At 48.0% G+C, this 139012-nt stretch overlaps 2 protein-coding genes across 2 annotated transcripts; both read right to left on the reverse strand.

The window, feature by feature from the left end:
- Positions 1-573: 573 nt before the first annotated feature.
- On the reverse strand, positions 574-33996 carry SDHB (succinate dehydrogenase complex iron sulfur subunit B). Its single transcript, XM_057697693.1, has 8 exons — positions 33667-33996; positions 21585-21712; positions 11445-11530; positions 8240-8376; positions 7476-7592; positions 4899-5000; positions 3471-3593; positions 574-807 (listed from the first exon to the last, which is right to left on the reverse strand). Exons 1-8 carry the CDS (start codon positions 33736-33738, stop codon positions 730-732), a joined length of 843 nt encoding a protein of 280 aa, XP_057553676.1. The 5' UTR covers positions 33739-33996; the 3' UTR covers positions 574-729.
- Positions 33997-47014: 13018 nt separating this feature from the next.
- Positions 47015-92200, reverse strand: PADI2 (peptidyl arginine deiminase 2). The gene is made up of 16 exons (XM_057744487.1): positions 92109-92200; positions 79635-79818; positions 78299-78371; positions 71754-71815; positions 69610-69727; positions 68716-68841; positions 63669-63847; positions 60958-61061; positions 59696-59807; positions 59050-59157; positions 56041-56192; positions 54069-54213; positions 53211-53304; positions 51461-51546; positions 49626-49754; positions 47015-48946 (listed from the first exon to the last, which is right to left on the reverse strand). The coding sequence occupies exons 1-16, from the start codon at positions 92198-92200 to the stop codon at positions 48713-48715; spliced, it is 1998 nt and encodes a 665-aa protein (XP_057600470.1). The 3' UTR covers positions 47015-48712.
- Positions 92201-139012: the final 46812 nt, after the last annotated feature.

Genomic DNA, 139012 nt, shown 5'->3' on the forward strand with positions numbered 1-139012 from the left:
ACAAACTTTCATACTGTTTATTTTTTCAGTGTTACCACTTTTACAGTAAGCATCAGAGCCAAAGCAGCCGTGGTGGAAATTCATGCTTCCTGTGAGAGGTCTCTGGGGGTCGTTTGTGGAACTACCTGGAGATCATAGCTGTGCTGGAGGAATCTGTAGCCTTGCCTCAATGAGATAGAAAAAGACTATCTCGTTGACTGGTTTTAAGTAACTCTAATACTGAAAGCTGTGAAACCGGGATGCTGCATAATGACGAGCCACTGCTTAGTGAGCACCCAGGATAAGTACAGGCATCCTCACACCAGGTGGCTGAAGGTGGCACAGCTAGGACCCCCACCTTTCAGAAGGGCAAATGGAGCACCAAAGAGAAGGGACTTGCCCAAGGTCATCCAGCTGGTGAACGGCAAAGCTGGGAACAAGCCCCAGGTCCTGCGTGACACCAATGCTTGTCCCCATCATACCCACCCCCCATGGTGGCTGAGTTCTGGAGCCTTGGCCCCCTCTTCAAGGACAAAGGCACCTCCTTCTGGCACCTTCACATCCTGCTGCAGCAAGTACAAGGAACAGGCTTCCTTTTCTGTTAGTAAAGTAGAATAACATTTATTTATTTCTTAAAATTTTTCTTATACATGCTGTATTTGTGGGAAATCAAGACCTTTGCAGGAACTCAGATCAGACATAAATCATGTTCAGCTGAGCTGGTTGCAGTCCTGTTTAGCATGGGAACAGTTAAGCTGAAGCTTTCTTTTCCTTATAGGTTGCCATCATTTTCTTGATTTCAGCAATAGCTTTCCCTGGATTCAGCCCCTTGAAAAAAGAGAAGAGAATCAATACCAAATGGTAAGTGAAACTGAATGGAAGAACCCCATGACCTTGGGTGAAACTCCTGCCCTAGCTGGCCAAAGCAGAGTGACTGCAAATCAAGTCCTTTAACACCCAGGGCGGGGTGTGTGTGTGTGTGTGTGGTGTGTGGCTTGGACTAAGAGCTCTCTTCTGTTTCCCCTCTTAGACATGTGAAAATGGCCAGCTCTCTCTGGCAGAAGCCCTGTCTTACTGAATTTCTGCTGGTGAGGCTCACTGAGGCAGGTCAATGAGCCCCAGAAGAGCCATCTCTTCTGTGACTACAGTGTCAGAACCAGCTGGACAGCTCTAAAGGTTTCACCTCACTGCCATTATTATTAAATCACCATCACCCCTGGAAAGCTGCATCTACAGGCCCTCAAAGGTACATGGGAAAAACATTACTGTTCCTAAGCACCATTATGAGTCAACTGGCCAATAACACTGGTATTAGCTGCAGCCTGGGCCCAGAGCTGTAACATCTGTCCTGCAGCAGGTACAGTAATTAAACTCAAGTGAATGCCAGCCTCCTAGAAGCAGGAAGAGAGATAACCAAGTATTCGGTAAAATTAGACACACACTCATCTGAGGCTAGCGAAGGGTCCCCTCATTTTATTTTGTTTATTTATTATTATTATTTTTTGTTTATTTTTTATGTAGCTCTGTGCTAGGCGGCATGTGAAATCTTAGCTCCCTGACCAGGGATCAAACCCATGCCCCCTGCAGTGGAAGGGTGGAGTCTTAACCACTGGACTGCCAGGGAAATCCCGGGTCCCCTCATTTTAGAAGGACAACTCTAACTCTGAAATTAAAGTGTGGAGAGAAAGAAAAAAGAGATCTTCAGAGAGAAAGAAAAGACTGATATGGAAGGATCCCTGAAATGTATTAAGTGAGAAAAGGTAGACCCTGTGACAAAGGACATGTGGAACATTTGCGTGTAGCACAAACTATCCCTGGAAGGGCACACAGGAAGCTGATAACACCACTGCGTCCCGGGAGGGGGCCGGGGCTGGGGGAGGAGGAAAGCCGTCCAGAGTATTTCCTTTTGAACACTGAGCTGTGGACATACCCGCAGCCCTGCACCAGCTCATCAGAAGGGATGTACAGTCAGTAACAGGACTGTACCCAGTCCCAGTGCAGGAAGGAGGCACACTGCACTGGGAGGCGGGGAGCCAGCTTCTAGCCCGGCCTTGGCCCCAACCTTGGCAAGATGCTCCCCACCCCCAACTCCTGCTCATGGGCTCTGCTTCCCCATCTGTAAAAGCGGTTGCACTTGATGATTTTTGAGGTCCCTTCTAGTTCAAACAATCTGGGCCTATGTCTAGCCTCACAGCCCCAGCGTCCACCCCTGCTTTACTGAAGGGGAGGGCGGGACACAGAGAAGTCTGTCCTTGGTTTTCTGGTCTGTCTGCGTCCTCTGTGACACCAAGGTTCATGCCCAGGAGCACACCTCAGGATCCTCTGAGGAGGTTTTGAAGAAATACACAAGCCAGGCCCCAGGCTTGGAGAGGCTATCTTCTGACTGACCGGCTCCAACAGGCCTAGAACCTGTTTGTTTTTCGAAATCACAGAAGGTCCCATTTGTTGAGTGCTTACTAAGTGCCAGGCACTGTCCTAAGCACTTCAGTGGCATGACTAGCCTCAGAAGCCACACGACTCACTGGGCAGAGCCCGGGTAGAAATGTGGGCAGCAGGACACGGAGCCTGCGCTCTCCCGCACAGGTCAGGACCCCACCAGGCCCCACAGGGCATCCCGATGCCGATGTCACACGAGAAGCACTGTGGCAGGGGAAGGGGGGCCCTGGAAACACAGCGGAATTATCCAGTCTGGATTTCATACTTGTTAAGATATGCTGCCTTTTCTTTTTCTTCCTCCCTCCCTCTCTCTCTCTCTCTCTTTCTTAACTGCTAACTGGTTGTGTTAAGAGTTTTCCATCTTGCTACTCACTGCACCTTTAAAATGAAATTGCTCTGCCCACAGTCTCTCCTCGAAGGGCAGCCCTGGCTGCTCCCTGCCCACTGACCACATCAGGGCTGGCATCTGACTGCAGCTGGCCAGCCAGCTCTGACGTGGGCTGTGCCGCGGAAAGCTAAGCTGGGCCAGTGAGACTCCCCCGGAGGAATGTGAGCTGAGAAATGCTGAGAGAAGACAGGCAGATGCTGAAGCTGCAGGCAGAGTGAGCCCAAGAAGCAGGAAGTCTGAACAGGAAGAGGGAGTGAAAGCTAAGTAAGCCAGAGCCCTGAGACCGAGGGAAGACAGAGGAGAAAGCACAGGCTGGCTCAGGGAGCAGAGCAGACCTGCAGCCATGCTGCCCACACAGACCTGGGGCTGGAGACGGAAGGCAGCCCCCACAGCGGCCTGTGCTCAGACGGCTTTCCTCCTGTGGTTCCTGCAAAGTCAGGGCGGACACAGGTTCCTGTTCATGGACCCCCGTGGCTTCCTCGACTCCTGCCAGGCCTGTGTGAACCCTACTTAAAAACCCTTCTCAAGGGGGCCTGAGCGCGTCTGTGCCCCGCAACTAAGCGCCAACAGCCCCAGGCGCACACTGGGGTGCACTCTGCTGCCTGCTGGCCGCCTCCTCACGAGCACACGTCGGTGCTGGGCGGCGCGGGGGCTGCAGCCCGCGTACCTTGGGGCAGGTCTGCGTGCAGTTCATGATGGTATGGCAGCGGTACAGCGAGAACGGGTCCTGCAGCTTGGCCAGGCGCTCCTCCGTGAAGTCGTCTCTGGAGTCGATCATCCAGCGATAGGCCTAGGGAACCGGCCTGGTGAGCTGAGCTGTCACCTCGACTGGCGGCAGCAGCCCCCGGGTGCAGCTCAGAGCTCCAGGGCACAGAGGAAGGGGAATCTCAGCTCAGAAGCCACCCCTGCACCTGACTTCTGGCCATCTTTCAAGGAAAGGCTCTCAACTCTTTCGTAACATCTTTTGATCACCTTGACTAATGATCCCCACAAACCTTTGAACCACATGCACCTGGTCCCTGGTGCTTAACGACACACCATCAGGCGTCGTCTTCCACGGGTTTCGTGTTGCCCGTGAGCGTCCCCCCTAGATCACGAGTGAGTGAAGGGAGGCAGGGACGGTATCGCTGACTCTCCTTAACTGCCTTCATAGCACCTACCCACTGACTTTGAGTAAACTGGTGACTTAGACCTGCGCAGAGATAATATTTGTTCTACTTATTGATCCTTTTGATTCACATATCACTCCCAGAAGCCTGAGATCAGCCAGCTGAAAACCGATCAAGCTCCTGATCACCGGGCCTGCTCCAGCCGTGCCACCGAGAGCGCTTTTACATTTCCCAACAACCCACACCACTGGTACAAGCACAAGCTATGAGAACACCTCATTATTCAATCTTTAATTTGGCCAGGAATCAGTACTGCTAACTGGTCACACAACCACAGAACTTCTCTTTTTGTGGGAAAATGAGAAACAAGAAGTTGTTTTTTGAGTTGCTTCAGCATCTATGAAAAGCACTGACCACAAACTCAAAAAGTACGAGCTTTCTGGGAACAGAGACAGTGACTCTGCAGTGAACTATACACATAGTGAAAGACAATGAGAAGCAAAGCTACTTTCTTTCCAAGCAACCCCTAAGCGCAGTACTGTAGGCTTTCACCAGCCTGGAAACAACTCCTGACCTTGCAGCTGGGTAATTACCCCTCAACGATTTCTTTCCTCTGCTTGGAAACCTCGTGAGAGGGAGATGGGGAGCCTTCTGACAGATGCAGTCTGGGGAAACCAGGCAAGTGGGCAGGGAAAAGCCAGCTGCACAGGGAAATGCCTGATGCATCTGAAAGGCATGGTTTACCAACCTGCAGCCACCACCCCTTGGCGTGACCCTCACCACACTAAATGAAGGCATTCTGCAGATGCAGCCCCGGATTTACTGAAAGCCAAGTAAAGCCGATGCAACCAATTACCCTGTCTGTCATGGATGCCAAGTAAGGAAGCATCGCCCCTGAGAACATCTGGTTTCCAACAACACACTGTCCTTTCGGATTTCTGGATGCCTGAATTTCCATCTCTTACAGTAATGAAGGAGGACCTTACCTGCATAAGAACCGCGGGTCCCAAGTACTTGTCTGCATTCCACCAGTAGCTCGGGCAGCTGGTGCTGCAGCAGGCGCAGAGAATGCACTCGTAGAGTCCGTCCTGTGCGGGGAGAAAGGGTGATCAGGAGCCCGCCATGGAAGGGACGGTTATGTCCTGAGCTGATTAAACGTGAGGCGTGGGGTCAGTGCACGAACAAAGCACCTGCTTGCACGTGAGTTTTCTTGGCAAAATCCTAGGAACGGTGTGCAGAGATTTATAAAAAAGATCTTGGAACTGAAATGTAGACGTGCTGGATTAGAGCCCAGCGTTCTTAAGTCCAAGTACAGTGTACTTATCCTTTAATAAATAACCCCTTACTTATCTTAAAAATAAAAAAAAAAACCATGAAAAGAACTTACCACCTCAAATGCAGTCTAGCAGAAATTAAAAAGGCCCCGAGTGCTGAGGCATCTAGAGCCTACAGCAGCCTCTGCCCGGCTCAGCAGACACCTCAAGTTTCCAACGGGAGCATCGACATCATCCTGAAGAGCCAACCTGCCCTGAGCACCACGTGCCTTACTGGCGGCCTCACCTGACCGTCACTATAATCCCGGGGTGAGTGCGACGGGAGTCCCATCTTACAGGGAAGGAACTGAGGCTGGGAGAAGTTGGGCCATTTGCCATCTTACAGGGAAGGAACTGAGGCTGGGAGAAGTTGGGCCATTTGCCATCTTACAGGGAAGGAATTGAAGCTGGGAGAAGTTGGGCCATTTGCCGAGGGTTGCAGAGCTGGGATGGGCCCCCAGGTGGCCTGACTCTGGAATCCCTCTTCTAACGCTGCCACACTGACTCAACCTGCCCAACCAGTTCTAACAAACTGGACTTTCTGATCTGGGGAACAACAGAAACTGATTAAAAGTGGCAAAACAGGAGGGCAGGCTGACATCTGAAGTGACAGCTGAAAACAGATGACACAGAGTTGATGGTCATGATTGTAACTACGAGTCTTCAACAAAACCTATGTTCTGTTTAGGGAGCAGGTGAGAGTGTAAACTGGCCCCGCTGTCTAGAAAGCATAAGGTCACAGGATGAAGAGCCTTAATGATAGTCCTATTCTTTAATCTACTTCTAAAAGGGTAGCTGTCGATAAGAGATTACTTTTGGGTGGTGGATTATTTAAAAATTAGTTCTTTTCCAATTACCTATAATGAGCATTATGGCTTTTAAAATCATGAAAAAAAGTTAGGATCAGCATATTAATTTAAGGACGTGAAAAATGCTAAATAACCAAATATTTGGTATTTAAATGAGTGAATTTTCACTACACAGAAAATATGCTCAGGGAAACCCGCCAGTTCCTAAGAATAGCACACTGAGGAGATGTTTACTAGTTACAAGCTTGTCAACCTGAGGACTGCCAGATGACAAGCTGGGCCAGGGTGGCCAGTTCCAACCTGGACCCTGAGATACGTCAGACTCCTTGGAGTTAGAAACTGGCGGTAGAGCTATGTCCTGAGAACAAGAAACTCTTGAAAGGAAGTCGGCTGCTTGCTCTGACTTACAACATCACCACGCTGACCCTCAACATCTCCATGATGAGAGCTGCGCATCCTTACCAGACCTTTCCTTTCTTAACATTTTATGGGGAAGAGGAGAGGGGCTAAATGTTCCCCAAGGCCTAAAAGTCAGAATTCATTTATTTACTCACACAACTCATATCTGTTGATAAGACAGCACATGCCAGGATCCTGGGGTGCAGACATGGGTAAGACCCTGCCCCTGCCCCTGAGGTGTGCTCAGTCTGCTAACAGGTTGTCACGTAAACGAATGAAACGGTGACCCTGGGACAGCACGTGTCCTTGCCTCATGCAGGCTCGACGTTGGCCCCTATCTCCATCTGGTCCCCTTCCCACTGTTTCCTCTCCAAAGGACACAGAGTGTGCAAGGAGTGAATGTGCACACCAGAGACATCTTAGAGGAGGGAAAAGTGTAGAAGAGAAAGACTAAAAACCTGATAATAACCCCTTCGCTTTCAGAGACTTCATAGCCTGTACCCAGGGGTGGCAACTCCAAGAACGAGTGGGCCTGTCACAAGCCCACACGGTGTCACTAGATGTGCAGTGTCAGGATAGCACGAAGTCCTAGTTCCAGTTTTGCTATCACTTCTCTCACTCCCATCTGTAAACAGGGTGGTGGCAGCAGGACTGCAAACGGCCAGCATGTGTTTTATTTGCCCACAAGGTTAAAGAGTAACTCTGATTTAGCTGTCAGCTTTTCAAGACCCGGCAATTTACACATTGGTTTCTTTTGAAAAAGACAAATATCTGGCAACATGGTAGCAATGAGCCCCTCTAGGCAGGGCACTCCAGGGCCCTGGTCCTCTCTGGGCCCTTCATAGGTTCACACTACCCACCTGGCCCCGACAGGATGGGTGTCCAGGCCTTGGACAGATGGTTCTGAAGTTCCTTTCCAGAAGACGCTAAATGGTCTGCATCATCTCATGCTGGGCCCCCTCCCCCTCTGCCCTTAAGCCACACTTCCTGGCAAACATCTTTGCAACAAAATTCCTCAAGACAATAAACAGGGACTAATGACCAGTTTCTCGCGATCTTCTATGGACTGCAGATACTGCTCCTTGCCTTCCTGGGATTCATCCTTCTTCTTTAAATAAGGCTCAATGGACTTGTACTGAGCATAGAAGTTGCTCAAATCCTGAGGTTAAGAGGAAGAAGAAGAAATGGGTCAGATTCCACCACTACCCCTTAGCTTTCTGATCTACCCCACTTTGGGGACACTGCCCACTTTTCTGCCCTATGACAGGCAGCGGTCAGACTCTCTTCCTTTGGCATGGACACATGCAAAGATCATGAAAGGAGAAACGGTCACATGTAAGCATGGTTAGGAAACTTCTCCTTCACCCCTTGGGAAACTTTCCAATCCCAGAGTCCTTTCTCCCCACATGCCCTTGAAAACACCTAGGCAGGGAAAGGGAAGGTGGTCAAATGCAGGGAGGTAGAAGTTAAAACACCTGACAGCAGCTGCTTTCCCAGCTGATACTTCCCACATGAATGCTTTGTTGTTATGGCCAAACTCTTCATTTCTGAAACTGTTCCAAGTCGGAAATTCTGTGCCCTGTTATTCCCAAACAATCCTCACCAAATGAGCTCCTGGAGGATCTTCTAGGCCATTTTCTTCTGCCATTCAAATTCCTTAATTAAACTCAAGACAGGAGAAAAGCCTGCCCTGAAGAACTATAGCATAACACATACACCTCCCGCCCCCACTAAAAAAAAAAAAGGGGCAAGGGGAGGGGTTGGGGGAGGGAAGAGAGAGAGACACACAGGGACGCAGAAACTCACAGGAATGAGATCCTTTATCACATACATATGTGGAAGAGGGTAGATTTTTGAAACTTTGTTGAGGTTGGTGTCGATCCTTCGGGTACAAGCAAGAGTGTTGCCTCCATTGATGTTCATGGCACAGGAGCCGCAGATGCCTGAGAGAGAGCACAGCACACACTCCCCTACAGTCTGGTCCAGCCGCAGCCGGCCCAGCTGCAGATTCTCCCTTCTGCACTGTCCTCACTCTAACAGCAGGAGTGGTGCTGACATGGAATACGCCTGTGCGGAGGTGCCCGCTGCCTTTTTTCCTTCTCCTCCTTCCTCCTGCCTAGAATGTAGGTCTAATGGCTGTAGTTCCAAAAACCGTGTTGTGAAAGCAGGAGGCAACCCGGAGGCAACTGGAGGTTGAAATCCACTTGTTCAGGATGGCCCTGGAGCATAGAAGCCTGGGGCGCTGCTGGCATCATGGAGGGCCCACGCCAGTCCTAGCTCCTTGCTTCATGTGTTTTGAGAGAAAAAACAGCTTTTTTTTTTTTTAAAGTCACTGTTATTTGAACTCAAATTCTTTTTTTCCCTAACCCCCTCCTCCCCACCCCACTGTGCTGTGTGGCTTGTGGGCCACAGCAGTGAAAGCGCCAAGTCCTAACCATTGGACCACCAGGGAATTCCCTGAACTCAAACTCTTAACAGATATGACACCCCAGAACAAACCAACACTGTCTTTCTTGTTCATCCTAAAGCTGAGGCCTGGATACAGATCATCTAGAGAGAGCTCTCATTCCACTGTGTCCACAAATCAGTTTAGTGCCCGCACTGGGGATATGCAACCCACATAAGCTGCCTTAGCACCGGAGTCAACGAATGCGAAACCAAACCAAAGCAAGCAAAATAAGGTGCTGACCAAGGACACTGAAATGAGAATTTTCTTAGCCTGGACTCATTTCCTGTGTACGGAATGTCCTAGGTATTTCAGAGTTACAAATGACTATGCAATCTAACCCCCTGCTACCACTTCTCTGAAGCTGTTTGCTGAAGACAGTTAGGCTGGAGAAATGTGGGTACCTGTGAAGCTGGCACTGGCTTATGACTTTCATAGGGCTACACTCTCTCCCTCTCTTGTTAATCTTAATAAGAGTATAGGAGAATACAAAGATTCATCTTAAGCAAATACTCCTACGGTTCCCAAGAGACTGGATATGATCAGTATATTTATGTGTGCCTGGCATCCAACAGAGCAGTACGCTTTTATGAGAAGTGGTATACCAGAAAAAAAAAAAAAAAAAAAAAAAAAATCCAATGAAACTTCTCTTAAAAAGGCTCCCCTGGAAATTCTCTTCACAAACTACAAGGGAGATAAAAGTTGCCGCAATTAATATTCCGCCTCACTTTTTTTTAAGCCCACACGGGCCACACCTTGTGTTCTTCGCTCTGAAAGTTTTATGGGAGAAGGTTACTGAAAAGCATCTTTATTTCCTGTGCTGTCAGGACTTACATGGGAAGGCTCATACTTAATTACAGCAGAATGTTCCCTAAACAGCAGGATTCAGCCAAACTATCACACCCGTCAGCATCTGCTACATTAAATCCAATCCTGGGGATGTCCCCGGTGGCGCAGTGGTTAAGAATCCACCTGCCAATGCAGGGGACACGGGTTTGATCCCTGGTCTGGGAAGATTCCACATGCTGCAGAGCAACTAAGCCTGTGTACCACAACTACTGAGCCTATGCTCTAGAGCCTGCAAGCCACAACTACTGAAGCCCACATGCCTACAGTCCGAGCTCCGCAACAAGAGAAGCCACCAGATGAGAAGCCCATGCACCGCAACAAAGAGTAGCCCCTGCTCGTCACAACTAGAGTAAGCCTGTGCGCAGAGAAGACCCAATGCAGCCAAAAAAACAAAAACAAAAACAAAAACAAAAAAACACAATCCTGTAAGATTAGTTTGAATCAAAACAGGTATCTTAGGGACTTCCCTGGTAGTCCAGCGGTTAAGACTCCGCGCTCCCAACGCAAGGGTCTGTGTTCCAACCCTGGTCAGGGAACTAGATCCCACATGCCGCAACGAAGATCTGGTGTGCCGCAAATAAGACCCAGTGCAGCCAAATAAATAAATAAATAAATATTTTAAAAAACCCAGATGTCTTAGAAATAGGACTTTAAATAAAGAGCGATGGGCCAACAGCTATGACAACTTTTTCTTTTACGAAAAGGAAAAAATTCAATCACAGCCCTTGGTCTTGGCCCCTGCTGCCCTGTTTTGGTTTTATCCCAGGTTTTCTGAGGTTGGCCTGCAAATGTACCACCTGAGAGTGCAATTCAGGAGTGTGACCACTCTGGCTGAATCCTGGCTCCTGACTCACCATCTCTGTGTCCTTTTGGAAGTCCCTTAGCTTCCCTGGGCCTCGGTTTCTTCACGTGTACACTGAGTGTAAATGCTAACAGCACCTGTGTAGCTCACGTAAAGTGCATAGAATGGAGTCTGCACAGTCTGCTCCACAGCCATCAGGATCAGTTAACAATCATAGCACCCTGTGTGATTTTTCCAAACCTGAGAACCATCTGAATAATTACTTAGGAGTTTACTTTAAATCAATTCATTTTAACTTAAATTCCTATTTAAAAATCATTTCTATCACTGTTACACTGTCATTAGTAATTATGTATTTTTCTAGTACATAAAATGAATACATAGCTATTAAAGTAAAGAATGTTGGTTTGCACACTGCCTGGAATCAGCAGCACCCTGTAGGAAATCACTGTTCCCATCCAGAAAATTCCTAGTGACCACTTGCTCTGTGCACATGTAATGCTGGGAGCTGGAAGGGGACGCATGTCCCACCGGTGGACAAATATTAAGTGTGTACCAGCACCAGCTAAAAATTCCCCACTACTCCCCTAATGAATGAGCTCCGCGGCGGCCAGCCAGCATATCGGAGCTGGTCCTTGAAGGGTGCAGCAGCTCACAGGGACTGCCAGATGCAGTAACCATGCAACTGAAAGCTCCTAAAGGGAAGCAAACTCAGAAACCAGATCTCATACCACAATTCAAATTTCCCACACTTCCGCCCAAGGAAAGGAAGTGTGACTTGTGGCAAGGTCACCTGGCAGAGCACTGTAGCCATCCTCCAGGTATCCCCTGGTATCAGTTCTGGCCAGCCCAGGCCTTTTTTGGGAACCAGAACAAAAGTGTCCGGGCCTAATAACAGGGAAGGAGATGCTTACCTTCTCTGCACGATCTTCGGAAGGTCAAGGTAGAATCAATTTCATTCTTAATCTTTATTAAAGCATCTAACACCATAGGACCACAGCTGGCCAAAAGAAAAAGAAAAAAAAGAAAAAGAAAAAACTCACAAAGATAACAAGCAGAGCCAGTTTATTTATGTGAAGTTCAATCTCCCTATACTTTATCATAATATGATCTGAGACAGCTGCATCTATTAGCTGCTCTTCTTATCCATTTTGGCCTTCTCAGGTCACATTCACAATTTTTTCCATGCACATTCTTACACATTTTAAGTACTGCAGAGTTCTATTTTGATGACCACACTGCATATACATTTCTAGGAAATGGAAAGCTAAAGAAGTAGAGAAGTATTTAGGTTAGGAAACAACTTCCATATACTGGCAGTTTTTGTTTTCTCTTCTAAAGCTCCTTGAAAAGTTTTCTCAAATAATTTATTTCAAATTGTAGTTTCATTTTTTTGGATGAAAACTGTAAGTAGCTTTAAATGGTTAGTTAACAGCTTCCCATCTATAAAGCACAGAGAGCAACGCCCACATCTCACAGGACTGCTGCAGCTGAATTAACATACTGGAAAATGAAGCAGAGCACTGTCTGCCACAGACATTCGGTCTAACTGTGATTATCACCACGCAGAGACTGTGATTCTATGGAAACGGCTTATTCTCTCTGAGACTCAGTTTGGGTTTTTTTTTCTTATTTTTATTGGGGTATAGTTGTTTTACAATGTTTTGTTAGTTTCTACCATACAGCGAAGTGGAGTTCCCTGTGCTATACAGCAGGTTCTCATCGTTCATCTACTTTATACGTATTAGTGTATATACATTAATCTCAATCTTCCAATTCACCCCAGCCCCCCTTTCCCTCTTGGTGTCCATACGTTTGTTCTCTACATCTGTGTCTCTACTTCTGCCTGGCAAACCAGTTCATCTGTACCATTTTTCTAGATTCCTCAAATATGCGTTAATATACGATATTTGTTTTTCTCTTTCTGACTTATTTCACTCTGTATGACAGCCTCTAGGTCCATCCACGTCTCTACAAATGACCCAGTTTCGTTCCTGAGACACAGTTTCTTTATCTGTAAAATGGAATTAATATTTATATAACAGGATTATTATGAAGATTAAATAAAAACATGCAACAACAAAGTCCTACTGTATAGCACAGTGAACTATATTCAATATCCTGTGATAAACCATGATGGAAAAGAATATGAAAAAAGAATATATATATGTATAACTGAGTCACTGCTGTAAAGCAGAAATTAACACAACACTGTAAATCAACTACACTTTAATAAAATTAAAAAAAAACAAAACATGCAATTTTCCTAGTACCTGGCACAGGTAAGTGCTTAGCAAATCTATTTCCTGGTTGCCACTTCACCTGCACTCCTCTCAGTATTTTTCTATACATGGGATTAAAAAACATATGCCCCCCCCCCAATTTCTTTTACATTGTCTCTCTTTTTCCCCCCTCAGCTTTGAGATTACTGACAAATAATATTGTGTAAATTTAAGGAGTATAACATGATAATTTGATATACAGTGAAGTGATTACCATAATAAAGTTGGTTAACATATCTGCATTATCTGTATGTATTTCTACCAACAATATGCCATACCCTTTTCACTGTACTTCCGCTAACACTGGGAACTGTAACCTTTAAAAACCTCTGCTAGTCTGAGAACGGAGAAGTGTTATTACTGTCAGTGTTTTAATTTGAGATCTCTGAATACTACAGTGGTTGAATATTTGTCATAAATTCACTGATCTTTCCTCACTTACTAATTATTTACTGAAAGCCTGCTCTGTACCAGGTTCTGTTCTAGGTGCTAGATATACACCAGAGGACAAAACAGATGCAAAGTCCTGCCCACGTAGAGCGTTCATTCTAGTGGACTAATTCTACAGACTCAGTCTGTCCATGTTCTTTGCCTCCTTGTTTACTGAAGTCTGGGGATTTTTTTTTTTTTTTAAAAGAAGATCTGGGCCTACCATTTTCTAAAAGAAAACTCCTGTTTTTCTCTACTACTACTCACTCCCAATATTTCATTTCTGGTCACCAAATGTGTGGGTGTTTTTTCCATGCCAAGCAATTCTGCAACACCAAGTGGGTGGTGTCCCACAGTGTAACTCAATTCTGACACTGTCAATTGGAGGTCCTCATGACCCCCTCCTCGGTTTGCTACAGTGGCTCACAGAATCAAAAAAAAAAGTTTACTGACTAGATTACTGTTTTATTATAAAAGGATACAACCCTGCAACAGCCAAACGGAAGAGACATACAGGGCAAGGTATGTGGGAAGGGGAGAGCTTCCATACCCTCTCCTGCAAGTCACTCTCCCAGCACCTCCTGGAGTTTACCAACTCAAGCTTTCTGAACCCTGTGCTTCAAAGATGTTTACGGTGGCTTAATTACATAGGGATATTGATATCATTGGTCATTGGTAAGTGATTCAACCTCTACCCACCCCTCCCCTCCGGAGGGGTCAGGGGATGAGGCTGAAAGTCCCAGCCCTCTAATCACAGGGTTGGATCCCCTAGCAACCACCCCCATCCAGTGGTTATCTAGGGGCTTTTAAGAAATCACTGCATTAATATAAACTCAGGTGTGGCTGAAAGGGGCTTGTTATGAATAACAAGAGATAGCCATTTCACCTTTATTATTTATCTGAAGCTATTTCAGGAATGGGGAATGAAAAAAATATGTAACAAAAGATGAACCCTATAGTTCTTATTCTTTAGGATTACAAGGGTTTTAGGCACCAGAAACCCAAGACCAAATATATATCACAGTATCACACATCTAATACATCAGTTGCTACTCTTGCTCCCGCCCTCAACCAGCAAATGGCTGTCTGACTTCTGGTTTTCGTAATCAAACTTTTCTCTCTCTCTCTTTTTCTTTTAAGGCCACTCTGCACGGCATGCAGGATCCTAGTTCCCCAACCAGGGATCAAACCTGCACCCCTGCGTTGGGAGTGCAGAGTCTTAACCACTGGACCACCAGGAACGCCCCAGTAATCAAAGTTTTAAAGCACATATAAAGTTTAAATGTTTACATCGTTAAAAACTGACCACCTTTTCCCTTATGATACTATCGACCACGCTCCTTCCTGAGGTTTGATGAATATTTTGAATTTTCTTTCACGTCTTAACATTTAAAAATTATTCCCCCAAATTGCAAAAATTGCTAATCAACTGCCCCAAAGGCTGGTGGGGTTTGAGTGTGATTACGTTGAGTCTGTAAATCAATCTGGGGGTGCACTGCCACCTTAAAATATTAAAAATATTAATATATGCCACCAGAAACATGAAATGTCTTTCCATTTATCTGCTAATTTCTTTCAACAATGTTCTATAGTTTTCAGTCTTGCATTTCTTTTGCCAAGTTTGTTCCTAAGTATTTCTTCTTTTTGATGTTACTGTAAATGGAATCATTTTCTTATCTTAGGATTGTTCATTGCTGGTGTACAGAAATACAATTGATTTTATATACTTAGGTTGTATCCTACAACCTTGCTGAACTAATTTATTGACTCTAATAATTTTTTGGTGTGAATTTGTTACAATTTTCTATATACAAGGTCATGTAATCTGTGAAAAGAGTTTCCTTCTTATTTTCCAATTTCCTTTTATTTCTTTTTCTTGCCTAATTTTCCTGGTTAAAACCTTAAAATTCTGAATGGCTGATGCTAGTATAAAAAAAATTATTTTTGCATATTGACCCTGTTTCCTGCAACCTTGCCAAATTTATTTAGTATGTTCTTGTAGTTTTATAGATTCCTTGGAATTTTATGTGTAAACAATCATTATTCGTGAGTAGAGACAATTTTATTTCTTTTCTCTTTTTTAATATTTTATTTACGTATTCATTTACTTGGCTGCATCGGGTCTTGGCTGTGGCGCAGGCTTAGCTGCCCCGCAGCACGTGGGATCTTAGTTCCCTGACCAGGGATCGAACCTGTGTTCCCGGCATTGAAGGCGGATTCTTAACCACTGGACCACCAGGAAAGTCCCTATTCCCTCCTTTTCAATCTTCATGTCTTTTATTTTTTTCCTTTGCCTTTAATGCACTAGTTAGAATGTCCAGTAAAATGCTGAATAGAAGCGGAGAATGGACATCTTTGCTTTTTCCCTGGTCTTACGGATAAAGCATTCAATATTACACAAATAAATATGCTGGGAGCTATAGATGTTTCCACAGATACTCTTTATCTGGTTGAGGAAGTTCCCTTCTTTTTCAGATTTGCAGACTTACAGCTTGTCTTCTTTATCCTTTATATGACGCATTACAATGACTAATTTTCCAATGTTAAGCCAACTTCATATTCCTGAGATAAAGCGAAACTTGGTCATTCAGGCATTATCCCTTTTGAGAGATTATCCTTTTTTTGATAGATTGCTACATTTGAACCGCTAAAATTTCTTGAGGATTTTTGTGTCCATGTTCATGAATGATACCAATTTGTAATTTTTGTTTTTGTAATTTTTTAAAGATGTTAGATGGCCTCATAAAATGAACTAGGAAATGATTATTTCCTGTTTATTTTCTGAAAGAATATTGGTGCTAGATTTTTCTTAAATGTATGATATGATTCACCAGTGAAGCCACCTGGGCCTGGAGTCAGTCGCCTGTGTGAAACACTTTGGTAACACATTTAATTTCTGTAACAGACATAGAACGATTCATATTTTCTATTTCATCTTATGTCAATATGGTAAGTTGTATTTTTTAGGAACCTTGTCTGTTTCATCAATTATTGCATTTATCATAAAGTTATGCATAAATATACTCTTGGTATCATTTTAATATCCATAGGATCTCTATCTTGATGTTGGGATTTTGTTTTCTCTCTTATTTTTGTCCAGTCTGGCTAAGAGATGATCAAATTTGTTGTTTCCAAAAAAACCCCAATTTTTGGTTTTATTTTTTTCCTACCAGTTGTCTCTCCCTGGCCCCCACCCTATTTGCTCTAATTTTCACTATTTCCTTCTTTCTACTTGCTCTGGGTTTACCTTGCTCTTCTTTTTCTACCTTCTTAGGGGAGAACCTTAGATCACTGATGCTAAACATTTCTTCTTTCAATGTATGCATTTGAAGCTATAAATTTCCCTCCAAGCATTGCTTTAGATGCATCTTGTGTATCTTGAAATGCTATATTTTCATTATCATTTAGTTCAGTATCTTTTCTAATTTCCCTTGTGGTTTCTGCTTTGATGCATGAATTATCTTGCTGTTAATGCTTTAAATTTTAATTCCACTGTGGTCAGAGAATATACTCTGTAAGATTCCAACTTTCTGAAATTTATTGAAATCTGTTTTATGGCCCAGTGAATGTAGCATGTGCACTTAAAAAAAGAATGTGTACTTCATAATCACATTTATGATTATGTCTTCCTGATGAAATGACCCCTTATCATCATGAAATGTTCCCTCTTATTTCCAGTAGTGTTCTTTGCCTTGTAGTCTACCTTCTCTGATATTACCAGAGCCACTCTTTTTTGTTTAACGCAGTTTGAATGGATATTGTTTTTCCTCCTTTCACTTTCAACCTATCTGTGTCTTTACATTTAAAGTGCTTTTCTGGGGACTTCCCTGGTGGTTCAGTGGTTAAGACTCTAAGCTTCCACTGCAGGGGGCATGGGTTCAATCTCTGGTCAGGGAACTAAGATCCTGCATGCACGGTGTGGCCAAAAAATTACAAAGTGCATTTTTTGTAAACAGCGTGTGGTTGGGCTTTGCTTCTTTATCTATTCTGACAATCTCTGTCATTTAATTGGAGTGCTGACTCCCTTTTCATTTGGTGTATTTATTGATATGGTTGGATGTGGGTCTATCATCTTACTGTTTGTCCCAACATTTTTTCCCTTGTTCTTTCTTTTCTGCCTTCTTTTAGGTAGTAATTTTAGATTAAGTAAATATTTTTAGAATTCTGTTTTAATATATATATTTAATTTATATATTCTAATTTCATTTTAGCTATTATCTCCCTGCATTAAAAAAAAAGTTACTCCAGAATTATATGTCTTTAACTTTTCAGTCTAGAGTTAATATTGCATTGGTACCACTTCATGCAACAACCTTCCAGCCTTATGGGTCAGCTTGCTCTCAGCTCTTATGATATAGTTACCATATGCATTACATCTAGACAAGTTATATTTTATGTAATACAATGTTGTAATTTTGTTTAAAAGTCATATCTATTTTAATAAAGTTAAGAGGAAAAAATGGTTTTATATTTATCATACCTGGTGCTTTTTATTAATTTCCTAAGAGCTGAGTTTCCACTTGATCTATAATTTCTGATGAGTAGTAAACAATCATGCACATCCCCACATGCAATGTTTTTTTCTCATGGCTTTCAAGGTTTTCTCTACTTTTATCTTCAGTAATTTGACTATGATGTGCTTGCATGGTTTTCTGTGTTATTTACCCTGCTCAGAGTTCACTAAAATTCTTGAGTAAGTAAACTGTTTTTCACAAGCTTGAGAAATTTTTGGCTATTACCTCTTAAAACATATTTTTTGCCCATTGTCCCACTCCACTCCTTCTGGGACTCCAATTACACGTGTGTTAAACCTTCTGATACTGTTTCATGGATCACCGAGTTTCTTTTCTTTTTTAAAAATCTTTTTTCCCCCAATTAATTTTTATTGGAGTATAGTTGCTTTACAATGGTGTATTAGTTTCTACTGTACAGCAAAGTGAATCAGCTATACATATACATATATCCCCTCTTTTTTAGATTTCCTCCCCATTTAGGTCACCACAGAACATGAAGTAGAGTTCTCTGAGCTATACAATAGGTTCTCATTAGTTATCTATTTTATACATAGTATCAATATTGTATATGTCAATCCCAACCTCCCAATTCATCCCACACTCCCCTTCCCACTTGGTATCCATACATTTGTTCTCTATGTCTGTGTCTCTATTTCTGCTTTGCAAATAAGATAATCTATATACCATTTTTCTAGATTCCACATATATGTATATATATATTCCACATATACATATGAATATATATCATATATATATATTTTGACTGTGCCACGGCATGTGGGATCTTAGTTCCCTGAAAGGGACTCAACCCATGCCCCCTGCAGTGGAAATTTGGAGTCTTAAGCTGGACCACCAGGGAAGTCCTCCTTTTTGTCTTAAGAAAAGACAATTCCTGGTAATTTATTTATTTTTAAAAAATTTTAAAAATTTCTTTATTTTTGTTGGCTGCATTGGGTCTTCGTTGCTGTGCGCAGGCTTTATGTAGTTGCGGAGAACGGGGGTTACTCTTTGTTGTAGAGCACGGGTTTCTCATTGCAGTGGCTTCTCTTGTGGTGCAACACGGGCTCTAGGTGCGTGGGCTTCAGTAGTTGAGGCCTGTGTGCTCAACAGTTGTGGCTCACAGGCTCTAGAGCACAGGCTCAGTAGTTTTGGCACACAGGCTTAGTTGCTCTGCAGCATATGGGATCTTTCAGGACCACGACTTGAACCCGAGTCCCCTGCATTGGCAGGCAGGTTCTTAACCACTGCACCACCAGGGAAGCCCCAGTAATTTATTTTCAGGTTCACTGAATCTTCCTACCATCATTTCCAATCTGCTCTTAAGCCTATCCAGTGAATTTTCTATTTCACATATTGTATTTTTCAGTTCCAGATTTTCCATTGGTTCTTTTTCTTTTTTAATTTTATTTTATTGGCTGTGTTGGGTCTTTTTTGCTGTGCGTGGGCTTTCTTTAGTTGTGGTGAGTGGGGGCTACTCTTTCTTGTGGTGTGCGGGCTCCTCATTGCTGTGGCTTCTCTTGTTGCGGAGCACAGGCTCTAGGCGCATGGGCTTCAGTAGTTGCAGCACATGGGCTCAATAGTTGTGGCTCACGGGCTCTAAAGCGCAGGCTCAACAGTTGTGGCACATGGGCTTAGTTGCTCCACGGCATGTGGGATCTTCCTGGAGCAGGGATCAAACCCGTCCCCTGCATTGGCAGGTGGATTCTTAACCACTGCGCCACCTAGGAAGCCCTCCGTTGGTTCTTTTAAAATAGTTTCTAACTCTCTGCTGAATTTCCTATCCCATCATAAGCATATCTTCCTTTATCTATGAACACAATTATAATTGCTTAAAATCCTTTCTGCTAGTTCCCACAACTGGGTTGCTTCAAGGCTGGTCTCCACTGATTGTCTTTTCACTGAGTATGTGTCATATTTCACTATTTCTTTGCATGATTAGTAATTTGGGGTTGTATGCTAGACCCTGTGAACAACATGTTGTAGTAACCCTGGACTGTATTATGCTTCCCAGAAGAGTGATGATTTTCTTTTTTTTAAAGCAACAATTAGGTTGGCGGAACTCAAGATTTGGGCACAGTTCATAAACAGAATTTGGGGCTCCCCCTCTTTTCAGGATTTTCCCCTCATTTTCTGACTGCTGTGGTAGCTTCCAAATGTATCTTTTGGTTATTCAAGCTACTGACCACAGTAAGACTGTGGTTTTTTTTTTTTAAATCGCGTTTTAGCCCTTTGCACTCCCACATCAACTGGCGCTTGCCCTTAGGTAAAAAACATGCAAAAACAGTTTTGTTATCCAAGTAACATTCTACATGTCCAAGCATCAACTCCCTTCCAGTGTCTGCTTGCTTTGGTCACTCTTCTGTACCTTTAGGTCATTGCTTCTTATATTTATCTTATAAACCAGAGTGCACAGTTATTTGCAGAAGGGTTAGTCTGATGACAGCTATTCTGTCATTACTGGAAGTAAACATAATTACTCTTTCGATTTTTTTTTAATCATTAAAAAATAAAGTTATGAATTTAACTCTTCCATTTTTAATCATATTCTGTAGTTTTAACTTGCAATGTTTTTATTTTTCTAAGTATCTGATAATATTTTTATTATTCCTTAATCAAGTAAGTATTTAAAGAGTGCTTTTTAATTTCCGACTAATTAGGGTTTTTTGTTCTTAATATGAATTTTTAGTTTTACTGTAGTATGGTCAGAAAATGTGGCCTGTACAATTTCTCTTTCTTTGAATATTATTAATAATTTTTGGTTGCTGAATATTTGATAATTTTGTCTAAGACAAAGATTACATATTAACTCTGTCTTATTAAAAGAGTTTATGTGTTGACAGAGTTAAAAAAAGCATCTGGATTACCAGTAGTTTTTGAAAAATTTTTTGGTTCCATGGAAGCTTTTGTTCAAAAGAAATACTTACTTACAAATAAAACATCATAAAACAGAACAGTTCTGGTTATACTGGGGAGGCAGAGGTATGAAGTGGTGGGAAGCTAGAGCCCACTCATTAGATCCTTCCTTCCTTCTGGCTGCCTATGGAGACCCTTTAAAGACGATGGGCCTGGATTTGAAGATGTGAACTAAGCCAAGGAATGCAGTTTTCCCTAAAACCTGGGAACGGCCCTCAGCTGTTAGCCAGCAAGAAGATAGGGACCTCGGTCTTACAACCACAAGGAACCGAATTCTGCCAACAGCACGAAGGAACAGAGAACAGATTCTCTAGTCTCCGAAAGGAACACAGCGTGCTGACATCTCGATTTTAGTCATGAAACCTTTACCAGACTTCTAACTTATAGAACTATGAGATAACAAATCTATGTTGTTTTAAGCCACTGAGTTTGTGGCAAATTTTCACGACAGAAACAGAAAGCTAATACATAGGTATGGATCATTTTTAATATTTTAACTACATCCCTATCGTGGCGTATCACCATTCCACCCAAGTTTACAGTGCTTATCATTATTATAGAATACATAGGACCATATATTACATAAACTACCATAAAAACATTGAGTATTTTTAAATTGTTAATGTGTTAATAACTTCAGATACTATGCATAAAGCCATCTCTACCAGTATTCCTAGAAACTGTTATACTCTGATTTGGGAGAAGGAAAGGAATTTTGTAAAAGTTGTTCTTCTTGGTATTATCTTTTTGAATCAGGTACCTACCTCATTCTTGTTTTAAAAATAGATGATAAATCCCAGAGCCACGGGATAATCTCAGTTTTTAAACCTTCCAAGAATGGGAAAAGTATGTCCCTGAATCAGATCAAGAGCTCCCCTTCATTTATCAAATACCCAGCTTTCACAGAGATACTCACTTATTCAAATCAATTTCATAAGTTTGCATATGAGGTTTATCTCCAGTCTTGTCTGGGTCCCATCGATAGATGGCAAATTTCTTGATTCGGGGAGCTGTGGCTGCAGCTGTCTGGGCCCCACGGCAGGCCTGAAATTTAAAAAGTTCACAAGAAGGAAAAAGAAAAATCTTTAATAATGCAATATAAATCCTTCTATTTAGTTGGCACTATAATGTGCAATACCAGATACAAACCCACACATTACTGACACAGTCTTCTTGGGAAAGGCAGTCATCCAATGCTTAACACACAGTACTAAGCCCCTATAACATGCCAGACATAGTGCTGGGGGCTGGGGAAATGGCACTTAATAAAACAGACAAAGCCTCTGCTCTCATAGACTCTACTGTGTAGTGAGCAGGAAGAGAAATGAAATATTCACAATACAGTGTAGAGAGGGAAGACTGCAGCAGAGACTTACACCAGTCTAAGTGGTCAGGGAAGGCTCCATAAATGATACTTAACCTGAGGCTTCATGAATAGGGAAGAAGGGGAAGGAGAAGGGGTGTTATAAACTAAGGGAATAACACGTGTAAGAGGCCTGGGCAGAGGAGAGCACAGGTACCTGTGAGGACCGAGAGAAGTCCACTGGGAGGCAGGGTGACTTGACAAGGGATGGTGGTATGGCAGACTCGAGGAAGTTAAGAAAGACTTATAAGTTTTGATTTTATCCTAAGAGCAATGAGACGCTAACAAAAATTTTTCAGGTGGGTGATATAATCGCTTTTATTTTTGAGAAGAACATCACTGGCTTACCAAGGAAGAACTGTCCCATGAGATCTGGGGAAACCAGTTAGAAAGCCACTGCAGTTGTTAAAATGAGATGGTGGTGTTTTTAGATTAGGCGTCTTAGGCCGAGCCATTGTAAAAATAGTACCAAAGACTAGGTTCCTTAAACAACAAACATTTACTTCTCACAGTTCTGGAGGCTGGGAAGCCCAAGATCAAGGTGTCAGCGGATTTGGTGTCTGGTGAGGACCTTCATGGTTTGCAGACAGCTGCATTCCTGCTCTGTCTTCACAAGCTGGAAAGAGATCTCATGTCTTTCCCTCTTTTTATAAGGGCATTAATCCCATCATACAGGTCCTACCCTCAAGACCTAATCTAACTCTAATTCCCTCTCAAAGGCCCCATTTTCAAATACCATCACAGTGGGGATGAGGGCTTCCACATGTGAATTTTGGGGGGACACAAACATTCTGCCCATAGCACTACGGCAGCAAACAAGATAAAGAATACTGTATTTTAAAACAAAATAAACTTAGAGAACTAACAAACAGCTGAGACCTGCTCTCTCTGATGATTCTGTTACATCGTCTGGGCATTCACAGTCTCTGCCAGTGGGTTTCACACAGTGAGCCAAGGATTCCTGGAGTGCCAGCCACGGGCTGCCGGCAGAGGGTACGGTTAAGAGGGTGGGCCGGACTTCCCCCCCCCCTTCAACCAGAACAGCCTCCTCATAAAAACATAATTGTAAAAAGGGTGCTGTTGCTCAAAAGAAGTTTTACATGTAAATTTATACTCATTTAAAAAGTCACTATTTATTATTGCCGGGCACTGAATTAAATGCTTTATATTAATTACCCCACTGAATCTTCATTTTAAAGATGAGAAAAATGAGGCTCAGAAATCAAGTGATGGGCCCATGATTACAGAGCTGGTGAGTGAAGCCAGGATTGGAACCCAGGTCTGTATGTCTGGCTCCAGAACCCACGTTCCTAAACACTGTACTATTCTATTTATTTGTGAATATTCTAAAGTCTCTTCTTAGTACTGTTTTCTTCTCTTTATGTCCTAACTCCTTAAGGGCATGTATGTATGTTAGGGTTCTCCAGAGAAACAGAACCAATGGTGTGTACATATATATACACATATAAGAAAAGAGATTTATTATAAGGAATTGCCTCATGTGATTATAGGCGATAACAAGTCCCAAGACCTGCAGTTGGCAAGCTGGAGAGCCAATGATGTAGTTCTGGTCCAAAGGCCAGCAGGCTCAAGACCCAGGAAGAGTTGTTATTTCAAGTCCAAAGGCAACAAAAAAAATCAGTGTCTCAGAAAGCTATGAGGCAGGAGAAACGTCCTCTTATTTGAAGGAGGGTCAGCCTTTTGTTCTGTTCAGGCCTCCAACTGACTGGACAAGGCTCACCCACGTCAGGCAGGGCAATCTGCGTTACTGAGTCTATCACTGTTTTTTGTTTTTTACATTTAATTTAAAAAATTTAATACAATTTTATTTTTTTATTTTTTATTTTCTGGCTTCTTGTGGGATCTTAGTTCACCAACCAGGAGACTGAACCCGGGTCCCTGGCAGTGAAAGTGCGGAGTCCTAACCACTGGATCGCCAGGGAATTCCCTCCAAAATGTTAATACAATTTAAAAGGTTACCTTCCATTTACGGTTATTACGAAATGTTGGCTACATCCTGTGTTGTATAATACATTCATGAGCCTATCTTACACCCAATGGCTGGCACCTCCCATTCCCCCACCCCATACTGCCTCCCCCACTGGAAACCATCAGTTACCTACATCTGTAAGTCTGCTTCTTTTCTTTGTTTTGTTCACTAGTTTGTTGTATTTTTAAGATTCCACATATAAGTGATATCATACAATAACTGCCTTTCTCTGTCAGTCTATCAATTTAAAAGCTAAAGTCATTCAAAAACACATAACATTTGACCAACTATCTGGGCCCAGTCAAGTTGATACAAAACATATAACAGCATGGAACAGGTTATCTTTTATGTCTCCCAGCATACCTGGTCCAGGCCTCTGCATATAGCAGTTCAATCCATGGTTAGGAAAGATTGAAGAAAAGAGCAAAAACTGAGCATTAGAATAATGCAAAAATGTGGTTTATTTAAAATGTACCTTAAAAGGCTGAAGAGTACAACCTACATCAAACCATTAAGAAATACACAAAAATACCCCTCTGTATATGGCATTTATGTATACAGTAAGTCCCTTGCATACGAACCTTCAAGCTGCGAACTTTCAAAGATGCGAACGTGCATCTGGTTCCAGCATGGAACCAGAACCTGTGCCATCAACACCAGGAGTGAGTGAAATTGCAGCTGGCCCTCCGTCTGCCCTCCTATTCAGCTCTACCATCTCCCACCTCCCCTCCCTCCTCCAGCCAGTAACCCTTCTTGCCTGTTCACTTGATGCCAGCCCCTGTATGCCAGCTGTTGTACTGTACTACGGTATTTTTCAAGGTACTGTACTGTAAGATTAAAAATATATTACAGTATAGTACTATATATCTGATTGTGTTAGCTGGGTACCTAGGCTAACTTTGTTGGACTTATGAACAAATTAGACTTATGAACACACTCTTGGAATGGAACTTGTTCGTATGTAGGGGACTTACTGTAATGCTAAGCTGCCCCCATCCCATAGTTCTTGAAGCCCTTTTACATTTAGGCAGATGAAACAAGGCCACACCAAGTCCTGCTGAGCTTCTACTATGGTGATGAGGAGGGGAGGATCCTGCCAGTCCAAACAGCACTTATAACTTGAAGATGGAAATATTCAGACTATATTCCAGGCCAGCTAATTCTCTTATAAACTGTTAAAGAAAGTAAAAACTCTTAAGGTTAACTGAGTAATTACAAGAAATGCAATGGGGACTTCCCTGCTGGTGCAGTGGTTAAGAAACTGCCTGCCAATGCAGGGGACACAGGTTTGATCCCTGGTCCAGGAAGATCCCATATGCTGCAAAGCAACAAAGCCTGTGTGTCACAACTACTGAGCTGGCATGCTGTAACTAATGAAGCCTGAGCACCTAGAGCCTGTGCTCCGCAACAAGAGAAGCCACCACAATGAGAAGCCTAAGCACCACAACGATGAATAGCCCCTGCTCACCACTAGAGAAAGTCCGCATACAGCAATGAAGACCCAATGCAGCCAAAAGAAAAGAAAAGAAAAGAAAAGAAAAGAAAAGAAAAGAAAAGAAAAGAAAAGAAAAGAAAAGAAAAGAAATGGAGTTTATTACTTGCTAGCAAAAACTGCCCCAAATTAAATAAAGCTGAAAATATCAGCTCTCAGTATGAAAGAACAAAATGTATGAAGAAAATTAAAGTGAAGGTGAGGATGAAAGGTGTATTTTATCTTATCACCAAGCTGGCTAAGATCATTAATAAAAGGAAAGTCATTTCTACAAATAAACACTTTCCACTAGGGACTCCATTTTGTGAAATGACAGTAACATTTGGCTAATGCCGCCTTGTGGTGTTAAGGAGGAAGTGGAAAGATTCCTGAAGATATTACCATCATTATTTTTCGGCCTGGCCGCATGGCCTGTGGGATCTCAGCTGCCCAGAACCCACACCCTCAGCAGTGAAAGTGCAGAGTCCTAACCAGTGGACTGCCTGGGAATTCCCTCCTGAAGACATTAGCTCCAGCAGCCTTTGGCTTGCTTAACACACCCGCTTTTTTGTTTTTGTTAGATTTAATGAGGTATATTCATTACAATAAAATTCACCAATTTCAAGTGTATAATTTGATGAGTTTTTATACAGTTGTATAACTACTACCACAATTATGACAGAACATTTCCATTCAGAAAGTTCTCTAGGGACTTCCTAGGTGGCGCAGTGGTTAAGAATCCACCTGCCAATGTAGGGGACACAGGTTCGATCCCTGCCCCAGAAAGATACCACATGCCTCGGAGCAACTAAGCCCGTATGTCTAGAGAAAAAAGAAAAAACAAACAAAAAAATAAAGCTAAAAAAAAAAAAAAAGTTCTCTAGTGTTTCTTTGCAGTCAGCGCCCCCTCCCTACCCTGGCAACTGATCGGCTTTCTATCGCTACAGATTTGCCTCTTACAGAATTCCACATAAAGGCCATGAGATAATACATCTTGGGTCTAGCTTCTGTCACTCCACGTAATGCCTCTGAGATTCATCCATGTTGCTGCATATATCCACAGACTGTTGTTTAAAAACATTACACTTTTCATTTGGAAATAACTGTAAAACCACACACATTTATAAGAAATATTACTGAGATCCCATGTACCCTTTACTCAATTCCCCCCGGTGGTAACAACGTACAAAACTACAGCACAATATCACAATCAGAAATTTAAACTGACATAGTCAAAGTACGGAACATTACTTCTATCACCACAAAGATCGCTCTTTTGCAGCTACAGCCATGCCCCTCATGCCCCCCACCCCTACTCCTTCACCCCTAGCAATCACTAATCTGTTACACTTCTATAATTTTGTCACTTTAAGAATGTTATGTAATGTAATCATCTCGTGTGTAATCTGGAGGGACTGGCTTTTTTCCATTCGGACAACTCCCTGGAGGCTCAGCGCTGCTTGCCTCAACAGTCATTCTTTTTATTACCAAGTAGTGTTTCATGGTCTGATGCACCAGTTTGTTAAGCCATCCACCCACTGAAGGATATGCAGGTTGTTCCCAGGTTTGGGGCTCTTATGAATAAAGCTGTAAGGAACATCTGTGGACAGGTTTCTGCGTGAACATAAGTCTCCATTTCTTGGGGATAAATGCCCAGGAGTGTAATTGCTGGGTTGTATGGTAGTTATTTATATGTCTAACTTATTAAGAAACTGCTAAACTGTTTCCCAGGGTGGGCGGCTACTGTGCCTAAGGCAGGTAGCAGGCGGAGAGGGACAAAATGCCTTTAAAAATATATAACTCCTGCAAACTTTTAACCAAAACATTAGTAAAACTTAGGAATTTAAACAGAACCTGGGACTTTGGGGTTGTCAGCTATAACTCCCTGGTTCTAAGACCTGATTTAATAGCATTGCCAGTGGACAACAGGCATCCGGCTCTACCAAGCTCGGTTTCACTCTCACAAAGGCCTGTCAAAGATGACTGTGGTTACCCACAATGGGTCCTCACTTTAATCCCTTTCTAATACTTACATATCTGTCTCCTATCCACTCTACAAAGACACAAAGGCCTAAACTTGATCATGCAGATCTTCCCCAAAGGGACTGGGTTTGTTCAGAAATCATTAAAAAACTCTTATAATAAAAATGATGCAAGACAAAAACAAAACAAGGATGCATCAGGACAGAGTATCTGAAGGTGATAAACGCCAACATAAGTTTTGGGGTACCTGAACTGTCACTAATCTTTCCCCTCAAAACAACTAATTTAAATTTGAGTTAATAACATATTTTATACAACACTTGGTGGGGTAAGAGAGAAGATAGTGAAATCAAAATGACCAGAGCAGGTTGTGGTTCTAAAAGTGATGGAACTTTGTTCATCTTGAGGGCTGAACTAAGAGTTAATTGGCAGGATTATGGAAGCTGAGATTTAAAAAACATTCCCTGAACAAATAAATCTAAAAATTTGTTCTGTAGGTGTATATAGTAGAAGTAATAATAATAGCTTTCATCACTTAGCCCTTACCATGTGCAAGATGTTGTACTACATTACCTCTAATCTTTACATCATCTCTATGAGGAAAGTTTTTTATTCTTAATTAAAAAATGAGAATAAGGTCATATAACAAGAGCCAGGATTCAAACAAAGGTCATCTGACTCCAAAGTCCAACTTTTTAGCCGCTATATAGTGTCGAAAATGCAAATCCAAAACAGAACAGCACAAAAAGATAATTCCTTTTCCCCCAAAGGGTCAAGGAACAAAAGAAGTTTTTACTCTACTTATACAATCAGCTAGATTTCAGGTGGTAGTTGGTCCAGATATAGTCAGTCATCTATTTGTTCAACTACTGTGCTCCAGGGACTGTTCCGGGCTTTGACGGATCAAGGACCAAACAGACATCCATCCCAGTCCTTGTGCAGCTCACACAGTGATTGGAGGAGACGCACACGAATAAAACCTACGGTTTGTCAGGTGGTGGTAAACGCCACGAAGGGGGTAGAGGGAAGGGACAGCCAGGGAAGACCTCACTGAAAAGCTGACAGTTGAGCAAAGACCTGAAGGCGGTGAGTAAGCAAGCCACACACGAATCCAGGGGAAGAGCACAGCAGGCAGAGGGAGCACGGAACACAAAGATCCTGAGGTAGGAATGTGTCTGAGGAGCAAAGAGGTGCCAGCAGTAGCTGCGAGTGGAGTGAGAGGGACGGGAACAGGAGAGGAAATCAGGATGTCAGTGAAGAGCTGGACCATGCAGAGCCTTGGAAGGATTTTTGCTTCTACCCTGAGTAGGATGGCAAACCACTGGAAAGTTTTGAAAGCAGGAGTGACAAAGACAAGTTTTGAAAGGATCACGTTGTCTCCTGCTTTGAGAACCAACTGTAGAGGTACAAAGATGAAAGCAAGTGCAGGAAGAAGTAACTGTGATAATCAGCTAAGAGATGATGATGGCTTAAACCAGGCTGGTGGCTGTGGAAATGGTGAGAAGCAGTTAGTTTTGTTCTCTTTTTTAAAGTTTTCTATTTATTTTTATTTTTTTTGGCTGCATTGGGTCTTCGTTGCTGTGTGTGGGCTTTCTCTAGTTGTGGTGAGCAGGGGCTACTCTTTACTGCATTGTTCAGGCTTCTCAATGCGGTGGCTTCTCTTGTTGCGGAGTACGGGCTCAGTAGTTGTGGCGCACGGGCTTAGTTGCTCCATAGCATGTGGGATCTTCCCACACCAGGCATCGAACCCATGTCCCCTGCATTTGCAGGCAGATTCTTAACCACTGCGCCACCAGGGAAGTCCCGTGGTTAGTTTTTTTCCTCCCCCCATAAATTTATTTATTTATTTATTGACTGTGTTGGGTCCTTGTTGCTGCACGCAGGCTTTCTCTAGCTGTGGAGAGCAGGGGGTTGTCTTCATTGTGCTGTGCGGGCTTCTTGGTGTGGTGGCTTCTCTCGTGGAGCATGGGCTCTAGGTGCGTGGGCTCTGGAGCACAGGCTCAGCAGTTGTGGCACACAGGCTTAGTTGCTCCGCGGCATGTGGAATCTTCCTGGACCAGGGATTGAACCTGTGTCCCCTGCATTGGCAGGCAGATTCTTAACCATGGCACCACCAGGGGAAGTCCCTGTGGTTACTTTTTAAATACACTTTAAGGGCTTCCCTGGTGGCACAGTGGTTAAGAATCTGCATGCCAAGGCAGGGAACACGGGTTTGATCCCCGGGCTGGGAATATCCCACATGCTGCGGAGCAACTAAGCCTGTGCACCATAACTGCTGAGCCTGTGCTCTAGAGCCCTCGAGCCACAACCACTGAGCCCACACGCCACAACTACTGAAGCCCGCGCACCTAGAGCCCATGCTCTGCAACAAGAGAAGCCACCGCAATGAGAAGCTTGTGCACCACAATGAAGAGTAGCCCCTGCGCGTAGCAATGAAGACCCAATGAAGCCTAAAAAAACAAACAAACAAAAAAACAAACCCCCACCACTTTAAGAAGGAACTGACAGATCTGCTTACAGAACGGGAGGGTGAGGCAAAGAGCAAGGATGACTCCAAAGTTTTTGGCCCAAGCCACGTGAAGGGTGACGTTGCCATCAACTGAGATGGGAAGAAAAAGTTGGTGTGTGTGTGGCAGGGGAGCGCCAGGAGTTTGGTTTTAGGTAAGTAAAATTTATATATCCATGTGTAGATTTTGAGAATACAGTTGGGTGGCCATCTGAATCTGAAGATTTGGGGTGAAGTCTGGGCTGGCGACATAAAGTTAGAAGGTATCTAAAGCCCAAAGGAGTGTCTATAAAGACGAGGCCTAAGGACTGAGCCCCAGCGTTTAGAGTTTGGGGCGACAAGGAGATATCAGCAAAGGGAGACAGAAAGAATGTCCAACGTGGAAGGGGGAAAACCAGAACAAAGCCTGGGATGTCCTGGGAATCAGGCCAAAAAGGTGTTTTGAGGAGGGAATGAACAATATGCTTCAGAGAGCAAAGTACCATGAGAACTGAGAACTGACACTGGATTTAACAAAGCCAAGGTCACTGGTGACCCTGACCCAAGTATTTTTCATGAAGTGGTAAGCGTGAAAAGTCTGACTGGAAGAGGTTCGTGGGAAAATGTGGGGAGATGAATTGTGGTCAGTGAGTTTAGATACCTCTTGAGAAATTTTTCTATAAAGATGAGTGGAAGACTTCCCTGGTGGCACAGTGGTTGAGAATCTGCCTGCCAATTCAGGGGACACGGGTTCGATCCCTGGTGTGGGAAGATCCCACATGCCATGAAGCAATTAAGCCCATGTGCCACAAATACTGAGCAGGCGTGCCTGGAGCCCGGACTCTGCAACAAGGGAAGCCACCGTGCTGAGATGCCCGCACACCGCAATGAAGAGTAGCCCCCACTCACCGCAACTAGGGAAAGCCTGCGTGCAGCAATGAAAACCCAACACAGCTAAAAATAAAGGAAAAAAAAAAAAAAGATAAGCGGAGAACTGGGGCAGTGGCTGGATACGGGTTTTTTTTTTTTTTTTTAATACGGGAGAAAGCACAGCGTGTTTGTGCGCTGCTGCTGCTGATCTGACAGAGAAGGAAAACCTGATAATGCAGGGGCAAGGGGAGACTTTCTGGGGAGCTATCTTTGCCTTTTTTTTTTCTTTTTTTTTGGCCACACGCGGCTTGCGGGCTCTTAGTTCCTTGACCAGGGATTGAACCTGTGCCCCCTGCAGTGGAAGCGTGCAGTCTTAACCACTGGACCGCCAGGGAAGTCCCATGGAGAGCTATCTTTGAATAAGCGATGGGACAGAGAGCACAAGTGAAGGGTAGCCACAGGAGTGTTGCCAATTCTCCCACAGTAACAGGCAGAAAAGGAGGATATACAGGATGAAGTAAGGAAGTGGGCAAAAATTTGAGGGTTTTTTTTTTTTTTTTTTGTAGCCTATCCAGAAATTTATACCACAAACCCATGACTAAGGTGGTGGTGGTGGTGGGGGAAGGTTCTTCAAAAGCATTTCTACCTCAACCTACAAAACTAGTGAGTATTCAAGGCTTAGCGTACCTTTGTAGGAAATCTTGCATAAGATGAAACCTATAGTTTATAATAAGGGAAGAAGCAAACTCATCAACAACTGGACTGAAACCAGCCTGCGGGTGAGAAGGGAGAATTCTGGATCAGGGTAAAGGCAGCTTGCTGTTTCTCTAGGAAAGCTTCCTTAAGGAGCAGGCTTGGAGCTAGATAGATACATGAGCGGCATTGGTCCAAATCCAAGCGCTACCACTTAGTAGCTGGATGTTCTTTGGCAAATTACTTAACCTTTCTGATTTTATTTCCTCTTTGGTAAGAAGGTTGGGAGTATTAAAATCTACCTCTAGGATTAACTGGATGGCCAAGCTTCTAGCATGGCTCAGAAAATAATTTCTGCTTTCCGATACTGGAACTGAATCAGTTCTTATACTATTCCAATTGGCAGATAGGTATCCTAATCCCTGCCGGTGCCAGGAGTGATGATACACACAACTGAAAGCAGGTGGTAACTGCTCTCAAGGAAGACATAGTCTAGATGAAGAAATGAGGCAACAACACAAACAACCGTTGATACATTACTTAAACCCTTAGAGGCAGGACTGTGGTTCAGTGGTGCAAACTAAAGCATAAAAGCAATTCAGAAGAGAAATCCTGCTGTGTCCTAGACTCCTAGGAACCTCCACCAAGTTCATTACTTTTTTAGGTGGCTTTTTGTGGGTATGAATGTACATTCCTACAAGAAGGTGTGTGTGCGTGGGAATCTTCTATTTTCTCTATCCTCAGGTGGCCCTACAATGGCCTCACCTGGTATTACAACACTGACCTATGAAACCAGCCTTCTCTATAATTCATTCTTGGAAGAGGGACCTGAGCTTTAGCACTCATTCTCATTGGCGGGGCTCTCACAACTTAACTGCTTGCTCAGCAACTATAAAAGGAACTGGTAAACAAGGTCGTTATCAATCACCAATTTAACGCTGAGAGGGCACCAGCGTCAGGCTCTGGTAGGCAGTCCTCCTTTCCATCCCCCCTTCTCAGAAAGACTAAAATGACTTGTCCAAGTTCACACACAGCATATTGGAAAGAGCTAGCATTAGAAGATGGGCCATATGCACTGTGTGCTGCAGCCAGAGCAGGTACTTAAAATAAGACTTATCCTCACGGGAGTGCAAGAAGACAGGAACGAATGTTTCTTGTACACCTACCATATGCCCAGTTTTTCACGCATTATGTTCAAAACACTGAATTTAGGTCCTGGATCAACTGGTTCTTGGCTGTGATATTTTGAGCAAGCAAAAACTCTTCTTTCTGGGGCCTCGGTTTTCAAATCTCTAAAAAGGAGGATAGAATTTCTGCTCGCCCACCTTACAGGTTTTTTCCAGGAGCCCAGAGGAGGAAAAAGATTTGAAAGAGATTTGTGAAACCTTAGTCTTTGAAATACACAGACTGCAGTGGCACTTTCCCTTCCCCTTCTACATGTTCCCATTTAGAATGTAGATCAGAAGTGTGCAGTCTCCTGACAATACAAGGGGCGTGGAGGAAACCGCTCAGTGCACCAAACTCTGTACCTGTGATCCAAGCCCAAACTCTGTGAGGTCGGTATTATAACACGTCCTTTACAGAAAGGGATACTGAAGGGATGACACTGCTTTAAAGAACCCATTTTCTCAGGGGGCTAAGTGGATTTCCCTCCGTTTCTCCCTTCCCCTGCCCTTTCCCTCTTTACTGAGCTCTCAACCTTGCACCCTGAAGGAGTGACCTCGCCTCCCAGTCCCAACCTTCGCGCTCCAGCAGGTCTGTGTTTCCCAGAGGTGATGGTTTATTGGCAGAAAAAGTGCTCTGCGCTCAAATGTTTGGATGCGAAGTCGGCTTCCACCAGTCAGTCGTCACTCGCTCATGTGACCTTGGGCAATTCAAGTCCCCTCTCCGAACTTATTATTTTTTCTTATGTCTAAAAAATCCTCTCCGCCCAGACCAACTCACAGACTGCAGAGAGATGCAGAAAGACAACCGGAAGGGATGCTCCTGGCCAAAATCAGAGCCCTGCGCAAGTGGGAGCTGGTAGTCCTCCTCCCTGAGGCCTGGCCCTATGCTCCCCTCAACCTCCTCCGCCGCCCCCTCAACTGCAAGCGGTCTCCGCGACCTTCATGCCTGCCCTCGCCCCACCAGCGCCAGAGCTCACCTGCAGGTAGGCTCCGCCAAGGGTTGTGGCCGGGAACCTACGCCTCAAGGAGACTGCGACCACCGCCGCCATCTTGGATCCTGACGTCGAGCCCCACCCCTTAACCCCAAGGTCGCTCTCCGCCGTCGTCCCGCCGGGCACCGCGGCGCCGAGCCAGGGTCCGCCGGGCACCCGCTAGCCGCGCAGGAGCCACCGAGTGGGAAGCGGCTTCCGGTGTCCCGAGCGGGCGGAGGGAAGGCGGAGAAAGCCAACAGGAGCGTGCGCAGTTGCGGTGGGCCCGGCGCATGCCCACTTGGCTTCCCGCGTTGGAAGGTGACCTTCCTAGAGGAAGGGGGCGGAGTCTGAGAGGGAGGACAGAGGAAAGGGGTGGCAGTAAGAGCATGATGGGGCGGGGCCATCAATGCAAGTCCTATCCCGATTTTAACCCCTTTCTTCCGGAAAATTTGTCAATCGCGTTACTCAACTCTGTCGCTGAGTCATTTCTGTCAGACACAGCGCAGTTTGCCTGAGACTGTCCCCGTTTCAGCACTCCCACGTCCTGAAAAACCACTCAGTCCTGGGGCAAGTCAGGCGGGTTGGGGAATGAACTTCAAAGATGACGGGCAGAGGTGTCATTCATTCATTCATTCATTCGTTCGTTCGTTCATTCGTTCATCCCTTCGTTCAAAAGTCTGTACGGAGCGCCTGTTATGTGCCAGGCGCTGGGGTGCTGCAATGAGTGAGCAAACCAGACGCGGTTGCCGCCCTCTCTGTATTTACTCTCAAATCGGCAAGCAGCCCGACAATTGCAACACAGTAAGTCCTGTTCTGCAAAAGAGGGGCGAGAAGGGAACCCCGCCCTTCACGGCGTAGCTATTTCGCGCCAAAAACCACTTCCTGAACACCTCCTATGTACCAAACGTTATGATCCATCATCTTATATAATCCCCACAACAGTCTTATGAGACAGTTGTGTGTGTGTGTGTGTTTTATGACTCTTTATTGGAGTGTAGCTTCTTTATAATGTTGTGTTCATTTCTGCTATGCAGCAAAGTGAATCAGTTATATGGATACATATATCCACTCTTAGATTTCCTTCCCGTTTAGGTCACCACAGAGCATCAAGTAGAGCTCCTTGTGCTATAGAGTAGGTTCTGTGAGTGTGTTTTCAGTCTCCATTTCAGACATCTCAGCTGCTTTTTCCAGACCCCTGCTTAGGTCATCACAGACCTGGGATCCTTTGCCGCAGTGCTTGTACCTGGACAAACAGCTCCGGGAGCAACAAAATACAAAGAAACTATAAGGGACTAAAAATAACTGCAAGCATGCAAGCTCAGTTGCCACAAATTATGGAAAACGAGATACAAAAAGACCAAAAACCCAACTATCACTTCTGAAGAGCCAGGAGCAAAGAGCAGGCTGTGTTGTGTGCCCCCTGCACACAACACCACCAAAGGGATTGACAAACCACCTAAGCTCCCCCCTCCCGGCTGACCCCTGGACCCATCCCTACCCTCACCACATGTAAGGAACCAGCTCACCACCCCCACACTCCCCCTCAGGGAGCAAGCAAGGGAAACTGTGACTTCTTCTCACTCCCTCCTGCTGCAGCAGGAGCCCCAATATACCTTTGCCTGAATTTCTTATCTGGTCTCATTACTTTCTATTGACTAAGGAGGCCAAGAACACTGGTCAGTAACAACTCTGGGGGCTTGATTACCTTGGGCAGGTGTGGCCTCTGCCCTCCAAGTCATTTGATATCTTCAGTCATCTGCAGCAGTTTATGTAGTTAGCTAAATTTGCAGGTACCTGTGTTTCCCAGAACGATGTTTTTCCTCCACTGCCCACTTTTTTTTAATGTTAATTAATTTAATTTTTGGCTGCCTTGGGTCCTCATTGCTGTGAGCGGGCTTTCTCTAGTTGTGGTGGTCGAGGGCCATTCTTTGTTGCGGCTTGGGCAGGCTCAGTAGTTGTGGCATGTGGACTTAGTTGCTCTGCGGCATGTGGGATGTTCCTGGACCAGGGCTTGAAACCTGTGTCCCTTGCATTGGCAGGCGGAATCTTAACCACTGCGCAACCAGGGAAGTCCCTGCCCACTTATTTTTGACATATGGAAGACACCTTTTTATAACATTGAGGGAGTTCCCTGGTTGCCTAGTGGTTAGGATTCGGCACTTTCACTGTGGAGGGCAGGGTTCAATCCCTGGTCAGGGAACAGAGATCCTGCAAGCTGCCATCAAAAGAAAAAATATTGAGGTTATAGTTATGTAGAATATTATATGTTCAGGTGTACGACAAAGTGATTCACGAAATTTAAAGGTTATGCTCTACTTATAGTTATTATAAAATATTGGGTATTTTCCCTGTATATATCCTTGTAGTTTACTTAGTTTACTTAGTAGTTTGTAGCTCTTAATCCCCTGCCCTTGTGAAAAGCACCTTTTTATAATCTTTGGCTTCAACGCTCACATAATTTAGATGCTACTGGAGAAATTAAGATGGCCAGATGAATTGGTGGATGAGACTTAGTTTCTGGAGTCTTGGGCTACAACTGCCATATGGCCTCATTAGAGGAGGTGTACAGTGAGGCCACAAGAAACAGCCAGGACTCTTGGGTCTAACCTTGAATCTGCCCCTGGAGGCTGTGTGACCTTGGACTAGCCTCTCCCCATCTCTGGCCTATAGTTCCCTTGCCTATAAATTCAGGGTGTTGGGCTAGCTGATTTAAGATTCTGTGATTCACATGGCTGCCTTGGGGGCCTGCCCTAGGGGTAATTGGCCTGAGGTCACCTGGACTTTTCACTGGGGCTGACCCAGCACTGGAATAGGGCTCCTCCAAATCTGGCCCAAGGCTCTACCCAAATTGGATGAACTCATGGGAAGATTGTCACTCTCCCTTGAAGTCCTCCAGGTTGCATTGCCTTCTGAGATGAAGGATGAGTGACCTCTACCTCCGAGGGATGTGTTTCTAGAGAATCAGTCCTGTAGGCATTTTCAGGGCTCTTTCATCTCAAAGGCAGATGCCACTCCTAGGTTAGCGACTATCCTTTTACTTTGTCCAGGTCACCTTGGAAAAAGCAGTCTGAGGCCAGCGGGAGTTAGATCTTGATTTATGGAGGGGCTCTTGGTGCCAATAGGCCCACGTGCCCTGCAGTCATATCATTCCTGGGCTTCATGGGGATTTGAAGAGCTCAGATTTATGGAGAAATAAATTCCTGGATGGCCGTACCTCCGCCCTGAACTTTGGGATTCAGAAAGGCACAGTTGCAGGAGAACTTAGAGATTTTCATGGCCTCCTCCTGACATATCTTCCCAAGGTGTCTTTGTGATAAGACCCAAAGTTTTTCGGTTTGCTTCCACTTGTCTAGCTAGTGAAGTATTGCTTTTAGCCAGTCAGCTAGACACTGTATGTTTATTCTGAACCTCATCACTCACAAGTGTGTCTACATAAACAGTCTCCTTTAGTCCTCATAACAGCCCTTTGGGATTGGCATAACTAACTCCATTTTACCGGCTTTAGTCTTTGGATAATGAGAAAGCTGAGCACTCTTGGGTGGGAATCTTGCTTCAGGACTTCCTTCTTCTCTAAGGGCTGGAAATTAAAAATTAAAAGCAAAAAGCACAGAATCACGTGTACACTCAACTATATTTTGAGTGTCTTGTGATTTAGGGCAATCTGACTAGATTCCCCCCCCAAGGCAGAGGGCTAAGGAAGGTTGGATTTAGCAGGGAAATATTTGATGATTTTATATCCTGGGAGATTTACTTGCTTCTGAGAAAAACCCACCTCACCCCAGTAGCCTGTGGTGGGACCTAGGAACCTTTTTCAAAATTCAGAATTTTATTTGTCTTCAACCAACAGGCCATTGTCTTCCATCTCTCTGGCTGACCCTCTCTCATCTTCCGAGCGTCTCCACCTGGGCTCCCAGTGGCCTCTAAGACTGGCCCCTCCTGTCTCATCTCCCCCTGTGATAAAACCAGCTCTGTTCCCCTCCTTCTTTCTCACCTCCAAGCCTTTGCTCACTTCCATGTTGGGATCTGGGGTGCATTTTCCTCCTTTTCCACATGGATAATTCCTCACTATTTAAGATTCAGCTCCAGCTTTCTTCTCCCTAGGAAATCAGCTCTTGACCATTTCCATCAAAACATCCTTTGCATCTGCCATCCACGTACATAGCACCTGGTTTAACAATTACCCATTTATATGTCTTTCTCCCCAAACTGAGGGCATGGCCCATTCACTTTATTTTCTTTGTAGAACTTATTGATATCTGCAAGTTTGTTTTTAATTCTTTACAAATATATTTATCATCTGAACTTCTCACGCCAGAGGTCAAGAACTATGTCTACCTGTTCACCGCTCTCCAGAGCCTGACACAGTGACTGGCACCCAGAAGGTGGCCAGTAAACATCCAATGAATGAACAAATTCATCTTTGTTTCCAAAGGGCCTGGCTGGGGACCTAGGGCATAGTAGGTATGTAGTCATTGTTGGTTGAAAGGAGTAAATAAAAACAAAGGATGAGCTGTCCCTGTTCCTCGTAGATTAGAAGGTGAAAAGAGGGATTGGGGGTGAGGGTGGGTGGTTAGGGGAAGAGGCAGTCCAGTGGAGACCCAGGAAGCTTTAATTTCCAGGCCAGGACTAGGGCAAGATGAGTGTATAGAATTTAAGATGGTCTAAAAACTCGATCATTAAGATAAATTATATATAGAGATAAAATTAAATTTATCTATCTATCTATCTATCTATCTATCTATCATCTATCTGTCATCTATCTATCTATCTATCTATCTATCTATCTATCTATCTATCTATCTGCGTCGGGTCTTAGTTGCTGCATGCGGGATCTTCGTTGCCACCTGCGGCATCTTTAGTGGCGGCATGTGAACTCTTAGTTGTGGCATGTGGGATCTAGTTCCCTGACCAGGGATTGAACCCTATTAAAAATGCAAAAAAATTCATGATGAACAAACACGAACATTTTAAGTAAAAGCAGTATTTTCCAAGAAAAACCAGAGAACTGAGTCAGTCAGGGGAACTGGGAGCAAGTTACCCTGGTTCCTTTTTGTCCTGGTGAAGACCAGAGACTAACTCTTCTTTTGCTTATTTTCAGTAACTTCTCCATCTTATCTTAGTCTTGCTAACCCCTGTTTGTAGTTAGCACTAGATACGTCAAGGATACGCCAAGGGGGTTGGGTGCTTTTTCCGGGACCAGAGTGAAGGAAGCAGAGAGCCCGAGGGGGCAGGAATGGAGGTCCAGCCCTTTGATCTACAGAGGAGGGGGTGAGGGGGGGTGGAGGGAAGGGGGAAGCAGGACACCCTTACAGAGAGGCTGGGGGCTGAGTCACGGTAGGAGACACTGCCTTCCTTCCCTTCAGCTGCGGAAGGAGTCTCTTCTGTGGATCAGTGGGAGCAGGCCCGCCACCACTGTGAGATTTGCATCCATCTGGGCTCCTCCAAGTATATCCCAGCTCTCTGCCTGGGGTATTTTTCTTCCAGGGAGCAGCATAGTTTGGCACTGTGGGGCTCTAGGGAGAAGAGGAGGCGAAAACTGTCTCCCAGAAATGGAACGGACATAGTTGGTAAATCAAAATGCTGTCGGGCTGCCTGGCCCTGATCTCCAGCTTTTGCCCCAGCCCTGCCCATGCTTGCTCTCAAAGAAGCCCTTCTCCCTCTGCTAGGTCACTCGGTCATCATCTTCACTGTTGTTCAAGATGCCAATGACAATGATGATGGGCTATGACTGCTACTGCTGCCTCTGATAGTAGCTGCCATGGTTGGAGGACTATGTACCAGACCCTCTGCAGAGCAGCTTGGGTGCATTTTCTCTCTGATCATTACAGCAACTTCACGAGGTAGGGATTTTTGTCCCTTCCAGTTGAGGCAACTGAGCCTCAGAGAGAGTCAACAACTCACCCTAAGTCACACAGCTAGAAGGTGAACATCTTCTGTTAGGGAGATGGCTGGGCTGTGGACATGACCCCAGGACCCACAGTGGCTGCAGCCCCTCTGATTCACCTGCAGAGGGCGCCCCTGCCTCACAGAACTGCGCAGGGCTCCCAACCAGCCCTTTGCAACCTGCCCTTAGAAAGGGCTTATCTAAACCCTCTTCCCTCCAACCTTTACCATATAATTAGACTTCTCAAAATATTCTGAGTGGGATGGGGACAATCATATGCTACAGACTTCTCCAATTTCATGAGCAGTCTCTGTGCAACTCCCGGAGCAAAAGTCACGAACCAACCCCACTCCAGATGGGGCTGCGTTTCACACAGCTGAGGTCAGTTCAGCTGCTGGGACTTAGCAAGTGGCCTGAGGCCTTCTGGGGACTGTCACGTTGATGGGTCCTATAGCACCACACACACACACACATACACACACACCCCTCACCCACTCTGTTAACCTCTGTCTCACTCTCATCTGCCTGCCACATCACCAGCATACTCTCAAATTAGCAGTGATTTTGGTCCATTGGATGTGTGTGGGTGTGTGCTTTTTAGACACAGTACATGATAAAACTCCCTTTCCAGCCGAATCTGAATTTTGAACGCCCCTCTCTATCAGAGACAGAGCCATGTAAATGAAATGCAAAAAAGGAATAGCAGTTAATATTCATCTGTAGTGGCTTGAGATCTGCTCACTGAAAACAAAACAAGTCAGGGGGATGCAGAATGTTAAAAGCAAGCTGACTTTCCAGAGAAGCAGGGAGATGGCATGGTTAAGTATGCAAGCCTTTGGGGGGTTCAGATCCTGTTATATCAGCCATTTATGATGTGACCTTCAGCAAGTTACTTAACCTCTCTGTGCATTAGTTTCCTATTGCGTAAAATGGGGAAAAAGAATCACTGTCACCTCACAGGGAGGCGAAGTAAATGAATTAGTATCTGTAAGGAGCTATCAATCTTCAATTGGTGGTGGGGAGCCCAGCTGAGGGGAGAAAAGAGGTGAAAGAGAACTGCAAATCATTAGGGGGAAGAGATTATGCTAATCAGGATGGGAAGACTTCAGCATGAATAAAATGCCAAGGGTTTCAGGCAGCTTTAAAAATTATTTAAAATACATGTGTAATTAAATTCTCACTATGTAAAAATTTCAAGTAACACAGATAAAGTTTAAATCCCCTCGGTCACACTTCTTTTCCCAGAGGTGATGACTATTGTCAGTTTCATGGGATTGCTTCCATATCTTTTTCTTTGCATGTGTATACATGTGTCTGTTTCTACAGAAATCCATGGCTTTGCTTGACTTTTTTTTTTTTAAATACCAACATCAAGTGCTCTGTCTTGGAGCTCTTTCCATGTCAGTAAACATAGATCTATTTCATTTTATGTGCTGCAAAATATATAAATGTGGGGACGTACCATGGTTTGATCATACTTCAGGTAGTTTTCTTTCTTTCTTTTTTGGCTGCATTGGGTCTTACATGTTGTGTGTAGGCTTTTCTCTAGTTGTGGCGAGCAGGAGCTACTCTTCGTCACAGTGCATGGGCTTTTCAGTGTGATGGCTTCTCTTGTTGCGGAGCAGAGGCATGGGCTTCAGTAGTTGCGGCATGTGGGCTCAGTAGTTGTGGCACACAGCTTACTTGCTCTGTGGCATGTGGGATCTTCCCAGACTAGGGCTCGAACCTGTGTCTCCTGCATTGGCAGGCAGGTTCTTAACCACTGGGCCACCAGGAAAATCCCTCAGTTTTGTAATAGCAACAAAGAAATATATGTCACTGTCCTCTTTCTAAAATACAGGATTGGTCATGTGACTGCAGCTGCCCCAAACCTTCAGGGGGTTCCCATTGCTCCCATTTCCAGTATGACTTCAGTCTATATCTTTGCCATTCTCTATGATCACCATTCCTCAAACCTGTCATACACTTATACCCCTTTGTATCTCTACTCAGCATGGCAGGCAGCCTTTCCTCCCTTCTCTGCCCCGTCATGCGTTTCTACATTCATTCAACAGCCACTCATCATAGCGCAGATGAACACCAAGGCCACCCTTGGTCACTCTCCCAGCTGGAAATGTGTGTGTGTGTGTGTGTGTGTGTGTGTGTGTGTGTGTGTGTGTGTATGATTCCACAGCTTTTGTGCCTTATTCTTTCCTCCATTCAGCAAATATTTATCAAGTGTCTGCTCAGCCTCTTTGCTCTCCGGTCTCCCTGACTCTCATTTCCTTGAGGGATGAGATCATGTCTCAGACACAGGGTATTCAGGGAGAACAGACATCCTGGTTTGCCCAGTATGGTTTCAGTTTTCACCTTTAAACTGGTAGCAGTAGTGCCCCCTTTCATTCTGGTTTAGATGAAAAATTATATGATCACTCTAGTTTTACACACGATAGATGCTTATAGTAAATATTAACAAAAAAGAATGAATGGATGGATGAATGAATATAATTTGCTTTTCATGATTTTGTGATGCCATTTGGCTCTGAGTGGAGGGCTTGAGAGCATATTCTGTATTGTGTAGAGGTTTTTTTCACCCTGGGCTATATTGACTTTGAAGGGTTTATAGGAATCCTATAATCTCCAGACACTTGCTTGCAGGTAGCAGGTGTTCTTGTTATAAGATTCGAAACGGTTCATCTAGTATGCTAAAAAATGACGAATGCAAAGGCAACATTTATGAATAAAAGAATGATAACTCATTGAACATGGGTTAGAAAGCTGTTCCTAAGGTGAGGTAGTGAAGAGCAGGGTTTCAGCGGGTGGGCTCTGGAGTCACACCACCTGGGTACAAATCTGGATTCTGCTGCTTCCTGCTGTGTAAACTGGAGCAAGTCAATTCCTCTCTGAGCCTCAGTTTCCTCATCTATAAAGTGGGGAAAATAACCTCACAGCTTTGTTTTGAGAATTAGATGAGATGATGAGTGTAAACTATTAGGCTGAACCATATGAAGCCATTTCTATTTGACCCTTCTGAGCTTTCAAATAGCATTTCATATAGTCCAACCTGGCAGGTGCCTGGCAGGTAATCGGTGTTTGAGAAATGGCTATTATTATCTCATCTAATGAGGCTATTTCTGCTTCTATTGCCTAGCTGAACAGGGGTTTCATTCTTTTATTCCAAACATATTTGCTGAGCACTGACTGTGTGCCAGGAATTGCCATCGGGAGGAAAGCAAAACAATCCTTTTAAAGGTACCTCGTAAGTCTTCATTGGCAGAGAAGCATATGAGTAGGGCCCCAAAACGCTGGTCAGAGACTGTCCTTAAAGGGTCATCATGTGTTTACCCATGACTGTGATAAAGTGGGTCTTAGCTTGCAGACCATGAGGGGATGAGGCAAAAGCAAACTGAACTGGGTAGTTTGCTTCAAGACTAGCTACAGAAGACCAGACCTTTGCTTTATCAGAAATCAGGGCTGAACAGGAGTCTGGCTGGCTAGGGGGTGACACACAGGTGAAAAACCAGGTTGCTCACATCAGCCAGGCTTGAGACAAGGCTGCAGGGCTGAGCTCTGTGCCTGGACATTTCTGGTCATCCAGCTGGAGAAAAGATTCCACATGCTGCCATTCGGTGTCACTGCACTATGTTGAGTTACCAATAACATTGCCGTCAGTTCCCTGGAGCTGAAGCCACTTGGGCAAGGATCCTGGATAAGTCCCCCTGGGAAGGCAGTGTTCATCCCTGGATGCTCTTTTGTTTAGGGGGGAGGCATCCTACTCCCACAGGCTTTTGGCTTTGTCAGGGTCTGGATCAGATCCTATCTGGAATGAAGGGGCTGAGATAATGGGGACCTCAACTCCCTTTGCCTAAGAACCAAAGACATCTTACATTAAAATGCAGAATCAAGTTGTATCCCAGGGAATGATGAGGGAAAGGAGGCTAGAGGTGAGGGAGTTTTCCCTGTGCACAGGGCTGGTGGAAATTCTGTTTCCGAAGTGGGCAGAGGGGACTTGGCCAAGGCTCTCCCCTTACCAAGAGAGAGGCCAGAATTGCTAACGTGGCAGCAGCCATGGTTCAGGAGAGAGGACCTTCTGGAGGGGCAAGGCTCTGTACACCAGGGCCAGAGAGGGATGATATTTATCTTCTGTCTCTCTTTTTGGTATTATAATAATTAACTTTTGGGAATTCCCTGGCTGTCCAGTGGTTAGGACTCCATGCTTTCACTGCTGAGGGCATGGGTTCCATCCCTAGTCAGGGAACAAAGATCCCACAAGCCATGTGGTGTGGCCAACACCGCCCCCCCCCCCAAAAAAAAAAAAAAAAAACCAACAACAACCCACAATCAACTTTTGTTAGCCACTGCAGTTGGACTAGCTGGATTCTGGGTATTTAAGGAATGTACCTATTTCTATAACTGAGACTCAGCCTGGTAGAGAAGATTCTACAACTATGCCTTCCAATATGGTAGCCACTTGTGGCTATCGAACATTTAAAAGGTGGCTAGTCTTAAGAGAGATGTGATATAAGTATAAAACATATATCAGCTTTTAAGAACTTACTACCAAAAAGGAGAAAATGAAATATATCGTTAATATTTAAACATTTTGATTACCTGTTGAAATGATAATAATTTGGATATATTGCAATAAAGAAGACATATTATTAAGTTAACTGCATCTGTTTTTCACTTTTTAAAATGTGGCTACCAGGAAATTTAAAATCACACATGTGGCTTGCATTGTATTCTATTGGAAGGTGCTGTTCTAGAAGTCTTAGGGTGACTTTCAGCAATCCTGAGGTGAGTGAGTGGCCAAGATGTGAAAACACCAGCAGGATGGACTTAACACACCATCATTCCTTATGGAGTCTCAGAAATAGGTGGGTCAGGAAACCCCCATTGAAGACTGGCTTGGGCCACATTAGTTGGGTATAAAAGGGAAAAATGACCTCAGAGGGCTGGACCCATGGGCTAAGGAATAAGAAAACTAGTGATTTTCATTTTGCAATGGCCTTTGAAAATGGCTGCACCAGAACATCTGTCCAGAAACCCAAGATGGGGCTGAGGGGTAAGAAGTCCCCAGGAGCGTCCCAGAGAGCTTGGAAGTGGCTTCTATGTTCAGCAACCAACTAGGTGGTTCTATTTTAGGGCCTCAGGAGTTATTCACAAAGACCTTGTTAGATCATGGCTATGTTGTATGGATTTTATACCATGGGTCAAATCATAAATACCTACATGGAACAATTCCATATTATAAGAACATGACATTACTCAGAGCAGTGGACACCATTGGTGCCCTGCCCAGATCTTTTTCTGGTTCTGGGAGCCCATTTCCCAGCTCCTGTGACTCTGCTGCTAATAACTACAGCTGTGGGGAATTCCCTGGCTGTCCAGTGGTTAGGACCCTGCACTTTCACTGCTGCCGAGGGTGCGGCTTCAGTCTCTGGTCAGGGAACTAAGCTCATGCAAGCTGTGCAGCACAGCAAAAATCAAAACAAAACAAAATGAAGCTACAGCTGTGATCTTCTTTAGATGATCGCCCGTAGGCTGCAGGCACCCCCTTGTCTGTTCAGAGAGCCGAAGTCCCCATAGCCAATGACTGACTGGTGTAGGTACATGAAACTCAGACTCCAGATGAAACAACTCTGAGCTGCTGCTTCTGCTCCAGAGCTCTGCTGTGACTAGGCTGAGGCTACATCTGAAATCATACTGGTGGCTTCTTCCCTTTCCTGGTCTTGCTCCCTGTACTTCCTTCCTGGTTTCTCCTGGAGGCACTGCTTTAATAAATCACTTGTTCCCAAATGCTTACCTTGGGGTCTGCTTCTGGGGAACCCCACCAGAAACACTGTCAGACTTTATTGTGGATGTTGGTCTATTGTTTTTTTTTTTATATTTTATTTATTTATTTATTTATGGCTGTGTTGGGTCATGGTTGCAGCTCGCGGGATCTTCCACTGTGGTGCACAGGCTTCTCTTTAGTTGTGGCGTGTGGGTTTTCTCTCTCTAGTTGAGGCACATGGGCTCAATAATTGCGGCATGTGGGCTTAGTTGCCCTGCAGCGTGTGGGATCTTAGTTCCTCAACCAGGGATCGAACCCGCGTCCCCTGTTTTGGAAGGTGGATTCTCTACCACTGGACCACCAGGGAAGTCCCTGGAAGTTGGTCTTGACTTTGGGTGGTGGCCATGTAATACACATCCATTGAGTGTGTGGGGGGATTCCGCACCTCGAGATACCCTTACTGAGAGCCCTGACCCTGCGCACAGAAGGGCAGGGGCTGCAGGACCAGGAGAGGGCCCGTGTGTGGCCTGCCTCACCCCTGGCTGTGGCCGTGAGGCAACCATGAACATCACACCAACAGCCGCATGACTTCCCCTCTGACCATTTATTTTATTGCTGTTTACTCAGGCTCTTCCCCAAACATCTTTTGATCTCCAGCATGGCCTCTTGCCCAGAAAGTTGAAACTGTGCCCCTCTTCTTGCCATCTTCAAGATACCCCCCCGCTCTCTTATACAAAATATCTTAAAGTAAAGGTCGAAACAGGAACTTATCTGAGTTTCTCAGCACAGAAGTGTATTCTAGGCCTACATTTACAGAAGGTGGTGGGTGGGGAAGAGTGATGAGTCCGGGGGGGCTTCAGGAGGATGTCCACGCCAGGGGTATTCACGTGAGTGGGCAAGCAATGAGTGTCTGAGTTCTGGGGGCTGCAGAATCATCAGAAATTACTGACTCATTAATGGGGAGAGCCTTAGAAAAATCTAGAAACACACACTGTCTCCACATGGGAAACACTCACTTCTTTTAAGGCAGACTAGAAAAAAAATGAAAGAAAGCCCAAAACCCCACATTAACCAAACACACACACACACACGACAAACTCTAAGTCTCCAGATAAACATCCGCAAATAGGCACTTGGTGTCTTCAGCTCTGGGGTTAGAGAGATCGAGGGCTTTAGTCCCCGAAGGCAGGAGCCACTGTCCCCAAAGGGGGCACAGCAGCTTCGGAAGGCCCTGGGGGCTGATCTGTTGGGTGGTACTGGCCGAGCTGGATGGGAAGGAGGCCTGTTTAAAGACGATCCATCCCTCTCATTTCACTGAGACAGTGACTTGCTGGAAGTTCTGTGTCCTGTGTATTTCCTGAATATAGCAGATTGGTATTTCTAAAGATCACATCACTGAAAAGGGAAATGCTGGCCATTTAAATGTGGGCATCACAGGTTGGGAACTGGCCGGCTCCATGAGGCAGGGACCAGATGCAGTTTGCTACTAAGCACTATATCCTCGGAGCCCACCACTGTGCCTGGCACTTAGCAGGCACACAATACATGTTTGTTGAATGAGTGAGTAATCCAAGAAGAAAATCCTGTTCTGCAAGAATACAAATTTACAGCCTTTCCATTGGTTATAAGTCAGTTCCTTTTTAACTCTCAAAGTGGAATTATAATTCACTTATTCTTCTAAATCAGCCAACCCTTAAGGCACTTTTTTTTTTTTTTGGCTGAAACTGAGTCTTTTCAGTTGAAGCCAGGAAATGAATCTGATTACGTCCAAAGGAGAGGGTCTTCAGCAAATGCTCTTGGGAACTTCAATGGGATAATCAATCCATCTCTAAGTCCAGCAGCTGGCCCAGAACTGGCTGTTCGGGTTGGAGGATAGGACAGGGTATTTGTGTGTTGGATCTGATGTCTGGAGAGGAGGGGCAGGTCTTTAATTGTGTCCTGGGGGAAGGTGTGAGCCTGGCTGCTGGGGAAGAAGTCTTTGTCTAGCTGCCTGGAGAAACGGCATGGAAATAGGAAGTGGAGGCCGTGAGAGGAGGAAGGTCAGGGACTGGCTAGAGAATGGAGAACCCGGCAAGAGAAGATGGAAACAGCTCACCCTGGGGCATCTTTATACACTGAACTCTCAGGCCACAAGGATGCTGGTGTGGGGAGAACCCCCCAAGCACCTGGGTCCATGAGAAAGAAGAAGCACAAGCATCTCGAAAACGGAGAAGGCTGCTCTGACAAAATCCGCTTTCAGGGAAGCTTCTAAGCTCACTTATTGGACCCTCAGGGAGTGGGGAGACAAGCCAACGGTGTCTACACTGCAGAGAGAAAGCCAAGGGGATTCGAAGGAGGCTGGTAAGTAATGAATAATTGTAAGTGACCACCTGGACACCCCAAGGAAGGTGAATTTCAAAGGATGATGACAGTTCAACGTACATCTAGGGTTCCAGAATCCCTTTCCATGTCATCTACCTTGACCCTCAGGGCATGGCTACTGGGAGAACTGATCATCCCAGAATCTCCTTCCCATCTCCCCTCATTCGATTTTGGACAAGATACTAAAGATTCTTTGGGGAAGGGTTTGGGTACAGCCATTCTTGTTTTGGTTTGGTTTTCACGTCAGGGCTATACAGACACTGGCCAAATGTCCAGCTATTTTCAGGAAGGACAACGTGGAGGCTCACAGGGGTGACTTCGTGGATGCTGAGGCCCTTCTGATGGAGGGCAAGGCACAGACATCCCAAATCCCTCCCCACTGCCTGAAGGCCCCACCATGGTCTCCAGTCCACATCAGGCAGGGGGATGCTTTGGGAGTGTGAAGAGTCTAGAGAACTCAGGGAAGGAGCAAGGTGCCCAGACCCCTGTAGTGTGAGCCCTAACAGTTGGGTTTTCTCCTTCTAATATAAGCACCTGACTCAGCTTTGATTACCAAGGCATCCACCTCAAACACGGCGATCTTGAGTAAACACATCGCCAGCCACACGACTAGAGGAAGAGCCAGGCGGCTTCCCCCCACTAAGGCTCCTTTCTTTTAGAGATCTTGGTTGATTTTGATAACTGACCATTTGGGCCACGTGGTTTTTTCCCTCTTCCCTCGCTTTAAATTCCCGTGCTTATGTTTTAAATTCACCAATAAACAGTGAGCCCTCGAAATCCTAGGCCCCCATCCTCAGCGCCCATAAAAGCAGAAACCCAGTTCCATGGGTTCTGTCTGTCTCTCTTCCCATGACCTCACTGTGTGGCCCCAGGTGTGCCAGGTAATTTCCAGGTCCTGTAAGTAAAAATAAAATTAAAAGTAATAAATGTTTTCCCCCAAGTTTCCTGATAGTTATTGCTGAAGAGCATCTTGCAATCATAATGGAAACCACAAGGGCTGGTCCAGCCCCAACACTGGTTGTTGACTGGGCTGCGACTGGCACACAAGCAGGTCAGGGCACCATGTGCCACCACTTGAAGGTGAAGGGCTTCCTGCGCACGTTGGTGCCGCAGTGTACCTCCCCCAGAAACTTGTGGTAGGCGGAGATGTCATCCACGAAGGTGCAGCAGAGGCCCAGGGGCTCCAGCAGGGAGCGCACGTGCGTCTCCAGGCAGCACACCTCCTCGACCTGGGGCCCGAACGGCTTGGGGATGCCCAGGTCCTTGTTCAGCACAATCATGTTTACCTGCAGCAGGGAGGTGGGGGGGGGAATCACGGAGCCATTAAGTGAGCACCTACTGTGCTCCGCCCTGTTCTAAGCTCACGGAACCCTCCCAACAACCCTATGAAATAGGGCTTGTGATTATCCCCACTTTGCAGATGAGGAAATGGAGGCTCAGAGGGGGCTAAGCAACTCATACATGGCAGAGCTGAGTGGAAAACCAGGCAACCTGCCCCTGTATGTATGCGTATGTCCATGCATGTGCATGGGGTACATATGTATGCGTCAGCGTGTGCATTGCATGCATACGTGTATGTGTATTTTCATGTGTATACATGTGTGTATATATGTATCTGTGTGTGTATGTGTGTTCTAACCTCCTTCTATTTCATAGAAGACTCTCCTCTATGATAACAAGAATCCCTCCTGTCTATAAAGGCCTTTTTAATTTACAAAGCGCTCTCCGATCTGTTAAAGTAGAGGATCCCCCAGGACCCCAGCGGGCAGCTAGAAAAAGGATATCACCCCAGGAGGGAATGAGGCCCAGAGAGGGAGAGTGCCTGGGGTGGGTGGGAGGCCACACAGCAGCTCAGCCAGGCCTGGGACCTGAACCTCCCGATTGGACAGCCTCAGTCGAGGGGTCCTTCTGGATCTGGCTGCCCCTGACTGGCCTGGATGTGGTTTGGGGTCCGGAGCGCCTCACCATGTTTGGGAAGAAGGGTCTGGCCTGGCGGTTCTCGTCCATCTTGAACAGGGCAGGCAGGTCGATGATGTCCTGCTCAGTCAGCCCCAGCTCCTTCTTGAGGATGTCGCGGTTCCAGTCCAGGCAGCGCTGCGTGACGCGGGGGAAGGGAGGGCAGGCGAGTGAGGGGACACCTCTGCCACCTTTGTCAACCTAACCCCTGCCTGCAGCACCAGACCCGGGCCCCGGCACTTCAGGGAGACTCCAGGGCTCCTCCAGCACCTGTCTGGTGCCCCTCCCACCAGTAATGGTAGTAATAAAGATAATGAGAGAGAAGATTACAGGAATCTACTAGAAAATCACGGAAATAATACTAGTAAGTGCTCATTTATTGAGCACCTACTACAAGCCAGACCCCATGCTAAGAGCTTGCTAGTAGTATCTCATTGAACCCTAGCCACCCGGTGTGGTGAGAATAACAGTGACAATGATTTTGATTAATAATAATAAAAGCTAATATGTACAAGCATCCTGAGTGTACTGCTCTAAGTGCTTTACATACATTACTTCATTAAGCCTCAACCTCATGATGTAGACACTATTATTATGCCCTTATCAGAGATCAGGGAACCCAAGATGTAGAGTCCTTAGTGAGTTGTTCAAGGTCCTTCTGCCAAAACGAGGGGCCATGATTTGACCTCAGATCTACCTGATGCCAAAAAATGACCATGCAGGGGAGTAACAATAAAGTCAACTTTCACATAGCCAGTGAGGCATTTCGTGAACTTTGGGAAACTTTGCAGGTGCTTCTCCAGCATCCACTCCACCCCTCCTGTGAAATGTTGTAGCCAGTTTTTGGGTTGGGTTGACCACACCCCCACCTCCTGCTGAAAGCTAATTGGTGGCCTCTTGCCTGTACCTCTTTGCTCCAGTGATTGGTTCAAGAATGGGCAATAAACCAGGATTAAGGGAATCAGTATATGGAATTCCCCTGGCTACAAGAACTGGTTCAGGTTGGCACAATCAGAGTGAAATGCAAAGCTTTCGTTTAATTGTTGGAGGCACATGAGACCTCTCTCTTTGTGGATGGTGTGCTGGATGGATATGAGACCTTGAACTGTTGCAGCTCTGCTCCTGCCATGAGGGTACCTGTGGAGCCCAAGAAGTGCAGAGAAATGGAGCTGGAGCCCTGATCAACCTGTGCCTGAAATCCACACCACTGCTGGGCTTTCCACTTATATGAGCCAATTAAGCCTTTTTGTTTAAATCAGTTTGAATTTTTTAAATTTAAACTTGGTACTTTAAATATGCCCATGCAAATAAAGAGAGATCTAATTCAACTAAATATGACCCTGTTGACCGGTTTCTATTTCTGGATATAATTTTGAGATTTAGGGACTCAGAAGGTAGTCTTCTTCCATAGATTGAAAACTTCAGGAGTGTGTGATCCCTTAAAACAGATAAAAATTCAAGGCATATATTCATACATGAATTTTTCTGGAGAGCAGGTCTATAGTTTTAATCGTATTTTAACGAATATGGGTCTCCCCCAAATGTTGTGAGCTTTAGCCTTACAGAGCTTTTGGCTCTTTAGCATTGCCTGATATGCCCTCCTTCCCAGGTCTCCTGTCTGCTCCTAGCCTCTGCTGATCTGCACATCCTGCCTTTGTTACCCCATTCAGCCTCCAGCGTTAGCCCAGGGGTAAAGCAGGAAGGCTGGATCAAAAGCTCATTGAGGCCCTTCCCTCTGTCACATTCTCTGAACCCTTGACCATTCTCTATAGAAGCCCCAAGGATATGACAGGTGCCATTGGCCACAGCCTTGTCCCTCCCATGGGCCCCTGCCCTGCCCTCACCTGGAAGTACTGGTTCTCCTGCACGAGGGTCTCGTTGGACAGAATCTTGTTGATGGTGATTCGTTTGCTGCTCATCCCGCCCAAGCCTGTGGGGGTCAGAGGACAGGGGACAGTCTAGCCTTAGGTACCCAGGCTGGGTGCTCCCCTTTGCCAAGTCCCCCAGCTTCTGGGCTAACTCTTAGGATGAGGGTGATGGGGCTGGGACAGGTTGGGGCACAGGAAGGCAACCCCAGGGGAAACTCCTTTCCCCAGGGTTGGCCATGTCACCTGGGCCGGGGACGGAGTGGCAGCTGCCTTGCTCTCTCTCTGGCCAGAGGGCGGGGTGGCACAAGGAGCCTGTTTCTAAGGACAAGCAGGGGACCAGAGGGAGTGTGGGAGAAGCAGGATGCCAAGAAGTGTCACCCTTTCTGTTTTCAGAGCTGCCTCAATTTCGGCCCCTGCTCTGGTCTGAGCCTGCATCTGCCTCCTAACCCACCACGGGGGCCCACGTGGTTTCTGGCTTGATTAGTGATACCTAATGCTCACGGAGCACCTGCTATGTGGCAGGTAGTTTTCTAGATATTTTACATGGATTAACTCAGGAATCCTCCCCAAATTTCTATAAGGTAGCTTCCAGCATTAAAGATGAAGAAATGGAGGCACAGAGAAGTTATGTGGCTCATCCAAGGCCTTACAGCTAGCGGCAGAGCCCGTCAGCAGATCAGGCAGTCTGATTCCAGAGCCTAAGCTATTAACTCTTTTATTCCCTGCCTGATGCTGGTCCATTGTTCTTCCCTGTCTTGTAGCTTGTTAGTGGCAAAGAGATCAGGGCTGTCGCACCCTGGACCTGAGCTGTCTCCACACCACCCCTTGGACCTGTCTGTACAAAGATAACAGTGTCTATATCTTACGGGTAGCTTTGAGGGATTAATATAGAAAGAAGCCTCCAGAAGGTCAAGACTCATGCCTGCCAATCTGAAAAAACTTTCCTATCAGTGGGAATTTAAAAAGGACGGTGGTCTTAAGTTGCTCTTGTCCGTTCCAGACCCCAGTCACTATCAGGAACACTGCCTTTGGACATGGAGGGTGCTAAGGTACATAGCAACCGGCCTCAGAGATGCAGACTTTTGGGAGTAGGTGGATTAGAGATGCCAACCTGAAAAATGACAAAAACTAATTTACGAAAAACACATAGGAAATTGTCATGGCCTCTCTAACCTGCCTCCCTGTCTCCGTCCGATCAGCTTTCTCTCTTTCCATGATTAATTTAAGTGCAAAGCTCATCCCAGTCTGTCTGTCCCAATTACATGGATGTCTAACTTAAGCAGATGATTTCTCACAGGACTGACATCGATGGTGTGTGACTATACGTCACGTCTGTCAACCCCTACTTTTCTTCCTGCCCCTAAACTGCATTGTATATATTCTCCTCTATCTCCCTTTCGAAAACGCAAGCCCCTCAAATGCAGATCGCGTGTCAGTTCTGAACCGTTTAACTCTCCTTGGGGTCTGGTGCCATTTGAAGTATTCACTAGGTCCCGAAAAAGCACTAGGCACTGGCGAAGATCATAAGGGGCCGTGGGCAGCTCGATGGTGTCTCGGAGGCCAGGGCTGCTTTCCACCACGGTGGCCTCACAGTCCCGGAGTGGGCCGGATGCCCAGGAAGAGGAGCTGGGTGTCCAGGGACAAAGCGCTCATCTGTCCTGTCCTCCTGAGTGTCCCTCTGGGGGCTCAGCTCCCCTCTCTCTGTCAAGGCCAGGCGGACACTCACCTTTGAACATGATGGCCTCCCCGTGGCCGTCCTTCTGCTTCTCTCGGAAGAGCTTGTAGCAGGCCGAGGTGCTGGCCATGAGCATCCGGAATTTCTGCAAGAGACCGTCCAGAGGGCCAGTGTCAGCAGAGAGGAGGTGGCCAAGCAGCGTGAAGAAGCCCCTGCCCTGAGGACCTGGGGCCCCACCTGTATATTGTCTCAAGCCTCCCCGTGCCAAGCAAAGGCTGCCAGGCAGGGTTTTCTCTGTTTCAGAGGAATGTTTCTCACCCTTCCTGCTACAGAAATTCCTCCGCCTCAGCAATGCCATCGAGTCAAAGCTCAGAGTCAAAGGTGACCTTGGACAGAGAGGAAGAGCTTCTCCAAGCGCCCAAGAGGCCAGGCCATTTGCACCAAATTTCCAGCGCATGAAACTACAGCTGTTTCTTTTCACTAAAGAAAGTGAAAGAGCCTCTTTCTAGAGCCCCAGGTCCATATGCATTGTTCTCTAGAGCATTAGGGCCAGCACAGGAGCCACCAGCCCTATGGGGTTACTAGACACTTGAACTGTGGCTAGTCTCAGTTGAGATGTGCTAAGAGTAGAATACACACCAGATTCTGAACACTTAATATGAAAAAAGAATGTTAAAATCTCTCATGAATTAACTTTTATAATGACTACATGTTGGTTGACATGCTAATATTTTGCATTTATTGGGTTAGACATTTACTGCCACAGCAACAATGTACAAACCAGCTTCAGCCTACTTCCTCTTCCTCTGTGCGGTCCACTTCCTCTAGATAACCCCCTCTGTTGACAAGAGCTGGTAGTACAGGGGTTCTGCACTATCCTATTCACTCCAGCCTCAGCGGTCAGCTCACCTTTGTGCCTGGGATGGGGGCGAAGGTCATGAACTCATCCACGTGGCCCACAGTCAGCCAGTCCGAGTAAAGCTCCACAGGCGCCTGCACCTGCTGGGCCTGCAGGAAGTCTCTCACCACCTTGGTCATCCTCCGGCCACCGGACCTGGGGTGGGATTGGGGAGGAGGCAGTTCTTCAGAAGGTTGCCCACTGTTTCTGTCTCATCAGATGGTCTGCAGGAGGAGTTCAGTCTCTAGAACCCAGCCTGGACCCGTGTAGCATCAGCAGAAAAGTCATGAGAAGGAGCCTGAGTCGTAGAGACCCTGGCACAGGCAGAAAGGCATTTGAACCCAAGGGGAAAGAAGGAGATGTTAGCTGTAGCCATGGTCTGCGTGAAGGGCATGGAGCCCAGTTTTTGGTCCCCAAGGGTGTCAGAAGGGCAGCTTCTGTGCTCAGGGGTCCTTTCTGGACGTGATGTCTCAATTTTAATCTTCAGTCAATTCAAGTGACACCTCTTCAAGAAGCCCTTCCTGGCTTCTACACTCCCCGAGGTCTTCAATCTCCCCGTTACCCTTAGAATATAACTCAAAGTCTTCACAGTGGCCAACAAATTCCTCTCTGATCTGGCCCCTGCCTGTCTCTCTTACCTCATCTTCCTCCCTTCCTCCTTGTTCTGTTTGCTCCAGCCACATGCTAAACGTGTTACCAAGGTTTTGTCCTTGCTGTTCCTCCTATTTGGAATGTTCTTTCCCTTTGATCTTCCCATGGCTGCTTCCTTTTCATCACCCAAGCCTCAATTCCAAAGTCACTTCCTTAAAACCACAAAAGCCAACGTGCCCCTGCCCCATCACTCTTTATCATGTACCCTACTTTATCCTCTTCATTGCACCTATTAGCACCCAGAAGTATCTTATTTATTTGCTTACTTCCATGTTTATTTTCTATACTGCCCCCATTCCTAATCGAAAACTCCCCAAGAGCTGGGATTTTGTCTCTTTTGCTCACTGCTGTCTCCTCAGAGTCTAGAACAATGCCTGGCACAGAGAAGACTCTCAATAGCTATCTGTCTCTAAGAAGAGCCCCCCTGAACTCTCCAAGGGGGCTAGGGACTCCTCCTTCTCTGGCTCTATATCATTCTATCACTGTACACAAAAAACTCCGTTTCACGTCTGTGATCTCCACCATCTCATGGAAGGTGGGGGCTGGGCTTCACCTTTGAAACCCTATGCCTGACACAGAGCTGAGCACTTGGCTGGTGCTTGGGAAATATCTGCTAAATGGATGCGTGACTGTTGAGTGGAGGGAAAAGGAGGGCAGGTGGGCAAATGGTCACTGCCTGTGCCAGTGGCCTCCCCTAGAAGGTAGAACATCCCATGTGGCTTACAGGGACTTGATGCCCAAGTCCTGGCTGATTCTGAATGTGCAGGTTCCTGGCAGCCCTTTTATGAGGTGAGGACCCACGGTACTCATTTTCTCCCCAGCCTCTGCCCTAACTAAGGAAGAACCTGCTTTTTCATTGACTGGTGGGTCACCTGGGGAGGGAGCGAGGGTGTTGTGGACAGGCCAGGGAGCCAGGGACTTAGGCTTTGGGGCAGGGCCATGTCTTCTCATGTTCTTTCATGTATGGGCACCCCTGAGGATTTGTTGGTATACCCCCCCTCATCCTTTTTCAGTATTCCTTCTTTGAACTCCTTCATCCCTTCCCCACCTGCTTTATAATCTCATTATCATTTTGAAAAGGGGCTTATTTATTTAGTTTTATGTTAGATCCTAATTCATACTAAGATGTAAAGGCTAACTTGGTTTTCTTTCCAAGAGTGTCTGTATCTTGTCAGAGAGTCATGAGAGAGGTTAATTCTCCCAGCCAATCACTCCATGTACAAGCAACCCAGTCTGCTCCTAAAGGGAAACAATAACTCTGCCCCCCGCCTCCTGCTCCCTGCCACCCCTGCCACCCCCCACCCCCACCAGGCCCACCCTGGCTTCTCTTACAGAGGAAAGCTGCTCCCAATAAGGATTCGGCCCAGTGGGTATGTCTTGCCATTCACGGTCACTGGTGGGCTGACCTCCAGGTTCCCAAAGGAATCAAGGCTGGTGACAGGCTCAAAGAGGGGTTCCCGGGTCACATAGCCAAAATCTGGGCCCTGGGCAGGGGGCACACATTCGTTATTAGTCTCCTGCGGCCAGAAGCCCTTAGTCCCAACCCAGTCACCCTCTGATGACCACCTTTTACCACCTTTGGTCTGGCCCTGTGGGCACTTAGCCTCTGGAGGGGTCACCCATGCTCTTCTTATTCCCACTGATGAATAGGGCCCTGGCGTGGGGAGGCTGAGTTTGTGAGTGTGTTAGTATGTGTGTGAGTGTGAATATGAATATATGAGTGTCTGTGTGTGCCAATCTGGGTCTCTGTATGTGCCTCTTTATTTTTGGTAATTAATTGGCTGTGTTGGGTCTTCATTGCTGCACACGGGCTTTCTCTAGTTGTGGTAAGTGGGGGCTATTCTTTGTTTTGTTGCACAGGCTCTTCATTGCCATAGCTTCTCTTGTTGTGAAGCACGGGCTCTAGGCAGGCAGTCTCAATAGTTGTGACACATGGGCTTAGTTGCTCTGCGGCATGTGGGATCTTCCTGGAGCAGGGATCGGACCCGTGTTCCCTGCATTGGCAGGCGGATTCTTAACCACTGCACCACCTAGGAAGCCCCTATGGCTCTATTTCTTAAACACGGAGACATATTGGTGACTTCAGGATTGGCCCTCATTTTGTGCTATTGACATCTCCACTCATCTCTTAATGCGAGCAAGAAATGGACCTTTGCTTTTGCCAGCTGTTGAGATACGGGGGCTGTTTGTTACTGCAGTCTTACCAAGTCAAAGCTGACCAATACATGCAGGAATGGCAAATATGTAACATATATACCATCCCAACCCATTCCCAACTAACCATATTTGTTCATGGAGCCCAGATATAGCCTCAGAATCCTTCTTAGCACAGAGCTCCAACAGACTGCAGTTACGCGATATAACCCCAGTGACCGCCCCACCCCCACCCCCCAACCCCCAAATTTTAACTTTCCTTTCATGATTTTTTGGTAAAAAAGTAGGGATCTTGCTTGGGAGCTTGTCCTGGGGCTGGAACTAAGCTTGTCTGACAAAAATCTAATAAAAACCACAGAGTGAGAAGATGTGGCTTATCCTGGCCCAGCTTAGAGGCTCATGGGACAGCTGTGCCCAGTGGGGTGAATGGCTGCAGCTTAGTGTTTTCTTGCCTGGGAGCCCCAGATGGTAAGGTGTGATTTGCCAGAGGCTGGGGAAGCTGGGGCTTTACAGCTTCACATGGGTGGGCAGGCACGCAGCACAAAGCTGGGCTTGGCCCAGGCTTCCAGGAACAGTGCAGTCTGGTGGCCCGGGTACCAGGCCAGCCTGGGACACTGAAGGCAGGTGGTGTCCCAGGAAGAAAGAGGAGTAAGAGCAGGATTTGAGAGGCCTTGGTTCTCACGTCTGCGGCAACCACTGGCTGCTCTACTGCCCCTCCTGTTGGAGGAAATGACAGTCCTCACCGAGGACAGTGTCCTGGGCTGTGGAATGAGAACCAGAACAACAGCTAATAATAGTCATTGTATCAGGAGCAGCACGGATGCCTTATGTAATGCCTTCAACCTTCACAACAAGCCCGTGAGATGGATAGTGTTTCCGTCCCCATTTTACAGCTGAGCAAACTGAGGCTTGAGGAGGTTAAGTTGCTTGCCCAAGGTCACACTGCTGCTAAGGGGTGGAAGTGGGACCCAAGGCCAGGTCTGTCTGGTATTTCAGAGCTTTGTGCTCACACCACTGGCTCTGCCATCCTCCCTGTGATAAGGGGACTAGATTAGTGAATGTTCTCAAGAAGCAGGTATGGAGCTGGCAAAGAGTTGCCTCTGAGTAGCCCTGATGTCTCATAGGAGGCCGTGCTGCGTGTGACCTTGGGAAAGCCCCCGATCTACCCCAGTGTCCGTTTCGTGCTGCGTCCAAGCCTCCTCCTGCCTGTTCAGGGTGGAAGGTAAGGACAAAAAAGACTGATTTTGGTTCTGTCCTCATTCAGTTGATTGTTGAGGGCGTAAAAGGGGAGTAGTAATGACCTCTAGAATTGGGGCTGGGGGTCAGATTGCTTTTTAAAAAGTAAGTAAGTAAGAAGTAAATCAGAAAGAGAAAGACAAATATTGTATGCTAACTCACATATACGGAATCTAAAAATGGTACTGATGAACTCAGTGACAAGAATAAGGACGCAGATGCAGAGAATGGACTGGAGAACTCGAGGTTTGGGAGGGGGAGGGGGGTTGTAGGGGAAGCTGAGACGAAGCAAGAGAGTAGCACAGACATATATATACTACCAACTGTAAAATAGATAGCCATTGGGAAATTGTTGTATAACAAAGAGTGTTCAACTTGAGGGTGGAAGATGCCTTAGAGGACTGGGAGGGGGAGGATGGGGGGGACTCGAGGGAGGGTGGGGGGGAGTCGAGGGAGGGAGGGAATACGGGGATATGTGTATAAAAACAGATGATTGAACTTGGTGTACCCCCCCCAAAAAATAATAAATAAAACATTCTGCATTAAAAAAAAAAAAACTCATGAACTGAAAAATCACAGCTTTAATGAGCTTCGAAGTTGGAACCATGCTTTTCGACAATTGCTTAACTATAATTTTGCTCTTTGAAAGTTATTTTGTTGCAAGTTGGAGGTGAGGCAGTGCCAGGAGTCAGGCCTCTGTCTCCCATAGCTCTCATTTCCCATGAGAAAACTCTCCATGCGTTGAAAAACCATCAATTATCAGAGCAGGAAAGGATGTTAGAGGGTATTATCCCACTGACCCATTTTGCAGATGAGAAGATGGAGGCGACAGACTAACTTGCAGTAGACTAATTTGCCAAGGGTGCCCGAGGCCTCCCAATCACTCTGTCCTGTAAGAGTCCCCAGGATTGTGCCCTTCCCCATCCCCCAAGGTGGCCCTCAGCATCTCACCAGGAGCTGCTTCACTGGGAAATCCTTCAGGCTTCCATCTCTGGGGGAGTCCAGCACCACAGGGAAGCCTTTGTGGGGGGCCTCGATATAGCCAAACTCGATTTCATCCTGTGGGGACACCAGGAAGAGCCATCAGACGAGCCCAGGGAGCCCCAGGGAATACCAGCCAGCCTCCCCATTTCTCCTCCCAAAGCGCACGATGACAGTGGTTTCCTACATACCCTTCCTCGATAGTCTCTGCACATGCCAAGCATGTCTGTACTCACACTGACCCTATTTAAAAAAACGTAACTGGTAACATCTGCGTACATTTTCCTGCACGTAACACCTTAACTTGAAGACACATTCTATATTTATAGATTGGCTTCTTTTTAGCTGTTGTATAGTACTCCACAGAAAGGCTGTCCAATCATTTGGTCACCTCCTTCCCCCATGGGTGGACATTTAGGTTGTTTTACAGTCTTCTGCTACTCTAAGAAGCTGCAGTGAATTGCCCTGCACATTTCTCTCCCTGCGCACATGTGCACATGTAATCTGATGACAGAATTCACATACGTGGAGCAGCTGGGCATCAGGGTATTGACATTAAGCTGCCTCATCTTGCCTGAGCCCTGGGCCATGTCCCTCCCAGCCTGGGCTTCCTCACCTGGATCCAGCGGTCTCCCCGGTTCATGTACTGGAAGCAGACCTTCAGTTCACAGTTGGTTTTCTCAACCAGGTTCTTCACCTCTTTCAGGAACAGGTAATTGTCCTTCATGCTGAGAAATGTAGGGAAGAGGGGAAGGCCAGGAGGGAGGGTGAGGAGGGTTGAGGGCCAGCTCACTGAGGTGGCAACAGCAGCTGGCACCTCTGGGCTGTGCTGGGCAGATGAGGCCACATCTGTGCTTACAGGCACCTTTGCAAAGGCTGTAGGAATCAAATGCCAAGCAAACTCATCCCCTCATGCAGTGTCTACCAAGGTCATGAACAAACAAAACGAGGAGGGGAATTCTCACCCCCACCTGCCCCAAAGCCTTACATCTCTAACTCCCCAGATTTCCAAGGAAGAGCTATGCCTGGCACGGAGGCAGGGGATGGGTCCAGGACCACAGGGGTGTGTGGCCAGGTGGTGTGGCCAGTATCACCTGCAGGTGCTTCTCTTCCCTGCCTCTCATCTCACTGTGGCTATCTAGCACATAATAGATGCTCAATAAAAAAAATTGTTGGATGAATATTTTTGTAGAGGAGGTTCGTGACTACACAGTATGGGCCAAGAAGGTATGGAAGGGACTTCCCTGATGGCACCGTGGTTAAGAATCCACCTGCCAGTGTAGGGGACATGGGCTTGATCCCTGGTCCATGAAGATTCCACATGTCGCAGAGCAACCAAGCCTGTGCTCTAGAGCCCATGAGCTGCAAATACTGAGCCCGCAAGACACAACTACTGCAGCCTGCATGCTCTAGGGCCCATGTGATGCACTGAGTGCACATGCTGCAACTACTGAAGCTGGCACGCCTAGAGCCCGTGCTCTGCAACAAGAGAAGCCACCACAATGAGAAGCCTGCGCACCGCAGCAAGGAGTAGCCCCTGCTTGCCGCAACTAGAGAAAGCCTGCGCATAGCAACGAAGACCCAACGCAGCCAAAAATAAATTAAAAAAAAAAAAGATACGGGAAAGAAATGGTTACTATTATTTTTAGAGCACAAAACCTCTGTGCCAGGACCTCGGATGAATACTTTGCCTGCTTCATCTCACTTAATCCTACCAGTGACTCTGTGATGTCAGCGTCTCAGAGAAACAGAGGCACAGAGAGGCCAAGTGAGCTGCTCATGGTCACACAGCTGGTAACAGAGCATGATCTGAACTCAGGCCTGTCTGCCCCTGAAGCCCCAGCTTTAGCCACTCTCTGCCCTGCGCCTCCTGCTCACCAGCACACGAACACCGACACGGGAGGCAGGATGGTGGGGGTCATGATCCATGGAGCGATCCGGAACGTCACGGTGTCCGTGAAGATGGGTGTCAGGGGGATCTCCTGGGTGTGGGAAAGAAGAGGAGGGGATCAAAAAGTCTGGTCAGGCAGATGTAGAGAACGGACTTGAGGACACGGAGTGGGTGGTGAAGGGGAAGCTGGGACCAAGTGAGAGAGTAGCATAGACATGTATACACTACCAGATGTGAAATAGATAGCTAGTGGGAAGCTGCTGCATGACACAGGGAGATCAACTCGATGATTAGTGATGACTTAGAGGGCTGGGATAGGGAGGGAGGGAAGGAGCTGCAGGTGAGAGGGAGGGGGTATGGGGATTTATGTATAAATACAGCTGATTCACTTTGTTGTACAGCAAAAACTGGCACAACAGTGTAAAGCAATTATACTTCCATAAAGAGCTTAAAAATCAATCAATCAATCAATCTAAAAATAAAGTCTTGTCAGGATACATGGATAAAGATGTGGCACATATATACAATGGAATATTAGCCATTAAAAAGGCACGAATTGAGTTACCTGTAGTGAGGCGGATGGACCTAGAGTCTGTCATACAGAGTTAAGTAAGTCAGAAGGAGAAAAACAAATACCATATGCTAACGCATACATATGGGATCTAGAAAAATGGTACTGATGGAGCTAGTGGCAGGGCAGGAATAAAGACGCAGATGTAGAGAACAGCCTTGAGGACACAGGGGGGAAAGGGGAGGCTGGGCCGTAGTGAGAGAGCAGCATTGACATATATATACTACCCAATGTAAAACAGATGGCTAGTGGGAAGCTGCCGCAGAGCCCAGGGAGATCAGCTCGGTGCTTGGTGATGACCTAGAGGGGTGGGATGGGGATTGCGGGAGGGAGGCTCAAGAGGGAGGGGATATGGGGATAAATGTATAAATATAGCTGATTCACTTTGTTGTACAGCAGAAACTAACACAACATTGTAAAGCAATTATACTCCAATAAAGATGTATTAAAAAAAAAAAGTCTTGTCAGGGTGCTTTTCACTTCTGCCTTCCAAGGTGGGTGAAACCAATAAAATAGTACATTACCGAGCATTTATGGTGTGCCAGATCCTATTTTCACATGTGGGATTTCACTTCTGCTTTACAATAACCCCAGGGGGTAGAGTGTTATAATCCCTGTTTTATAGTTGGGGAGACCAAGTCCCACAGCTGTCCAAGGTCTCGTGGTTAGTAAGGGGTAGAGCCTCTATTTAAACCCAGGCAGCCTGGCTGCCGAGCCCACACTCAACCACTGTCTGATCTCACTGCATCAAAGTTCTCTTCCTGAAATCAGCTCACATGATGGCTGAGCCAGCCCTGGCCTTCCTCTTTTTCTGCTCTGGGCACTTTGCCCTTTTCTATGTGTGAGCATTTTAACGTTATTGGGGGAAATTTTGCTATGTCCAGATTGTCCTTTAAAGAAGGTTCGGGAAGCTTGCCTGGAAACTGAGGGAAGATGCTATATGATTCCTTTGCAAGGCTGGCTTCAGGAAGCCACAGGAAACCGGCCCCTGCCCTTGGTGGGGAGGATGGGGGTGACCTTTCCTGCATGTGTCTGCCTTTTGAGTCTCTGCTGGTGTCCGTTGGAGGGGCCATTCTGAGAGACACTGATGGCCAAGCCGCTCCAGGCTCTGGGGGAGCAGGAGAAGCCCCTGCCCCACCCCGTCTTGTTAGCTCTGCTTTTTCTGCCTTTTCGTCTTCCCAGGGACTCGAGGGTGCTCTGTAAATGAGTTCTCACAAGCTTGGATGCTTACAACCACCCCAGGAAGCAGAAGCATTTGTCATTTCTGTTTTCAAATGGGGAAACTAAGGTACAGGGAATAAATTTACTTGCTCAATGTCTCATGGGCTCAAACCTGGCCTGTCTGACTCTGGAGCCCCTCCTATAAATCTAAGCAAGACCCAGCTTCACCCCTGGCAGAGCCCACAGCATCCTGCCCCGAAGTGGTCCCGGAGAGAAACTGAGGAAGAAACCCTGTGAGAGGGCAGCCAGGTCCCTCCCTATATCTGAGCAAAGTGGGGGTGGGCCTGAGAGACAGGGGTCTGGGGCTGCAGTTTGTGATGAGAGGTCCTTGTGGGCAGGACACACCCTAAGCTGGGAGGGGGAGGGTGCTTTTCCTCTAGAGGGGCAGGTGCTCTCTTCTCGTCAAGTTTCCCAAAACCAAGAGCAAAGGTGGGTGAAAGGTCTGGCCACAGGGAGGGGACATGGCCTGGGACTGGGATTTGGGGTTCGGCCTGTGGTCAGCGTTGGGAGAATCCCCAGCTAGGGTGTGGGGCCAGCAGGGAGGGATGAAGAGGGCACACGTGGGTGGCCTCGTTTGTTTCTTGTGCTAACCATTCGGGGCTCTGTGACTCAGAACTAAGCCCACTTTCTGCAGGAAGAAGGGCAGACCGGGGACAGGCATGAGGTCAGAAAAAAATCACCTGTAGAGCATTCTGGGGAGTAGTTACAGTAAGAAGGATCCCCAGAGCATAGCTTAGAGGACCCTGGCAGACACATGTGGGTGGTGGGGGCATCTAGGTCTACCCTCCCCGCTGGTGCTTTGAGGGGAGTGGAACATATTGGGGACCCTCCTGGGAGGGGCCCTCAAGAAGAAACCCCACCCAGCCCCTAGGGCAGCCCCTCCCGGTGGAGGCCTGGAGCCCTCACCTGGGCCATATACTCCAGCAGGCTGACGTGGATGGAGACCAGGCCCGAGAAGCCCTCGTCAGGAAAACGAAGGCCTTCCACGAAGAACAGCAGCTCCGCGGAGCCACCTGTGTACTTGACCACGTGGTAGAGCTTCCGCCGGCCCAGGATGTGGACATATCGCTGGCCGAAAAACGGGTCTGGAGGAAGAAGGACCAATGTCAGGCCCCACCCGCAAGCATCCACTGGGCAGGGTCACTGATGGGGGGACACGCTGGCAGAGAAACTTGTCCTCTAGACACAGAGAGAAAAGCACAAGCAGAAAACGCCACCAGAAGGGCCGTGGCCTGGTCATCGTCCCAGCACTGCTGGGCCCTAGCCGGGTGGCACTGAACCAGACTCCCTCCCTGGCTTCCAGCTTCCTCGTCTATTATACAAGCTAACTTTCCCAGGAAGGGGACATGAAATGACAGCAGCAGAGGACCGGGCAGCCAGTGGTGTCAAGGAAGGGAATTGCTGTTCCCATTTTACAGAGCAGGAAACTGAGTCCCAGAAAGAAGAAATGGCTTGTGTGGAGTCGTATAGCCAGATTCAAATCCCTGTCTAATTCTGAACCCCAACCTCTCCTCCCTTTTATATAAATAAAACACCAAATTGCCCATTTGTGCCCCAAAGTCCCCTCCATATAATGGAAGCCACATTGGCGTGTGGGTGTCTGGCTGTGCTGGGAGGAAAGGCTGGTTTCTCCCACGCCCCTGCCCCACTGAAACCACCCAGCTCTTCACAGCACTGTTCCCTCTGCTTGGAAGAGTTGTTTCCCGCCTTCTTTAACGCCTTGATTTGTGTCACTTCTGGGAATCGTGCCCAGACCCCCCAGAGACGAAGCCAGGGGCTCTTCCTGGAGCTTCCATAGCCCCTGTCCTTCCCCATCACAGCTTTTAAGTGGACATGATCTCAGTGTTTAGTTGTTGGCCCTGAGAGACTGTCCCCTGCTTGGGGGCTGAGACAGGCCTGGTCCAGTGCAGGTTGTATTTAATAAATAAATATCTACTGAATGAACCAATGGCTCCCACACCACTTCCTATGGGAGAATTTTCAGGCCAATTCGGAGCATGTGTATTGAGTTACTCCTCTGTGACCACATGGGTAAGGACCTCCGGGGGAACCAGAGAAGGTCAGGATGCAGCCCCTCTGTCTGGGAGCAGTGCTCAGCTGATGGTGAGATGGCGCAGATGTGGGAAGCGTCATAGTAGAGCTACGGGGTGAGAGAGCCCGGGGTGAGAGAGGCCGTGGGGTTACGGGGGTGAGCAGGGCAGGAGAAGGGAGGCGGGCTGGGAGGAGTTTCAGCAGAGAAAGGCAGTCTTTGAGATACCCTTGGGGGGTGGGCAGCAGAGGTGGGGTGCAGTGAGGAGATACTTGCATTGCCAAAGGCATGGAGGTAGGACCCTATGCAGTTCCAGAAGGAGTTTCTTTATGCCCTGCAGAGCTGGAAGGGCAGAATCAGGCTCAGCTTAGCGCTGTTGTCAACAACAATGGGAGTGATTAATGACCAGTCATCCCAGGGGTAGAACACGTAACTAGAACAGTCCTGGCGTGAATAGGGTGCTTGATTAAAACCTGCAAAATGAATGGAGGAACCAGCAAAGCCCAGGCTCGGGGTGGCTCCTCACGTAGGACAATGCGCTCAACTAGACCCTCCTTATACATCTCATTGAGGGCGGGTTACCTTAATGGTTATGACTTTCAGAGTCAGAGAGATGTGGGTTCAAGTACCTCTCTGGCTTACAAGCTGCAAAACCTCAGAGCATTCACTTAACCTCCCTGAGCCTCAGTTTACTCATCTGTTAAATGGGAGATAATAATACTTATGCCACAGGGTCCTTGCAAGATAAAATGACAGCATCAGGAATTGAGGTAAGCTCGGTACCAAGGGTAACCATCGGTAACACAGCTGGGACCTGCTGGTATTACTATTATGAGAGCCCATGAAGGTGTCAGCACACCCCTTATTGCAAAATTCATGACCTTTTCATTGAACAGCTCAGGAACAGAAGGCAAAGAAAAATATCTCACCTCACTTTCCCTTAGGTGGGCCCAAGAAATGAGGCATAGAGACTCAGACATAGGGTGTCCCAAGGAACAGCTCGAGACAGAAAGTGAAGTCCTTCTCACTCAGAAAAGACAACGTATGCCTTGCGTCCCAATCACTGAGTTGATACAGATGGCTCTGCATAATTAAAAAAATTCTCCCCCAGCTGCACTTGAACTGATGTTAGGAAAGAGATCTCAGGCCTAAGAAGCTGACTTGTCTTTGCAGAAAATTCCAAAACTTCCCCAGGGCTCTGGGCAGCCAGGTGTGTGTGTACGTGTGTGTGGGCTCCACCTGGGCCTGGGAGGGTGGGGGTCTGGCAGGGGAGCTGGGCCAGGTGGAAGGACACTTTCTTGCCCATCTGCATGCAGTTTTTTCCTTCTATGGCATGCAATTTACATGTGCCTCTCTTCTGGGTGTCTTGGGCCAGCTCCGGGCGGATTGATTACTTGATGGGAACAATTCGGCCACTGTCCTGAGGAGCCTCCTTCCCCCACCCCCCATCCCCCGCCCCCAGCTGGGTGCAGGCCTGCCTGAGGGAGGCCAGCTCTCCCTGCAGGCACCAACAATGCCCCTCTGTTGAGCAGCCCACGTGCCTTGGGCTGGACGGCTCTGGCCACCCTGACCTCACCTTAGCCCCAGGCAACAGCCCTGCAGGCTGGCACGTGGCATAAGGCTTCTGGTCACTTTGGAGCCTTTGCACCTCCCAAGAAGATGCTTTGATAGTGTGACCAACCATCCTGGTTTGTCCAGGATTGACGGATTTTCCGGAATGAGGGATTTTTAGTGCTAAAACCAGGAAAATCCTGGGCAAACTGGGACAAGTTGGTCATTGCATCCTTGTAGGAAGAGGTCAAGTCCCAACTTTGGGATCCTGGGGCAGAATCTGAGGCTAGAGCACAGACATCTGGGTCTTCCTAACAGCACTGGAGACGCCTGTCCAGTTCTACCATTATACAGTAAGTTCCCTACCTTCAAACTTTCAAGCTGCGAACTTTCAAAGATGTGAACGTGCGTTCCATCAACGTCAGGCATAAGTGAAACTGCAGCTTGCCCTCTGAGTGTTTTAGTTGTGTACTTAGGCTAACTTTGTTGGACTTACGAACAAATTGGACTTATGAAAGTGCTCTTGGAACGAAACTCGTTCGTATGTAGGGGACTTACTGTAATTAATAATCATAATAATAGGCCCCCCATAGCAACAAGTGCCATCTATAGAGAGCGTTCCACCGGCCGGCTACTGAGTGTGGACTTGTGCTCCTCATCTAATCTCTATCACCAGCGGGGACAGTCAGGCCTCTCCGTAGCCCCGAGTCACATCACAGATGAGGAACCCAAGGCCCGGGCTGGTGAGTAGACTTGCCCAGATGCAGGATTTGAACCTCTTGGGCTCTAGAGCTCCCCCGCGGGGTTCCTCAGCCTCCAGCCCAGCCCCTCGAGCCTTGGCGGACACAGGGGATATAGGACATTCATGCAACACAACATATTCTCATCCACAGGTGTACCTGGATTTTGACAAAACCCCCAAATGCCTGCATGGAAGAAAAGGAAGAGAAGGAAACTGTGCCACAGATGAACTATTTTTCATCCCGTTCTTTAGCGTGGCACCAAGGAGTCACCCGGGATTCCAGTTTTGTGGGAAACTATTCTGGGATCATCGCTGTGTCAGTAACACTGCCCCACCCCCACCTGCAGGATGGCAGCCCAGATAAGACAGGCTGGGGGGGAACAGCATCTCAAAGCACTCGCAGCCTCGGTTCCTCTTTTTCTTGTCTGCTCAGGACCCATCTCAGATGGCAGTGAGGGGGAGGGACGTGGTTAACGGCCAGATCTCAGTCCACTGCCATCAACAAAGAGACGCTCTAGATAACGTCCAGGTGTCCCTAGCCGCAACAGGCTGAGTGTCACGATATGACACAATATACCATGGTCGAGAAACCCAGATCCTGCCCGTACCCCTCCCGACCGGCCGGCAGCCCCACCCCCCCCGTGGCAACCCTGGCCTGGGCGGGGTAAACGTCAACAGCTCCGGCCCCCTGGGGCGGCGGAGCCGGCCTGACTCTGGGGACATTCCAACCTGCGTGAGAGGTCACTGCCCGAGCCCAGGGTGGATCACAAGGAGGACTGGCTTCAGGTGGCGGCTGTCCACTGCTGTCCTGGCTAAATCCCTCCTTGCGGTGAGGGGCCTGGGCCACCGGGACCAAGTCCTCATGATGACTTCCCTGGTTCTTCGTGGGCCTGCTCACAGGAGGGCCCCAGAGCTAGGCTGCACACCCTGAGCCCCCCAGAGAGCTGGGCACGCAGGGGAAGCCTCACCTTGCACCACAGCAAATTGCAAAGCAAACTATTTTGCTGAGAGAGCTTTTTAATGCATAAATCAGACCTTGACAGTTGCCTGCTTAAAACCCTCTAATGGCTTTCCACTGCACTTAGAATAAAATGCAAGCCCTCTCCGCATGGGCTGGCCCCTGCCCAGTTTGCTGAACTTGACACCAACACATCCCCCTGCTGCGGTCTTCTGTCTGCTCCTCGAGGGTGCCCACAGCATCCGCAGGCGCTCTTTAAAAGTCAGGGGCAGTTCTCATTTCCAGAAAGTCTGAGATGAGCAGAAAACACCTGGGGTGGGGGTACCCGCCTCAGGTATCATGAAGGTGATGTGATTCTGGGAAAGATGGGCGTCAAAAACTCTTCCTCCCCTGGTTCGTGTGGAATTCCTCTGGGTTCCACATACATATTTCACTGCTGGCTCCTTTGAGGGTGAAGAGATCTATCCCATGTGGCCTCCCGACTTCATAGGACGACGTGGCCCTGGTTACCATTACCAAGAGGCCAGTCCTGGCCCTCTCCAGTCACCTGCACCTGTGACTACTGAGGGGCGGGGTCTGGGGAGACTGAGAGGGCGGAGCTGGGCCCTCAGGTGTATCTCAGAGAGCGCTGGCTGGCTGGGAACTGCAGGAGGGCCAGGCTGGGGACACTCACTCTCCACGTAGAACACGCCCACTTTATCCGAGTCCGACATGGAAATGTAGAGAACGATCTCGTAACCGGCGGGGAGGCGGTCAGGGCCTTTGGTCCGCAGGATCATCTGGGACATGTCCTTGAGATCTGAGGGGCAAATGTGTGAGGAGGTTAGAACTAAGAGAATTGTACTGGGGCTGGAGGGGGAGGCGGGGGAAACTGGACCAAGGTGGTCAAAAGGTACAAACTTTCAGTAATAAGGTAAATGAGTTGCCAGGGATGTAATATACAGCATGATTAATATAACTAACACTGCTGTATGTTATATAGGAAAGCTGTTAAGAGAGGAAATCCTAAGGGTTCTCAGCACAAAATTTTTTTTCTATTTCTTTAATTTTGTATCTATGAGATGATGGACGTTCACTAAACTTGTGATACTCACCTCATGATGTATGGAGATCAAATCATTATGCTGTATACCTTAAATTTACACAGTGTCGTATGTCAATGATCTCAATTGAAAAAACAAAGGAGAATTGTAGCTGGAATGTTGGCCTATTACTTTTATAATCAGGACTAGGCAAACTCCAAACCTGTGTATTATGGAAACTATGGAAAGGCATTAAAAACTGTCATCTCCAACACCACAGACGACTTCCTATAGCCCTCTGGGAACTTCCTTCTGCTCCTTTTTCTACATACGTGCAACTTCTTAAAAAACATGGTTCCAATTGAAGTATATTGATAGTTTCGTCTTCTGTTTTTAGCAAGAGTAGATGCTTGAGTCCACCATCCTCAGGAGACCCAAGGTCACACCTGCCTTGCCCTTGGCCCAGCTGAAGACTTAGCACGAGTGTTTCCGTTGCTCCTCCTTGGGTACCTCCCCCCCCCACCCTGGTGCGGATCCTGTGGCACCTTCCTTGCTGTAGACCTTCTCGTCGCTGCAGTCCTCCTTGGGCAACCAGGGTGTGTCTCGGTCACAGTTCACCAGCAGGATGGCCCCCTGGCCCTCAGGGCCCCAGGTCCAGGATGCCTGCATTGGGGAGGGGAGAGGTCAGTGCTGTCTTCTCTACCTTCTGGCAGATACTCCCAACCCCAGTGCAGACCCCACAGGACACCGGAGAGACAGCCCCAGGAGGAGACTCGAGAGCAGCAGCTACCTGCGAATGTAACTTGGTGCAGCCACTATGGAAAACAGTATGGAGGTTCCTCAAAAAAACTAAAAACAGAGTTGCCACATGATCCAGCAATCCCATTCCTGGGCATATATCCAGACAAAACCATAATTTGAAAAGATACTTGCTTCCCTATGTTCACAGTAGCACTATTTACAATAGCCAAGACAGGGAAACAACCTAAATATCCATCGACAGAAGAATGAATAAACACAATGGAACATTATTCAGCCATTAAAAAGAATGAAATAATCCCATTTGCAGCAACATGGATGGACCTAGAGATGATCATACTAAGTGCAGTAAGTCAGACAGAGAAAGGCAAATACCAACGATATCACTTATATGTGGAATCTAAAATATGACACAAATGAACATATCTACAAAACAAAAACAGATTTACAGATACAGAGAACAGACTTGTGGTTGCCAAGGCGGGTGGTGCAGACGGAAGGATTGGGAGCTTGGGATTAGCAGATGTAAACTAGTATATACAGAATGGATAAACAACAAGGTCCTACCGTAGAGCACAGGGAACTATATTCAATACCCTGTGAAAACCATAATGGAAAAGAATATGAAAAAGAATATATACACGTATAACTGAGTTATTTTGCTGTACAGCAGAAATTAACAGAACATTGTAAATCAACTATACTTCAATAAAGTTAGAAAACTACTTATGGGATGAGTGAAGGACACATGAAACTTCACTGCCTCAGATGGAGGAAGTCTGGGTAAGTTCAGGCCCACAGGGACTCGCTGTGGACTTAGGGGAGGCTGGACGCCTCAGAGGCCTCCGTGGTGCCTACTGTCACATGGTTTGGCCACAGGCACGGAGAACGTGCGTGTGGGGCTGATTCAGCCTCAGGAAGGCAGGGCTGGGGCAGAGCCCCCCCCCCCCGCCCCCCGCTGCCCCCTGTGGAGCCTAGGGGACGGGGCTCCCTTACAGGCCTGAGGACCCCTGGAGACGTGCAGAGTCTGGAGCTGGCTGCTAGATCCCAGGTTTCTCACTGGGCTATATTTATTTAACTTTCTAAAATATCAATCTCCATATGATTTAAACCAGGCTTTAGATTGTTATTATAAAAGTAATGTATGCCATGGGAAAAATTTAAGTGCTACAGAAGAGCGGAAAATGGAAACTAGAAGCCTGGGTGCGTGCAGAGCAAAACTAGTGGAGCTTAAAAACTGGGTTGAGGAAAAAGTAGGAATCAACAGCTTGGGGAACACAATGCTATCTGTCTGCACAAGTTAAAAATACACACACTCAAACCACACCGCATGTTTCGTAAGAATCACAAGAACAGAAAGTGACACGTTAAAACCATTAACGCGGTCCTTTGCGGGGGGTGGAGGGGGGCGCCCAGAATGGGAGTGGGGAATGCAGGATCAAAGAGAATAAATAAATGAACGAATAAATGAATGAATGATGAAGGAACGTATAAGTGAATAAATAGAAACAGGAGGGGGGTTGTACGTGCACCATTAAGGACGATATGCCTTGAATTGGGAATGATTAATGCAATCTTCTGCTCCTGATGGTCAAAAACAAAAAGGCAAAATAACAAGAGCAAATGCTTTGGCAGTACTTCCTCTGCGGCAGGACATTCACCCTTTCCAACAAGGCCATGAACTGGGAGTCCCCATCCTGTGGATGGAGAAACAGACTGAGGAATCTGCTCCGTAGCTGTTCCTCTAAGGAGCTTGCTCCTCGGTGGGCTCTAACACTGGTGCGTGTGCGTCTGGGAACCTGTCTCCTCATCTGTAACGTGAGAGCCATTGGAGCTTGCTGGGGGGGACCACGGCTGGCTGCAGGACCCAGCCTGGGGCTCTAGCCCTGGGAGACCCTGTTCAGGGCTGTCTGCCCCAGTAGCGAGGTACCTTTCTTGGGTTGTTCTTTTCCACCACGCCGTCCCGGTCTGCATCCACATCCAGGGAGATCTCTGGGGACAGACACATGTGTGAGTGGCTGAGCCTGCCAGATGGGGTAGGGCTGGGGCAGGAGGAAGACCTGTGGGATTAGGGTGCAGCTCACCCATTCACTTGGTTCCCAGAGGGGGAGGGCCTTGCTGAGGTCTTCTTGGCCAACCCCCTGCCTCAACACCCCACTGCCGGATGGAAACATGAGCAGACACCGAGCAGACTGAGCAGCTCGAGGAGATGCTGCCAGGTGGGTCACGGATCTCCCACCCCCTTACTGTTCCTCAGTCAATTCTGGGTGGTGGATGGGATGAGCCTCACCAGACAGACCTGGAAGCCTCGGTTCAGAGAGGCCAAGTCACATGCCCAGGGGCACACAGATTGTATTCGCAGAACTGAAGCATATACTGTGCTTGGTCTGAATCAAAGCTCATATTTTGAAAACCTTCACAGGATTCCCTATTCCTAGTCTGTCCTAGGCATGTGTGCACACGTGCATTTGTGTGTGCTTCTCTCCTAGAATTCCTGGTGATCTAGACCCCACTTCCAAGGACTGAGGGTTTTACTTTGGGTGGGAAACTGGGTCTTCAACCCCTCTTGATCTCAGGGTGCCCAGAAGGCCAGGCTGCGGGATACAGGATCCAAGGCAGGGTCCCTGTTTATCCTTTCTCTTGGGGGAGGAACTTTCTCTATCCCTAGGCCTGCCGTGGGGCGTGTGTGGGGCAGTGAGATGAGCCCAAGATTTAACATCAGACAGTGCTGGGTTCGAACCCTGGTTCTTTGCTTACAAGCCATGTGACTTTGGACAGGTTAGACAGCTTCTTGGAGCCCAAGTTTCTCTATCTGAAAAATGAGGCCCTTTCCAGTTAGATGAGTTGCCCTCATTGCAATGGTAGTATTAACATTTTGAGCTGGATTTTCTGTTGTTGTAGGAACTGTCCTGTGCAGCGTCCCCGGCCTCTACCCCCTGGATGCCAGTAACGCCCCCAGCTGTGACAACCAAAATGTCTCCAGATATTGCCAAATGTCCCCTGGGAGGCAATATGGCCCCCTGAGTTAGAGACCAACAGGAGGAGGCAGGGGAGTTGTTGGGAAGGTGATGGGAGCGACATGCAGAATGAGACGAGCTGGGTCCAGACCCCGGAACTGCCCGGTGGGCTCGGCCTCATGCTGAGCGTGACGTGGACTGAGGGAAGGGTTGGGTGGGAACGAATGGATTCTTGGTCAGTCCCCTTGGCAGGCGTGCTCTCCCCCTGGAGAGGCAGGAACACCTCCTCTCTCTCTCCTAAGTCAGGGGATTATATTCAGGGCCTCCTGTTGCCCACAGCCCGATTCCATCTTAACCCCGATGGTGGCTTTTCTGGGTCTTGAAGGAGGTAGGAGGGGAGAGGATTTATGGGCATCTAGTCCTTGGGAGAGGCGGCACCCCCCACCTCTGCAGCCCCACCATCAGATGCTGTAGGAAATAATTACATAAACTCCTCCCATTGATCCCATTCACGCAACAAATCACCGTTGAGCGTCCACTATGTTCCAGGTACCACACAAGGCATGGGGGCCAGTGGTGGGCCCTTGGGGCGCAGTGCCTACTCCCAAGAAGCCCCCAGTCCTATGAGATAAGTATTATTGTTCCCATCTTACAGGTGAGCAAACCCAGACTCAGAGACGTCACCTGTCAGCAAACTGGGCTGACGACCTGGGAGGCTGGTGCGGGATAAGAATTCTACGGAGACGGTGACCCCACCAGCTACTGTTAAAGAGGCTAAAGGCTCAGATGGAGGAACAATATTGATTTTGGCTCCCAGATCTTCACGAACTTTCCAGTGGGACACTCCCGGAAAGCTGCCTTTCGGGGAGGCTGGCTCCCTAAAGCTCCTCCCTGGGGACCAGCTGCAGACCCAGCCTCCTGCAGGAATCACTCTTTGCTTTTCCAGATAACAGTCTCTCCTGTGTGTACAGTTCTTTGTGGATGGCAGAGCACTTCCCATGCGTGTTTTTCCTAAGATCACCCCCCCACCACGCCCAGACACCCCTAGCAGACAGATGAGGAAACCGAGGCACCCAGCAGGACAGTGACCATGAAGTCCCCTGAAGTGCAGAGCCAGCGGTCCCACTCGGGTCTCTGACCCCAGACCCCTGCCCTTGGCTGTTCCCTCCACTGTCTCAGGCGGACCTCAGCCCTGGGCTGTTTCCAAAATCCAAGCCCGCCTTCCAAGACCCAGGACTTGCTCCCCTGAAGGTCATTCCCAGAGGAGTTGGCCACCTCCCCATGCTGGCAGCTGTGTGGCCTTGGTCTCTAGGCTGCAAGGTGGCACTACACCATGGCTCCTGTGGTCCATGAAAGCCGTGGGTCACAGGAGAGAAATCATGAAGCACTTCATTGTGCTTTACTTCATTATGATTTCTTTTCTTTTCTTTTTTTTTTTCAGCACCACACGGTTTGTAGGATCTTAGTTCCCTGACCAGAAATTGAACCCGGGCCCTTTGCAGTGAAAGCTCCGAATCCTAACCACTGGACAACCAGGGAAGCCCCATTATGAATTTCTTCAATTACATTTTTTAAAAAGATCAATGTAATATTTGCACAAGTGCAAAAAAAAAAAAAAAAAAAAGAAAGAAAGAAATCAATGAGTACCAAATAGCTTCTAAAAAATCCCAAGAGTTCCTTGTCCAGCCCATCCCCTTACCTGCCTGACAGAATCTCTACAGTACTAAATAATGTGCTTATTCCTCTTCCTTGGTTTCTTAAATTCAGACAAGTTTCACCGACTTCCCATTATGAAATTCAGGCATTATATAATTGGGCTCCCTTTTCGCTCACCTCCCGACCTCCCACAGTGCTTCACACATTCTCTCTTAAGACCTGTGACTCAAGGTCACAGTCAACTGGAATGGCTTCCCCTCCCCTCTCCTCTCCCTCAGAAACCCCCTCAAGCTATAAGCCATCCCTCGAGGAGTTCTCCGCTTCAAAGCTTCCCTCAATGTCCGATTTAACTAGATTTCAAGGGATGATCCTTGTGGGGACGGGGGCAGGGCTGGCGTGGCCTGCCCAGGGCTCTGGCCTCCTGGGATGGCTCTGTCTTCCCCAGGAGAGGAGGAAGAAGACATCTGTCTCAGGGCCTCTGGGCTCCAGACATTTCCCAGAGGCTCTGACTCCTACCTCCGCTTCTCAGAATAGCCCCAAGGTGTCAGGTGGCACCTGGGGTGTGGGGCAGATTAACTGGAAATGTCACTGGGATTGGGTTCAAGGCAGCCTGCCCTGAGAATCAAGACACAGGCCTCGGCTCCGACACCGAGGCACAGGCATTTTGGAGGGGCGCCAGCCCCCACAGACAGTGGCAGGGTGCCGGGTCTTCTTGCCTAACTGGGCAGCTTGGGGTATGATGGGGAGGAAGGACTCTCTTCCCCAACAGCCAACTAGGGCAGTTATCCCCGGCTCTGGGGAGGGGGATGAAAGGAATGAGGTCCTTAGGCTGACACTAAAAATTCTCAAGGCTCCTGTGTGTGTACTGTTCCCGTTGCCGGGACCCCAGCAAAGAGGGTGAGGTTATTCCTCCCTCTGCCATCCCCCCCCTCCCACTTTCCCCCTTAACAGGGAAGACTTTGCCATTCAGCCTTGACTGGCGGCTAAGAGGCCCTCAGGAATCAGTGAGCTCAAAGCTCTCATTTTATAGCTGGGAAAAAGTGAGGTCTGGGAACTCCCTGGAGGTCCAGTGGTTAAGACTCTGCACTTTGACTGCCGTGGGCCTGGGTGTGATCCCTCGTCAGGGAACTAAGATCCCATAAACTGTGCGGTGCAACCAAAAAAAAAAAAAGACAAAACAAAACAAAAAAAAAGTGAGGTCTAGAGGGGGAGGGCACATCACAGGTTTTTGGCGGGACTGGGACCAAGACCTATAGCCTGGGCATCATAGTTTTGTTCTCTAAACCCAGGAGGAAGACTGAGACAGAGTAAGGTTTTTCAGCTTCACCCAAGCAGAGAGAAGATGGGCTTCCCCCAAAGAGGAGGGGAGAAAACCAAAGCAAAGAGCATTGACTGAGCACCTAGCCCACACCAGGCCCTCAGGATGCACCATCCCACCGAATCCTTGTAAACACTGTGCCAGAGTGCACTGTGAATCCCATTTTGCAGATGAGGACGTTGAGGCTCAGTGGTGGAAACAATGTGGCTGGAAGGGGCAGAGCCAGAACTTAGAATTACTGTATTTCTGTCCACTCTGAGGCCAGGGCTCTTTCTTCTCAGCGTGGATTCAGGACAGAACTAGGGTGAGACGGACTCAGATACATCCTTGGTGGGCATCCCCACCATCCTGGGACATTCAGAGCCTTCCTGCCTCTGAGGTGCTGCCCCTGAATGATCACTCAGCACGTGGGGCTCAAGGGCTCCTAGGGTAGATGCCTGAGGGAAGAATGGGACCCAGGGTGGGCGTGGGGGGGTCGGGGTCAGATAGACCAGTGGGTCTCAAGGGAAACAATTTTCACCAGGATCCCTTCTGGAACAGGAAACATAAGTTCAATGGGGCGAGTTTTTCATAAAGATTTATTTCTGCAATGCAAACAACTGTCTTTTGTTCTGAGATTATGCGCTGCCTACATTTTAGGTGTTAAAATGTTAAAATGATGGTGTTAACGGATGGCAAATCAATTAATGACTTTTCTTTTTGGCCAAGCGTCAAAATTGTCAGGCTTATTATTATTATTATTATATTTTGGGTGGGGAAAGAGGGGCATTTTACTGACCTATGGAACCTAACTATCTGGAACTCGTGGCAGTTAAAGAAATAACTGTTCAGTGAGGGCACAGCCTCAGAACCCCAGAAGGATGAGCCTGGTCTTTCATCATGGGCGTATTTGGTATCTTCCGGAGTCTCAGCCCTGCGGCACCCTTACCCGCCTCCTTACAGGGCGTTATTTTGCCGTCCATCCTGAGTCTGCCGTGCTTTGGTGGAAGCCTCGTTAGGGTGTCATCAGCCCCTGGACATCTCCCTCCTCTGCCTGGCCTCTGGCCACTGCCCTTCCTGCTAACAGCCCCTGTCTCTGTGGGGTTGGGTTTCCCCAGGGAAGGTCATCTGAGACAAGCGGGGGGGCACTGTGTGCCCATGAGGCTCGCACACGTGCCAGCCCTCAGCTGCAACTCGGGAGGCTTGGGTTTCATCTCCCTAGGCCCCCCCGAGGTTGTCCTGAGGACCCCACCACCTCCAAGGCCGGGCACTCCCTCCCTCGGTGCAGAAAGAAGGGCAGGTGACCAGCAATTAAGCTTGTCTGGGAATCAGCTCAGAAGCAGGAGAGCACTGCTGCTGAGCCTATTTCAGTGGCTAAAAGCACAGGGTTGGAGAAGGAGGGGCTGGCTTGGGAACTAGTTGTTTTGTGGGGGCAGTTCTGAGACCCCTGGAGCCTATGAGATAATTGAAAGGCCTGGGTGTCCCACAAACCACTTTCAGGGTATGTGGCCTCAGGCAAGTTTTTGTTTTACTTTTTTAGGAGCCTTGATTTTTCTCACCTGTAAAATGGGGACACTAATAGTGTGTATTCTCGGAATAGATGTAAGAATAGATTGAGATCATGGCCGTAAACCACTTAGTACTGGAGCCTGGCACACTGTAGGTGCTCAGTAAATGCCACCTCCTCACCAAAGTCCTGGATGTGTCCAGTAAATAGACGACATCATTGTTATTTTAAAAGCACTCAGCACATAGTTGTTAATAGTCTCAATAACTGGAAGTTCCCTCCTCTTGCCATATGTCAGCTCTATCAATGTTAAACTAAGGCTGGACGGACAAAATGACCCACTGAAATGTCCTCCTGGCTTAAACATTATATGATTTAAAATTAAAAAAAAAATAATACCTCCACTGCAGAAGAGTTGAGTGAGTGAAGCTTCAGAAGACCATACCCCACATGCCCTGGCACCCAGGGTTGGGGAGTGCGGTGCAAATGGAAAGAACCTGGGAGGGGATGATCCTGAGTTCTGGATCCAACCTGCCACTGAGTTGCTGTGTGACTTTGAATGAGTTCCCTAACCTCTCTGGGCCTCAGTGGTGTTGTGAATCAAATGAAGGGCATGGACTAGGTGAGTGAAGGACCCAAGCTGCATTTTGCGCCCACAGGGCTGGGTCTGGGGAAGGCAAGGAAGTAGCTGGAGTTGTCAAGGACAGCATGCAGGCTTTGTAGACAGGACATTCCCCTCTATGAGAGGCAGGCTCTTCTCCAGGCTGCAGGGAAGAGGCAGGGGAGGAACAGATTTTGCTCTCTCCCCCATGGCCCACAGAGCCTGCGATGGGGACCCTGACCTTGGGGTGAGTCACTGGCAGACCAAGGCATGCCTCCTTCTGCAGCATCCCTCACCCCTGGGCACATGTGGCATCACTCCTCGGGCCTGCATTATTCAGAGGACGCTCTGAGCACCAGGTTGGCAGCACTGAAAACAGCCCAAGTGCTGCTGAGAAGGGTGGCAATGCCAGCCCCTGGGGAACAAAGACACCCAGGCCATAGCCACGCCAACTCACCAATGGCCGTGAGGAAGAGCCCAGCCTGGTCGATGGGGGTGATCCCCTCCTCTTCATAGTAGTTGACGGTGACCTTGACGGGGAGGGGGCACATTGGGAGAAAGAGAAGAGCAGAGATCACAGACCACAGGCAGGAAGATCTGCAATGACCACCTCCCTGCCTCACACCTCGCAGACTGTCAAGCTGACCTTGTCTAAACATCTGAACCCTCTCCTCCAGGAAGCACTCCTGGGTTAGTGGGATGTTTCTCTCAGATTATCCAACTAGATAGGGGACTCCCCTTTCTCAAAGTGCATCCAGGGTCCTGTCTGCCTACTTGCCCCCTGGTGCATCCTGCTGCTTGTGGGGGCCACACATCCGCCTTAGTGTGTGTCTAGCTCCTGCTAAGCAGCCAGGGGGCTTAGGTTGCTCTCACTGGATAATGCCCAGCGCCATCACTGACATGGGGCACACGGTGAAGTTCATAATTAGAGAACCCAGGGAAGAGAGAGTCTGGTCTTGGCTCTAGCACTTGGGCAAATCTTTGCTGTGTGGGCGCTCAGCACCCCATTTGTTACACAATGAGACCAAGGATGTTTGTGGCTGTAACTTCTGATGATTCTAATAGTCCATCCTTTAGCAGCTCACGATTTTAACCTTCTACGAAGTCATCATTCTGTGGTCTAACACCAGGCTGTCTAATACTGCAGCCACTAGCCGTGGGTGTTTATTGAGCACTTAAAAATTGGCAAGTCTGAACAGAGATGTGCTACAGGTGTGAAATGCACACCAGATTTAGACTTGATGTGAAGAAAGAATATAAGCTATCTCATTAGTATTTTCTATAATGATATCATGTTGAAATGATAATATTTTGATATATGGAGTTAAGTAAAAACTATTATCAAAATTAGGTCCACCTGTTTCTTTTTTGCTTTTTTTTTTCCCCTTTCTGCCGTGGGGCGAGATTTGTGGGATCCTAGTTCCCCCACCAGGGATGGAACCTGGGCCCGGCAGTGAAAGCACCAAGTCCCGACCACCTGACCACCAGGGAATTCCCTCTTTTTGCTCTTTTAATGCAGTTGTTAGAAAACTGAAAACGACACGTGGCCTGAGTTCTATTGATAGCACTGGTCCAGTCTGTCTTGATGCCAACAAAGTTGGCCCCCTGTCCCCATGGCCCTCGGAGGGCACCTTGTCGCTGGTACCTAATCTGTTTCTCTCAGATTATCCAACTACATAGGGGGCTCCCCTTTCTCAGAGTGAATCCAGGGTGCCGTCTGCCTACTTGCCCCCTGGCGCATCCTGCTGCTCGTGGGGGCCACGCAGCTGCCTTGCTGTGTGTCTAGCTGTTACCTTGTCGCTGCTGGCCTCGGCGCTGGGCTGGCTCATGGTGAGCCGCAGTGTGGTGCTGGGTGAGAGAGGCCAGCGCTGCTTCCCGTTGGTGGCCACCTCCTCGGCCTGCCCGTCGCGCACCACCTCCACCCACACGTGCTCTGAGTGCTTCAGGCTGAAGGTCTGGGCCCCGGCTGGGGCGGCGCTGCAGGGAGAGAGGAGGGCAGGTCACAGGGATCTCTGGGCAGCTGGGACAAGGGGCTTCAGGAGGCGATTCCTGGAGGGATGAGGCTACAACGACTCTCCCAGGCCTCCTGGTCTCCCAAAGGACCCAGCTGCACTGTAATCACCTGGCAGTGCAGAGGGCACTTGCTAAAAATACAGATGCTTTAAGTGGGAGAGGGATAAATTAGAAATTTGGGATTAACTAACACACTACTGTATATAAAATAGATAAACAAGAACTTACTACATAGCACAGGGAACTATATTCAATATCTTGTAATAACCTATAATGGAAAATAATCTGAAAAAGAATATATATGTACACACACACATATATACACATACACATGTATATATAACTGATATAACTGAATCACTTTGCTGTACACCTGAAACACTGTAAATCAACTATACTTTAAAAAAAATCACTGTATTCTAAATAAAACATCTTTTGGTCTAAAAAAAAATTACAGATTCTTTGGGCCAATCTTGTACCCACCGAGTCAGAATGTTCCGGGGGGGGTCTGGGGGTCTGGATTCTTAACAAGCTTCCTCATGTGTCTCATGGGCAACCAGCTTAGGAGCTACCTGGTACTGTAAGCGTGGAGGTCTGAGGCCCAGACAGAGGAACGAGTTTGCTCCAAAGACAGTGCCGGACCTAGAACCCTGTCTCCCAACCCCTGTGCAGTGTCTGAGCTGAAGGCCAGGAGAACTCGGCTGACAGCAAGGAGGCAGGCGTCAAAGTGCTGGGTCTGCACAGAGATGGAGCCTGGAACTCAGGTCTTAAAGGGGTAAGTGTGGGCTGGCTCTTTCACAAAGACCCCTACTTTCTGCCACAGCGTTCATAGCTTGGAATTCTCCTCTCTGAGAGTCATTCCTTGGAGTGGTTTTCTACTGAAAAGGAAATAACCTTGGAATTCTTGAAAAGCCATCAAGATTTCAGGGCAGGAAACTAACTGGTCTGAGCTGGTGTCTATGGACTGAATGTTTGCGTCTTCCCAAATTCCGATGTTGAAGTCCTAACCCCCAATGTGATTGCAGTTGAAGAGAGAGCTTTTGAAGATAATTAAGGTTAAATGAAGTGACGAGAGTAAGGTCCTAATCTGATAGGATTGGACACTTTGTAAGAAGAGGCAGAGAGAGCGAACTCTCTCTCCACATGCAGCAAGGACAGGCCACGTGAGCCCACAGTCAGAAGGCAGCTGGTTGCAAGCCAGGAGGACAGTCCGCACCAGAACCCAACCATGCTGGTACCCTGATCTCAGACTCCCAGCCTCCAGAACTGTGAGGAATACATTTTTGTTTTTAAGCCACCGAGCCTGTGGTATTTTGTTTTGGCAGCTCGAGCAGATTAAGACACTGGCTTAAGGAGAGATAACAGGAAGGACACGGAGCTAGAGGAGGAAAGTACCCTGGGCTGATGGTTTTGCTAAATCTCCAGCCCTCGGTCTGAAGGTTCCCAAAGGCTGAAGAGGGCTCAGAGGGATTTAGGTGGATTCTCATGGGATTTGGGACTAAGATATAGGCACAACTCTCTGCCTCAAAGGCGCATCTGCTATTTCGAAGTCCTGGTGCTCCTGAAGAGTTCTGCACTGTGATTGAGCATCAGCATCATGGGTGCTGTGTACATCTTCACATTTTTTTAAGGCTACAGATTTGTGGATCCCATTCCCAGAGGGTCTGGCTGGCAGGCCTGGGGCAGCTGAAGTTGTGAACCGTGGCCAGGGTTGCGTGGGAGCGTTAGGCCAGTGGTTCTCAAAGTGTAGGAGCAGCAGCGGCGGCAGTAGAAGCATCACTGGGAGCGCTTGTCAAAACAGGGATTGCCCGGCCCCTTCTCAGCATTTCAGAAGTTCAACAGGCCTGGAGTGGGGCCTGAGAGTTTGCGTTTCTACCACGTGTCCGGGAACTGGTGGTGCTGCGGGTCCAGGGGTCACAACCACTGGTCTCGACGTGCAGCCATGCACACTGGTGCTTGGAGCCCTGAGATGGGATGGCCAAGCCCTGAGTGTGTGTTTGTAGAGGCCACCAGGCAGGGTCTCTTCGTTCCAGGCCACAGACTGTGGGGGTTACTGGCAAAGACCACTGGTCTCGGACACCGGCAGGAGGGCGTGGGCGAGGGCTGGGAAAGGAGCTCATTAAAGCTCCAGAACCGCTCTGTTTCTTGTCTGTTCCCTTCTAAACCCCTCAGCCCATCATGGGGACACTGGGCTGATCTGATGCCGGACACTTGTTGGCTGTGGTCTGCTGCCCTCTGTTCCCACCCATCATTAGGAGAGGCACAGAGTCTGGGCAGAAACCCTGGATTGGGGGCACATGTGCAGAAGATCTGGGTTCAAGCCCAATTTTGCCACTGCCTTGCTGAGGGGGTCTTGAGTGTGTCCCTTGTACCTTCTGAGTGTCCATTTGTTGACCCATAAGGTGCAGGATGACCGCCCATCCCTCCTGTCCACAGGCCTTGTCTCTCATTCTTCTGGGGTCGGGGGCGGTGAGTGCCTGCCTGCCTCATGGTGTTACCGTGGGGTGTCTGTCCTCCTCTGGACTGTAAGCCCCCGAGGGCAGGGTCTGGTCTCCTCCAGAGCCTAGCACAGGGCTGGGCACATCACACACACTCAGCATAGAGGGTAGAGCCGAGCAGGACAGAAGGGAACCTTTTAGAAGCTCCAGGCAGCAAATCCCAAAGGGAGGTGTGCATACCCGTGTAAGATGCTTTTAGGTGGCACATGGATTCACTATTTAAAAGAAGACATGTATTTGTTAAATGTATTATCTTTTATGGCAATTGATAAAGGCTGGGCATTTACGGTAATCATATAAGAGTTCCACTTAAAGGTATAAGGAAAATAAGAGTTGGTGTAAAGAAAAATTTTAAGTTAATGGTTTTAGAGGTAGAATATGCTTTTGGTAAAAATCATGGGACTCTGGGCAGTTGTGGATTCAGATCCAGGAAACATTCCTCTAGTGCAAGTCCCGGGTTTGACTACCAACCTACTGGGCGGCTTTGAGCAAGGCACTTGTCTTTTCTCATTTTCATCAAGTGTAAAACGACAGGATGGGACTAGGTCAGAGGTGGCTGGAGTCTGAGGAGCGCAGAGGGGGCAGGCCTGGACAAAGGGGTGGGGAGGGAGGTCCTGAGAAGCTGGGGACTTCTCTGCTAGATTCCCAACCCCCTTTAACCAGAGCCACCATTATTTCATCTTGTTTATATATTGGGTTTCTGCATACAACTCTATTTAGAGAGAATTGCTTTATAAACTCACAGGGCAGGATGATCGCTTAGGGCCCCGACTCCGACAATAGTTGCTATAAGTGATGCTTCCTGACACCTTCATCCCTCTGAGCCAGCGAGAAACTAGATGAAGCCCCAGAGGCTTGGGGGTTAACGCCCCACCCACACTGGAGCTCCAGGGCCCCCACACCCACCCACCCCAGCACCAGCCCTGCTCTGAGCTGAGCAAACAGCTATTCTTGGAGCGGCCCTGGCAGAAGCAACAAAGGCACTCATTGTCCCCTGTGGATACTGGTGGCTGCCTTCCCCCCTCCAGGAAGAACCTCTCTGGATCCTCAGCAGAAACCCAAGAGCCAGGGGCTGCGGGCACCTCGATTGTCCCTGGAGGCTGCAGGGAGGGGCCCAGGAAGTTACGGAGGGAAACAGAGCAGGGATGGTGGTGGCCATGACCTCCTGCTTATGGCAAAGAGGCTAAAGATATGTAGATGGAAGGACAGGCTGGGACCACGTCTGCACTGCCCACCCTATCCCAGTGCCCAGGACATGGCCATGCTCAATATATATTTCAGGAATAAATGAATAGGTGGACGCACCCTTCTTGGTTTCCCAAACCGTATTATCAGAGCGAGAAAATGAAAACAAAAGCAAAAAAGAAATCAGGTTACTTGCCTGCTTGAAAATACTCAGTGGCTCTTCACTGTCTACCAAACAATAAAATCCAAACTCTGTAGCCTGGTATTCACCCAGTGGCATTTAGTCACTGGCATCTCAACTGGATTCCCTGGCCTCCCTTCCTTGCCACTCCTCCCACCCTCTCAACTCTCTGCATTGTTTCATCTCACTATGCATTTTGCAAATGCTGTTCCTTCTGCCTGTAATAATTTCCCCTGACTTCTCTGCCTGGCGACGGCCCATTCCTCTTTGATGACTCAGCTCAATTGAGTTGTCTCCATCCATGTTTATTTTCCCTTGTGGCAGTTTACCTCCTTGAAGGTAGAGATTGTATTTTCTTTTTGTTTCATCACCTGGCTTAGCACAGGCATGGTAAGTAAATGTTTGCTGCAGGAAGGGCTGGAAGAGGGGACTTAGTGGTCATTCATTCACTCAACATGTATTTATTGAGCACTTACTACGTGCCAGGCATATACTAGGGGGAGAGGTCCTGGGGGGTAGAGCAAAAAAGATAATATGTTCTCGGGGCCCATGGAGCAAATATTCTAGTGGAAGAGAAACACTTTCAATGGATTATACAGTTATGTGATCACAGTTGTGAAAACTGCTCTAAAGAAGTATGGGGTTCCATGTGGTCCTGGCCTGGAGGTTAAGAAAGGATTCCTGGAGGAAGTGGCATTTGAGTCGAGGTTTAAATTCTACACTCTAAACGACGGACAAGACTTAGTTACACCAGTGGTTCTTAAATTCGAGCTGCATCAGCAACACCTGAAGAGGCTGTTAAAATACAGGTTGTCGGGCTACCCCCAGAATTTCTTTTTTTTAAAAATTTTTTTTGGGGGTACACCAAGTTCAATCATCTGTTTTTATACACATATCCCCATAACCCCCAGAATTTCTGATTCAGCAGATGAGGGTTGGGGCCTGAGAAACTGCATTTCTTTTCTCCCCCCAACTTTGTTGAGGAAAAGCTGACAAATAGAATTGTATATATTTTAAGTGTATAGCAGGATGATTTGATACACACACACAGTGGGAGGAAACTGCATTGCTAACAAGCTCCCAGGTGACGCTGCTGCTTCTGGTCCAGGGACCAGTGTGAGAACGGTTGAATTTGGACAAAGTGAGGAGAGGAAGAGGAGCAGAGATTTCCAAGCAGCAAGGACAGCTTGCTTGGGTGATGGCCCGAGGTAGATGTTAGCCCAGCATGTTCGAGAAACTAGAAGGAGGTTAATGTGTCTGGAGTTCGTGAGCAAGGGGGAGGGAGAGTGGTGGGGGGAGAGGACCCAGATCATGGCAAGGAGCTGGCCGTTCTCCTGCGGGCACCGAGGCTTCTGAGCAGAGGAGCCGTGATCATTTTTGCACTGCAGGCAGATCCCCCCCAGGTGCAGGATGGGGAATGGATTCAGGAGTCAACCAAAGGTACTTTGAGCAAGACTGGAAAGTAGTGCCAGATATACTGATAGAAGAGGGATGTTCACTGTGCCCAGCCCAAGGGAATTCTGGGTGCTGTGAGCTAACATCTGCTTAGCCCCACAAATGCTGTGTGGCCTCTAGGGAGCCAGTCAGCCTCTCTGGTCTTTGCTCAGTCAGTGGGGAGGGTCACCAGTTTGGCCTCGCAGGGCTGGGGCGCTCACTCAGCCCTGGACTTGAGGGCAGGATGTGCCTGCTGCTCGCTGGCATCTGGCTCTCCCAGCTTGTTCCACCTGCCCTGGGCCTTGTTAACACCAGCGGGGCTTACTCCACAGTGAACCCAGCTCCTGGCAGCCTGGGTGTGACATCCTGTCCTTGGGTCTTCACAGGGATCTGAGGGGGTTTGTGGGTGCCAACATGGCGTGCAACCCCATGGCACACACCCTCCAGGAGCTGCCCGGTGTGGTGGTGGCCAGAGCTCTGGGGTGGGAAGCTGGTCTGGACAGGGATTGGTGAAGATGAACCATGACTTTTGTCTTCAGCCCGCCTTCTCTGTGCCTGGTAAGCTCAGCAGCCTCTCTCATTAGGCACTGGTGCCTCCAGCTGCCCAGGGGCCCTCTCCTTAGGGAAGAAACCTATGGTCACTCCCTCCCCAGACACGTTCAATGACTCCCTACTGCCGCAGAACAAAATTTAACACCTGAGCCTGGCATTCAAAGCCTTAGTTTAAACGTATCTACTCTCTAGTCTTATACTCCAGTCTACAGAAACTATGCCCTTTCTGCCCCCACATGTCCTGACTTTCTTGCCAGGTACTTTGCTCCTACATGGCCTGTCCTGGTCACACTGTGAACCCCTGTCCATCCTTCAGCTAGGTTGTCACCTCCTCTAGGAAGTCCTCCCTGATCTTATCAGCCAGGACTCATTTCTCCCTCCCTTTTCTGGTGCTTCAAACAACGCTTAACACCTGTTCAATGTTTCTCTCCTATGAACGTATTTTGAGGCCATAGTTCACTATTATTTGTTTTAATAATATTATAATAAACCCAATACTAATTCATGAAAACTACTTACTGATTACTATGTGCCAGGCACTGTTTCAAGCCCTTGGCCCACGTGACTTCAGTTCATCCTTTCGATAACCTCACAAGGCCTGTATTAATGTCATCCCATTTTATAGATGAGCATGTTGAGGCCTGCAGAGGGCAAGCACTTGCTCTGAGTCTCAGGGGCAGACTGAAGCGGGCAGGGTGTGGAGCAAGCTCAAGTGGGCTCTGGGCCTGGCTGCACCCTTCCTGGGAGAGGATCCAGAGGTTACAGTCCTCCCTAAAGATCCTTCAGGCAGGGACACCTGGCAGGGCAGTGGGAGGTCTGCCTCAGGAGAGAATCAGATGAGAAGCCCCCTATTTATATTGCCCCTGGGGATCAGAGGTCCAGAGAGGCGAAACCAAAGGCTGGCTTCCTGCCCTGGGCTCTCAGGTGAGTGACCAGGATAAGCAGGCTTGGGCCAGTCAAAGCCCCAGGCATGGGGTCAGGCACAGCTGGGCAGGACAGGGCTGCCACTGAAAACTGGCCTCCCCCAAAGTTGAACAGGTGTGACTGTCCAGCTGAGAGTGGGCACTGGGGTGAGCCCCTGCCACTGTGTCCCCATCCGACTCAGGCCCTGTGGGTAGGGAGGGAAGGTCTCAGGGACCCCAGCTGTGCAGGGGGCTGTGGGCTCGAACCACAGGGTGCCAGGTGCTCCTCAGAACCCTGCCACTCCCTGGGAGCTAGCCTTACACCCGAGCCTTGGAGCGGCTCCTGCAGGGCTTTTTTTTTTTTTAAGAGTTGAGGGCCCTGGGTGTTGTTCTAATTTATGGGGCCACCTGACCTGGCCTGAATTCCACCTACTGTCATTCCCTCAGGAGCAGGTGCTGCTCTAGCCAAGCTGGGCCACATGCTCTTGACCTTCCACTGGCCCGTCCAACGGTACCCATCCTTTGAGGCTGGGGGTGGAGAGCCCAATGGTAGGCCAGTCCACATATATCCCTGGCCACACCCATCCATTCATTCACCCAACCAAGGAGCCCTTCAGTGACTTGAGGGCAGGAAGTTCACGGGAGCAAGGAAGGTAGTGAGCCGGGAGAAGGTGCACCTAAAACACGAGTCCTAGAAGGCAGTCCAGCAGAGTGGTCAAGGGCCTGGGCTCCGCACTACCACTGTGTACCAGCTGTGCCATCTTGGGCAAACATCCCTTACCTCAGTTTCCCCCCAAACAGTACCTAACTCATGAAGTTGTTGCGAGGCTTAAACACATGTAAATTATTAAATACACGTGAGATGAGCGTGCAACGTGCCCAGGAGGCTGCCTGGTACAGAATTAAGTTAGCTAGTAACAGTAAGTAAACAATAGGATCTGCAGAGAAAAAAACAACAGTCACGAGGTAGGGAGTGACCGGGGCTTGGGGTCAGGCACCATGAAATGGGGGGAGTCAGGAAGGCTGCATGGAGGAGGTGACGTGAGCTGAGATTTGCCAGGCTTGCAGAGGCCTGGGGGACAGTGCTCCAGGCAGAGGGAACAGCGCCTGCAAAGGCCCTGAGGTGGGGATGGGGGGGCACTCAAGGGCCAAGAGCATTCACAAAACCAACGTATGAGGTTGGAGTGGAGTGTGTGCAGGGGAGTCAGCAGGAGATGGGATCAGTGAGGCGGGGCCTGGCTCCCTATGGGAAGAGGGGGTCATGGCACCCCAAATCCTCATCGCTTCAGACTGGGTCACAGACCCTCCCTGGCCTTTGTCCTAAGGATACCTTCTAAAATACTCAGACCAACCAAGGGACAGAGAGCGGAGGTCTGGGAGTGAGTTGAGGGAGTGAGATGGGATGAATGTCGATTTGGCAGGCTCTCCCCTAAGGCAGCACATGTAACTGCCCTGTGCCCTGTTTTTCCAGCATTTTACTATGCCAACGCCTAGGAACTCCTGCCCTGGTAACCTCTTTCCTATCTTCTGCCGGAGCGTGATGGGCAAGGCCCTGCTGGGAGAAATGGCTAGTTAGCCTCTGCCTTGGGGTATCTCAGAGAAAGGGGCACAGGATCACCCCTACTTCCTACTTCATGCGCTCATCATGAGGTCAGATGTAACTAGGAGCAAGCCCTGTAGAGGCAAGAGATAGTCGATATCATCATCTCTGCCCTGAAGCTCCTGCAGATCTCAGGGTATGAGTCCTGATCTCTCTCTGCCAGGGAGAAAGGGACACCTGCCCAATTGAGAACTCTCACCAGCACCCCCCCCCCCCCCGCCCCCTCACCCTGGACAGATACATGAACCCAGGGAGGGATACAAGAAGCTGTTTGCGCAGCTTAGCTTATGGGTCAGTGGGAGAGTCGGGCAGAGTGCAATCACCTCGTTAATTTACGCCAAGGCTGCCCTTTCTCAAATCCTTCCAGGCTCTGGGGGTGTCTGGCGGAGGTAAGTGGGGAGGATGAAACCGACACGGGGGTGCCACTCAGTGCCTTCTCTCCAACTCCAAGCCAGAGTCACATGGGGACCCAGGCCAGCCCCAGTGGAGAAGCAGCTGCCAGCTAAAGGAACCGATGGGGGAGATTGTGTGGACAAGGAGCACATGTACCAGACCTAACAGAAGTACACTCTAGGGTGGCAGAAGGAAACAGCAAGTATCTTTAACAACGATCGCAAAGTAAATCTCCAGGGAAAAAAAAATCTTCCTTTTTTCTGTGCATCTATTTATAGCTTGCGGGAGGCCAGCACTCAGAATATGGCTGGGTCTGGTCATCATCCCCAAAGGATAAGTTTTGCTGGGAAGGCGAAGGTGACCCTTAGGGCCTGCTGAGGAAGGGGCAGGCGAGGCCCCTGCTGTGTGTCTGAAGGGGAAAGGAGGTCGTGTGTACATCTCAGGAAAGGGGGTCCAGAGCCCTTGGGAAAGGGGGTGGGTGTTGAAGTCTGTTCACTAGCCTTAGTGACTCAGGAGTGAGGGGTCAAGACACCACTCCCTCACTAACTGGGCCCAGGGTCCACCAGATCTTGTCCCTTGGTGTCTCCTTGGAGACTGGAGACCCTGCGGGTACCACGCGGGGTCTTGAGTCAGGACCTGTGTCTGGGTGGGGAAGGGCTCAGTGGGAAATGGGGTCAGTTGGGGGTAGGTGAAGTCTCCGGGGGCAGTGGGCTCACGACTTGGGGGGAGGGTGGGAGGGACAGGCTGGAGGCCCATCGAGTTCAACTTGCTAGTTTCAGGGTCACACAGACTAGAATGGAGATTCCGAGCATGAGTTCTGAGCCAGACAGAACTACATCTGAGTCCTGTGTGATATCAGTCAAATGGCTTCACCTCTCTGAGCCTCACTTTCCTCATCTACGAAATGGGATGATACTAGCATGGTCTCCAAGGTGTGTGGGGAGGAAGACAGGAGATGAGGCATTTGGTCTGTAAGTGCTCACTAATACCTCCCGCTATTAATACTGACAGTCGCTCTTAGCACTACAGCTATCAGGAGTAACACCGGCCCAGTCTCCTTAGTTTCAGAAGGGGCATCTGTCCACTGGACCAGTGGTTCTCAACTGGAGGTGACTTGGCCCACCGGGGACTGCTGGCACTGTCACAGTTGGGGGGTTGGTAACAGGGGTTACCAGCCAGGGATGCCGCTAAACATCCTACAACGCATGGGACAGCCCCTGGCGACAAAGAATTATCCAGCCCCAAACGAGGTAGCGCCCAGGTTGAGGAGCTCTGCTCTAGACCTGCACTGTTCAGCACGTACAGCGGCCACCAGCTTCCTGTGGCTACTGAGCGCCTGAAGTGTGGTTAGTCTGCATAGAGATGTGCTGTAAATAGAAAACACACATTGAATCTCGAACGCTTAGCGTGAAAAAGAGGATGAAAACTAGCTCATTAATAATTTTTATATTGATTACATGTTGAAATGATAATATTTGGGATATACTAGGTTAAATAAAATACATATTATTATAATTAATTTTACCTATTTATTTTCACCTTAATATGTGGCTACTAGAAAATTAAAAATTACATGGGTGGCTCTATTTGTGGCTTGCATTCCACTTCTGCTGGACAGCGTTGGTCCAGACTGTACTGCTTCTCTCAGGGGTGGTGGAGAGTCTTAGGGGAAGTGCAGGGGGGAGGGGAGGGTCTCTGAGGCTGTGGCTGGTTTCTTGAGAAAGGACAAAGGGGGTCGTCGCATGTCTGTCCCCTGCCAGAGGGAGGATGAGCCCACACCTCCCCTGCTCCCTGCCCCCACACGGGCTGGGCCTCTCTCTGCCAGGACAGAGGATGGCAGGGGGCCTGAGCCTGAACCCCTTCTTTACTCCCCACCCCCCCAATGACGGCACCATGCCAGCCTTTCAGGCTGCACTCAAAGTGCCCCAGCGAACAAACAGGCGGGTGTGGGTGACAGCTGAGGCTTAGGGACCTGAGCGTCCTGGCTCCCAGCCCGCTCCCTGGCAGTGCCCAGTTAGGACTGGGGGTGGGGAAGGGCGAGGAGTGCTCCCAGGCCACGCGGCCTGGACCACACTCCACTTCTGTGTTATGACCCTCAGAAAGCACCCCTGAGGTTTGCATGGGGACGACTGAAGCCAGGGGCCGATGAGTGGAGAGGGTCTCTGGTCTGCATGGCGATCGGGCCGTTTGCCTTCAGGGAAGGCCAGTGCCTGCCGAGGAGGAGGCAGGAGACCGGCCTGGCAGGGCCACTGGAGGTGACAGAGAATGGGCTGGGGAGGGTGTGTGGGAAGACACAGAGATGGGGTTTCGGGGGCCCTGGGAGAGGTAGGGCGCTCCAGATGACAGATGATTTGGGAGCGCTAAGCCATTGTGGCACCTCCAGCTTAGCTCAAGGCACAGGGAGGTTCAGGAGACTTGCCCAAGGGTATCAGTGTGGGGTCCCCACCCCCTGGGTCCTGCACGCTCCCTCCTCTCAGCACTGACCCCCTCCGACGCGAGCAATGAGGAACATTTCAAATGCCTGGAATAGAGAGCTGCGGGACCCCACTCTGGGCTCTCCACCTCTTCACTCACACCAGCCACACCTTTGCAAGGCCCGCCCCATGCACGGTAGGGAGATGGGTCATTGGACTTGGTGGCTTCCTGGGGGCTGGGGGTAGCGGTGGGGCCCTGACTTCAATCCCCCCACCCCATGTCCTGCTGTCTCAGAAAGCCTGCACCCCGCCAGAGTTCGTGGACAGGAGAAAAGGGCCCGTGGGAACAGGGTCTTGAAGCAGGAGAGTTCTGACAAAGACCCCCACCTCCATGCCCTAGGTCTCGTGGAACAAGGTCCCTCCCTGACCTCAGGGTGAAGTCAGGGGAAGGCATTTGGGGATAGGGAGCTCACGGCCAGTGCCTGGGAACAGGCAACCACCAGCAGCCCCCACAGGGTGAAATTGGAGCCTAGGCAACCCCTAGGGCCAGATCCCTCCCCTGGACAGCTCCCCTCTGGCCCTGCCCCAGCCCCCAGCAAATCCTGGAGGAAGCTCAGCTGATCTGGGAGTGGGGCGAGGGGGTGGGCGCGGGTGGGCGGTGAGCTAGGAGGGTCTGAGAGCATGTGGGAGGTGCTGAGGGGACAGCGGGGAAGGGAAAGAGAAGACGGTGGGGAAGCTGAGGGGTGCTGAGGTCCTCCTGGGAGAGGGGCTGGAGAGGCTCAGGTGGTGGGAAGACTGGGGTGAAGGGGTGGGGGTCTCGGAAAGGAGTAATGAGGGTGCTGGGGTGTGTTAGGGTGTTTGGGAGGGTTTTCGGATTTCGGGGAGGCTGCCACGAGGTTTGGGGGCTGTCAGGTTTCTGGGCAAGGTTCTTAGGATTTCTGGGCGCGGGAGGCCTCGGATAAGGGACGACTCGGGCTAGAAGCAGGCTGTCCGTGTCCCCGAATCTGGTGAGGGTCTCGGGATTTCTGGAGCCCAGATTTCGGGCCGAGCCCGGGGTCGGAGGGGGTGTTGGGCCGGCGCGGTGGCCCGGCTCACCTGTAGACGTCGGTCCAGAGGCGCGTGCCCAGCACGTACACCGCCTCCACGCGGCTCCCGTACTGCAGCCGCACCGTCCGCTCGCGCAGCATCTTCCCTGCAGTGCTCGGTCCTGTGCCCGTCCTCTCTAGTCTGGGTTCCTCCCGGCGCACCTGCCGCAGGTGAGCCCCTCCAGCCTCCCGCAAGCGCTGCGGCCGCCGCGCTCCGCCTTTATCCTGCCGCCGGTGGGCGGGGCGGCCCGTCGGCCTCTTCTCGCAGTGGGCTATGGGCCCGTCCGTCAAGCGTGGCCACGCCCTCCCCAACTCATCCCGCGGGCGCCCCCCGCCCCCCACCGTCTGGGTGAGGTCAGCAGTTGCCAGCTTCCTCCTTTCATTGGGCTGATTTGCTTATTCTTTCATTCAACACACTTTCAGTGGGCCCCCAGCTGCCCGGCTCCAGGACACAGGGCCAGCCTCCCCTCCGGGCGCCCCCAGCCCTGCGGGGCAGATAATGCAAATGTGGAGCTGCCATAGGGGCGGGGACTGGAGGCCCTGGCCCAGAGCGAGTGGATGCGCTGAGCCGGCCCAGGGTCGCGGGATGGGTTTGCAAACTAAGGCGAAGGGTGGAGAGGGAGCTTCCTGACCAAACCGGGAAGCCAGACACAGCCTGGGTGGGAGCGTGGAACTCAACAGCCTGCAGGGCCAGAACGCCAAGCCAAGGCGTCCGGTGGGTGGGCGACGGGAGCCTTGGCCTGGCTTCCTCAGCGAGGCGTGCTTGGTGGTGGACGTGAAGGAGGCCATTCTAGCTGCCCGGGATGGAGATGTCCCGGGGCAGGGTCCATGAAGACCCCTGCTGGGGCTACTGAGAGCGCTGGAGAGAAGGGGCTTGATCTGCCCACTGTTTGTGGACTGAAATGTTCCAGTGGGGGACAGTGAGGGGCCGCCGGGCAAAGGCAGCTGCCCCTGCAGAGGTCAGTTTGTGTCTTGTGGAGGCTGAGGTGCAGGATGACATCCAGTGGGGGCCTGAAGCAGCCCCCACCGCATCCCCGGCCCTTCCGGCTCTGAAGCCAAGCCAGGGCCTGTTCAGATAATTTGCATATGACTGAGTGGTCCTTGGTAGAAGGGGCAGGAACTGAGGCGTTCCTGAGAGGGCAGAGGTTATAAAAAGGACATGGCAGGCTGTAGGGGATGCATGTTTGGGAAGGGGGGAGGTCTGCTGGGGGGATGGGAGCCCTGGGACCTGGGATGGCGTGCATCTGAAGAAGAGAGGCTCACAAGTGCTGAGACACACCCAGACGCCTGACCCCAGTGGCCTCCTCAAGGCGGCCCAAATTAGGAGATGGCCAAGAGCCCAGCAGCTCCTGGGAGGAGTGTAGGTGGGCAAGGGGGAAGCCCTGAGTTGGGCTGGGGGGCATCTGCCCCCAAAGCGCACCCACCCAGGGAGACGCTGGTAGCTTTCGATAGGCACCCTTGGCCGCTGAGTGCACCGTCCCATCAGGAGGCAGGGTGGCCACCTGCCAAAGAGGTAAAAAACGTGTGCAGCTCGAGCTGGCTTCGAGGTCCCTGAGATGGGCTCTTGTGTGGGCATCCCTCTACCGGAATTACTTTTGAGCCCCTGCTATATGGCAGATACCAGGTGTATGCCAGGGTCCCTGCCTTCCTGGAGATCATATAGCACAGCACCACCATCTTTTCAGCCAGAGTCCGGGGAGAAGAATTGCACCCCCACCAAGTCTGGGCAGGTCACCGCAGGAGCAGGGGAGTGATAACATCAGGCACAGTGGTGACTGCCAGGAGAAAGGGGATGACACCAAGCCCTTAATGCGTTCTTTCTGAGTGCCAGGCACTCTTCCGGCGGCACTTTTGACGTATTAGAATTAGATCATTGTACCCTCCCAATAAACCAGCCACTTTACAGATGAAAAAAGCAAGCCGCAGAAACGTTCAAGAATTTGCCCTCAGTCTGGTCTCATAGTGCCTAAGAGTGACAGATCCAGGAGAGGAACATGCATGGGTGCTGTGGGGTGGGGGTGGGAGTAGGGGGCAGGGTTAAAGCAGGTAAGAGCAGAGAAGGAATGTTGTCTCCTAATTGGCAGAGAGGAATCCCAAATTCTAATCCCAGCCCTGCCTTTGTGGAACCTTGGACAGTTCACCCTGCCTGCTATGTGTACTCTCATTCCCCTCATCTGTGAACGAAGTGATCTCTCAGCCCAGATGTAAAGATGACATGACATGAGACAATATATGGAAAACACTAGCACAGTCTCTGGCACAAGGTGAGTGCTCAAGAAATGAAACTCCCTCTTCTTTAAAAAAAAAAAAATGCCACCCAGGCCCAGCTGACCCATGCTCAGGGCTCCTGTCCCTGGCTTGGCGCCTGCAAAGTTGTGTCACAGTGCCTGGTTGGTGGGACGGGTCCCTCCGGGTGCCCAAGGGTTTAAAATAGCTGAAGTGGTCACAGCTGTCAGTGGATTCAAGGCCGGAGGTCTCGCCCATCACGGCTGCTCCCCTGGGGCTCAGAAGAGCCACGAGGCATCTCATGGTGACTTTTGGGGAAGGCCAGCAAAGGGCAGACATAGCTTAGGCCAGTTCTGGCTCTGACCCGCACCCCACACCCCCTACTCACTCTGGCTCCTGCCAAGCAAGTGGCTGGAGAAGCTGGGCTGGGAGAAGCTCCGTCTGAGCTGTTCCCTGCTGTGATCCTTTACTGAGGGTCTCTCTCTGTGCCAGGCCTTGGGGGGACCTGGGAGGTGACCCAGATATCTCATGAGCCTGCCTTGTCCTCAGATTCACTGAGGGCATCATACAGGCAAGAATTTATTAAAAAGAAAGAAATATATAAGTAATACCTGAGCATTTCTTTTTTTCGGCTGTGCTATGACTTGCGGGATCTTAGTTCCCCAACCAAGGATCAAACCCGGGCCCCCTGCAGTGGAAGCGCAGAGTCGTAACCACTGGACCGCCAGGGAATTCCCCTACCTGATCATTGCTGGAAAAATAATTTAAAAAAGGTCACCCATGACTCCAGGACCAGAGATGACCATTGTGAACATTTTGGCCTATGATCTCACGGGGCCCTCACACGCAGGGGCAGTTGGTGACTGTGGGTGCTGCTGTGGGTGACTGTGCCTACTGAGCCCTTAGGCTATGCCAAGAGATGCTCTAAGGGCTTCACACCTCTTAGCTTGTTTAATCCTCCCAACAAACCTATGAGTTGGGAGCTATTATTATCCCTAATTTGCACAGAGGCACTGACCAGCCTGGCCATGAACAGCGTGCATGGCCTTTGGACTTGGCAAACCTGGGGTCAAGTCCAGCTCAGCCTCTCAGTAGCTTGGGGACCCCTCGGGGCCTCGGTTTCTGCCTCCCTGGAGCAGATACTAGCAGTACCCAGCAGCTGATACACAGCAAAATGCTTAGTGCATCAGGACCATAGACTCAAGTCCTAGTAGATGGTCATTATTTTCTATGCCTGTATATAGTTAAGTCTTTGTAAAAATAGGCTTCTGACAGTACATGCTATTTGATTACACACTTTAAAAACCTCTGTGAAGCATGCATTCATACCCCTTCACGTTGTCCAGAACTTCAGAGTTTGCAAATCGAAGCAAGGTTCTAATTAGCTGAAGAGACTCAGGGAGGGAAAGGGATAGGTGTAAGGTCCCCCAGCCAGACAACAGAGGAAGGAACCCAGGGCAGGGAGTGGACATCATTCAGTGAACCACTGTGTGCCAGGCTGTACTGGGTACCAGGTGGTCTGAGATGTGAAAACAGGCAGCCATAGTACAGCTGTGGCCTTGAGGGAGGGGGAGGGCAGGAGCACCGGGGTGCCCTGTGATCACCTTCAGGCTCCCCCAAAGCCACCCAAGCAGATGGCTGCATCTAAGATCGTCACATACAGAGGCTCCGGAGGGGCCACTGAGCCAGGGCCCTGGGGGCCCAGAGGATGGGAAGCAGGGCGGCCATGCAGAATAAGGGGATGGAGCTGGGTGTCCAAGATGAGACCAGGAGGGCGGGCTGGACGTGGGGAGGAGAAGATGAAAAAGAGTGTTCCCCATGGAGGGAAGTACAGGTGCAAGGCCTGGTGAATTCCACCTGGCCAGGGCTGGGGGTGGGGAGAGGCGGCCCTGGCCATGGCCCCGTCACACAATGCCTTATCGTATAAGTCACGTAGAGGACTTTGGGCTTTATCTTAAGGTCACAGGAAAGCCTAGGAAGGACCTTGAAACATGGCAATGACACGATGTGTGCTTTAGGCAAATCACTCTGGCGGCCATGTGGAGTTGAGTTCAACAGGAATTCTGACGGGGGGCCAGAGTGGTGAGGTGATGGGACCTGGGTCATCATCCCCAAGACAGCTCCCCTGTGCCCAGGGACCTCCTCGCCCCCCGACTCTGCCCTCAAGAGCAGCTCCCCATACCCTGGGGCTTTCCTTGGTCCCTCATACGCCCTTTTCCCCAGCAAAGCCCACCCTCTCATCCCACGCCTTTGGAAGGGGTCTCTGGCCAGCCAGTGAAGGGATTAATTCTGCTTCTGTTCCAGCCCTTGGTCCTGCCAGTTATTCCACTTAGGGGGAGGACAGGGCTGGGGTGTTACATTGTTATATTTATGCAGTGGCTGGATCCAGGCAGTCATTCAGCCGCTAATACCATAGGTATTCAGAATGAGGGGCGTGTGTCCTGCTCTATACTCATCCTTCAAAGCCTTCCGGGGCTACCGTCACCTACAGAAATTTATTTTAAGGAACTGCTGCATGCCAGTGTGGGGGTTGGCAATTCTGAAGTTTGTAGAGTAGGCCAGCAGGCTGGCTGGAATTCGGGTAAGAGTTGATGCTACAGTCTTTTTTAAAAAAATATTTTTATTTTATTTTTATTTATTTTTTTTTGCGGCATGCAGGATCTTCTTTGACGCATGTGGGATCTTTCGTTGCGGAGCGTGGTCTCTTGGTTGCAGCGCTCCAGTTTCTCTGTAGCTGTGGCGCATGGGCTTCTCTCTAGCAGGCTCCAGAGCACATGGGCTCTGTAGTTTGCAGCACGTGGGCTCAGTAGTTGCGGTGCGTGGGGGGACTCTTCATTGCACTGCGTGGGCTTCTTTCTAGTTGTGGCACTCAGGCTTAGTTGTCCCCCGCATATGGGATCTTAGTTCCCTGACCAGGGATTAAACCCATGTCTCCTGTGTTGGAAAGCAGATTCTTAACTACTGGACCACCAGGGAAGTCCCGATGCTGCAGTCTTTTTATTTATTTATTTATTGGCTGTACTGGGTCTTCATTGCTGCACACAGGCTTTCTCTAGCTGTGGTGAGCAGGGGCTACTCTTCATTGTGGTTCACGGGCTCCTCACTGTGGTGGCTTCTCTTGTTGCAGAGCACGGGCTCTAGGCGCGTGGGCTTCAGTAGTCGTGGCTCGAGGGCTCTAGAGCGCAGGCTCAGCAGTTGTGGTGCACAGGCTTAGTTGCTCCGAGGCATGTGGTATCTTCCTGGGGCAGGGATCGAACCTGTGTCCCCTGCATTGGCAGGCGGATTGTTAACCAGTGTGACACCAGGGAATTCCCCCGATGCTGCAGTCTTGAGTCTGAAGTTTGCAGGCAGGGTTTCTATGATGTATTCTTGAGACAGAATTTCTTCTCCTTCTGGAAACCTTAGTCTTTGCTCTTGAGGCCCATCCACACTATGGGTGGGGGTGTGTGTGTGACATGTTACACAAAGTCTATTTTATTTTATTTTATATTTTTTGGCCACAACAGGCAGCTTGTGGGATCTTAGTTCCCTGACCAGGGGTTGAACCTGGGCCTTCAGCAGTGAAAGCTCCATGTCCTAACCATGGACCACCAGGGAATTCCCAAAATCTATTAATTCAAATGTTAATAACATCTTAATAAAAAAATGCCTTCATAGCAACACCTAGTTGGGTGCCTAACTACAACAACTGGGAGCCAGAGCCAAGCCAAGCTGATGCTTAAAAGTCACCATCACAAAACAAAACAAAACAAAACAAAACAAAACAAAACAAAACAAAACAAAACAGTAACCATCACAGGGACTTCCCTGGTGGTGCAGTGGTTAAGAATCTGCCTGCCAATGCAGGTGACACGGGTTCCATCCCTGGTCTGGGAAGATCCCACATGCCACGGAGCAACTAAGCCCGTGCGCCAGAAGTACTGAGTCTATGCTCTAGAACCTCTGAACCACAACTACTGAGCCTACGTGCCACAACTACTGAAGCCCATGCACCTAGAGCCCGTGCTCCACAACAAGAGAAGCCATGGCAATGAGAAGCCCGCGCATCTCAAGAGTAGCCTCCACTCTCTGCAACTAGAGAAAGCCTGCACAGCAGCAATGAAGACCCAACACAGGAAATAAATAAATAAATTTATTAAAAGAAACAAAATAAATAAAAGATAAAGCCTCTTAAAAAAAAAAAAAGAATCCATCTTGCAATGCAGGGGACACCAGTTCGATCCCTGGTCAGGGAACTAAGATCCCACGTGCCGTGGGGCAACTAAGCTCATGCACCACAACTAGAGAGAAGCCCACGCAGCGCAATGAAGAGCCCACCTATGCACCACAATGAAAGATCCCGTGTGCCTCCTGTGCGCTGCAACTAAGACCAGACGCAGACAAAAAAAAAAAAGTAACCAGCATGGTGTCGAAAAGTGGGCTAATTCTCTGATGCACGAGGTCACTGTTTATGCAGCATTGACTTATTGCCTGGCATTCTTTTTTTTCTTATTAAAGTGTAGTTAATTTACAGTGTTGTGCTAAATTTCTGCTGTACAGCAAAGTGATCCAGTTATATATATATGTATATACACATATACACATCTAAAAAAATATTCTTTTCCATTATGGTTTATCATAGGATACTGAGTATAGTTCTCTGTGCTATACAGTAGGACTTTGTTGTTTTTCCAGTCCATATATAATAGTTTATATCTGCTAACCCTAACCTCCCACTTCATTCCTCCCCCAACCCCCTCCCCCTTGGCAACCACCAGTCTGTTCTCTATGTCCTTGAGATTATTTCTTTTTCATAGATAGTTTGATTTCTGTCATATTTTAGATTCCACATATAAGTGATATCATATGGCATTTGTCTTTTTCTGACTTACTTCACTTAGTATGATAATCTCTAGTTGCATCCATGTTGCTGCAAATGGCATTATTTTGTTCTTTTTTATGGCTAAGTGGGATTCCATTACATAAATATACCACATCTTCTTTATCCATTCATTTGCCGATGGACATTTAGGTTGTTTCCCTCTTGGCTATTGTGAATAGTGCTGCTATGAACATAGAGGTGCATGTATGTTTTTGAAATATAGTTTTGTCTGGATATATGCCCAGGAGTGGGATTGCTGGATCATATGGTAATTCTATTTTTAGTTTTCTGAGGAACCTCCATGCTGTTTTCCATAGTGGTTTTCCATAGTGGCCGTACCAACTTACAAGGGTGAATCAAAAATTATCCACACTCTAGTTATATTAAAACCTCTGTTGGCCACGTTGTCTTATCAGTGCTTTCAAGGCTACTGTCTCCCCAGTCGCTGCTGTGCAGGTGTGAACGTATTACATCAGTTCATTTGTAACTGCCGTGTAAGCAAAAATGAATGTCTCATTTGTGATTTGCACAAAAGAAGCGCAGCGTGAAGTGATTCTTCTTGTGTGGTCAGAGGGTGTCCCTGGTGCCGTTATTTATCGAAGACTTTGTGCTCAGTATGGAGAAAGTGTTTTGTCATGAAAAAGTGTGTATGAATGGATAGAGAAGTTCAAGGAAGGTCGCACAAGTGTCAGCCATCAAGAAAGAGCTGGACTCTTGTTCAAGTCCATGGCTGTTGACAACATTGAGCATACATGTGAAATGATTCTGTCTGATAGATGAATGACAGTGGATAATGTGGCGAGTCATTTGCAAGTCAGCCATGGCTCAAAGATTCAACAATCAACAGTGATCATTACAGTGAGATGCTTACTGAAGAGCTGAAGCCTAAACTTTGGATTAAACGAAGAGAACTGCTATCCAAGGGCATTGTGATCTTGCATGACAATGCCTGTCCGCACACTTCTGCCCACACTGTCAACACTCTGCAAGAACTTCGTTTTGCTGTGTTAAAGCATCCTCCCTATAGTTCTGATCTTGCTCCATTGGACTTTCACCTGTTTGGTCCTCTGAAAGCAGCCCTACGAGGACGAAGATTCACTTCTGGTGAAGAAGTGAAGACAGTGGTGCATTCGTGGCTTGCAGCTCAGCCTAAAACATTTTTTAATGAGGGAATATGAAAGCTTGTTGACAGAGGGACAAAGTGTATTGAAAAGCAAGATTATGTCGAAAAATGATGTACTTCTCTTTTCTAAAAATTAATTAAAATAAATTCTACAAAGCTTTTGCACAGCAAAGGAAACTATAAGCAAGACGAAAAGACAACCCTCAGAACGGGAGAAAATATTTGCAAACGAATCAACAGACAAAGGATTAATCTCCAAAATATATACACAGTTCATCTGCTCAATATTAAAAAATCAAACAACCCAATCAAAAAACGGGCAGAAGACCTAAATAGGCATTTCTCCAAAGAAGACATGCAGATGGCCAAGAGGCACATGAAAAGCTGCTCAACATCACTAAGTATTAGAGAGATGCAAATCAAAACTACAATGAGGTATCACCTCACACTGGTTAGAATGGGCATCATGAGAAAATCTACAAACAGTAAATGCTGGAGAGGGTGTGGAGAAAAGGGGACCCTCTTGCACTGTTGGTGGGAATGTAAATCGATACAGCCACTATGGAGAACAGGATGGGGATTCCTTGAAAAACTAAAAATAGAATTACCGTATGACCCAGGAATCCCACTACTGGGCGTATACCCAGAAAACACCATAATTCAAAAAGACACATGCACCCCAATGTTCATTGCAGCACTATTTACAATAGCCAGGACATGGAAGCAACCTAAATGTCCATCAACAGATGAATGGATAAAGAAGATGTGGTACATATATACAATGGAATATTACTCAGCCATAAAAAGGAACAAAATTGGGACATTTGTAGAGACATGGATGGACCTAGATACTGTCATACACAGTGAAGTAAGTCAGAAAAAGAAAAACAAATATCATACATTAATGCATATATGTGGAATATAGAAAAATGGTACAGATCAACTGGTTTGCAAGGCAGAAATAGAGACACAGATGTAGAGCACAAACATATGGACACCAAGTGGGGAAAGGGGAGGGTTGGGGTGGGATGAATTGGGAGATTGGGATTGCCATATATACATTACTAATAAGAGAAAAAAATCAAATTGTACACTTTAAATATATGCAGTTTATTGTATGTCAATTTTATCTCAATAAACGTTCTTAAAAAAATAAAATAAATTCTACAGCCAGAGCATGGATGATTTTTGACTCACTCTCCTACATTCCCACCAACTGTGTAAAAGGGTTCCATTTTCTCCACACCTTCTTTAGCATTTGTTACTTGTAGACTTTTTAATGATGGCCATTCCAACAGGTGTGAGGTGGTACCTCATTGTAGTTTTTTTTTTCTTTTTGCTGCGTTGGGTCTTTGTTGCTGCGTTGGGTCTTTGTTGCTGCATATGGGCTTTTCTCTAATTGCAGAGAGTGGGGACTACTCTTCATTGCGGTGTGTAGTCTTCTCATTGTGGTGGGTTTTCTTCTTGCAGAGCACAGGCTGTAGGTGCGTGGGCTTCAGTAGTTGCAGTGAGTGGGATCAGTAGTTGTGGCTCGCGGGCTTAGTTGCTCTGCACCATGTGGGATCTTCCAGGACCAGGGATCGAACCTGTGTCCCCTGCATTGGCAGGCAGATTCTTAACCACTGTGTCACCAGGGAAGTCCCTTCATTGTGGTTTTGATTTGCATTTCTCTAATAATTAACGATGCTGAGTATCTTTTTCCTGTGCCTATTCTTGCCAGGCATTCCTGCTACAACCCCAGAGGCACCCTCATTTTACATTTCAAAGGGTAAAATGACTTGACCATCTTCCTATTGCTAGTGACTGAGACTCAAAATCAGCTCAGCAGGAGGACAGAACTTGGATTCTTAATCCCCCCACACCCCTAAAGCAAAGCTACAAATGTGGACCCTGAAGAAGATGTAACGGGTCAAACCCCTGAAGAGCTGCCATGGGGCTAGAGTAAGCTGACTGGTCTGTGTAGACCTGTGCTTTCCAGCATGGTAGGTAGTTGCTGCCACCCGGGGCTACTGAGCACTTGAAATATGGCTAGTCCGAATTGAGATGCACTGGAAGTGTAAAATACACAGATTTCAAAGACTTAGTTTGCAAAAGGAAAAAAGAAAAAAGGTAATTAAAAATATATTGATTACATGTTGAAATGATAATATTTTGGATGTATTGGGTTACATAAAATATTATTCAAGTTCATTTCACCTATTTATTTTAATTAAAAAATTGGCTACTAGAAAATTGAAAACTACATATGAGGTGGGCACTTGTGGCTTGCATTATATTTCTATTGGAAGTGCAGGTCCACACTCTTCTAAATTGTTAGGTGGGAACTGTGGCCACCTTGTTTGTGATCGCATCTCCTGGGTTGAGCCTTGGTGCCTGGGCATAGTAGATGCATACTTGGTGAAGAGTTCCCGGAGGGCATCGGTGGGGTCTAAGGCAAGAAGGTACAGAAGGAAGAGAAAATGTGGTGGAGGATGGAAGAGGTGGTGACCACAAGGTGGCGCCAGATCCCCATTTTAGAAGCACAGAGGAGCGAGGTTTTCCTCACCTCAGGCATCAGGGATGCCTCCTGTCTCCATCCAGCCTCACTCAGCTCTTTCCTTTAGCTTATGGGATCCTTTCCCCCACAGGGTTCAGGGACTCTGTGTGAGGTCCAGTCCCTTAATGTGGGGCAGGGTGGCAACTGAAGCCTTGGACAGAGGGGCAACTGAAGCCCAGAGAAGGGGGAGTGAGGTCTGAAGAGGGGCAGTGACATGCCCAGGTCTATTGGCAGCAGAGCCAAGACGTTTGAGCCTCATCCTTTAAGCCTGTCCTGTTGCCTTAATGCCTTGGTCCCGTGAGCCTGGGTTGTTGATGCACTCCAACAAGAACTTAATAAATAATCACTGAGTATGTGCCAGGCATTGGGCTGGGCAGGAGAAGGTGCGTGATCTATAAGACACACACAGGTATCCCTTTTTTTAAAAAGATCTTTTATTGAGATACAGTTGACATACAATAAACTGCATACATTTAAAGTGTACAATTTGATATTTTTTTTCTTATTAGTAATGTATATACAGCAATCCCAATCTCCCAATTCATCCCTCCAGCAACTCCCCCCCACCACACCCTGCTTTCCCCACTTGGTGTCCATATGTTTGTTCTCTACATCTGGGTCTCTATTTCTGCCTTGTGATTTGTACCATTTTTCTATATTCCACATATAACACACATCCCTTTTATAAGAAAGCTTCTTAGGCATTTATAACCACCTGGATGCAGGTGCCGTAATTATTCCTGTTACACCCCAGGAGATGGTTCTCCATTCTCTATCTCTAGAAGCAGTCCTCAGATTTAAACCCCAGCTCTGACACTTGCTGGCTTTTGAGACTTTGGACAAGTCATTTTGCTTGAGTCTTGATTTTCTCATCTGTGAAATGGGGGTAACCATGGCCCCTACCTCCCAGGTTGTCATGAGGTTTAAATGAGGTAATACATATAAAGGGCCAGGCGCGTAGAAAGTGCTGGGTTCACCTCGCCTGTGGCCTTAATCGTCACCACTCAAGGTCTCTGCTGAGCCAGTAAAAGCATCAGCTAAGTACCATGAAGGGAATGCACTGATAGCTTAGCAAGGGTTCCCAGGGAAGCAGATCCTGTGGCCGGAATTAAGTGCAAGTTATTTATTTGAGAGGCAGTCCCAGGAAACACCAATGGCGGGGGGTGAAGAATTAAGGCAGTAAAGGTCAGGGAGTGAATAAGGAGAGTAGTATAAAGTGATTTACCTTGGTGGGCGACTGCAGCTTGTGGACATTAACTCAGAGTTATCTCAGTGAGGAGTGAGGGAGCTGGGGTATTCATCCTCCACCCTCCAGCTGAATCATGGGTGGAGGGCTGCTCCTGGGTGGGGGCTGGGGTAATTCCCCAGCTCTCCTGGTCTGTTGTCTGCTCATAGAGAAAGGCTTCAGGCAGAGATACAGGTGCTGTTGGAATTCTGGCTGGTATGCAAGCCTTTGCTTCTACAGAGAAGGGAGAAATTAATTCAGGCTGAGGAAAGAAGAGAAGCCTTTGTGAAAGAGGTGGCCTTTGAGCTCACCTTTGAAGGCTGGGTAGGAGTTTGACAAGCAGAGATGGGGGAAGGGTATTCCTGGCAGGAGGCAGAGCGCAGCCAAGGAAGGGGAGCATGGACCTCAGGGTAAATTGTGGGGGGATATTTTGGGGACAAAGCCAAGAAAAAGTCCGGGGATACGCCATGGAGACCTTGAGTGCCAGGCCAGAGAGCATTCTGCCTGGATTCTTTGAGCAGTAGGGAGCCATGGAAAGTAGAATCTCTCTCTGCTGCAGGTGAGGATAGGTGGGAAGGACTCCTGAGAGCAGGTGGGAGGCTGTGCTCCAAGTGGAAAGTGATGAGGGCCTAGACGGGACAGTGGAACTGACCTCAGCAGCAAATTGGAGGTTGAAAAACTTTCTGGGGTGGGTCCTAGAAATCCTGGACCTTGGAGCCCTTTCTGTCTTGAGTGGCTGCAAACGGCTGTGCCATATGCCCAGGTTCCAGCAGGGGGCGCCAATGACACAAGGAACCCTCTTCCTCTTAGCGCTCAAAGAAAAAGAAGGGGTTTGCTCTGAGTTAGTTAATTAGACGGATTCTATTCTTTAGGGGGGAGCTTGTGATGACACAGCCAGAAGAACCCTGGAGTTGGGCAGCCTGGATGTGAATCCTCGTGCTGCTTTACCTGTAAATTGCAGGTGATTGAAAGTATCTTTTTTCACATGATTGTTCTAAGGATGAAATGAGATAAAGCACATAAAGCCCCTGGTACCTAGTAGGTGCTGTTGTTGTTACTGGCGGGCAGGGTCTGGATACAGCACTGCCCATGAGGGCTGAAGCCAAGAGGCTGGTCATCTGCAGAAGGTGACATGAGCAATCCAGAGACCCCGGGCTTTGCCAGAGGTACCCCGTCCATCTGGACAGTCTGGTGACCCCTGTGAGGACCTCAAGTCACAGGGAAAGTGGGAGCAGGTGACCTGGTTTTGATTTCCACAGCTATTGTTACATGAGTGTCAACGTGAGTTTCTGGTGCCCTTGAGGGTGGCTTTTCTGAGTAGGAAAAAGTATTCAGACTCTCCTTTGGTTTTCAGAACTTGTTAATTTATGATGTTCAGTTTATTGTATTTATAAATTCAACAATCTCACTTTAGTCTTTGAGTTAGGTTAAAACATCTTTTATGAATATAGCGACTTTTAAAATAATTTTAAGGGGACACTGGATGAATATTCATTTATAATCTTGGTTAATTAAACATGCTTAAACATATTAAATTACACTTATAAAGTTAATATATTCAGTTTCTTTTTAAAATACCTCCCTTGCTTAAATGACAAAACTCTCTCAAGCACTTAAATAAATCTTAGAAATCTAATAATTACATTTATTAATATCATGAACTTGAGTTCTTATAACTATTCTAATACTATTGACAAATTTAGTAAGATTTTGACTTAAAAATCACAAGTTTAAGTATGGTATTGGCACAAAAACAGAAATATAGGTCAACGGAACAGAATAGAGAGCCCAGAGATAAACCTACACACATATAGACACCTTATCTTTGACAAAGGAGGCAAGAATATACAATGGAGAAAAGATAGCTTCTTCAATAAGTGGTGCTGGGAAAATTGGATAGCTACATGTAAAAGAATGAAATTAGAACACTTCCTAACACCATACACAAAAATAAACTCCAAATGGATTAAAGACCTAAATGTAAGGCCAGACACTATAAAACTCTTAGAGGGAAACATAGGCAGAACACTCTATGACATACATCAAAGCAAGATCCTTTTTGACCCATCTCCTAGAATAAAGGAAATAAAATCAAAAATAAACAAATGGGACCTAATGAAACTTAAAAGCTTTTGAAACCATAAACAAACAGCAAAAGAAACCATAAACAAGACAAGACAGCCCTCAGAATGGGAGGAAATATTTGCCAATGAAGCAACTGACAAAGGATTAATCTCCAAAATATACAAGCAGCTCATGCAGTTCAATATCAAAAAAGCAAATGACCCAATCCACAAATGGGCGGAAGACCTAAATAGACATTTCTCCAAAGAAGACATGCAGATGGCTAACAAACACATGAAAAGATGCTCAACATCACTAATAATTAGAAAAATGCAAGTCAAAGCCACAATGAGGTATCACCTCACACTGGTCAGAATGGGCATCATCAAAAAATCTAAAAACAATAAATGCTGGAGAGGGTGTGGAGAAAAGGGAACCCTCCTGCACTGTTGATGGGAATGTGAATTGGTACAGCTACTATGGAAAACAGTATGGAGGTTCCTTAAAAAACTGAAAATGGAACTACCATATGACTGCAATCCCACTCCTGGGCATATACCCTGAGAAAACCATAGTCCCAAAAGAAACATGTACGACAATGTTCACTGCAGCACTATTTACAATAGCCAGGACATGGAAGCAACCTAAATGCCCATCAACAGATGAATGGATGAAGAAGATGTGGTACATATATACAATGGAATATTACTTGGCCATAAAAGGGAATGAAATTGAGTTATTTGCAGTGAGGTGGATGGACCTAGAGTCTGTCATATAGAGTGAAGTAAGCCAGAAAAAGAAAAACAAATATTGTATGCTAACTCATATATATGGAATCTAAAAAAATGGTACTGATGAACCCAATGACAGGGCAAGAATAAAGACGCAGATGTAGAGAACGGACTTGAGGACATGGGATGGACGGGGGGCGCAAAGGGGAAGCTGGGATGAAGTGAGAGGGTAGCATTGACATATATACACTACCAAATGTAAAATAGATAGCTAGTGGGAAGCTGCTGCATATCACAGGGAGATCAACTCGATGATGGGTGATGACTTAGAGGGCTGGGATAGGGAAGGTGGGAAGGAGTCGTGGGAGGGAAGAGATATGGGGATATATGTATAAATACAGCTGAATCACTTTGTTGTGCAGCAGAAACTAACACAACAGTGTAAAGCAATTATATTCCAATAAAAAGCTTAAAAAAATCACAAGTCTAAATCAATCAATGATTCATTTATGCATGTTAAATTAGAAATTTAAGGCTGATCTGTTATTCCCATAGAGCATATTCTTTTAAATACTATACTTAAAGTTTCAAACATGCACCCATTTTTTCTTAACACAAATATGTAACTATATAGTATATATTTGATTCTCTTAGTTTTTAAAAAATAAATTTATTTATTTATTAGCTGCGTTGGGTCTTCGTTACTGTACGCAGGCTTTCTCTAGTTGCAGTGAGCAGAGGCTACTCTTCATTGTGGTGTGCGGGCTTCTCATTGCGGTGGCTTCTCTTGTTGCGGAGCATGGGCTCTAGGTGGGCGGGCTTCAGTAGTTGTGGCATGCAGGCTCAGCAGTTGTGGTGCACGGGCTTAGTTTCTCTTTAGCATGTGGGATCTTCCTGGACCAGCGACCAAACCCATGTCCCCTGCATTGGCAGGCAGATTCTTAACCACTGCGCCACCTGGGAAGTCCCTCTTAATTTTTTTTTTTTTACTCAATTCTTATTCTGCTTAAGAGATGTGGACTCACTAAGTCAAGGATTTTGCCACCTCAAGCAAATTTTTGGTTTGACTTCCCAAGTCATTTGGGGATAATTATCTGGCCACAGAAACGTCAGGCTTAGACACAGGTTTTTGCCCATGACCTTGGTGGGACATGAGTTCCCCTTATAATCACTTGAACAAGATTTCCCATCATCTAAAAAGGGAGTGGTTACATAGTTTGGCTCCTGTGAGTTCAATTTATATATTCCCCATTTCTCAAGTCAGATTTGAGGCTCAATGTCTTGGTTTGGGTTTGGGTTCAACTGATGGATTTACTGCTTGATTCTATTCTGAACTCTGTTCAAAGACTTCCTTTTGGGGTCACCCTGTTACAGATGTTTAAATGACACCCAACCGAATCTCTCTGCTTTCACCTGGCTCCTGGGGATAATTTTAAAGTTTTTGTTTGTTTATTTGTTTTCAGTTTTTATTTATAGTGATAATGAGCCTGATCTTAAGAAGCCAGGATGCAGCTGAAGAAATTGGAGGTGGTTTGGTTAGAGGTGGAGTCTGGGGTGGGGTCTTCCTCCTTATTCAGGTCTTAGCTCCCCTGACCACTCTGGCTAAAGTAGACCCCACACCCCCATCATGCTTCATCACAAAAATCATGCTAGCTTAGTTTCCTCAGATTGTTACTAGCTGAAAATATATAGCAAATAAAAAGTGCAAGAAGTGCAGTTAAATTTGAATTTCACATAAACACTGGATAATTATCCCAGGTCCCAAATATTGCTTGGGACATGGGAATTTATTCGTTGTTTATCTGAAATTCAAATTTAACTGGGTGTCCTGTAGTTTATCTGGCAGCCCTACTTATTTGTATTGACAATTGACTGTCCTGCACCCTCCACCTGTGAACCTGGAGGGTTCAGTCCCTCTGTCTTGTTCACTGCTGTGCTCCTGGTCCCAGGACAGGACCCAACTAATGGTAGGTGCTGAAGGAATGAATGAGTAAATGAATGCAGGAGCTGAGAGAGGTATCATAACTAACCCTGACGTGTCCCCTGCCTCTTGTTTGTAGAAAGGCTTTAGCCTCCTAGGCCTTCCCTGAGTTCCAAACAGCAAATTTAATCAGAGAAATGAAAACAATGCAGAAACAAAGGAAAACAGTCAAGTAAGGCAAAATAATAGTTTAACCATAAAACAAAGCATGGATCTTTAATTCTTCCTTATGGGCTATAGATAATATTCTGAGCCACGTCCTTTGAGCTGTTTTGCAGATACTGAAAACCCCACCAGGTGGAAGAGGTTAACTGTATGCTGACCACGAGCATGTAGACCCCAGACTGGTTGGAACCAGAAGGTTGATGAGGTTGGCTCCCCGATTACCTGACCACTAACCAGTCAGAAGCATGTCCATGAGCTGAACTCTGCGACCCTCTCTCTCACCCTGTCTTTAAAACCCCTTCCCTGAAATCCATGGGGAGTTCGGGTCTTTTAAGCACTAGCTGCCTGGACTCCTTGCTTGGCACCTGCAATAAACACTGCCCTTTCCTTCACCACAACCTGGTGCCAGTAGATTGACTTTACTGTGTGCGGGTGAGTAGACCCATGTTTGGTTGGGTAACAGTATCTGTTCAGGCTGGCCAGGTGAGAAGAGCCAGGACCAGTGTGGGGTGAGTGCTGCAGGGGGGCAGGTTTGACTTTTCCCAACAGGTGTTCCACACCTTAGGGTGTGACTGAGGGGCCCTGACATCCCATCTGCTCCACCATCACGAGGCTAGGAGGTGGTACCCAGAGCAGGGCCGAGTGCATCCTGGACCCTGTGGAGGAGCTCAGTCACCCTCTAGTCCCACTCTGGGTGTGGCCTCCGTGTGCCTGAGGGAGAAGACAGGGGTCACACAAGTGGCCTGCAGGAGTGGCCTCTGTCCTGGGGCCAGGTGGGTGACCCTCCTGCCCTCACAGGCCATGGGCTCTAAGGTGAGGCCCTGGGGTCCCTGTGGGGCTGGGCGGCATGGCTCCTGGCCGGGGTGGTCAGGCCTGGATTAAGAGGGGCCTGTGAGGGGTCGTAGCCTCGGCCTCTGCCCCCATGAACCAGACTCCACGTGCACAGATAAACTGACCCTCATAGGCCAGCTCAGACACACACACGCACGCACACACACACACTCTCTCTCACTTTTTTTTTTACATACAATAAACGGCCTGTATTTAAAGTGTACAATTTGATTTTTTTTTCTCATTAGCAATGTATATATGGCAATCCCAATCTCTCAATTCATCCCACCCAACCATCCCCGCTTTCCCCCCTTGGTGTCCATATGTTATACAATCTCTCTTCACTCCCACACCGAGCTTTCACACGAGCTGATCCTGCCTCCGTCCCACGAACCCTGAAGCGTCAGCTCCCAGCAGCCTCCTGTGCCCCTCCCTGTGCCCCTCCCTGGGACCAGCTCCCCTCTTGGAGGGCACGTCTCACCTTGAGCAGCAGGGAGGGGTGGGGAGCCTGCCCCCTTCCTGGCAGTGAGCTCCTGGCGTTTGGGGACCCCTAATTCCTCTCTGTCCCCAGTGTCTGGCACGGGGCTTGGAAACGCTCACTTCGTGAGGGTGAAATCAGAGACCTTGTTCCCACAGAGCAGCGAGATTAATTCCTGGGCACCCACTTCATGCCAGGTACCGCTCTAAGCTCTTTTTGCGGGGGAAACTCACAGAATGCTCTCACTAAGGTGAGTGCTGCTCTCACACTCACATCCCTGAGGAGGAAACTGAGGCACAGAGAGCTTAGGTGATGACCCTGTTGAATTTATCTGAGCCCTGTGAGCCCGCCAAACAGTGAAGGTTAAGAAAGCCCCCAACCTCGTGTTTCAGGAAATGGTTTACTGTGCGGCCCCCCCCTCGCCCATGTGACTTAGCTAAGACTCACGGAGGCCCGGCTGGCTTCCCCGTGACAAGGCCAGACATAGACCCTCCAAACGCCCGTCCTCTTCTGGATAAGTGGTGAGCTGAACTGCTTGTCTCTAGTAATCAATCAGAACAAAATGCTTGTTAACCAGACTCAAGCTTCTTTCCTTCGTCCAGGTCCCTGAACTGTGCCCCCCACCTCAGCGGGAGCCAGCAGACCGCCCCACCCCCAGAACAGGCTGGCCTTAGGGCGGAACATTCTCTGACCTACCTTCCCATCACCCACCCTTTCGTCCCACTTTCCCACGCCTGATCCTTCTACCTTGTTTACCCCCCTCTGAAAAAGAAACCCCCCTTTTGCCCAATTCTTTTTTTTCTTTTTATTTATTTTTTAACTTTTTATTTTTTTATTTTTTACAATAAACTGCATATATTTAGAGTGTACAATTTGGCATCCCAATCTCCCAATTCATTCTGCCCAGTTCTTGAGATGCTTGCAGAATTTACAGTCAGAGTGTTCTCCCTGGTGACATAGCTCCCTGCCACCCCCACTGCAACAGTGCCCCCCTTGAGATCATCCTTTTGAGTAAAGTCTCCCCTTAGTCTGGATTTGTTGGGTTTTATTGGATATGACTTATCCAAGGTCACACAGCCAGCAAGTGGCAGAGTCGGGGCTCAGACCCAGGCCTTCTGCTCCAGAAGCTCCGCTCACCTGCCAGCTGTGGTCCCTACACCCTACGCACCTCCACGACTGCACGCAAACACACGCGTGAAACATGCGTAAGGAACGCCCTTCTCCAGCGACACAGGCTCGCGCATGCGCTCATGTCCCCACCGGCGGTCCCCCCTCATCCTCCAGGCAAGGCTCATCCTCACACAGGTGTGCACGCCCCACGCCCCGCCACCCACGTGCCCATGCGGACACGCTCACTCATTTTCCCAGACTCCCACGCACGGCAGAGACACGTTCTTTGTGCCTGGAAAGCAAGCTGAGTGTGAGGAAAAGCCTGTGGCCGGCTCTGACCCGAACCCCACGCTCCCTTCACCCCTCCGCTGCCTGCTGGGATCTCCCGTCCCCCAGCCCCCGTGCTCTCCCAGGGTGCCAGGCTGCAGTGGTCACTTGCCTCTCGGGGGGTTGTGATTCAGGCCCCTGCGGGGAGGGAGCGGGAAGGGGTGGTTCATGGAATGTGGGCTCCGCCCTCAGGATCCCTCCAGCAGTGGGGAAAGAAGGCCAAGCTAGAGCCGCGCAGACTCCCATCCCGCCAGCTCCAGAGAGGAGTGGGCTTGCATCTGGGTTTGAATTTTTGCTCTGCTGCCTGCCAGCTGGGTGGCCTTGGACTAGTTACTTAACCTCTCTGAGCCTCAGTGTTTTCCCCTGTTGCATGAGAACAATTAAAAAGACAAGCTACTGTTTATTGAGCGCTAACTATGTGCCAGACAGTGGGCCAACACATGAGATGGATTAATTTCTTTACTCCTCCCGGCAACCTGCCAGGGTAGATTTTAGTTGAACCATGTGACATTGCCATTTTTATAGGTTCAAAAATAGTCAGATGTTGACAAATTATTTAGTTTAGCCTCTTATCATTATCCCTGTGTTACAGTGAGGAAACAGACTCAGAGAGGCTGCGACCTGCCCAATGTCATGGGCAACAGCCATGAAGCAGCAGAGCTGGGATCTGGACCCAGGTTACCCTGGCTCTCCTGCTACACTTTCAATCTCAATGCCGGGCCTTGGTGAGGACCAAACCAGCCACGTCAATTGTTCAGCACAGCACACAGTAAGTGCTCAATAAGTGCACTGTTCCTTTCCTTGCTTGCCAGGGTGAGTCCTCTCAGAGCTAAAACCTTAAGCCACCATAGGCTAGGTGACTCCCCTAACCCCTCCCGCTGACCCGTCATCTACTCCAACACTGGGGTGAAATCGCACGCTGGCCTCACCCCACATTTGACCCTCATCCTCCACCATCATCTAAATGGGTCCTGGCAAAGGCAGTCCACCCTCTTGAAGGGTGTCTTCCTGGATGGGCCCCTCCCTGCCAGGTGCACACTCCCCTTCTTCCTGGGCTCAGGTTCAATACCATGTTCAATTAGTTCTGCACGTGCTGATGGAGGCCCTGTGCTTGGAGCACTCAGCAAGTGCCCTGGAGCCAGAGTGCACCCCCGGCCCCCCCCCCCCCCCCACCGCTGCCCTCCGAGCTCCTCAGCTAACGTTATGTGTCCAGCACCGGGCCCAGTGTTTTCCGTGTTCTCTAATTTCACTCCTACAACAACCCTTTGGCGGGGGGTACTTTCATTCTTCCCAATTTGCAGATGGGAGACTGAGGCTCTGAGAATTAAAATGACTTGTAGTCTTGAGGTGAACCTAAGGATTAGAAGGGGGGCTGTGGCCTCTGCCCAGAGAAACAAAGGGGCACATCATCCTGGTGCAGGTGACGTTTGCAGATACCGTTGAGTGGCTAGTCTGTCAACAGGGAGAGGTAGGGAGGTGAGAAGAGAGGGGAAGGGCAAGCTGGGCTTTGGAGACCATGTGATCAGGGCTTGGACATTTTAATGTTTTTCATTTTTAACAATTTAGCACCCTAAGACTCCCTAATCCTAACATTTTAACATTTTACTGGCCTAAGTTCCTATATTTTTTCCATGCTAAGCTTCTATTAGTCCAAGAGTTTAGAAACTGGGAGCTTCTATAATTCACACATGCTGAGGAGCCCTTGTGTCTCAGATCCTATAATTTGCAGATTCTATGATTAATTTCAGGAAGATGCTGAGCGTGTGGGTGGGGAAGGCAGGGACAGGTCTGGTACATAAGCATCACTCCCCCCACCCCCCACCTTCCTCAAATGTCAACTTCCCCAGGGCTGGGTACAGAAGAGGAATAAGGAAATACAGAATGATTGATGTCTGGGCAAGAAAGGACAGGGCCGGCTTGGGGGTGGGGATGGGGGCCGGTGATGGTTCTGGGCCAGGTACAGGGCTCGTGTTGACATAGTTAAGAGGAAACTGTCAAGTGCATTTGTGGGAAGCCCATATAAAGTTGTAGATAAAAGGTGGAGCATCTGAGCTTGGATTTGAAATGGGAACCAGGCCAACATTGGCATGCAAGGGAGTCAGACTTGCAGGCCAGCTGCAAGGCTGCTGTGAAGCCAAGATAAAACAAAACAGGGGTCAGCCAACCTGTGCATAGACGGCCAGATAGTAAATATTTTAGGTGTTGTGGACCAAGGCACATACTGTATTCTTTTAGCACAGATATACTGTCATTGCATAATAAGTATAATGCTTTGCTATCTAATTAGATAAAAAAAAAATACACACTCCATGTACCTTGAAAGTGCACCATTTGCCATCAGTGAATGAATGGATAAAAAATGTGATACATACATACAAAGGAATATTATTCAGCCTTAAAAGGAAGGGGATTCTGACACATGCTATAACATGGATGGATCATGAGAACATTAAACGAAGTAAAAGAAGCCAGTCACAAAAAATACTTAGATTCATGGAGACAGAAAGTAGAATGGTGGTTGCCAGGGACTGGGGGAGGGAGGACGGGGAATTATTGTTTAGCGGGTACAGAGTTTCAGTTCTGCAAGACGAAGAGTTCTGGAGATGGGTGGGGGTGATGGCTGCACAGCAGTGTGAACATACTTAATGCCACTGAACTGTACACTTAACAGTGGTTATGATGGTAAAGTTTGTTTTGTGTATTTTACCACAATAAAAAAGTGTGACATTCAGCGTCCGCTTTTCTTATTTTGACATGATGGATGTGCACTGGTAATAAAAACATAACAGGCTGCGCTATGGTGATGTGCATGCTGTCAGCTGGGCCACTGATTTGCCGAGCTCTGAGCAGCCAGGCAAAGTGACGAGAGGATGAGTCTGTGTCGTAACTGCCTAGCTCTGCGTTGCAGGGTGAAAGCTCCATGGACAGAATGTAACGAACGGGCGTGGTTGTGTTCCAGTGAAACTTTATTTATGGACATGGGAACTGAATTTCATTTAATTTTCACGTGTCATGGAATATTCTTCTTTTGACCCCCCCCCCCACCACCACCAATCAGTTAAAAATGTTAAAACCATTCTTAGCACATGGGTTGTACAAAAATTATCAGTGGGCTAGATTTGGCCCGTGAGCTGTAGTTTGCCAAGCCCTGGGAGCATCAGACAAACCCAAACTACGGGACAGTCTATGAAAAAAATTGCCCGGACTCTTCAAAAATGTCAGTGTCGTGAAAGCCCGATGAGATCCGTGGGTTAGAGCATAGTGGTGTATCGGTGTTAATTTCCTGATTTTGATAACTGTATTGTGATTATGGAAGAGAATTCCATACTTTTAGGAAATACATACTTAAGTATTTACAGAAAAAGGACATCATGCTTGCAACTTACTACTAAGTGGTTTGGGAAAATAAACAAATATATAATATATAAACTATAAATAAATGCATATTATATAAATATATATAAACTATAAATAAATACAGTGGGAGAGAGAGAGAACACCAATGTAGTAAGATGTTACTTTCTGGGGACTCTGGGTGTTCTAGATGCAGGGCACCTGCAAATTCTTTGTTTTATTTTTATTGTTTTTATTATTTTTATTTTTTGGCCGCACCTCGTGGCTAGAGCTATCTTAGTTCCTCAACCAGGGATTGAACCCAGGCCTTGGCAGTGAAAGCACAGAGTCCTAACCACTGGACAGCCAGGGAATTCCGTCTTTGTTTTATTCTTACAACTTTTCTGTAAATCTGAAATTATGTCAATAAAGTAATTTTATAACAAAGCAGAGGATTGATCATTCTATTCTATTTTATGTATCTACGGATAGCTACTGAGAAACTGCCTTGCGAAAAAGACACCACTTATCTTTCTCACCAGCAGTGAATGAAAGTGCCTGTTCCCCCATATCTACACTAAGTATTATTCATCTTTTGAATCTTTGACATTGTGATAAGTTAAAAATATATCTCATTTGTTTTATTGGGCATTTCTTTTGTTGTAATTGGGGTCAAGCACATTTTTCTCTGTGTACTGACCATTTATATTTGTACTTTTGTGTAAATAGGAGGCAAAGGGGGCCTGGGACCAGATGCTGGGCCCTTTTAACATTTGGAGGTGGAGCGGGGGAGTTGAGGAAGAGGAGACAGTACGGTATTGTGGATGCCAAAGAAAGAAGGTGCTTCAAGAGGGAGGGAGGCCAACTGTGTTCCAGGCTGCTAAGAGGGCCAGTAAGATGAGGACGGAGGAGTGACCAGTGGGTTTGGTGGCAGGGGAACCAGTGTTAGTGGCATGTTGGATGGAAGCCTAATTACAGTGGGTAGAGGGGAGAATAGGAGAAAATGTTTTGAAAAGACAGATGTACCAACTATTTCAGGAATGTTGCTATAAAGGGGAGCAGAGAAATGGGGTGGGACCTGGAGGGGGAGGTGACATCAAATGAGGGTGACACTTCCTGTGTTTGCTTATGGGGATGATTCAGAAAAGAAAGAGAAACTGGTGACACAGGAGATAGCAGAGATGAGAGGAGGAATGAAGTGTTTCAAAAGAAGAGAGGGGGGAGTTCCCTGGTTGCCTAGTGGTTAGGATTCCAGGCTTTCACTGCTGTGGGCACAGGTTCAATCCTTGGTCAGGGAACTGATCCTGCAAGCTGCGTGGTGTGGCCCAAAAAAAGAAGGATAAGGAGGAAGAGGAGGAGGGGGGAGGGGGAGGAGGAGGGGAAGGGGGAGGAGGAGGGGAAGGGGGAGGAGGAGGGGAAGGGGGAGGAGGAGAAGAAGAGGAGGAAGAAGAAGAGAGGGGACGTTACCTTCTCAGGTGACCTCCCCCAGTCCATGTTGTCAATCCCATCTAGACACCAGTGACTACCAACTGCAGGCTCTCTCTTCACCGTAACTGCCCCTCTGAAGCTCAGCTGCACCCATGCACCTGCCTGCTCAGGATCTCTCCATGGATGGTCAATGCGCACTCCAGCCTACCCTGGCCAAAAAAGAACTTAATTATTTTGGGCCTTAGTTTTCCTCATCTGTAAATTGGGGATGATAACCGAACTCATAGGGTGCTTGCGAGGATTATATGAGAGAATCTATGTAGAGCAGCGTTCCCAACCAGGAATGGTTTTATCCCAGGTGGTCATTAGGCAATGTCTGAAGACATCTCTGGTTGTCCAACTGAGTGTGTGTGTGTGTGTGTGTGTTTGTGTGTGTGTATGTGCGCTAATAGCATCTAGTGGACAGAGGCCAGGGTTGTTGCTAAACATCCTACAATGTTCAAGACAGACCCACGACAAAGAATTATCTGGCCTCAAAACCCTGATGTAAACTGTGCCGGGCACAGAGGAAAAGCTCAGCAACTGTTAGCTAATACTATTATTTTAAAACTTCTTAACATGTAATGGGTTATTTGTTGTTATTAGATGACAATAGATATTTTAAAATTTTCTTTAACTTCTCGTAAAACAAATAGTAAGAACAAAAACAAAAACAAAACCTTCTGGGGACTTCTCGGGTGGTCCAGTGATTAAGACTCTGCACTTCCACTGCAGCGGGCATGGATTCAATCCCTGGTAGGGGAACTAAGATCCAAACTTCTATCCAAACCAGCTCCTGACCCCTACCCCACCTTCTGCCATTTTTTCCATCCAAGAAAAAGTACCACCATATCTACTCCAGGCAAAATATATAGTCTCCTTGGCTCCTCTTTTTCTCTCGTCCGCAAATCCAGTCCATTATCAGCAAATCCTGTCAATGAGTCCCCAATACATCCCGAATCCTTACCACCCTCACCCCCCAGGCCAGGCATTCACCTCTTTCCACGTCCTCATCACTTCTCCCTGGACTGATGTGGATGCCTCCTAGCTGCACTCCCTGCTTCCCCGCTGGCCCCACTTTTGTCCATCTCCACACAGCAGCCAAACTGATTAAAAAAAAAAATGCAACCAGATCATGTCCTTCTCCTTCTTCTGATGGTTTCCCACCTCACTCATATCTGAACTCTCTCCCCTGCTTTCTGAGCCCTGAACGTTTGGTCCCTCCCGTATTGTACACGTCCCTCCTTGTCCACTACTCTCTGACCTTCTTTTGGCTTCTTGAACATTTGAGCTCATTCCTACTTGGAGACCTCGTACTACCTCACTGGTCCTTCCTCTCGAGCGTTTTTGTCATTCAGATATCAGCACTTTCTTTTCTAAACCATTAAAAAAAATTGAAGTATAGTTAATTTACAATGTCGTGTTAGTTTCAGGTGTACAGCAAAGTGATTCAGTTTCACACACACACACCCCTCCCCCCTACACGAGGGTGAGTCAAAAATTATCTGCACTCTGGCTGTAGAATTTATAGAAGGTTTAATATAACCGGAGTGCAGATAATGTCTATGTCTCTATGTCTGTGAGTCTATTTCTGTTTCTGTTTTTTGTTTGTTTGTTTGTTTTGTTTTTTGGCTGTGCTGTGTGGCATGTGGGATCTTAGTTTCCCAACCAGGGATTGAACTCCGGGCCCCCCGCAGTGGAAGCATGGAGCCCTAATCACTGGACAGCCAGGAATTCCCAGTCTATTTCTGTTTTGTAAATGTTTACATCATTTTTTAGAGATTCCACATATAAGTGATATCATGATATATTTGTCTTTCTCTGTCTGACTTCACTTAATATGAGAATCTCTAAGTTCATCCATGTTGCTGCAAATGGCATTATTTCATTCTTTTTTGTGGCTGAGTAGTATTCCATTGTGTATATATCATAGCTTCTTTACCCATTCATCTGTCAATGGACACTTTGGCTGCTTCCTATGTCTTGGCTATTGTAAATAGTTCAGTACCTTCTTAAGAGATCTTTCCTGACCATCCCACCTAGAGTAGCTCTCTCACTTCTATCATATCACCCTATTTACTTTGCTACATAGTACTTATCACTGCCTGCTCTATGAGATATATATATGTGTGTGTGTGTTTATTTGTTCCTTACTGCCTGTCTCCTTCTCACTACGTTATTCCATGAGAGCATAGTGACCTTGTCTTGTTCACTATGAACTTCCAATATCTAGAACAGTGCCTGGCATGCAGTAGTTGCTCAATGCATAATCATTGAATTGATTTAAAATTATGTGGCTTGCCTGTTTGTGACTTTTACCTATTTTTCTACTGAGTTATTATTTTTATTTGTAAGAGCTCTTTGCTTATTAAGGATATTAGCACTTTGATTTTTGATTTCTTGAAAGGCATTTGTGGAAACATATGGGGCAAACTTTTGACTATGGTAGCATGAGTATGTAGTTCCTGCCACTTGGATTGACTGCTCCAGCCTCAGAATACAAACAGTGAAAAAACACGAATGGACACTCAGGGTTGGTCAACTCTTATGCAGCATCACAGGGAGGGACCACTTCCCTTCCTTGGAATGTTGGGGAGCTTGGACACCCAGATCCTTGCCCTGACTTAGCTAGTGGCATGAGCAGGTGACTTTTGGGCATGATTCTTTACCTGGGCTGAGTCACTTGCAAATTGGGACTAATAATACTTGTTCCTGCCTCATCAGCTTGGGGTATTTTAAACTTTTCAGGTGGTAGGGTTTGGGATTGGATCAATAGGTCCACAAATATTTAGTGATTGCCTGTTCCGTGCCAAGGCCCTGATGGAATAAGACATAGTTCTGCCTTCAAGGAGTTTACAGTCCAGAGAGAGAGACAGACAAGCATGCAAATCACTGTAGGGTCCATGAGAAATGATAAGGGTGTGCACAAAGCACAGGCATCATACCCAAGAAGAAGTGGGTGGCATAGAGGGAGAGCAAGGAAGGTTTCCCAAAGGAGAGGATATCTGAATAGGGTTTCAAGGAATGAATAGGAGTTCATCAGACAGACAAAGGGGCAGAGCAGTCAGCGTAGAGGGAACTGCATGTGCAAAGGCGTGGAGGTATGCAACAACATGATGGATACGGGAAAACTACAATTCTGTGGGATTCCTCCCTGGCTCACCCCAGCTTCCTATTTCTTTTCTTTCTCTGCTTTGGCCTGAGACAATGTGGTCTTAGGGGGCAGATGGATGATGTGTGATTGCAGGAGTGTTAAGCCTCCCTGGGGAGGGTGGGGAAGCAGCCCTGCTAGGAGGTGCTGCACGGCGGAGCAGGTCCTTAGGGGGCTTTCTAAGTCTCCTTCCTCTCATCACCAGGAAAGTGGCAGAAGGAGGCTGCCCTGTGCCTCTCTGGCTTGGCCCAGCAGTCTCACCCATCATGATGGGGGATCCTTTCCAGGAGCAGACAAACCACAGGGCTGGGGACTCTGGGAGAATTGGAAGATACTGGCTGAACAGGCAGAGCTGGGCAGAATCTGAGCTGCCATAGTCCTGAAAAGGCAAAATATTTCATCTTCTCTGGCACCTCTTTCCTTGGTGTTTGGTGGCTGTTGGGAGTTATGTAGCTGAGGCTGACGTGTTTCAGTAGGAAAGCATGCTGGGATGGATTAGCAATGTCTGCCGTGAGAGCTGGAAGGGAGAGAAGTGGCCTATGTGCTCTTTATCTTGCCATCTCTGACCTAGTCAAATGCTCTCATTTTACGGATGCGGAGACTGAGGAGCAGAGAGTGGAAGTGTCTTATTTGCTGTTCTATCTCCAATCCCAGGACTTTATCTGTCACACAACGTCAGGAAAGGTCTGTGGAACTGACTTTTATGAGACTAATAGCCCAGTTCTCCTGAGTTCCAGTTTCATGTTCTCTCTGCTATAACTGGAAAATTGGCTGCTTGGTGCACAAACTCTTGCATATTTCCTGGGAGATTTTCCACCAAGCCTCCCGAGGTGCTTCCTCATGGCCGCTGTGGGCTGACCTGGGCAGAGAGGCTGGGAACAGATCAGGCACCAGGCTGCAGAAGAGCTGACTTTGCCCTTTGCAAAAAGATCAGTTCAAAAATCTTAAATCTCCCAGCAGAGCCACAGGACTTCCAGTCTGAAAGCTCTCAGCAGACTTTTTTTTTTTTGGGGGGGGGGGGGGGAGGGAGCAGAGAAAGATTTATTGCAGGGCCATGCAAGGAGATGGGTGGCTCATGCCCCCTCAAACCCTGCACTCCTTTAAGGGTTTCAGTAAAGCATTTTTAAAGGCAAGTGGAGGGAGGGGCGTTGTTAGTTGTTGCAAACTCTGAGGTGTTGGAATTCGTTGTTCTTGCGCTGCTATCCAGTTCACACTGTTCCTGTAAACCTCCAACAAGACATATGTTATTCTCTGTTCTCTCAGCAGACTTTTAGTTCAATTCAGTTGGGAAAAAAAAGCACAGATCTGGGTTTAAATCTCAGTTCTATCTCTTTCCAGTGATGTGATCTTTGTTAAGTGACCTAATATCTCTGATTCCAATTAGTTTCCACATCGTAAAATAAGGATAATATAATCTCCAGCTAAAAGGATTAAATGAAATATGCAAGCACATTGCCAGCTCAAGGTTTGACAATGAAAAAATGTTTACATTTTTCAAAGTGAAAGCAAAAGAAAAGAAAAACGGGCAAATTCTGGTTCCAAAGACAGTAGTGTTGGTATTTCTAGCAGATGTTGGTAAAAAATAGGCACTTCTAGCAGATGTTGGTAAAAAATAGGCACATTTTACTGGTCTATTCTGCACCTTCCAGAATATTCCATCCCCTCACTTCTCCCACTAAGTCTTCAGCCACAGTCTTATCTTTTTCACCTGTTCAATGTGGAATTCTTGGATGACCCCAAAGGCCCAGGTTCATTCAACACCTACTATGTGCCAGCCCCTGACCTAAGCACTAGGCTGCGAGTTTAGTCTAGACCGGAACAGGCGATGACAGTCGGGTGACCAGAATTCCACAGAGAGTCCAATTCTGCTGGCCCTGGGCAAGTTCCTTCATGCTGGGCCTCAGTGTTCCCATCTGTGACACAGGGATGTCGGCCTGGACCGGAAGAACTGTCGGAGCCCTTTCTCTGGCGCTCCCTGCGGCGGTTGGCTGGTGCTGTTGCGGGGCTGGGGTTGGGGAGAGGCGAACCCCGTGGCGTAGGAGGGGCGAGAGAGGCGCGCCCGGCCAAGCCCCGACCCATGACGGCCCGACCCGGACCGGGAGTGAGCCCGCAGCAAGGGCTTAGGGCCGCTTAGCCAGGGATTAGGTAGGGCGGCGAGCTCATTAGTGAGTAAGCCCGGGTTCACAGCCCGAACCACCGCCCCGGGCTTCTAAGCTCCTAAAGACCGGAAAGGGGATGGGGCGCTCTCCTCCAATCACAGGCCCGGTCTCACCGCCGTCGGGATGCTGAAGAAACGCTGGAACCTATTGGCTGGTGGCAGCCGCATCTCCCTTTGGCAAATTAGGCACCCCCACCTCCCCGGGACTCGCTGGAGCCGGCTAGGGGCCTGCAGTGGGCCCTCCACAAAACCCTCGGGGCCAAACCTTGCTCCACGGAAATCTGCATTTCCCAAAGCGAGGTCTTGCGGCCCCCAAAGGAGTCCCTCTTCGTCGATGTTTCAGGCATCCTTCCTCTCAGGCATCCTTCGTTTCACTTCAACCTGGTGTGTTGGTGTGATCATGGGCCCTGGGTTCAAATCCCACGTTTGCTCTTTACCGGTTCTATGGCTTTGACAAATTAAGCTCACCAAGCCACCACTTTCCTTAAAGGACCCTAGCAAAACTCATGACTAATAATAACAACAGTACTGAACACTTATTAAGAGGCAATATAGAGTCTGGAAGCTCCAAGCATGGTCTGTGGAGCTTGTTAGAAATACGGCGGCTGGACCCCCCGGCCAGGTCCCCTGAGCTAGACCGCATTTTAACAAGATCCCCAGGAGACTCTAGCACAGACCCCCCGCCTGCCTCCTACCAGCTGCTAAGATGGGGAAGGTTACTCTGGGGTGCACTTTCCTTGTGTATAAAATGGGGAGAATAGCGTGCTTTCCAGAGCTGTTGTGAGGATTAAACAACCTAAACATTTAAAAACTGGTTCAGAGTAAGGACTCCATAAACGACAGCCAAGCACGAAGAGGCAGCCCACCTGTGCTGCCTCCCCAACTGTGGGCTGCTGTCTGCTCTCTTTTCCCAGAAAGCAGCTCTGGCCCTTGCCCCGCCCCTCTGGGTTGGGAATCCTGGTCTCCCTCTTTCCCCTAGTCTCCCTCAAACCCCCCAGCAGGGAAGGGACGTGTGTCCTCCAGTTTCTACCAGGGTTGCTTGGGCCTTACCCACGGTAGGTTATTAATAAACACTTGTCAGGTCTGGCTGGGCTGACCCAGCTATTATTTCTTTCTCTGTGTGTGCGTGTGTGTGGTTGGGGCGGGGGGGGGGCGGGGGGGGGGAGAGGTACTTAAAGGGAATTTAATGATAACCTTTATTAAACACTTACTATGTTTCTAATCCTTGCTAAATACTTTATGTGGTTATTCATGTAGGGCTCAATAAACAGCTCTATGAGTAAGTTAGGCACTCTTATTATCCCCATTTTTCTGATGAGGAAATGAGGAGGCTCAGAGAGATAAATTCATTGGTTCAAGTTCTCACAGCTGGTAGGTGGCCGACCTGGGATTTGGTTGTATCTTTCTGCCCCACTGTGTGACCCGTTTCCTCTTTATTAAGTTTCTGGGGACAATGGTTAGTGAAAGAACTGGGGAGAAGGGAGTCTAACCTGAGTCTGGGTTGAGATGGGGGTCAGAGGTTCTCCTTTGGTTGCTCTCTGCGGAAAGTGTCAGCCATGGGCTGGGTGGAAGGAGGGAGGGACTGAGATTCTGGGAGCCGTTTCCCTCCCCCAACACTCAGGCTGCACCTGGCATCTGGGCCAGGACCTGCGCACTGCTCCTGTTTCTTCCGGCCCCTCCCAAGACTCTCCCTTAATCCGTACTGCTCTGGCCTGGCCAGGCTGAGGCAGCTCAAGATCCAAGACCCGAAAGTGTTGGGGTGGCGCCTAGCTGAGGTGGAGGACAAGCTTCCCAGGGCTGCCCTGTCTGACCAGAGAGAAGCCAGACCCCTGCGTAAGAGTGAATTTGAACCCTGGACTTTGGAATTTCAGGGCTGAGCTCTCAGCCTCTAGTTCTCCCAAGACTCCATAGAGGTTGGTGCTGTTACCTATTTCCCAAATGAGCAAACTGAGGCTCAGCGTCTTTATTAGTTTCCTATGGCTGCTGTAACAAATTACCACAAACTCAGTGGCTGAACAGTACAGCTCTATCATCGTGGCGTTCTGGAGGTCAGAATTCTGACATGAGTCTCGCAGGGCTAAATTCAAAGTGTCAACAGGGCCGCATTCCTCTCAGGAGGCTCTAGGGGAGCGTCTGTTTCCTTGGCTTTGTACAGCTTCTGGAGGCCACCTCCTTGCGTTGTCTCTTAGCCTTCCTCCTGCAACTGCAAAGTCAGCATTGCTGTGTCCTTCTGACCCTTCTTCTGTAGTCACGTCTCCCTCCGATCACAGCTGGGAAGTGTTCTCCACTGTTAAGGACTCGTGTGGTTAGATTGGGCCCACCTAGATAATCCAGGATCATCTTATCTCAGAATCCTTCACTGTAATCACATCTGCAAAGTAGCTTTTGCTACCTTCACAGGTTCCAGGGATTAGGATGTGGATGCATTTGAGGGGCCGTTATTTTGCCTCTTACAGAGGGGGTGACATGATCTGACCAAAGTCACACATCCCAGAAGCGGCAGGGCCAGGACTTGAAGCTAAACCCCAAGCCCCAGATCCCAGTGACCTCTCTCACTCTGTTTTTCTGCTGCTCTGGTTCTAACCTCTATTGACTGGGTGAGGTTTGTTTGAAGGTTTCAGGGAACTTCTGAATTAATAAATTAATAAATCATTTTAGGAAGAAGATGTCTCAGTAGGTAGTTGCTCAGTAGATAAGATTAGTGAAGGACAGAAATGGAAAGATAAGATGGAGGAGTTGGGCTGCCTAAGTGTATTGCTGCCTATGGAAAGTTGACCTTTCTACCAAGGCTGCCTGAGAGACAGGAACTTGTGTGGCTCCTTTCAGATGGAGCTGGGGAGACTGGCCTGGCCCTGGCCAGTGTTGTCTGCTGTGGGCTCTTAAGTTCTGCCTCTATGCTTATCCAGCAGCTTCTGGGGCTTCACCCTAGATTTGCATTTAGGGGTATAACCTTGAGGTCATTATTTAGCAAAGCTGTGGCAAGAAGTGGCAGTATGGATGGAGCTGGAGGAGCCATGCCCCCCTTACTGTTCTCCTACAATTTACCTTAATAACAAGTGAGGTTATGAGAACCTACAAAAACAGTCACTGTGCTTATTGTGGGAATGTTATTGAAGCTGTTTATAGTCATAGGATGCTTTTCAGCAGCTATAAGTTGTAGAAAGCCCACCTCAAACAACAAAGGGAATTTATTGGCTCATGGTACTGAAAAGCCAGAGGAAGGTTAACCTTCAGGTACAGCTTGATCCAGGAGCTCATACATGCTCAATACAGCCTCAACATTAGCTCCATGCTCATTCAGACTCTCCTCTTGTGTTCCTAAGATGGCTCAAGAAGTTTCTGGGACTCTGTGTTTCTAGATTCAAATGCGGTAGAAAAGAGAAAATAGACTGGTGGCTCAGAAAAGTTCTGGAAGGGGGACTTGTTGGCCTTGATTGACGTGCCTTGGGTCACCTGTCCTATCAATAACTGTGGCCAGAAGAATGGGACATGCTAAGTGGCTTAAGTTAATTGGCACTTGCCTCTGAAGCTGAGGGTGGGGTTAATTCCTCCCAAAGCATCAGGTTGGCAAATTCAGGGTCCCATTAGGAAGGGAGAATGGATGCTGGGGAGTCTATGGCATCACCCTCCTCCTCATCATGTCCCCCTTGTAAAGACATACAGCTTTGCAATGTGTGACAATCTGAGCAATGGGCATGTTTCTTCCTGTGGACACCATGATGTGTGTGTGTGTGTGTGTGTGTGTGTGTGTGTGTGTGTGTGTGTGTTCAAATGACAAAGAAGTCAGGGAGAAGAGGAAATGAAAGTCAAATAGTATAAAGCTGGGGAGAAGTAGCACACAGAAATTAATGTCACAGCTTGTACTATGTCTTGATCTCTCTGAGCCTTAATTTTCTCATCTATAAAATGGGGATACTAACCTCTGCATGAAATTGAATGAGAGGAGGTTTGTAAAACTTCGTGTGACTAGAAAGAGGTGGCCATCCAATAATAGTCATTTATTAAGCACCTACCATGTGCCAGGCCCCATGCTGGGGCTCTAATGATGGACAAGACAGATGTGACCCCAGACCCAAAGGGCTCAGAGTTTCCCAAGCATAGAAGTTGTTATTACTATTAAAAGATGCTAATGCCAGAAGGGACCTCCCCCATCAGTCATGGGTGGGGAGTGACATTCCTGATGCCACACATTGGTGGGGTTGGGACTTGAACCCCAAGCCTCCAGTTCTCTCTGCTGAGACCCACGGCCTCTCCCCTCCCCACACAGTAGCCACCTCCTGGCTGATGAACCAGACTTCCTTCTGGTGTACTTAGCGGCAGTGTTTGATGTTGCTCTTCCTGGTTCCAGGAGCCAACAGGTCCTTCCTAAACTATTGCTGGTAACTGGGGTGGAGAAGTAATCACAGCTTTGTGGTTCCACTTTCCCCGCCGGCAGCCCAGCCCTGCTGCCCAGAGCAGGAGGCAGAGCGGGAGTGCTGGCTAATGACTTTTGTGTCCTGGGATGAAGCCACCAGGAGGAGGTCAAGCCAGCTCTGCTCTGTGTGTATGTGTGTCTGGGTGCATGCTTGCATTTGGGCGTGTGTGTTGTGTGTGTGGGGCAGAGAAGGGTCTACAAGTATTGGGAGTATTGATGGGCAGTGGCAAGGACCTCTCCAGAGGAGACCTGGGTCTAGACCTGGTTCCACTCTTCCTCAGCTGGGTCACTAAGGCCAAGTCATGTTTCTCAGTGGGCCTCAGTTTCCCTAACTGTAAAATAGGGGTCATCCCCACCTTGGTCCTTGTCTTCCTTATGAGATATTTGTGAACAACAAATGAGACCATGAGGACAAAGCTGGACAGGGGAAAGGGAGGGATGCCCCATGATCTCATGGCTAGGGTGAGATGCCTCTGTTCAAGTCCCAGCTCTCCTGTCTACTAGCTGCATGACCTTGACTTCACCTCTCTGGGCCTCAGTTTGCTCATCTGCAAAATGGGGAGAGTATTAGAAGCAATCAAAGCTCATCACATCTAAGACTCTCATCAATTGTCCAACACCAATATTTTATGGACCATAAATAAAGAAAAAAGGGCACTAACTAAACTAGGACACAATGCTTCCTTATCTCTTAGGTTTCATTTTATTCTTATCCAAAGAGCTCTTTCAGGCAATGTTCTTTATATTAGTCAGTCTTATAATATATACATTAAAAGGAAAATATAAGTGAAATGTATTAGTCAAGATATTCCTCAAACATCTTCACATTCAGAGTCTGACTTTTCAGAATCACTTTTCAACTCAGACTTGCTGGGGACCATGTTTTCCCATGACTGTGTCCTCTGTGCTGGCAGGAGGGTGGAGGGAGGGGTGAGCAGCATCTCTTAGAAGGGAGCTTGTCCTGCACTGTACTTCCTTTCAACCCCCTCCAATGCTCCTGCATTTGGGCCTAGACATGAGGCCTCCCTGACCCAGGGCAAGGGAGCTGGCCCTATGGATCAGGGCAAAAGCAACAAAACTGCCCCACTGTATACAGCAAAGAGATTCAGAAGAAAATTGACAGACTGAACCCCTCCCCCAGGCCCTTGAGAGGAGCTCAGAGGGCAGGGGATGAGGCCACAGAAGCTCGGGAGTCCAAGAAGAGAGAGGACATAAGCCTGGAACCCAGGAAACAGTGATGTGGGAGGGCTTCCCGGCAGCAGCCTGAGTTCTCCGACCTCAGGTGGGGTGTAGAGCGTATGAAACTTCCAAGGAAAGTGCAGTGGCACTGTAGGGTCATGACAAGGTGACACTGGGCCAAGGCAGCTGAGACTCCACAGCTGGAAACCACATGGGGACATAGATTCCTCAGAACAGTCACTAGCCACATGGCATGATGTCCACCTCTGATTCCAGCCAAATTGCCAGATGGCTTGGCTCTGGTCAGTGATATTGTGATGCTCTATTTCAGTTATTAACTGGAACTTAAATGCTACTGAGGAAAGAGGAAGGGGTGAGGGATGAGGGGGAAGAACCCTTAACTGATGGAACTCGCCCTGATTTGCTCAAGGCAAACAAATCCTTAACTGAAATTAATCTGAAATGATGGAGGTTATCCATTGACCAGTTTAGGTTTCCATCAGCAGGAAACAAGGAGCTTAAGACATAAACTGTGCTCAATTGTAGGAAAATAACATTGCATTTCTTGCATACATGAGTTTGTAGCCTGGGAAATCCACACCCATCACATATTCAAATACATGTGCCCACGTATGTAGATGAGTATTCATGTATATATTGATATACGAGGGTAAGAGAATCAAACAAGAGACAGCAGATGTTAACATAGGTTCCCTTTTGATGGGGCTACCCTAGTTTGTATCAGTTGGCATTTGGGTTTTGTAGTTGTAACAAAGGCCAGAATAGCAGTGGCTTTCACAGGAGAGGAGAGGAACAGGAAGAACGTACACATTCTAGGAGTGACATGGGAGCTGACTGACATGTTGGGTCCCAGACTCTGTCTACCTTGTTGCTCTGCCTTGCTTAATACTTGGCTTCTACCTCATGATCTAATCTGGCTGCCCCTGGTCCCTCCATTACATCTGTATTCCATTTACTGAGATGGGAGAAAGGGGAAAGGGAGGACAGGTTCCTTTCTTTCTTCCTTTCTCCCTCCCTCCCTTCCTTCCTCCTTCCTTCCTTCCTTCCTTCCTTCCTTCCTTCCTTCCTTCCTTCCTTCCTTCCTTTTGTTTTTTAAGGCGCAACCCAAAAGTTGCCTTTAATCACTTCCTATCACATGACTTGGACCTATCTTGGCCACATGGTCACATCAGCTGCGAGGGATGCTGGGAAATGGAGTCTTTAGTTGGGTGGTTGTGTGCTCAGCTAAAGATTTTACTACTAAAGAAGAGGAGAGTGGATCTGGGGAGGGGCATCTAGCAGTTTGCCCCATGGATAGTTTTCAGTGTTCTTCTTTGTACTTCCCTACTCAGTGAACTCATTCTGCCCTGTATTGCTGATTCCATTTTCATGCATTTTTTCCTTCCCTGTTTGATGGGAGGCAGAGTGATGGAGAAGGAAGAATGAGGAACTGACCTGGGTTTGAAATCTGGATTTGCCACCTGCTAGCTGGGAAACATAGGGCAAATCATTTAAACTCTGTGTGGTGGGTGTTGCTGTGTGTTGCCCAGATGCCCCCCCACTGCCCCCACCAAAAACCAAAATCCTTGAAGAACATGTGCCCTGGCTTTGGGGAACATTGGTGGCTAACTGCTCTCAGATGAGTCCCTCTCTAGGAACTGCCATTAACCAAAGGGAGCTGCCTCACCCAAGGCCATGCCCCTTTTCTTGGGCAGCCAATATCTAGTGATTCATCAAAGTGGGGGTACAAAGCCCCACCCCTCGCCTCCAAGTAGGACATCTCTGCAGCTCCAGAGCCTCCCATAGGGTTGGTTGAGGCTCCTGTTGTGAGTGCATCACAGCCTAGCTTCTCCCGTCACCCGGGCCAGCTTTCCACCCTCCTCTCACTACAGGTGTTGAGCCGGGGAGCACTTCTCAGTTAACCACCTACGTGTAAATCTCCATCTCAGAGTCTGCTTCCCAGGGAACCCAACCTCAAATGCACTCTAAGCCAGGTGCCTCCATCTGTAAAAATAAAACGATGTGGTTATGAGGATTAAATGTGATATTTTAAGTGAAACACCAGCACATAGAAGGTGCTCAGTAAATAATGATATTAGTGGACATCTTAAGTAGATAGCACTGGGAATTCTGTGGTGGTCCAGTGGTTAGGAGTTCATGCTTCCACTGCAGGGGGCACTGGTTCGATCCCTGGTCGGTGAACTAAGATCCCACAAACTGTGTGGCACAGCCAAAAAAACACAACAACCCAAAAAACAACAATAAAAAATCCCCCAAACAAATAAAAACAAACCAGTAGATAGCACTGACTCTGCCAGACCCTGTTCTGTGCTCTTTGATGATACATAGTGTCCTTTACTCTTCACAACAAGCCTATGAGAGAAGTACTACTCTTGCCCCCATTTTACAGATGAGGAAACTGAGGATCAGAGAGGTGAAGTAATATGCTCCAGGCACCCAGCTTGTAAATATTAAGATGCACTACATATATCTAGCAACTGGTGGTCAGGATTACGAGGCCAGAGCCAGGAGGGTGGGCTCTGTGACTCCAGGAGAGGCGCCTGGACCTTTGGAGCCCCGGCTGAGAACCCCTATCCAGGTCACCACACTGGCTCCTTTGAGGCTCCCGTGTGACCACAGATGGAAGTGCTCTGTAAACTGTAGTGTTCGGCACCTCTGAGGCGTGGTCATCTCTTGTGATTCTCTTTATAACAATGATAATAGCACTCATTTGTGGTGTGCTGGCCCTGCGTTAAATACTTGACAAACATCATGTCATTGATTCTCACCAACCCCAAAGGGCAGGCGGCTGTTACTGTCTGTGTTTTACAGACAAGGCAAGGAGGCTCGGGGAGATTAAGTAAATTGCCTAAGGTCCCAGGGCGAGGAGGTGGCCATGCAGGACGCAAACCCAGGTCAGGGTGAGTCTGCAGGTTATTCCTCACCCCGATGCCATCAGCAGGATGAGGTCCTGAAGTTGCTGTCCTCAAACAGCCACTTCTTGGATTCTAGTTACTGGCCCCAAATAGAGAGGGCTGAGTTTACCAGGGCTGGCGGGTCTCCCAGAGCAGGGGGTCCAGGGTGTGGGGGAGACGCAGGTCCACCCTGGAGAAGATTTTGTCCAGGCAGAACCACTAGTCTGGGGAAGGGGTCGGCGAGGTCTTGGGGGCGCTTTTGGTGTGGCTGGAGAGACACAGGACCTGCCTTGCAGAAGACCCCCACCTAATGAGGGAGGCTTAGCCCTGGCCCTTGCTCCCCACAGTGGGGAGTTCAGATGCCAACAGAGGCCCCAGAAAGGTAGAAACAGTGGTGAGAAGGGCCTGAGGAAGGAGAGAAGCTGGAGCAGGGATTTGGCCAGAGGCCAAGGCCAAGGCCAGTCTCTCCTGGCTCGCCCCCCCCTGTCCACTGGGGCCTCTGTAGGAAGCCTGTGAGTAACTGCCCGGGGGCCAGAAGACCAGTCACGAGGACATGATGGGGCCTCATGAGGAAGCCACACAGCCTGGTGTAGGGAACCTGGTGACTCAGGAGCTATCCTGCAGGGTTGTGCGTGGTCAGCTTCCCTGTCTGCCCGGGCTGCTCCCCTCCCCCACTTGCTGTGCAGCCCTGGACCACTCCTTGTCCTCTCTGGGCCTCAGTTTCCCCAACTGCCAATGGGGCGACTGACTAGCCCTGGTTAGTCTTTGTCCCTCTGTGGCTCAGTCCCCTCTGGCCACAAACAAAGCATGGTCCTAAAGTCCCCTGCACCTCTGGTTCCTGTCCTGGCAGCTCCATTCCTTGCTCCTTCTCAGCCCCCAGGGCCCCCGAGGAGCCCCTTCTGAGGACGTCCTTGCTGCCAAAGCCAAATGTCAGTCCTTGACGGCACAGTGGGTTTGATTTCGTGAACTGGGCCCCCCCGGGTTGGGTAATGTGGCAGGTTCCGTGTTCCCTCCTGCTGCTCTGTTGCCTCCTTTCCCCCGCCCTCGCCAGGGTGCAGGGGACGCGGATGCTCAGCAAGGCTCAGCCATTCCTCTGTGAGAGCAGCTCCCAGGGTGCGTATCCAGCTGCTCGCGGGGTGTTCCCCCGGTGGGGGGTCTCCAGTTCAGCCCCACAGGATCCGTGATTTCGTGCTCACTGCAATTCCGCGTACTCGGCTCTGGATGAGCTGTTATTTTTCCCTTCCCCACATTTAGTAATTAGTGAGGCCTTTACATCTTCTGCCCCCAGGAGGGTTTGTGCCTGGGCCCTAAAGCCAGGCACCCTCAAGCAGTATTCTTTTTTTTTAAAATCTGTTTATTTATTTATTTATTATTTATTGGCTATGTTGAGTCTTCGTTGTTGCACACAGGCTTTCTCTAGTTGCGGCGAGTGGTGGGTACTCTTCATTGCAGTGCATGGGCTTCTCATTGTGGTGGCTTCTCTTGTTGTGGACCACAGGCTCTAGGTGCTAGGGCTTCAGTAGTTGTGGCATGTGGGCTCAGTAGTTGTGGCGCATGGGCTTAGTTGCTTTGCCACATGTTGGATCTTCCCGGTCCAGGAATCGAACCCTTGTCTCCTGCATTGGCAGGCGAACTCTTAACCACTGTACCACCAGGGAAGTCCCCCTTAGGCAGTATTCTTTATAGAGTGGGAATCACATGTATCCTGCACATTTTTGTACCCCAGTTCTGGGCTCCACGCCTGGCATGTGGTAGGTGTTCATTAAATGTTTGTAGACTTGGTGGGTGACCAGATGGTGGAGTAAATAAATGCACGAAGTGTCCTCATCTGTGCAACGGGGATGGTCACAGTACTGATTTCTCAACGTTATTGGGAGGAGAAATGAGAAATGCCTGTGAGGGGCTTAGCACGGTGCCTGGCACACAGTAAAGTGCCCAGTGCATGCCAACTGTGATTATTACCATCTGGCTGCAGTTGGGTACAGCAAAGTGATGAGAGCCTGTCATCCTGTTGGATTCTTTGGGGCCTCAATTCAGATTCCTGCCCATGGCCTTTCAGAGTGAGTCCAGGCCAGCATCTGATGGAGGAACTCAGAACCTCTGAGTCTCAGCCTTCAGCTCCTGGGAACTTGTGGGCCACCCAGACCCCAGTGTCGTTGTCGGCCAGTGCCCATAGCAGTAACAGGGAGGGCAGCCAGCAGCCCTGCAGGAGGATCCCATCTGAAAGAACAGAGCTGAAGCAGGACCTGGCACACAAGGTGACTCCGGGGGTTGGAGTAGCCTTTGGATCAGTCTTCGATTCTCTACAGAGCATCTGCTGTGGGGAGGGTAGGATGTGGGTAAGATGTGAGAGGTAGCTGCTTACATGGAGTCGGGAGTCAGACAGACTTAGGGCAACTGTGGAGGAACCCTTCATCCCACTGAGCCTGTTTCCTCAAGTTGCAGGATGCCTGTGGGGCTAAGTGAGCGTGGAGCGCAGCCTCGTACGCTCATGGTGCCAGGCGCAGTGTGTGGCATTCAGAAAACAGAACCTACCTTTTATAGTTAATTACAGGATACGGTCTTGACCCTTAAGAAACTCACATTCCAGCTGAGGAGACAGGAATGGTAAGAAGCAAGCTGAGAGTCCATAGTTCCAGCCATGGTGTGGGTCCCAAGTGATGTGCAGATGGAAATAGTCAAGGTGGAAGCTCAGGAGGGCTTTCTGGAGGAAGGGCTCCCTCAACCTATCCCAGGGGAGGAACAGGCTGTGGACAGAGGGATGGGAGAATGGAGGGCATTCAGGCAGGGGAATGGGGTGCAGGGAAGTGGGGTGGTGGGGTGAAACCCATACGCTGAATCTGGGTACAGCGTTCGGGGTGGCAGTGATGTGACCTGAGGGCTCCCAAGGACATTTTGAGGTGTAACAAGAACAGGGCGGGAGGCAGGGCCCACAGCCTTCTGGGGGCAGGTAGAGGTTGTTGAATGGGCCTGATTTAAGGAAGGTTTATCTCTTTTGCACCCAGCAGGGTTGGGAGTTAGTTTTAGTAGGTCAGGAGAGAGAGGAGGGGACTACAGCCTCCTATCACCTCCAGGATGAGTCTAGGCCTCTCAGCCTGAGCCCTAGGGCCCTTTGTGACCTGGCTTCTCCCCATCTCTCCAACCCAAGCATCCCTACCCGACCGTCTAGCCAAGCTGAACCATGCCCTGTCCCTAAGCATGCTTCCGGCCTTTGCTCCACCGACCTTCTGCCTGGAATGCTCTTTCCGTCCCACCCACCTGTCAAACCCCTGCTAATCCCTTAAGACTTAAAAGTCAACTCCTCTGTGAAGCCTTCCTTGATCTGCCCAGGAGGAATGGACTCCTTTCTCCTCTGTGCCCCACAGCACCCCTTACCTTCAGCCACCGCAGCAAATGCATTTGGCTCTGCCAGTAACTGGCCGTGTGGCCTTGGGCAAATTATTAAACATCTGTGTGCCTGTTTCCTCACTTGTAAAATAGGGGTAATGATAGTACCACCTTGAATGGACTAACACCTGCAAAGCATTTAGAACAGTGCCTGGCACTTAGTAAGCAGCAAATGTTGCCCATTATTAAAATAATTACTGCTACCTCATAGGGCTGTTATGAGGATTAGTTACCACGTCAAGTGCTTAGCACCGTGCTGGGCACATAGTGAGCCCTCAATGAATTGGACGCAGCATCCCATTGTCACCGGCATCTCCACCATCATCGTCATCATGAGTTTGCCCATCTGCCTCTCCCAGTCTGTGAGGCATGGCTGTGCCCTGGCTACCTGTGATCCCAGTGGCCAGCTCAGAACCAGGCACACAATAGGTGCTCAGGAGGTGTTTCTTGGGAGAATGAGGGAGGCAGGGCCCTGGCCTGGGATGATGAGGAGGGGAAAGATGTGAGCGAGGTTTTGGAGGGAGAGTTGTCAGGATCGGCCCCGACGGCGGGGGTCGGGGGGGTGAGTGGGTAGAGGGGAAAGCGCTAGGCAAGCATTAACATGGGACTAAGCCGCACTGGGAGGCTCTGCTCTCTGCACATCCATTCCAAAACCCTTTGGATCCAGAGCCACAGCCTCTGTTGCAGCAGAAGGGTATTAAGAGGGATTTGGGGAAAAGAGATGCCCTCTGGAAGACAGCTCGTCCTAAACTTCTGGTCTCAGGAACTGTCTCCAGGCTTGGACTCCATCCTGAGCTGAAGCTGTTGATCCCATAGGTGCCTAGGCCCTGGGCAAGGAGATGTGTGTAGCTCCAGGATGGTCTTCTCAAAAGCCAGCGATGTGGATGGGGAAGGGGTCCCTGGGATACAAGCTGAGGCAGTGTGAGAATCAGAGAGGGCTTCCTGGAAGAGGTGTTTCCAATTGGGCAATAAATCCAGAGGAGGGATGGGTGGCACCAGTGGTCAGCAGGGTTGGAGAGGAATGAGCCCTGGGTCCTCAGGAGTTCAACCTGTTTACTTTTTGCCATCTCACTGCCCCTGCTCTGGTCCAGGCCCCCATTAGCCCTGCCTGGACCACTGCATCCTCCTTCTTCCTATCCTGCCTCCTTAGAATCCATTCTCTGCCTGGCAATCCTCTGCTCAGAACCCTGCCATGATCCTAACGTCATTCAGAGTCAAAGCCACGGAGGCCCTGGCATGACCCAGCGCCCGCCTGTCACTTCCATCTTCTACCACCCCGCTCACCCCTTTACTCGCTCACCTTCCCAGCCACAAACATCTCCTTGCAGTTTCCTAAACCCTCTAGGCTGTTTTCCACCCCAGGGTCTTTGCACAAGTTATTCTTGCTGCCTGAAATAGTCTATTAGTGATGACTTCTGGGGCCTTCTCATCCCTGAGGTTTCAGCTTAAATGTTTCCTTGTCTATGCGGCTTTCTCAGACTTCCTTATTTGATTCCTTCATAGACCTAATCACACTTTGCTATTACCTTTACTGTCCTAAAACTTGTTTATTATCCCTTCTTTCCACTAGAATGTCAGCCTCCTGAAGGCAGGGACTTGTCTGTCTCTTTCAATGCCACATCCCCAGAACTTCAGGTAGTACCTGGCGTCAAATAGGTCCTCATTAAATGACACGGACTCCATCCTGAGCTTTGAGATTAGGCAGGTGGGGGAATTGAGGAAGGATCCCTGGAGGAGGTGTTTAGAGCTGGGAAACAAATGCAAGGCAGGGATGGGTGGTTGGCAGTGAGGATAGGGTAGAGATGCAAAGAGCTGGGTGGAGAAGGCTCAGAGGAACCACTTTGCCCTCTTTGGAATATTTTAACAAAAGCCCCACTTGAGGCCGGAAAAATTCTGTCTATCTGTGACCTGGCTCCAGGAGGGTGGTCCTGTGAGGCTATAGAGCCAGGCACTCCCAATTCTGCAATCTAGTAGCTGTGTGGCCATGGGCAAGTCCCTTGATGGTACTGGGCCTCAGTTACCTCATCTGTTTAATGGGGGTGGTGATAACAGTGCCCAGCATTCTGAGTCGCAGCCCCGATGCTAAGTGCTTTACAAATGCAGCTAACTGGGTCCTCACTGCCAGTGCCTGAGACAGGTGCTATTGAAACAGGGGCACAGAAGGATGCCATGCGGTAACGCTGGCAAAGGGCTAGGCTCCACATCTGGCCCCGTTGAGTACTCAGCACTAAGAGTTGCCAGTGAAATTGATGCTGTGGGCATTTATTTCCCCTGTGGAGAGTGCACAGGCCCTGGAACCCGCTGACGAGGACTGAATCAGGCCCATCGTCAGCGTGCTGTACCTTGATGCCTGCCCGTGCGAGGGAACGTCTGCGCTTCTCCAGATCTCTCTCCGGAGCCTGGTCAGGCCACTCATCCCCTCAGGCCTGCCCTGCTGGTACCCAGAGCAGAGCCGTGAGTCACACAGTGCTGCCTCCCTGCCCGTGAGCCCAGCCAGCTGTCTGCTGTGCATCACATTTTTCTGCCAGTTAATTACAGCCATTACTGTCATCATGAAAAAGTTATGTGATCTCGCAGGTCCAGAAAGCCCCGAGATGCCTGGGGGTGGGGGGAGGCTGCTATCCATGGATAATGCTTGGGAGGAGGCTCTTCCTTGTTGGCCTGTTCTGTCTTTCTCTATTGGACTAGCAGCCCTTTGAGGATAAAGATGGTATCTCCCTCTCTGGACTGGTCCTCTAAGAGAATGTTTTAAAATGCATGACTGAGCTGGCAAGAAATTAGAAGCCCTCCAAAGCAAAAAATAGATAAATAGATTTAAACATTAAAAAATAATAAATAGAAGAGAATGTGTGCAAAATTCAGGAGAGATACGTGAGCCCTGAACTGGCAGCTCGCACAAAAGATTCCTGTAAATGAGAGCTTTGCTGGTTTTCAAACGAAAGCCAAATTTACATAGAATAAAATCCACCTTTTAAAGTATAAAGCTCTTTGAGTTTTGACAAATGCATATGGTTGTGCACGCACCACCACAATCAAGATATAGAGTAATTTCATCTCCTCTCAGGTTTCCCTGTGTCCCTCCAACCTCTTTTCTCATCTCCAGCCTCTGGCAAACATTGATCTGCTTTCTGTCCTTCTAGTTTGGCCTTTTTCAAAATGTCATGTAAATGGAATCACATCCTAGGTCACCTTTTGTGTCTGGCTCTTTCTACTTAGCATAATATATTCAAGATTCCTCCGTGTAATGTGTATCTGCAGTTCATGCCATTATATAGATGCACCACAGTTTGTTTAACCATTTGCTTGTTGAAGGACATCTGGGTTGTTTACAGTTTTTTGTGATTACGAATAAAGCTGTTAGAAACATTTGTGTACAGGTTTGTGTAACTGCAGGTTTTTATTTCATATGAGTAAAGGGTTAGGGGTGAGATGGTTGAGTTGTATGGTAAGTACATGCTTGACTTTATAAGGACCTGCTGAACTGTTTTCCAGAGTGACTGTGTCATTTTGCGTCCCCTCCTGGGCCAGTATGTGGACTTTTGCCTTTTTTTTTTTTAATATTTATTTATTTATTTGGCTGCGTTGGGTCCTAGTTGTGGCACACGGGATCTTTGTTGCGGTGCGCAGGCTCTTCACTGTGGTGTGTAGGCTTCTCTCTAGTCGTGGCACTCAGGCTCCAGAGTGTGTGGGCTCAGTAGTTGTGGCACGTAGGCTTAGTTGCCCCGCAGCATGTGGGATCTTAGTTCCCTGACCAGGGGTTGAACTGGCGTCTGCTGCATTGCAGGGGGGATTCCTAACCACTGGACCACCTGGGAAGTCCCTAGAACTTTGCTTTGAACAAATGTACATGAGGCAGGAGACAAAGCCCAAGACCTGACCAGGTAGCAAGTGGGATCTGAGATGCCCCATAAAGCCAGAACCTCGGTAGGTAACATCTTTAGTGTAAAGGGTAAACTTGAAAAATATCTGTCTTCCGAAAGGAGATGGCAGGAAAAATGATCGGTCTTGGCTTTGACTCAGGATGGAAGGGGAAATAAACTCTTTCTGGGGCCAGCCCTCAGGTGAGATCAGAGCCCAGATTCCTACTTCTTGCTTAGTCAGGAAACTTCAAGCTGAGAATTTAAAGTAGTTCCTAGTGAGTAATGCTCTCAGGTGTCCAGCAAAAAACATACTAAAATCCTTTCTGGAGGAAAACATATCAATCAAAGCCTTATAAAATTTCCAGCTAGAGTTTGAATGATCATGAGCTTACAATGAAAAAATTTTTTAAACACGCAAAACCCAAGATTCCATGAGCAAGTTTTTTTTTAATTAAAATAGAATTTATTAGCTTTTCTTTTAATATAAACATGAGGAAGAAAAACCACATAAGTTGTAGCATTCTTTTCAAAATAAAACTGCAAACAATATTTGAGTTTCCAAGCTCCAAACTGCATAAACAATGTTTTTTGAGGTGGTAGATTGTAATATTTTATATACCATTATTTATCATTTAGGTCTCTGTCCTTTAAAAATGATGGAACCTGCAGCACTCAATATAATGTGAAGCCTTGCTATAAAGAGAGAAGGTATTTCTGGCCCAGAAGTGCTTTGTTTACAGGCAAAATTCCTAGGACTGTATTTGAGAAGATAGGCGGAAAAAGATTTCACATAGTTGAGAACACTAATCTTTCTTTCTTTCTTTTTTGTTTTTTAATATTTCAAGTTTAGGTGACATCATTACCAATCTCCTAAAAGAGAGATACTAAGCTCTTAATTTTAATGTTTTGTTTCGGCCCAGTTTGCTATCTTCAAGAAGGGCTGAAGCAAAAAATTAAAATTAAAAGCTTAATGTTTAAAATTTACAAAACTAAATGAGTTCAGAAGACATCCAAGTAGACTTTCAAATGATGTTTTGCCAGTATGTAGCATTTATACTTCTGCAACAGTGTCCTGCAGTGTCAAGCACACTTATATTAAAGCTTAAAATTGCACTAAGACTTTTGGGACACCTTCTATTTTATTACCTGCTCGCTAATTACTGGACCGCCATGTTGGCTGGAATTAGGAAAATAGCCTTTCATACAAGTATTTAACAAAGAGGAAAATCATCAGAAAATGAGAAGCACCATTAGAGTCAAGAAGAAATGCAGCTCAGACTGAATAGAAGTAGATAACATACTTTCTCTGCTTATGATTCCAAATACGCTAATAATGCTAATAAGTAGTGCTTGCAAAGAATTTGAATGACAGGTGTTATTCAGCAGCTTTTT

This window comes from Hippopotamus amphibius, chromosome 1 (assembly GCF_030028045.1).
Source record: "Hippopotamus amphibius kiboko isolate mHipAmp2 chromosome 1, mHipAmp2.hap2, whole genome shotgun sequence".
NCBI lineage: Eukaryota > Metazoa > Chordata > Mammalia > Artiodactyla > Hippopotamidae > Hippopotamus > Hippopotamus amphibius.

Bases quoted from the DNA above. Each gene is read 5' to 3' on its own strand.
- SDHB (XM_057697693.1), bottom strand. From the start codon at position 33,738: ATGGCGGCGGTGGTCGCAGTCTCCTTGAGGCGTAGGTTCCCGGCCACA. The intron at 21,713-33,666 runs GTGAGCTCTGGC...TTTAAATTTCAG, and splicing joins TTGGCGGAGCCTACCTGCAG to GCCTGCCGTGGGGCCCAGAC. The intron at 808-3,470 runs GTACGCGGGCTG...TCTTTTTTCAAG, and splicing joins GCACGCAGACCTGCCCCAAG to GGGCTGAATCCAGGGAAAGC.
- PADI2 (XM_057744487.1), bottom strand. From the start codon at position 92,200: ATGCTGCGCGAGCGGACGGTGCGGCTGCAGTACGGGAGCCGCGTGGAG. The intron at 63,848-68,715 runs GTGAGTGTCCCC...TTCTTCCTCCAG, and splicing joins GGGCGTGTTCTACGTGGAGA to ACCCGTTTTTCGGCCAGCGA. The intron at 59,808-60,957 runs GTGAGCAGGAGG...TACATTTCTCAG, and splicing joins GTGTCGGTGTTCGTGTGCTG to CATGAAGGACAATTACCTGT.